We start from the raw sequence: 139423 nt of genomic DNA, 5'->3' as shown, positions 1-139423 counted from the left end.
CTAATATAACCATTCTACTCGGTTATGTTATTATTATTATTATTATTATTATTATTATTAGGAGTAGTATTTCCATCAGGTAATAAGTGTCATCTATTCCCTCATTCCTCCCATCCCTTTCCTCCCATCTCCACCCATGAGTTGTATAGTTCACTTTCATCAGTGTCCAGTGCGCTCCACTGGCGTACTTTTTCATTTACCCTTTTTCCTTTGATTCTGTGCCCCCCCCTTCCTCCTGATGTGCACGTGAGCACACCGTATATAAGGTAAAGAATATTATAGATATATTCAGTATATACATTATATATGTGTATGTGTATATATGTGTGTGCATTTATATATGTACATATATATACATACATATATAAAGAGGCACTTGAGTAATGGACCTTTGTGATTCTCTATTGGTCTCACTGTATGTGAGTATCTAGAATTCTGTGTAATTTGTCATATCCCAGAGCATTTTAGATCTAACTTCCTCATACCAGGGAGAACATACATCATTTGTCTCTCTGATCTTGGCTTAATCACTTAACATGATTTGTTCTAGTTACATCTATTTCCCTGCAAATGACATTATTCTTTGTAATGGCTATGTAAAATCCCATTGTATATAGATACCACATTTTTTTGGATCCACTCATCTATTGTGGGACATCTGGTCTGTTTCCATATCTTGGCTATTATAAATAGTGGGGCAATGTGTGTCTTTGGCTCCTCTGTCAAATATCAGCTGATTATAAGTATGTGGTTTTATTTCTGGGTTTTCTAATCTATCCCATTGATCTTCGGGTCTATTTTTGTGCCAATACCAAGCTTTTTGTTATTGTGGCTTTGTAGCAGAGCTTGAAATCTGGTATTGTGATACTGCCTGCAATTTTTTTTTAACCTACTGTTGCTTTGGCTATTCTAGGTCTTTTGTTGTTCGATATGGATTTTTGGATTGTTTTCTCTACTGCATTAAAGAACATCATTGGGATTTTGATGGGGATTGTATTAAATTTATATATCATTTTTGGCAGCATGGCCACTTTCACAATATTGATTTCACCTATCCATGAACATGGAATTTCCTATTTCCTGGTGTCCTCTTTGATTTTCTTCAGTATTTTATAGTTGTCTCTATAATGATCTTTTGCATCTTTGGTTAGGTTAATTCCTAATTTTTTGGTGTTTTTTTGTTTTTGTTTTTGTTTTTCTGTCTGTCATGGGGCTTGAACTCTGGGCAACGCCACTTCCAGTTTCCTGGTAGTTAATTAGAGATAAGAGTCTGACAGGTTTTCCTGCCCAAGCTGGCTTTGAACTGTGATCCTCAGATCTTAGCCTCCTGAGTAGCTAGGATTACAGGTGTGCGGGGAGTTGGCTTTTTGTTTTGTTTTATTTTCTTTTAAGGCTGTTGCAAATGGGCTTGTTTTTCATGATTTTTCCTTTCTGCTTGTACATTGTTGGCATACAGAAAAGCTACTGATTTGGGAGGGGGCTAATTTTGTATCTTGGTACTTTGCTGAAGTGCTTGATCAGCTCTAGGAGTTTGGGGGTGGAGTTCTTTGGGTCCTTTAAGTATAAAATCATGTCATCTGCAACTAGGGATAGTTTAATTGTCCTTTTCTTGCCTTACTGCTCTGGCTAAGAATTCCAGGACTATTGAAGAGGATTGGAGAGAGTGGGCATCCTTTTAGGGAAAATGGTTTTAGTTTTTCCCCATATAATATGATGTTGGCTGTTGGTCTGTTATATATAACTTTTATTGTTTTCAGGAATGTTTCTTCTATTCCTAATTTCTCCAAAGGTTTTTACATGAATGGATGTTGTATTTTGTCAAAGGCTTTTTTTGCATCTATTGAGATGATCATGTGGTTCTTGTCCTGGGCTCTGAATTACATTTACTGATTTACATATGTTAATCCATCCTTGTATCTGTGGGATGAAACCTACTTGATCATAATATATGATTTAAAAAATTTGCTTCTGGATTCTGGGAACTAATCTTTTATTGAAGAGTTTTGTATCTGTTCAGCAGAGAAATTGGTCTGATGTTCCCTTTTTTGTTGGATCCTTACCTGATTTTGGGATGAGTGTGATATTGGCTTCAGAGAATGAGTTAGAATGAGTTTGGAATTGCTCCCTCTGTTTCTATTTCACAGAAAAGCCTGAGGAGTGTTGGCATTAGTTAATTTTTTTTTTAAAGCCTTACAGAATTGAGCAGTGAAGTCCACCTGGGCCTGAGTTTTTTCCTTGTTGGAAGACTTCTGATTATCTCTATCTCATTGCATGTTATTGGCTTGCTTAGCTGGTGTACATCTTCTTGGTTCAGTTTAGGCAGTTTGAATGTTTCTAAAAATTTGCCCATTTCTGCTAGGTTTTCCTTTTTTAGTGAGTAGAGGTTTTGAAAGTAATCCTTTATAATCAGTTGGATTTGTTGGATATTTGTTGTAGTATTTCCTGTGCTATCTCTGATCTTATTGATTTGAATTTCCTCTCTTTTCATTAATCTGGCAAGTGCTTAATCAATTTTATTAATTTTTTTTAAAAGGCTTTTTATTTCATTGATTTTATTATAGCTTTTTTTTTTAAGGTTGTACTACTTTACATTCCTACCAACAATGCATTAGGGTTTCTTTTTCCCCATGACCATGCCAGCATTTGTTGTTTGAACTGTTCTTTTGTTGTTTGTTTGTTTACAGGTAGATGCTACACCAGTTAATTGATAGAAATGCTGGCATTGGCAATTCCCAAATTCAAGACTATAGAACTGGAGGATGTATAACAGTACTGATACTTGTCCACAGTCAATATTTTTGGTTGGATTTGAAGCATTCTTCTGTCCTCATCAGTGTCTCCTGTCTTTCCTTCCAGTTTGTAATAGCGTTCATCACTAAACTGCCTCAGTCAGACAGAAAATGTGTTAAATATGCCTCAGGATATTGGGTTGTTGCCTGAGAATAAGGACACCAACTAGAAAGGATTCCATCAGGCAGTTGACTTCTGCAGAAGGGTGCACCATCAGCCAGAAATCTGGCAGTTAAGCACACAGCAGGTGGGCTGCTTCTTTTTAATCCCTGACCCAGCAGGCCCCACCCCTCTCACATTGGCCGAGTTCAGGTTCACAATCTGGAAAAGGTTGTGGCTTAATTAACAGGGTACAATTCAGATTCCAGGAGCTTGGGCTGGGAATGTAGATGGCGCCCTGGGTTCGATTCCTCAGCACCACATACACAGAAAGTGCAGCAAGGGGCGCTGTGGCTCCAGTGGCAGAGTGCTAGCCTTGAGCAAAAGAAGCCAGGGACAGTGCTCAGGCCCTGAGTTCAAGCCCCAGGACTGGCAAAAAGAAAAAAAAATTTTTTCGAAGCACTTCTCACAGAATTTCTTAGTTGGTGAAGTACTCAGAAAAGGGATGCATGTAACTAGCAAAGGCCAAGCCACCTGGGCAAAGCAGGAACCCTTCAGAAAGAGGAAGCTGAAAGGAAACTAACAGAAGGAGATGCTTTCTCCTCACCCTGGTGCCTGCTGTTTTTCTCTGGAGTGGAGTTTCCGCACCGTGCGTGTGGGAGAGCATGCCTTTCTCCCAGGTTTTTACCTCTGCGTCCTTGGGCTTGGACTGTGCGCTGTGCCACACAAACTGGTTTGAACATTGCTTCTAGACTGTGCTGTGGTTGCTCGGTGCGGGAGGTCCTTAGCACTTAGCACACACTTGGCAACTGAGCTTAGAAGCCCAGACCGCCGGACAGAAACTGCCGATTCACCTTCCTCCCCTTTTTTCTGAAACCTGTCTTCTTTGCTTTCTGATAGGGAAGAAAGCATTGGTCCTGTATTCAGAGTTAATCCAATACCTCAGGGTTTCTCGCCTGTTGGGTTTTAGCCAGTCTGTTAGCCCTTGGAAACTTAGTGCAAAACTCATTTAGGTAAGTTATACTGAAGCTTCTTCACACTATCTCATCCTTTTCTCTCCTGTGTCTTGCATCTTCCCATCCTTTCTTCCCCTCCTCTTTTTCTTGACCTGCTTCGCCTTACCAAGGTACTGTTTTATCTGATGATGTGGCCACCAAATGACTAGAAATATTGGTTATTGATACTTCTACTTTCTTCACCCTCATTGTATGGTTTACTCCTTATCGGCTCTGTGCCTGCCTGTGTCACCAGCCTTCCTAGGGGTTGTTAGGTGAGCATACCAAGTCCTGTAGATATTTTTGATTTCTAAACCCCTGTGAGTTTTTTGCATATGATCTAAAATATACACTTATCTGGAGCTTTCTTTGCTTTTTTCCTCATTGTGGGTTTCCTTACTGTCGCATTTTTACCCACCTGGCTTTGGTGAACTCACTGCATAATAATAATAGTACTATAGTGGCATTATAGCAGTTGATTCCGTGTTCATTTCTCATTTGTCTTCTAATTCAGACATAAACATGGCATTTTTAAAGCAAATACAGGTAGAGGTTCTGAAGGTAGCTAGAAACTCAGGTAAGAGGTAAGTCTTTCACACTGTGGAGGTTTACTCACTGGAAGGATCATTTGATGCCAGTTATTTCAATTCACAACGGAGCTCAGTTCACAGCTGATTATCTGGGTTGAGTCTTCTTTCCATATTATGAAATTGTGCTTAGTCATTACTGGCTTGTTTGCTAGCTATTTTTTGTGAAAAGATCTCAGGTCAGCTGTATGCAGTTGTGCATTGGGCATAGCATTGTTTTTTGTTATGAAGGTTGTCTTGGGTAGTCTCGAAGGTCTTTAATAACTTTATGACAATCCTGTGATTGTCACTCCTGTATTTCAGTAAGGACCTACAGCCTTCTGAAGTGGAAATGGATGTCTGAAGTGAGGCATACACCAAAGGCATGTTGGGGATATGTGTGATGCTTTGGACTGCAGAGGAAGAACTTGTTAGTGCTTGGATTTCTAAATAAGACTAAATATAACTTTCAAACTGGCACACCACTTGATCTGTGTTTTAAACCGTCAAGGGTCTTCTGTGAGTCTTGAGCTGACCTGAGGCAGGAGAGGGACTTGTGACTTGACATGCACTGCTGTGGTGCCCTGGCAGTGCTCATTGGGAACGCTTGTGGATTCTGCAGGCTTATTTTGTTTAAACCAGTTCTCACCACCCCTAGGACCACATAGGTCATCTTCATAAAAACTTGGGTTAAGGTGATGTTAACAGTGGAAGCACATGGACTACAGGATGTCCATGGCAGAGTCTGCACTCCTACCTCCTTCACAAACTGCTCATTCCCCATGCATGGAGGGTAGAAAATGATCTCAGTGGAATCAAGACTCCCAAAGATCATTTGAGATTTACTATCTATTTTATTAATGACCAGCCATATCCAGAGAGGCTCTGTTGCCTTTAGAGGTTAGAGAAGGAAAGAATAGAACCTTTTACGTTGGCAAAAACCAACAAAAAGCAAAACAAAACCCCCCAAAAAGGCAGAAAAGAAACGCCTACTATAAATTTTTTTTTATTTTTTAATTTTATTTATTTATTTTTTTTGGCCAGTCCTGGGCCTTGGACTCAGGGCCTGAGCACTGTCCCTGGCTTCTTCCCGCTCAAGGCTAGCACTCTGCCACTTGAGCCACAGCGCCGCTTCTGGCCGTTTTGTGTATATGTGGTGCTGGGGAATCGAACCTAGGGCCTCGTGTATCCGAGGCAGGCACTCTTGCCACTAGGCTATATCCCCAGCCCCCTACTATAAATTTTGCTGCTGAATTTAAACTCATGTATCACTGAGTCTAGTGTTTTCTAAAGTTTCTTTAAAGTCAAGGTTAAGCCCCTTTTTTGGTTTCTATCCTTTATTTCTTTTTTAATTAAAAAATTGTATTTTAAGTAATGTACAAAGAAATTTCAATTCCACAAGTCATGAGTACGATGTTATGAGTACAGTGCATCTTGATCCATGTTGCCTCTTCCATTGTTCTCTCTCATCTTTCCCCTTCCCATCCCTACCTTCCAGTTCCACAGTTCAACTTCTCTATAATGTACATTAGTTACAATGACTGCATTTTCTAGCCTTTATTTCTGTGTTGGGTAGGCCTCACTTACAGCTCAGTTGCATCTCAAAAAGCAGCTCTGGATGGTTTGTATAGGCACATATTTCATATGGAGAATTAGGTGCATTCAATATTTTTATGTGTGTTTGTGCCGGTCCTGAATCTTGAATCTAGGACCTGGGTGCTGTCCCTGTGACTTATTAGTGGCTAACTGGAGATGAGAGTCTCATATGACTTTTCCTGCTTAGGCTGGCAGCAAACTGCGATCCTCAGATCTCAGGACTCCTTAGTAGCTAGGATTACCGGCATAAGCCACCAGTGCCAGACTCATTCAACATTTTTGAAAGGTCAAGTGGGACAGGATCTTCACTTCTTTTTTTTTTTTGTTTTTGGCCAGTCCTGGGCCTTGGACTCAGGGCCTGAGCACTGTCCCTGGCTTCTTCCCGCTCAAGGCCAGTACTCTGCCACTTGAGCCACAGCGCCCCTTCTGGCCGTTTTCCATATATGTGGTGCTGGGGAATTGAACCGAGAGCTTCATGTGTAGGAGGCAAGCACTCTTGCCACTAGGCCATATTCCCAGCCAGGATCTTCACTTCTAAGAATGACTTCCAGAAGTGTAGAATTGCCAGTCTGCAACATTGCCACTCTTGTCCAATACTGAAAGACAAAATAGCCACCTGCTATGGGAAAGGCTTTTTTCCCCCCTAGCAAGAGGTGGTTGAGGGGAGGGAGTGGGCAAAATAGCGAGAATATTATGTGGGAAACCATATGGCAACTAAAGAAATACATTGCTTTGTCAGTGAATACTTTTGGAGTATTTATACAAACAACTACAGAAGATTTGTGAAAAACAAAAACAATGATTAGAATAAATCATGAGGGAAAGGGCTTGCTGGGGGATGATTAAAGATTCATTTTGTGAAAGAAATCAGTTTGTGCTTTCTGATAGATTTTGATTGAATATATTTTTGTATGGTAGGCTATAGATTCTGAAGTGATTCATTAGGAAAACTAATGGTGATGGAGTAGCAGCTTAGTAATAAAAAAAATAAAATAACATTTTTGGGTAGGTAGGATTATAGAAAGAGCAACCTACCTTAAGTTTGTTCACTACCCGAGGCATAGAGAGTTGAGATTGTAGGAGGTAATAATCTTACAATATTCCCTAATGAAAGAGGAGTGACAGTGAAAATACTTGGAAAGACAGGTTTTCTGGTGATCTTGTGGCAAAGTTAAGTGTTTCCCATTCTGGGGGTGAAGTGGGTGTTTTTCTTTTACATAAAGATAAGTGGTCTAATTTTGTTGACCTTTTCTGTAAGAAGTAGCTGTCGAAAGAAAGCTATCTTAGCAAATTCAGTATTTTTGAGGAAACTGAACTTTAAAATCTACCCCCTCCAGTTAAAGGTGACATTTTAACAATGAGTAGAAAATTGCTTTTTGAGAAAAGTTTACTGTAATGAGTATTTTAAGCAGATATTTAGAATTGTATCCATTGTGTGTGTTTGCTAAAATTAGTGTAAATAAGCATTGTACTGCACATTTAAACTTAGAAATGAGGTGTGTTTTTTTTTCCCCCTGTTTAAAAGATTCCTCTTGTAACCAGGGATTTGAACCTTCTTATTAAAAATGCAAAATGTGGGCTGGGAATGTGGCTTAGCAGTAGCATGTGCCTTGCACGCATGAAGCCCTGGGTTCCATTCCTTGGTACCACATAAACAGGAAAAGCCAGAAGTGGCGCTGTGGCTCAAGTGGTAGAGCACTAGCTTTGAGCACAGAGAGGCTTGGGGACAGAGCCCAGGTCCTGAGTTCAAGGCCCAGGACTGCCCCCCCCCAAGAAAAAAAACAATGCAAAATGTGAGGAATATGTGAATTGACTGAGTTTTGGTAAAAACCTTGACCTTATTGATGGATGGAATTGAAAATGGATTGTCCTGACTTACTATGTGGGGCCAGTGATATATGTCTTCATTTGGCTCTACGTGGCTTTGAGAAGGACTTTTCAGCAGAGACTGCCAGTGTCTTAATAATTGAGTTTAGCATATTCCTAAGATTCTGGTGTTATTTCTTTTTAAAATTTTGATTTTATTTGTTTTGAGGACAAGTTATGTGAATCCTCCTGCCTCAGCCTCTTGTGTGCTGGGATTACAGGTGTGTATCACCATACTGGGCTTGTTTTAAGAGGGAGAATTCTGTTACTTAACAACAACAGGTTCTCTTTAAGAGCTGGTTCATCATTATGTGCTGAGAGCATGTATTTATATTAGGCATGGTTGTTGGCTCTGAGGATGCCTGAGGGAGCAAAGCTGACAGACCCCTCCTAGGATGACCAGCATGCTCGCTGGGGCAGTGGGTGGTAACAACTGAAGGAGGGTTGAGGGGAAGTGAGATGGACAGGTGCACAGGCTTGCAGTGTTGTGTTAAGAGCACAGGCAGCTTTTGTGAGAAAAACCCCAGAGGCAGCAAGGAAGCAAAGCTCTGTGAACATCTAGCACTTCATCAACTCGTTTATTCTGGAGATCTAATCCAGGCTCTAAAGCATGCTAGGCAAGCAAGCATTCTCTTCCTTGAGTTACACCTTCAACTCCTAATTACAGAACTTTAAAGCATGGCTTCTGTTTACCAATTCTAGTTTCTAAACTTGTCACCACCTACTCAATAACCCAAGAGATCCTCAGAATCAGTGATTCAGGACAGGTTGCCAAGGGCCAATGTTTAGAGTCATTGTTTACCTTTTGCTCAGCCTGTGGGGACAGTACACTATCTATGGGTTTAGATATAGGATATCACTCAAAGGGACACTGAATGTGACACTCTTGAGAGGTGAAGGGAATTTCAAGAGGTAGGGAGTGGAACAGCTTCAGGTCATTGAAAGGGGGGGAGAGAGGGAACCTAGCCCCTTCTAGTGTCTGTCTTTGTCTGTCTCTTTCTCTTTTTTTTATTTTTTGTCAGTTGTGGGGCTTGAACTCAGAGTCTGGGCACTGCCCTGAGCTAGCACTCTAGTACTTTAAACCACAGCTTCACTTCTGATTTTCTAGTGGTTAATTGGAAATAAGAGTCTCATGGGCTGGGGGTGGGGGACCTGGAATGTGGCTTAGTAGTAGAGTGCTTGCCTAGCATGCATGAAGCCCTGGGTTCAATTCCTCAGTACCACATACACAGAAAAAGCTGCAAGTGGCACTGTATCTCAAGTGGCAGAGTGCTAGCCTTGAGCGAAGGGACAGTGCTTGGGCTCTGAGTTCAAGCCCCAGGCCTGGGGGTGGGGGGGAGTCTCATGATGTACTTTCCTGCCCAGACTGGCTTCAAACCTCAATCCTCAGATCTCAGACTCCTGAATGGCAAGGATTACAAGTATGAGCCATCAGTGCCCAGCTCTGACTGACTTGTTCTTTTTTGCTTTTGTTTTTGTTGTTCATGAGGATTGAACCCAGTGGTCTGAGCTCTTTTGCTTAAGGCTAGCACTCTACCACTTTTAGCCACAACTCCACTTCCAGTGGCTGCCTTCAAATTGAACCCAGATTTCAGCCTCCTGAGTAGCTAGGATTACAGGCCTGAGCCATTGGCACCCAGCTCTGGCTTGTTTTTAAGGTAAGATCTGGCTAGCATTTTGCCCTTGCTGGCCTAAACTGCTATCCTACTTACCTCTAGCATTCAGTACCACCCCCACCCATCTTTTCCTCTTTATAAGCTGATTATCCTTATATTATGTTTGTTTGTTTTTCAGTGCTAGTGATCTAACACAGGACCTCAAGCATGCTAGGCAATCACTCTTTCTGACACAGAAAGAGAAAGCTGTCTAACATGTTATACTTCTTCAGACAGAGTGTGTTACTGTTTTTTGTTTATTTTTGGTGCCTGTTCTGGGGCTTGAACTCAGGGCCTGAGCTCTGTTTCTGAGCTTCTTTTTGTGCAAGGCTAGTGCTCTACCACTTGAGCCACTGCGCTACTTCTGGCTTTTTTGAGTAGTTTATTGGAGGTAAGAGTCTCAGGGACTTTCCACATGGGCTGGCTTCCAACTATGATCCTCAGATCTCAGACTTCTGAGTAGCTAGGATTATAGACATGAGTCACCAGCACTCACCCAAATTGTGTTACTCCTATTTCTTCCTGCAGGATTGAATACAGTGTGTTCCTGTATCTTCTGTTTGTTAAAATAGAATACAGTCTAGGTAGGTGGTTCATGCCAGTGGTCCTAGCTACTTGGGATGCTGAAATCTGAGGGTCTGTGTTCAAAGCCAGCCAGTATAGAAAAGTCCCTGAAACTCTTATCTTTGATTAACTAACAAAAAGCTGGAAGTAGTAGAACACCAGCCTTGAATGAAAAAGTCAAGTTGACTATGAGGCACTGACTAGCCAGGAGACTGGAAGTGGCACTGTGGTTCAAAGTGGTAGAGCGCTAGCCTTGACCTTGAGGCCCATACCCACACCCAGTGCCCAGGCCCACCACATGACCGACTAAAAAAAAAGTAAATAAAACATTCTATGAGCCATCCTGGATTTAATCATCTGGATTTCTTACAGCTCTGAAGAAGCAAATTTGTAAATCTCTACATGGAGCTTAGGTGACCTGGCTCATGAGGAACCAGAATAAACCAAACAGCAGCGAAGTAATATCAAGTTTTCTTTCTCTTTTCCCTTAACAAAATCTGCATGTTGCCTAATGGAAACCAGATTGTTTGAAGTTGTGACTTCACAGCGCCACCTGCACCAGGGACATGGGTATTGCCAGGAACCTTGTGTGACCTGAATCTTTTGTAAAATAGAGATTGAGGAGAGGGCAAAGGTTGCAGGCTGAGTGCTTGCACTGTCTTACCATTTGATGGTGCAGCAAGAAGGCCTTACAGAATGCCAGCGCAGGGCAAGGAATAAGGCTTAGTGGTAGAGTACTTGCCTAGCATGCATGAGGCCCTGGGTTTGATTCCTTGGTACCACATAAACACAATAAATAAATAAAATTATTGCTTAAAAAAAATAAAGAATTGCCAGCCCATGCAACTGCTGTGCTCTTCACCTTCTAGCCTCCACACACACATAAGCCAGTAAACCTCTATTGATAACAATTACCTGCTCTCAGGTATCTTGTTGGAGAAACAGCACATCACATTTAACAATAATAAAAGTTGTTAATTTTTGCTAGGTGTGGTGCACACCTGTAATCCCAGCTACTTGAGAGGTAGAGATGAGGTAGTTTAAGATCAGTCCAAGCAGAAACTTAACAAGATCCCCTTCTCAAAATATAGGCTGGATGTGGTACACATAGTCTATAATACCAGCTATGTGGGGGGAGTAGGAGGGAGGATTATAAAGAATGTCCCCGTGCAGAAACTTTAATGCTCTATCCAAACAGTGATGAAGGCAATTTTTTTTTTTTTTTTTACTAAATTTCATGAGATATATCAATCGTATGATAGTTCTGCAAATACAGTTCTTGTCAGCTCGGAGATACTGTTATGCTTTGAATATGAAGAGTCAAAAGAGATTGCAGACTGAGCTGTCTGCATGAGGGTGAGGTATCACTTCTGGATAGGAGAAAAGCCTGTGTCCTGGCTTTCATGATGGTAGTGGACTGGAGGTATCTGGCTCCAGAGGGTGTGGTTTGTGGAGCAGCAGTGGACGTGGACGTGGAGAAGGCTCTTCAGCAATCCAGGTAGGCAGTACAATGACAGCAGAGCTGGAGGGAACAGGATGTGGGAGTGCCAGAGCCAATTCTGACTTTACAGGCTGAGAAAGGGAGTACTACAGAAGGACTAAATTTGGGGGGGCACTTAAACATTTGTTTTACCTTTTTGGAGCCTCCTACTCCTGGGTTCATGGCTTACTGTTTACCCCAGATAGGTATGAATTGCCTTTATTCTCTTTTTTTTCTTTTGTGCTGGGGACCAGCCAGAAGAGTTACACCAGTCCATTCTTCCTTTTTGTCCCTACTTTGCTCTTACATTCATTTCTTCTTCTCCCTTGTGTTTGTGTGTGCATGGAGCTTTTCTCAAAAAGCCTTCATTGCTATATATGGGGATCTGCTCCAGCTCCATCTGTGCAGCTGTGTTGATTGCTTGTTCCTTCATTCTGTGAGTGGCTGATGAACTTTGCCTGACAGGCTCTGTAGTGGACACCCTGGGTGCACACATCTGACCTCCCAGTGAGGGAGACTGACAAACCTAATTTTATGCAAGGAAGGCAGAGGTGGCAGTCAGCGTTGGGCTTCACCAATACAGTGATACTTTAACAAGCTCTGAGGTGGATGCTGTGCCTTTTTTGTAAATTTGGGGATGGAAGCTTCCAGGCAGAGGGAGAAAAGCAGCACAAAATCTTGCCCAGAGCATCCTTAAGTGGTCTGTGTATATGTAGCTGGAGCAGAGTGAGGCCAGGTGAAGAGACTAGTATGGAGGCTCATCAGCCATTCTAACAACTTTGGATTTCATTGTGTGAAGAATGTGTTGAGCAGATCTAGTTTTAAAGGAATGACCTGGTGCTAAAAGGCCAGGGCTGGAGCAGGCATTGGTGTGGGTGTTTGATGGGGGCTTGTATGGAACCCCTGAGTTTCTGCCCTGGAATGTGTAGAGTGGGTACAAAGGTCTTCCCTGGGCAGGGGTGTGTGTGTGTGTGTGTGTGTGTGTGTGTGTGTGTGTGTGTGTGTGTGTGTGTGTGTGTCCGCTCAGTTTTCGTTTTCCCTCAAGGCTAGGGCTCTACTAATTGAGCCCTACCTCCACTTCTGTTGGGGGGGGGCTCCCCCTCTTGGTGGTGAGTTGGAGATAAGAGTCTCACAGACTTTCCTGCTTGGGCTGACTTTGAACTGCAATTTTCAGATCTCAGCCCTTTGAATAGGATACAGGTGTGATTACCCCCACCTCACCCCCCGTGCCTGGCTCAGTGTCACTCTTTGCACTTTTGGACATACTGAGTTGGCAGGGCCTTTGAGATATCCAAGAGGAAACATGGATTAACTAATTGTAGCATAGACATTTGAATCCCAGGTCCAGCTTCTGGGAGACATGTATTGACATTAATGAGTATGGTTAGTGGAGGGAGAGTAGAATGAAAAGGGACCCAGAATTGAGTGGTGAGATTTTTCTGCCTCTCAGGATTGCATTCTCTCTTGTCAAATTAGTGCTTACATCTAAAAAAAAAAAAAAATGACCTTTAATAAATTTGGAAAAGGGAGAGCTTAAATTAATATTACATGAATTAACCATAATGCATTAATACCAAACATTAAGAGATGTTACCTTTTTAATGTTTCTTCAGAAACAGTATAGTCATCATCAATTCTTTTTTTTTTTCTTCTTTATTGTCAAAGTCAAGTACAGAGGGGTTACAGTTTCATATGTAAGGCAAGTACATTTCTTTTCTTTTCTTTTCTTTTTTTTTTTTGCCAGTCCTGGGGCTTGGAGTCAGGGCCTGAGCACTGTCCTTGACTTCTTTTTTCTCAAGGCTAGCTCTCTACCACCTGAGCCACAGGGCCACCTCTGGCCGTTTTCTATATATGTAGTGCTGGGGAATCAAACCCAGGACTTCATGTATGTGAGGTGAGCACTTTTTGCCACTAGGCCATATTACCAACCCCCAAGTACATTTCTTATCAGACTTGTTGCCTCCTCCCTCATTCCCCCGCGTCCCCCCTTCTCGTTTCCCCTGCCTCCCATGAGTTGTACAGTTGGTTCACACCAAATGGTTTTGTAAGTATTGCTGTTACAATGGTTTGTTTTTCTAATCCTTTGTCTCTCAATTTTGGTTTTCCCTTTCCCTTCCCTAGTTCCAGTTAGTCATCAATTCGTATTACCAAGGAGTTACTGAAAAGCTGAATGAAATCAAGAACACATAGACACTTCCCAGCCTTTTGGGTTTTGACTAACTTAAAACCAATGCTTCAGCTGGGAGCCAGTGGCTCACACATGTAATCCTAGCTACTCAGGAGGCTGAGATCTGAGGATCCTGATTCAGTGCCAGTCCATGCAGGAAAGTTTGGTTGGTTTTTTTTTTTTAATTGTATTTTTTTTTGTCTTTTCTTTTTTGGTACTGGGGATCGAACGCAGGACGTTGCACTTGCTAGGCAAACGCTTTGCCACTGAGCTACATCCCAGCCCCATGCAGGAAAGTTTGTGAGAATCTTACTCTCCAGTTAGCTACCAAAAGTGGAGGTGTGGCTCAAGTGGTAGAACACTGACCTTGAGCAAAAAAGCCAAGTGAGAGTACAAGGCCCTGAGTTCAAGCACTAGTACCTTCATAAAAACACACCTGCATGGGTCCATGCGCCTGTATACATGCAGGCATGCAGGCATGCAAGCACTCATGTTCTTCTAGCTGCTTCTTCCTTTCTCCTCCCATGCCTTCCTTCTCTACACATGCCTTGGTATAGAGAATAGCATACTATCCCACAAGGGACTACAGTGACTGAGCAGGCAGGGACATGGGTGTATGCAAGGGCAGCCAGTTTAGGATTCTTCCCTCTTCCCAGGCTCATTGCCACAAAGTATAGAAGGACATCTGCTTGGGTGATGGGTGTGGTGAAATGAAGAGGATTCTATATCACTCTGCTTCTAGCAGAAATGGTAGTGCATAGTCAGGACCAGAGACCCAAAAGGGTGTCAAAAGTTTGCACTTTTAGGGTTGAGATAGTTTTTAGCAGCCTGGCATACACATGTGACCCCCACACTCTGGGTGCTGAGGCAGAAGGATATAGAGTTGGAGGCCAGCCTGGGCCACCTAAGGAGACTTGTCTTAAAAATAAGCAAGTTGGGGCTAGGAATGTGGCCTAGTGGTAGAGTGCTTGCCTCACATACTTGAAGCCTAGTGTTCAATTCCCCCGCACCACATATATAGAAAAAGCCAGAAGTGGCGCTGTGACTCAAGTAGAGTGCTAGCCTTGAGCAAAAAACAAGCCAGGGACAGTGCTTAGGCCCTGAGTTCAAGCCTCAGGACTGGCAAAAAAATGAGCAAGTTTATTTATTGATGAAATATCTGTTTGGGGGCTGGGAATATGGCCTAGTGGCAAGAGTGCTTAGTATACATGAAGCCCTGGGTTCGATTCCCCAGCACCACCCCAGGCCAGAAGTGGCACTGTGGCTCAAGTGGCAGAGTGCTAGCCTTGAGCAAAAAGAAGCCAGGGACAGTGCTCAGGCCCTGAGTCCAAGGCCTAGGACTGCCCCCCCCCCCCCCAAAAGAAAAAAGATCTGTTTTTTTTTTTTTTTTTTTTTATTCACTGTGCATAAATTGAGTATGTATGAGTGAGTGAGTTGTGTGTCTTGGGTACACAGTGTGACATTTGAAAGAATCAGTTCCCTGCCCTGAACCTGTGGACACTATCTTCATAGGTGCCCATATGTGTTCCCTGGCAAGTTCACATTAAAAGGACATGTTGTGTGGCATGATCTCTCATTTCTAGAGCTATGTTTCAGTGAAGGGACAGTAGTAGTGTAGCAGTAGTCTGGGACTGTAACCAAAGAGAGATCACAATTAGTTTATATAGTTCGTCTACTGTTAATTAGTGGTATAAGAGGTGATCACTTAGAGTTCTTCCCCACGTCCAGTTACTAATATATGTTAAAATTAGTGGATACTTATCTGGTGCTTTTCTAAACATAAATGTGTGTATTCCCTCAGTCCTTCCTGTAATCTGAAATGGGAGGTGTGCTTCTTGTCCTGATTTTCTGCTGAGGAGTCAGAACAGAATGCCTAAGCCTTGCTCCAGGCAGTAGGACAGCTGTGACTGCAGAGCAGGGTGCCACGCTGGCCAGACCTGTGCTTGGATTGAAGGGACCCTGGGAGATACCTTAGCAGGTACAGAGCCAGCCAGTGTGGTGTGATACACTGGTTCTCTGACCAGTGTTGTTGTATTACAAGGTAATCGCCAACATAGGCAAAAAGCATGTTTTGAGGGTTGAGTGTATTTGCTTGCCTTGGTTAGACTTCTTTTTACAGGTATTGATCTCAGAGTTACCTTGTTTTTTTTTGCCAGCATTGAAACTTGGGGCTTCCTGCTTGTTTGGCTTGTTTGATGCCTTAGCTGGTGGGCCATACTTCCAGCCTCGCTGGCTATTTTGGAGATGGAGTCTTGTGGACTTCTCTTCCCAGAATGACTTTGAACCATGATCCTCTGGGTCTCAGCTGAGGCTCTATCCAGCTGAGATTTTTAGCTGAGGTGAAGACTAAAACACCTCAGAAGTTCTGGGACTGTTACCGGGCACAAGTGTAATGTTTATTTTTATTTTATTTCTAGTCCTGGGGCTTGAACTCAGAGCCTGGGCATTGTCCCTGAGCTTCTTTTGCTCAAGGCTAGCACTGTACCACTTGAGCCACAGCACCACTTCTGGCTTTTTCTGTTTATGTGGTACTGAGCAATTGAACCCAGGGCTTCATGTATGCTAGGCAAGCACTCGACCATTAAGCCACATTCCCAGCCTTTATTATTATTATTATTATTTTTAAATTATTATTTGTGTTTTTCTTTTTTGTTAGTCCTGGGCCTTGAACTCAGGATCTGGGCTCTGTCCCTGAGCCTCTCTGAGCTGAAGGCTAGTGCCCTACCACTTGGGCCACCATGCCACTTCCAACTTTTTCTTAGTAGTTTGTTGGAGGTAAGAGCCTCATGGACTTTTCCTGCCTGGGCTGGCTTTGAACTGCCATCCTCAGATCTTAGTCTCTTAAGTTTATTATAAACAGGAGCCACTGGCACCTGCCATGTTTATTTTTCATAGAATACATTTGAAGTGACTGTTATTGTCCACAAGTCCATTATTAATGAATGTGTCTAGTTCTGACTACCCATCACCCATACTCGTTTCAGATTTCTGTTGTTTTCTTACCATGTAAATAGTGACACTATTGAATTGGCATCCTTCTTTTGAGTAAATCAGGCCCATGATTAATTCAGTACAAGAAGTATTATATGCTTTTTATGTCAGAAAGTGCAGGACACAGCCAAAGGAGAGTTTGGTTATATAGGTTGTTTTGTTTTGTTTTCCAGTGCTGGGGGCTTGGGACTGAGGGCCTGGGCACGGTCCCTGAGCTTCTTTTGCTCAAGGCTAGCACTCTATCACTTGAGCCACAGCACCACGTCTGGCTTTTTCTATATATGTGGTGCTGAGGAATCGAACCCAGGGCTTCATGTATATATGGTAAGCACTCTACCACTAGGCCATATATCCCTGCCTTGGTTACATAGTTTTAAGTTCTCCTGAAGTCATTTAAATAATTTTGTTATTTGTTATAGCAAGTTTTCTCTCTGCCACTCTCTTAGCTCTACTTCCACCTGCTGGTTAATTGGAGATAAAGATTTCGCGGACCTTTCTGCTTGTGCTGTCTTTGAATTGAAATACTTAGATATCAGCCTCCTGAGTGGCTAGGATCGTATGCCGGAGACACCAGTATTAAGCATTTGCTGGTTGTTTTTTGAGATTGGGTCTCACTTCCTACCCAGGTGTCTTCCTGAGTGTGACCCTGTCTGTGTTAGCCTTCCCATCTGGTATGATAACGTCCTCTCCTACTACTAAGAGGAAGTCTTGTGAAGTTTTATACCCAGGTTGGCTTCAAATCACTATCCTTCCAATTTCAGCCACCCCAGGAGCTAGGATTTACAGGTGTGGAAGCCACTGGTTTTTGTCTTTACTTTTGTTATTTTTTTCAGATAGAGTCAATGTTTTTGCTTGGGGCCGGTCTCAGACTGTGGTCCTCCTTTCTTTATGCCTTTTGCATAGCTAGGATTATAGACCTGAAACACCATGCCTAGCGTGTTGGTTGTCTTACTAACTTTATGCCCAGGTTGGCCCTGAACTGCTAACCTCCTGATTTCTACCCTTAAGAAGCAGAGATTGGTCTAAGATTAATATTTCTTTCTGAATCAGTTTTGATAATCATTTACTTCATTAAAAGTTTTTGTTGTTTGGCTTTTAAACTTCATTCTTAGACCTCTCATGCCATCCAACAGTGCTACAGCTGAATGTTTACCCAGAATAAGGAAGCCAGCATATGTATGTATGTATGTACGTGTGTATGTATAGAAATCCATGTGTGGAAGGGATCTTTGAATCCCATGTTTGTTGTGCCATTATTCATATTAGCCAGGATGATGAGTATTCAACTTCAGTGTCCCTCAGCAGATGAATAGATAAGAAAATGTGAACACACATGCAGTATAATATTGTGTTATAAAGGATGAGATCTTGCCATTTACTGGAAGTCATTATGCTAACTGAAATAAGTATGGCACAGAAAGACAAATATTAAATGACCTGACTCAGATGTAGACTCTGTAATGTTGATTTTATACTCATCAAAAGTAGAATGGTACCTGGGCATCAGTGGATCATGCCTATAATCCTAGCGATCTGAGGATCTTGATTCAGAGCCGGCCTGGGCAAGAAAGTATGTGAGACTTATCTCCACCTAGCCAATGGAAAACTGAAAGTAGCCAGAGACTGGCGGCTCACACCAATAATCCCAACTATTCAAGAAGCTGCGTTCTGAAGATCACAGTCCAAAGCCAGCACAGGCAGAAAAATTTGTTAGACTTTTATCTCCAACTAACCACCAGAGAATCACAAGTGGCGCTGTGGCTCAAAATGGTAGAACACTAGTACTAGGCTTGAGCAAAAAGAGCTCAAGGACAGAGCCTAGGCCCCCAGTTCAAGCCCCACAGCTGACCAAAAAAAAAAAAAAAAAGCTATGGCTCAAGTGGTAGTGTGCTAGCCTTGAGCAAAAAAGCTCGGGGAACAGAACCCAGGCCTGAGTTCAAGCTCCAGGAGGAGCGCACACACACACACACCCTTGTAGAATGGTAGTTACTAGGGGCTGGGGTGAGGAGGTTGGGGAATATTGGGGAGAGGTAGGTCAGTAGTTGCTAAGTTCCAATTAGATAATAACATTAAGTTTTGGGAATCTTGTAAAGTAGGAAGACCTTAGATAATAGTAATGTACTGTATTATTTTGAAAATACCTAAAGAAAGGCTTTTATTATTTGTGACTGAAATTTGAATTCAGACCCTTGCTCTTGATCAGTTTGCTTGCATGGTTGTACTCATCACTTGAACCGTGCCTCCAGCCCTGTATTTCACTGGTTATTTTGGAGATTAAATCCCAGACTTTTCTGCCTAGGCAGAAAACCAGAATCTTTAAGAGCTTGTATGTGAGCTACCAACTCCTGTCAGAGAAAGGATTTTTTTTCTCCATTCTCTCTCCTTTCTCTTTTGAAAACAAGATCTTGTTATGTTGCTTAGACTGGCCTCGAACTTTCATCCTTTTGCCTCAGGGTCCTGAGTTCTGGAAGCTTGAAGTTCTTCCTTCTTTCCTTCCTCCCTACCAACTCCCCTTTTTGTGGCACTTAGAATGGAATCCATATGTGTACTAGGCAAAAGCTACATCTTCAGCACTAGAAGAAAGTAATTTGAATGTTCTCCCCTCAAGTAATAACAAATATGTGAGAAAGATATGTTACACATTGTAATTGTGTATTGAAAATCAAGTTATATTATCAATATGTACAATACTTAATGTCAGTTAAATTTTTTTTTTTTAAACAGACTATGTTTATTTATTTATTGCCAGTCAGTCCTGGGGTTTGGACTCAGGGCCTGAGCACCATCCCTGGCTTCTTCCCGCTCAAGGCTAGCACTCTGCCACTTGACCCACAGCACCACTTCTGGCCGTTTTCGATATACGTGGTGCTGGGGAATTGAACCCAGGTCTTCATGTATAGGAGGCAAGCACTCTTGCCACTAGGAAATTCACCTAGAACATTAAACGTAACGACAACAATAGAATCCTCCTGTGTCTTTCTCTTGGAGTTGATTTTGTGTATCCTCAAGACCATGCTTTCTAAACCTTCTGAAGTTTCTCTTTGTCAAAGAAAATACTTGAGTTCTGCAGAGTGAAGTGGCTTTTGGAGTTTGAACCTCAGACATTCTGGCTGTAGAGTTCTAGCTCTTCACAGTGCTGCTTTTCCATAGTTTCCAACTACTGATACTCAGGCTAGTTGTCAGTCTCCCCTTGATGACGGCTGGCAGAAAAGAGACAAGAGTCAGTCTGCTGGTTGGACTCTGTTAACTTAGTCTAATATGCCCTTTAAAAAAAAAATCAACATTTGGGGAGGGGGAAGCAGGGAAGAATGAGGGAGGAGGTAACAAGTTGGATAAGAAAGGTACTCACTGCTTTATGTATGGAACTGTAACCTTTCCGTACATCACTTTAACAATAAAGAACTGAAAAAAAAATAAACATTGGTTAATTGTACAAAGAAGTTTCATTGTGTTATTTCCATCTGGGCATATATGGATGTTGTTCAAATTTATTGCCCCTTTACTACCTTCTTCCCCCTCCCCTGTATAGTCTTGATTTTACAGACATTTTATCTAGAAATATGTAAATATAGAAACAAGCTTCTTCTGATTAAATTTCGTCTGGGAGGGATATATGGTTCTGAGATGTTTTGTTATTTTTTTCTTTATTGTGTTTTATGACAAATTCAGGTGATTCAGATAGAAAATACATAGTTTTTGCAAACATGCCTTTTAGGATTCTGCTACCTGCACATGTTCCCTTGTTCCTCACCCATTGTCATATCTGGTCAGGGTTGTTTTTTTTTTCTAAACTTGACGATGATACCCTCTGAAATTGTATGCCTCTTTGGGGTTGTTGTAACAAACTTGATCCATTCCCACTGGCACACTGACTCTTCCTTCAGCCTCTTGGCTCAGCGGCACAAGGAGTCCAGATGGTCAGGCTTGACTTTGACATACTGAGTTGCTGTCATCTCGTACAGCCATTCATCTCATAAACTGTCAGTTCCCGTGGGCCTGGCAAGGATAATTTTCTTAAGTTGGTTGTTAAGTATAATAATGAGAGTTGCTGCTCTGTTCTATATCCTTCTTTCCCAAATCTCTCTTCATAGACCATAAGAGAAGGGCACTACATATCGGTCATTCGTGTAAAATTGTACACTGCTTCTTATGGTTGCCCATCTGGTGAGCTCTTTCTAGGATACCCAGACCTGTTCTCAAACTTCTGTGCTCAAACCATCCTCCCACCATCTGAGTCCTGGAATTATAGATGTGCAACCACAATGCCCAGCCATCCCACCATTTTTAGAACCAGTTGCTTCAGAATGATGAATGTGTGACAGAATGAGTGAATCCCGTGATGATTACCTCACTTTTATCATTAGTGTCTCAGAATAGCCTTTCAGTAAGCCCCATAGTTAGTGATGTTAAGAAGTGTCATAGACAGTCTGGTCCAATCCAGCAAAGAAGAAAAAAAAAAAAAACACTGTCATTTAAACAGGGAAGTTTAACATATTCAATAATATACTTTACTTTTGAGACAAGTATGCTCTCTAGACTGGCCTTAAATGTGTCCTCTTTCTTCCTCAATCTAAGTAGCTGTGCCCCCATTCTTAGATATATTAAAGAATTATTAAGGTATATTCAGAGGGTAACAGCACAAAAGTGCTGCACAAAAGGCTCCTTTAGGCTGATGGATAGTAACCAAGAAAAGACACATTTAAGCCTGGTTAGGGGGTACTTGCCTATAATCTTCTCATTCAAAGCCAGCATAGGTTACATAGTGAGACTGTCTCAATACAAAACAAATGACATGTGGAGGGGGCTTTCTCTCCATGTCTGGTGTTCAGGCCTGTCGGGAAGATAGAGTTACAGCCAGTCCGTTCACCGGGTTACCTGGTCCAAAGTTCTTGGGCAGGCAGGAGTTGTTCAGGGGAGCTGAGCCTAGCGGGTGGATATGCAGGAGCAGTCAAGAGGAGCCCAGGAGATGGGAAGCCTGGGGCCTACCGGGAGGGCTGTGGGAAACAAGGCTTGGTTAGAATAAACAAAGACTCGATAGCCAGGTACTGAGCAAGACTGGTCAAGGTGCAGCTGCTGGCAGGGCAGACTCGCTCTGCAAGGCCTCCTGTGTGTGACTTGGGCCAGGGCAGCTCTAGGCCACTGACTGTGGTGGGATGAAGTTTGGGCAGCAGACTCCCTGCTTGAGGTGGTGGAAGCGTGCTTAGGTCTGAGGAGAGAGCAGGAACAAGGCACAGGTCTCACTGTCTGCAGCTCCTAAATACACCACTTCTTCCAGGGCCCAGAGCTACAGTCTGAGCTGAGCAACAGAGGCAGAAGTGCATTCTCATGTCACTTTCTGCCCAGTCACTACAGACCCTGAAAGGGAACCCTTTTCTTCCTGAGCTATCCCTCCAGCTCCCCCTACTGGCAGCGCTTATTATATACTCAATACAAATCATATTTTGGAATTTGAGTTTTTGACCTTTTCCTGGGCTAGCAATTTGTAATATGATTGTCTCAGCAGACCGGACAAGTGACATAGAGCTGTAGCTTCCAGTCATGCATTAGAGGAACAGTCTGCCCTCCACAGTGCCTGTATTGCCAAGGGAGGGTATTTGGAAGGTTGGATATACTAAATGCATTTTTGGCAACCCCATTTTTACTGACTAAGCAAAAAGAGTAAGTGGGAAGCTGAGAGGCAGTGTGTCAGTACCAGCACATATGTGAGTGGAAGTGTTAGTGATTCCTTGCCACTTCATTGTCCTGCGTGTGGCACGAGCTGCTGTCTACAGACATTTCTCTTGCTAGCTGTGAAGATGAGTTGCAGGAAGTGGGTGCTGTGTGGAGCATCGCAAGGGGCGAGGGCTTTTCATCCTGATTCTGGTGTGCCTTCCTCTCTGCATGATCCTGATGGGCGCCGTCAGCCGGCAGGGAGAATTAAAAACTAAAGACATTGAGAACTTATTCAACAAAATAGTAACAGAAAACTTTCCCCGACCTCAAGAAAGAAAATCTCCCCTATCTGACAGAGGCATGCTGAACTCCTGGAAGACAGGCCCAAAGAAGAAAGCTTTGGACTTAAAAAACAAAGCACTCTAAGAATACTAAAGAGAAAATAAATACATTGAATGAAGAAGTCAAAGAAAAAATCGAAATGGCAGAAATATGTCCTATTTCTTCATTGTAATGTTGAACATCAACAGTCTTCTTTTCCCCAGTCAAAAGACATAGAGCAGCACCCTGTATCACAAAACAAGATCCAACTGTTTTTTGTCTCCGAGAAACATCACACTGTCAAACACAAAATCCTAGGGAAGAGATGGAAAAAAAAATTTCAAGCAAATGTATGCTGCAAGAAGACAGGAATAGGGCTGGGGATATAGCCTAGTGGCAAGAGTGCCTGCCTCGGATACACGAGGCCCTAGGTTTGATTCCCCAGCACCACATATACAGAAAACGGCCAGAAGCGGCGCTGTGGCTCAAGTGGCAGAGTGCTAGCCTTGAGCGGGAAGAAGCCAGGGACAGTGCTCAGGCCCTGAGTCCAAGGCCCAAGACTGGCCAAAAAAAAAAGAAGACAGGAATAGCCATACTGTTATCTGATAAAATAGACTTCGTGTTAAAATCCGTAAGAAGAGACAAAAGAAGATCATTACACATTAATAAGGGGAATGATCCATTAAGAAGAGATTTTACAGTGGTCAATGTAATGCACCAAGACAATGCAGCACCTAAATACATTAAGCAAATACTCTTAGACTTACAAAACTAATAGATTATTATTGGGAGACTTTTTAATACCACAATTTCAAGAAAGGGCAGGTCAATAAAAACAAAGTCTGAATTAAATGGCATCATAACCCAATGGACTTAATAGATGTCTGCAGAATATTTCATTCAATAGCCACACAATACACATTCTTCTCAGCAGTCCACAGAACCTTGTCCAAAACTGATCATATCCTAGAACACTCCACAAGCCTGACCAAATATAAAAGAATTGAAATAACTCCCTGTATCCTATCTGGTCACAGTGAGATGAACCTAGATCTCAACAGCAAAAAGTAAAACAAAACTAGCATTGGTGGCTCACATCTGTAATCTTAGCCTCTTGAGGATCATTTCAATCCAGCCTGGGCAGGAAAGATCTTGAGACTCTTACCTCCAGTCAAGTACCAAAAAGCTAGAAGTGGAGCTGTGGCTCAATTAGTACAGCACTGGCCTTGAGCACAAAAGCTCAGAGACAGCGCCTCAGCCCTCGGACCGGCAAAAAACCCAAAAAGTTTCCACATATGTAAAATAAATATAATAATAATAATATATAACCAACATGTAATACATAATTGTATATAATAATATATAATCAATAAACATACTATACCCTGTCAACAAAGCCAAAGACAACTATCATGATCATCTCGGTCGATGCAGATAAAGCACATCTGTTTATGCTAAAAAGCTCTGGAGAAGTTAGAAAATAGAAGGAACATTCCTGAGCATAATAAAGGTTATATGTGACAGACCCACAGCCAGTATCTTACTACATGGTGAAAAATAAAATCATTCTCTCTAAAATCAAGAACAAGGCAAGGATGTCCCCTCTCTCCACTCCTATTCAATATAATATTTGAATTCCTAACCATACCAATAAGGAAGAGAAAGATAAAAGGGATCTACGTAGGAAAAGAAATCAAACTATACCTCTTTTGCATCTAAAGGACTCAAATACCTCTTTTGCATCTAAAGGACTCAAAAGGCTCCATCTCAAGCTCCTAGAACTACTTTGGCAAAGTTTCAAGATACAAAATCAACCCACAAGAGACAGTAGCTTTTCTGTATACCAACAATATACAGAGAGGGAAATCGGGGAAAAAAAAATTTCATTTTCAGTAGCCTCAATTTAAAAAAAAAAAAGCCTAGGAATGAACCTAGCCAAGGAAGCGAAAGTCTTCTATAGCAAAAACTGTAAAAACTGACAGAAATGGAAGATGATGTCAGGAAATGGAACCACCTCCCATGTTGATGGATAAGGAGAATTAATATTGTGAAAATAGCTATACAGACAAAGGTGATCTACAAATTCAACAGAATTCCCATCAAAATCCTGATGACATCCTTCACTGAGATAGGAAAACAATTCAAAAATTCATATGGAACAACAAAATACCATGAATGGGCAAAGCAATTTTAGCCCCAAAAAGCAGTGTTGGTGGTATCATAATTCCAGACTCAAAAATTTTACTAGGTAGGTGCTGGTAACTCATACCTGTAAGCCTAGCTGGAGGGTGAGATCTGAGGATCAAAGTACAGACCCTGCCTGGGAAGGAAAGTCTGCAAGATTCTTACCTCTAATTAACCACCAGAAAACTGGAAGTGGCGCTGTGGCTCAAAGTGGCAGGGCACTAGTCTTGAGCAAAAGAGTTCAGGGAAATAAAACTGGAAGTGGTGCTGTGGCTCAAAGTGGCAGGGCACTAGTCTTGAGCAAAAGAGTTCAGGGAAAGCACCCAGGCCCTGAGTTCAAGCCCCACAACTATGTGTGTGTGCGCGCGCACACACACACACACACACACACACGAGTTTACTAAATAGCTTTAATAACAAACACAGCTTGCTACTGGCACAAAAACAGCTCAAAGACCAGTAAAACAGACTAAAAGACCCAGAAATAAACCCGCATACTTACAAGTTATCTGATATTTCACAAGAGAGCCAAACATATACAGTAGAAAAAAAGATAGCCCCTTCAACAATTGCCCATATGAAGAAAAGTAAAATTGTATCCCTATCTGTCACATATTAATATCAACTCAAAGACCTGAAACTTTGAAACCTACTGCAAGATGAAGTAGGAGAAACATTAGAACTTAGGGACATAGGCAGGACCTTTTTTTCTGTCAATTATGTACTTGAACTCAGGGCTTGGGTGCTGTCCTGAGTTTTTTTTTTCTTAAGACTCATGCTCTACCATTTGAACTACAACTCTACTTATGGCTTTTTCTGGGTAGTTTATTGGAAATAAGAGTCTCAAAGCCTTTCCTGCCTGGTTGGGCTTCGAATTGTTATTTTCAGATCTCAGCCTCCTGAGTAGCTACGATTATAGATAGGAGCTACTAAGTGGGCAGGAACTTTTTGGAAAGCATCCCATGCGTACAACGAATAGGAAAGATACTTGACAAATGGAATTAGATCATAATAAAAACTTTCAATACACAAAGGATATTAAACTACAAAGGCAATCAACAGACTGGGAAAAGATCTTTACCAGCATACATCTAACAAGGGACTAATATCCAAAATATACAAGGAACTCAAATAATTCCTCCCAAACTAATAAAGCAATCAATAAATGGCCAAAGGAACTAAATAGACTTCTCAGAAGAAGAATGGCCAATAACCAATGCTCAAAATCCCTGGCAATAAAGGAAGTGCAAATCAACACTGAGATACTGTTAGCCCAGTTAGGTTGGCCAACATCAAGAATTCAAACAATAACAAATGCTGGCCACAATGTCAGGAAAAAGGAACTCTATTGCACTGTTGGGGGGAATGTAAAGTAGTACAACCATTCTGTAGGCAGAAGATTCCTCAAAAACTAAACATGAAACTTTCCTTATACAGCCATACCACTTTTGGGCATCTACCCAGAACATCACAAGTCAGAATATGGTAAAGACACTTGTACATCATGTTCATTGCTGCAATATTCACAATAGCCAAGTTGTAGAAACAGCCCATATGCCCTAATGTAGATGAGTGAATCAAGAAAATATGCACATGTATACAATAGAATTTTACTCATCTGTCATGATAATGTTACATTATTTGCAGGGAAATGGATGGACCTAGAATAAATCATGTTAAGTGAGGTAAGCCAAGCTCAGAGAGATAAACAGTGCATGTTCTTTCATGTGGAAACTAGATACAAAATACAACTAAACATGATAACTTGTACAGGACTTTATGTACTTTCGCACAAACTGATTAAAAGGAGGATATGTGTAGAAGAATCCAAACGCTTATCTCCTCTGAACAGTTAAAGTCCTGTTTATCAAAACAAACTCAAAGAAATGGAAACTTTTTGTTTAAATTTGTTTGGTTTTGGCTTTGTGTGTGTGTGTGTGTGCGCGCGCGCGTGCAAAGGGGGTTACTAGAATGGAGAGAAGGCGGGTGAGCAGATGCACTGCAGACTTCAGTTCCTGTGGAAACATCTGTGTCCAGGGTGAGGGTCGTTTTCCAGCACGGTCAGTAATTCTGAGTTCAGACGTTTGGTGGTAGTAGTAAACCACTGCCTGTTCCTCAGAATAAGTTCAGTTTTAGCTGTGTCTGGGACCGTGGGTCTCACAGGTGTGATGACTGTGGTTGTGCCCGGTTTTCAGAGTTCCCCTCCACTGCACATTTACCCTCACAGCAGTGAGGACTCCCCAGAGCTCTATACAGAGGAAAGCTATTACTCCTTAGTGGGGAGAGAAGAAAGGGATCTGAGTAAGTTTCTCTGGTGACCTCTGGTCAGACCCAAGTCTGTACCACTGTCAGTGTTACTTGAGGCTCTCGGGTCTTTGGGGTGATTACTTAGTGCATGTCATGGAGAAAGGACCTGCCGTGGATGTAGTCTCTAACCTATGTTCAACCTTTCCCAGTTTGTTACCTGTTATTGCCAAAACTCTTGTGCCAGTGTCTAATTGCATTTGACCCAAGTCACTTATGTTCTTTTTTACCTGCAGGCACTTAGATCTGGGCCAGCTTTTGCTCTATAGTTTCTTTTATTAGGTTGAAGACCAGTGGTAGAGTTGAAGTGAGTCTGGCTGTCTCACTGTGAGTGTGAGAGGAAGTCCATCCCTAGGCAGGAGCCACATGAAATGTGTCCTGCAGTTCTCTTTTTGTGTGTGAGTGTGCCAGTACTGGGGTTTGAACTCATGGCCTTTTGCTCTCACTTGATTTTTCCACTCAGCCCTGGCATTCTGACCTTTGAGCCATGCCTACAGTCTCATCTTTTTTTGGTTAACTGGAAATAAGAGTCTCCTGGCTTTGTCTGCCAGGACTGGCTTCCAGCTTCTATCTTCAGATAATTCTCAGCCTCTTGCATCGCTAGGATTATGAACATGATCTATTTTTAATTTTTTTAAGTTTGATAAAGTCCATTAGTACAATGTTTTTTATTATGATTAATGCTTTTGAAGTCTCAAGAAATCTGTCTTCACCAAGGTTAGGAAGATTTTCTGTCTTGATTTAGCACTGGAGTAGAAAATACTTTTGGTAGAAAAAGAGCTGTTTGGATATTTATAATCATTATAAGCCATTCAAAATTATCAATGCAGGCAGATGGACCACAGGCAGCCAATGAGAAGTATAGTGCATCTGTCTCATCATGTACCAAATCCACAGGCCGGATGTTCTCTGCCTGTGTTCTAGAGGTTTTTAACTTGTAGCTTTTCATTGTAGGTTTATGATCTTTGAAGTTAATTTGTGGGTATGATGTGAGGTAAGATTGGAGGTGCCCCTCCCCTGCAGAAATCCATGTATGTATCATGTCCCCATTTGAATTGCTATGTTAGCTAGCTTTCTGTCCCTATGACAAAAGGACTGATAAAGATTGACTCTTTTAAAAGAAGGAAGGATTAATTTTTTTTTTTTTAAGGTTCATAAGGAGGTTTATTAGTGGGGCCATAGTTCCCACGGGAGAGGGAGCTACATGGCGTCTGCACCTTATCCAGGTGGCAGCTTCTCTCTGGGGAGGTAAAGGGGAAGTAGGTATGTAGTGAGTAGGAGTGGCTCATTAGGTATGGGTGGATCCGGGGTCTAGTGGGAGGAGCTGAGGACTTGAGGCTAGGGAAATGCTAACATTCCCCCATTTGTTTATTAATAACACAGGAGGGGTACCAGGCTGGGAGTATGGGCCCAGGTTGTTTCTTCTGGAGCTACTTCCTGCTGTAAAGGGACGAGGTAGTCAGGGGTCCCTGCTTCATCATTTGGCCTGGTACCAGACAGTTTGGTACCATCATTTCCACGAGAATGGTTATCAGGGCCAATGGGTGTCATGGTCTCCTCTGGCTACCTCCTGCAGCTTGGACACATCAAGGAGTCCCTGGGGCTGGGGTCTTCAGGGTCCAGATCTGCACTGGGCAGAGCAGTGTAGAAAGGGGATGGCCTTGCACTGCAAGTTCCCAGGTGGCATCCTGGGTGAGGGATGTCATCCTGTTAAAAGAGACTTTTGAAAAGGTCAGGCAAAAGGCTGACAAGTTCACAGGACCAGTTAACATGAACAACATGGGAGAACACACCCTGGGCACAAGCCAGAAAAGTTCCATTTGGAACATAGACCCAATTGTGGCCCATTACAAGGAAGGAGGGATAACTGGACTGGGGGCAGGAAGGAAGTGTTTAGGGATAGTGGACTGGTTGGGAGTAACCAGTCAGAGGTGCGCATATATATATATATATATATATATATATGTATATATATATATGTATATATATATAAATGGCAAGTAACAAAGGCAAGAATGCAAGTTTCTGTCCAGTTGGAAAATGGACAGGTATGGACATTAGGTGGGTAAACAACTATTCCTCTTGATCTCCCGGCTCTGATTAATTTTGAAAGGGCAAGTTTAAATTGACTCCATTTAAGATGAGACTTCATCTCCTCTTACTCCTCTCCATAGTTCCTTGTTGTCAGGATAGACCTCGTCCTGAAGGTCTAGGTGCTCATTGCTTGGATAGCTTGTCCCAGTTGGCATTCATGGGATTTGAACTCAAGGCCTGGCCACTGTCCCTGAGCACTTCTGCTCGAGGCTAGTGCTCTACCACTTGAGCCACGGTGCTACTTTCAGCATTTGGCTGGTCCTCTTGAGCCAAGCTTCCAGTCTGGCTCTTTGCTGGTTAGTTGGAAGATGGGAGTTTTAGAGGGATATTTTTTTCTGCCCGGACTGGCTTCGAATGGCAATCCAAGGAGTCTTAGCCATAAAAGCCCTTTTTATTTCTAATTAAAGCAACAGGAGAACAATAGGAGTAGAGCTTACCAGTAACTTGTTGAGAATTGACCAACGAATACTTGCCAGAGTTCTACTGTAACACTTAGAGAACAGCAGACTGAATGAGATCCATGTGCCATCAAATCAAATCATATCAGTTAACCTTACCAGCAGGTGAAAGAGTACACAAATGAATTACAATCAAGAGGGCAAAGGGTCAGGACGATGTAAAAGTCTCAGCTTTAGCGGATCAAGTGGTTGTGTCTTCCATCTCGAATCAGCAGGCTTCGTTAGTCATGTGTGATGGAGGCAGGCAGGAGAGATGGGTTGGATCTGGGCAAGGCCGTAGTGACATCTCTCAGAGTTCCCTGGATAGATTGTCACACCTCCTGCTGGGTTGCCTGCAAATTTCTACACAGACTGGTTAAAGACATTTGAAATCTCCCAGTATTCCCTGGTTGCTTACTTTGAGTACTCTGGCTTTTGTAGGCTGGTGCCCTACTGGTTTAAGCAGGGTGACAACTTTAAAAAGATTTTAGAAGGCTTGGGCCATTAACCATCTTCCACACAGACCAAAGGCCAACTAAATCTGCTCTCTGCAGCAGCCATGGCAGTTTCTGAGACATAGAGGGGGAAGACAAACCAGTTTAACTCCAATGGGAGCTGAAGTGAGATGCTATGACCAGAGAAGGTCCAGGAGATGGGAGACAGGACACAAACAGAACACAAGACACGTTGGCACGGTGTAATGGTGGCGGAGCTGGTCAGAGCCTTAGCAGGCTCACAGCAAGACACCTTCACCTTCCAGCATTTGAATTTTGCAAGGCACCTTTGAATTGCAAGGCCACAGTTACAGAGTTCAGGGTGGGGGGCAGGGTTACCAGGAGCTTGAGTCTCCACATCCCTGCCCATCCTCGAGGAATTTGGCACACCCATCACCTGGAGGATGGGTGGGACTCCACCTCCAAGAGTTTTTGGAACCTTGATGGAAGCAAGATGGCGCTTGCTAAAGCCAATTCTATTGTCCATCACGTGGTCAATGCTAAAGAAAACAGGATTTAGCTAACAACAAGCAGAACTTAACAGAATCTCCAAGCTTAACAAACATCAATCAAAGCAGATGTTAAACAAACATTGGTACCTTTGGAAGCTAGTACCAGCCCATCCTATTATCACAGGCAGGCAGGCAGAGTTGAGAGAGAGAGAGAGAAAGAGAGAACTCCATCTGCCTGAGCACTCATAGAAGTTATATAAGTCCTGTAAAAGATTCCAAATTTGTAAGATTGGGCTCAAACTTGAGCAGTTTTAGACTGTTCCCCACTTGATGAGTGACCAGCGGAGCTGAACTAGAGATCAGTTGACTCCAAACATCCACAATTGCTGATCCCCTTGACCTAGCCCAGTGGTTTAAGGTCGGTGGCCCAGTGGCCTTCCCTGGGAGTGGGGCTCGGAACTTGGAGCCAAGATTCACGGTGGCCCAGTGGCCTTATGGAAAATCTGATCCAAACACTCGGTAGTGGCCAGAGTTTCAAATCTGTCATGGTGATGGATGGAAGTAGAGCGCTTGGTCAGGAGAAGTTACCTCGGTGGTCGTCTGGGTGGGCTTAGGACAGAATAGGTCCTGGGGGCAGCTTGGACCCCCCAGAAATGGGGGGAGCAAATCCACCGGGGAACCTATCCCGGGTTCGGCACCAATGAAAGCATAGTAGGTCTTGGCCATCCCAGAGGACCATGCGGAAATAATCACAGACAGGAGAAGAAGCTTCATAAGGAGGTTTATTAGTGGGGCCATAGTTCCCACGGGAGAGGGAGCTACATGGCGTCTGCACCTTATCCAGGGGGCAGCTTCTGAAAGGATTAATTTTGATTTAGCAGTTTTAGAGGTTTCAATCGTGCTTGGTTGGCCTGTTGCTTTGGGGCTTGATACCATAACAAGTACTCTGTCCTTTTGTCTAAAATTTCTCTTTTAAAAGAACTTTTTTACTGTTTAGTACTTATAAAGACATAAAACAAATGTACAGCTTTGCAGATTCCTTCGATTTGATCCCTGGTGTGAGCATTATTCAGGTAAACATAGAACGCTGTCCAGACTCTGACTGCAGTTCTCCTTTCCCTCCAAAGGTGAGCACTAGGCCTGTGTCCCAACACTATTGTTTTCCTATTTTGACTTGTGTATAAATGGAAGCAATGTAAGATTTGGTGTATGGCTTCTTTCCCTCAACAGTATTTTTAAGGTTTGTTTCAAATGTAACTACCATTTGTCTGATTGCTGAGTAGTGGATACACAGTTTTTCAGTTGAAAGAAAATTGCATTATTTCCAGTTTGGGACTGATGTGAATATACTTTCACATATATTTTGGAGCATATGAGATTAAATATGAGGTAGGAAAATAAATACAGGAGAAATCATTGGGTTTTATAGTATATGTGCTTTTACAATCTTAATAAAATGCTGTTTCCCAAAGTGGTTATATTATTAACCAGCAGTACAGGAACATGCATTGTTTCATATATTTATCTTAATAGAATTTTGTCTTCTGTTAATTTTCTCTGTACACATGTGAAATACCATCTCATCTGTTGATCATTTGGATCTTCTGAGAAAAGTTGTTCACCCATATTCTTTCAATTGAGTTACATTTCTTCTCATTTTTTTAAACTTAGTCTGGTCTTTGAATAATTTTCTTGGTATTAGAGTTTTAATTTTAATGGTATTTGGATTTAAACTCAGGATCTCACACTTGATAGGTAGGCTCTCTACCACATGAGTCATCCTACCTACTCCCTACTCCCCCACCCCCTTTTTTGTGTGTGTGTGTGTATGTGGTGACTGGGCTTGAACTCAGGGCTTTATTAAGAACTGTCCCTGAGCTTTTTTGCTCAAGGATAGCTCTCTACCATTTGAGCCACAGCTCCACTTGTATCTTTCCGCTAGTTAATTGGAGATAGGACTCTCACAGATTTTCCTGACAGGGCTGGCTTCAAGCCACAGTCCTCAGATATCAGCCTCCTGAGTAGTTAGGATTACAGGCCTGAGTCATCAGTGTCTGGCCGCCACCACTTCTGCCTCAGCCTTTCTCCTTTTCCTCCTTTTCTACCCCCTACCTATCCTCTTTCCCTTCCCCTTCCTCCTCCTCCCTTCACCTCCTTCCTGCCATCTCCTCCCCCCCTCCAATTGTTAGTATATGGGAATACAGTTGATTTTTTTTTTTAACTTTTGTGCTCATTAGCCTTTCTATGGCATTCTTTATTTTGTCAGTTGTGGGGCTTGATCTGTGCCTGGCACCGTCCCTGAGCTCTTCAGCTCAAGGCTAGCACTCTACTACTTGAGCCACAGCCCCACTTCCTGTTTTCTCGTGCTTAATTGGAGATAAGAGTCTCATGGACTTTCCTAGCCCAGGCTGGCTTTGAATTCCGATCCTCAGATCTCAGCCTCCTGAGTAGCTAAGATTACAGGTGTGAGCCACTGGTGCCCCTTCTGCGGTACAAAGGATTGAACCCAAAGCCTAGGCCTGATAGACAAGGGCTCTGCCAAATGAGCCATACCCATAGTCTTGCTTACTTATCTTTATATCCTTTGTATTTCTTACATATATAATCATATTTGCAAATAAAACATTGATTTTATTGCTTTTTAAATCATTAGGTGTTTTCTTGCAGCACTGGCTGGGATCTTCAGTATCATGTTGAGTAGCAAAGAGAAAACTTTCATCATTAAATATATTCTGTGTGGGGCTGGAAATGTGGCATAGTGTTAGGGTGCTTGCCTGGCACACATGAAGCCCTGGGTTTGATTCCTCAGCACCACATAGACAGAAAAAGCTGGAAGTGACGATGTGGCTCAAATGGTAGAATGCTAGCCTTGAGCAAAAAGAAGTTCAGAGACAGTGCTCAGGCCCTGAGTTCAAGCCTCAGGGCTGGCCAAAAAAAAAAAGTGTGTGTGTGTGTGTATTTGGTGTTAATATGCCTTCATAAAATTGCCTTTATCAGCTTAAAGAAGTGACCATAGCATCCTTGTTTATTGGGAATAATTTCATTAATTAGTAGATAGTGAATTTTATCAATAGCCTTTTCTGTATACTGTCAAAATGGTGCTATGTGAACAGTCCCTAGAGGTATATTATGTGAATAAAGAAGGATTAAAAAAATTGAAAGTAGTAGCTAAAAAATATTCCAGTTGGGCTGGGAATGTGGCTTAGTGGTAGAGTGCTTGCCTAGTGTGCATGAAGCCCTGGGTTCGATTCCTCAGCACCACATAAACTGAAAAGGCCAGAGGTGGCGCTGTGGCTCAAGAAGTAGAGTGCTAGCCTTGAGCAAAAAGAAGCCAGGGACAGTGCTCAGGCCCTGAGTTCAAGCCCCAGGATTTGCAAAAAAAAAAAAAGGGAGGGGGGAAGAAAGCTGTACTGTAACACATTATAATTATATTGCTGAAAATAAGTGATTTAGAAAACTTAAATGTAGTCAGAGGAAAGAGATACATTATATATGGGAACAAAGATAAGACCAAACAGCAGAAATAGTACAAGCCAGAATAAATGAATACATTAATTAATTGTATGCCTATAAATACACTTTTTTTTTCTATTGCTAGAGAGTGAATCCAAGGCCTTATACATGCTAGCTAAGACAAGTCTCACAAAGTTTTCTGCCCAGGCTTGCTTCAAACCATACTCCTCAGATTTCAGCCTTTTGAGCATCTAGGATTATAGGCATGAGCACTGGTGCCTGTCTTCAAAACTTTTTCAGTACTCATGTGACACTTCTAGAGGAAATTTCCACACTTGGTCTCTCATGATGGTTGTTATAACACTGATGCGCTAAAAAGTTTTGTATAACAACGTCTCTGCCTATGTGTTTGGGAAACAATTTTTTCATAACCATGAATATGGATCCTCATCTGTAAGATATCATGTATTTTGCATTTCCAGAATCTGAAACATTTCTAGACCTAAGCCTTTACGATTAGGACACTTATATGTACTGGATGAATGGTGAGTGTGTCTGTGAGTGTCAGTGTGACTGCCAACTAAGATTTCCATCTTGGATTTGGGCAGCTGTGGAGCCTGATGTGTTCTGCATTGAACCCCTGGGAAGTTTGGTGTTGTAAGATTGCATCGGCAGTAGGAGACATGACTTTACAGGGGTCTAAATTGGTGTGAGTTTGGGAGTTACAGATTGCTGAGATCGGTTGGCACAGAAGACACTACTGTCCTGTTCTCTGTGGTTTGGGTTGTAAGGTTTACATCTGCCCGGATGCTGCTGAAGATGACATTTCTTTCTCCTTGCCCTCTAGATACTCAGGTGTCTGCTTAACCTGCAGAGCCTTATGACTGTGACTGTGACATATAGTTTAGACCATTGATTTGTAAAAACATGCAGTATATATGTGACCTCGAGCTATCAGCAGGCAAGCCAAGTGAGGGTGAGAGCCCCTCAATTCAAGCTCTGGTACCAAAAGATACAGGGAATCCACATGAAAGTCTGTTGTATCAAGAGGCCACGTCATTTCGTCACTCCTCAGTTCATTCTTTGAGCCCTGTGTTTGGGAGCTCTTAGTTCATGTGGTGCAAGTCCTGTCAGCTCACACCCCTGGTCTGCTGGAGTGCCCATCGTAGGACAGGGTTCTCCCTAAAGAGCCATATGCAGTGGAGCTGGCAGGGCCGGACGCCACCCGGGAAGGCTCTGGGCGAGCTGGGGACGTTGAAAAGGGTCGCAGCGATCTTGAAGCAGCAGCTTAGGCCCTGTTTCTCCCTCCACCAGTTTGGCTGCCGCAGGGACACTTGGGTGGCAGGAGAGAAACTGGAATACTGGAATACTGCGTGTCCCCTTCACCTTCACCCTGTGCCAAGGCTCCAGGCAGGGACAGAGCAGTGCTGGTCCTGCTGCCCCCTACCCTGAGTCTTCAGATCCTCTCCAGGGCCTGCAGGTGTTACTGGGATTACCTGATATGGGTTAAAATCATGCCCCATAAATGCTGGTGTTGGGACTTTAGGTGTTTCCAAACCCCTGAACTTTGGCTTCTCTTCCTATGTTTCTAAGGCGAGTTTTACTTTTCCCAAAGGGTGAATTGGGGGGGAGGATGCAAGGCAGTAATCTTGTCTCTTCCTCAGGCCTTATCTCCACCTTCACCCCACAGTAGGGAAATGTTTAAAAACAAGCCATGGAAATCTGGTAACTGATGATAAATTGTATATTACTCCATCATAATAACACATAAGGAAGTCTTAGTGTTGAGTGTGCGGCTGCCATCTGACTTTGTTGTTTGGGCAGAACAGTCCCCTCAGTGACGGTTTTAACTCAGCTTGCCAACCTGCCACCCCAGCCCCAGCGCTCTGGCATTGTAGCTTCAGGCACAGCGCATTGTGGGAGGATATTCTGGAGCTTTCTCATGGTCCCAAAATTCAGGATTGCAGTTTCTTCTGGGAGAAGTGACACGGCAGTACAGTGAAGAGTTAAGAGGTGCTTTTTTTTTTTTTTTTTTAAGATTTTCTGTATGGAGTTACTGTTTTATAACACTGAGTTCAGTTTTAGTCAAAAAGTTTCCTATTTTATGTTTTACTATGTAAACATACATGTGCATTTTATTTTAGAGCTGTATGTATCTTTTAACAATCTTGGTTTTGTTATCAGGTTTTGAAAATAGAATTTTTTTTTTCTATTCCAGACTCCTTTTAGTTTTGGCATGAATCATAGGACTCCACCCTACCCCGCTGGGGATTATTGTCTCCTATGCAGAAGTGAACGGAAAGACTCTTCATTCTTAGAGAGTGGAGTTAAGACTGCGAGCAAATTGGCCCTGTCCATGGCTCCCAAGGGCAACAGCGTGCTGCACCTGCCGCTGTGGGTGTGCCCAGACTGCCGGAGGACCGTGGAGAAGGAGGAGAGGCACGGCAGCCTTGACCAGCCGGTGAGTGGCTGCCAGCGGGGACAGGCCAATGGCGCCTCCTGTGTGGGTTGCAGGCTACCTGGCAGTTTGCCTCTGCTGTCAGGGCGCTCCATCCGCACCGTCTTCTCATCCGTGTCTGTCCTCTGGGATGCCCCTCCCTGGCCTCTGCTGCCCATGTCCACAATAGTTAAGGGCATCTGCCTGCCTTGCCCCCATAGAGCCAGCATGCCAGTGACCTTCCAGTTGTGTTTTGGCTTTTTAGTCTGGACTTGGGATTTTCTTGATGATAAGAGTTTTTGTGTGTTTAGTGCTACACAATTCTGTGGGCTGGTAACTACCTGAAACTTTCCCAGACGCAATTCTCAGGCCTGTCTGTCCCCCCCCCCCCCCGCCCCAATCTTTGAATCCATGCTGTGGCTTAGTGGAGGCCACCTCAATCTGATACTTGACCTAGGTTGAGAAATGGTGGGCATTTGTTCCCAAAAAGGCCTTTCCAGGCTGTGAATTGGCGAGTTGGCTCTTGCAGCCAACTTGAATGCCCTGCCTATATTCTAGGGTCTTCTCTTTGCTTTGATATTTGGTTGCAAGCATCTCTTTTCTGAGCTGTTTTTCTCCTTCCATCCATCACTGCATGGAGCCAGTAACAAGCAGCAGTCACTGCCCTTCCTTCTTGGGTTAATGGCATTAGTTGCTGTGGGAGTAGCAGTCCACTTTCCAGGCCTTGCCTTCTTCCTGGCTGCTGCCATTCAGACAGCCATTCAGCTGGCAGCTCCTCAAAGGCAGCACTCATCCACCCCAGTGCCAGTTTTGTAGCTAACCCCGAGACCTTAGTGTTGACCAACCAGATCAGAGATCGACTTCAGTCTTTACCCCTTTCCACAGATTCCCGTTTCCTGCTTTATTTCTCTTCCTTAAATCTATTTCTAACACATAAGAAAATATAGTCTGATTCTTTATTATTCTTAGATTATGTGTTGTACGCACATGTATGTGTGTTCTAAATTTCAAAAGGTTGTCATTTTGTCTTTACTATTTAATTGAAAGTTGTTTAGTAGTACTTGTGTTGTTTTTCTGTTTCATTTGTCAGCATTTGTGTGTGTGTGTGTGTGTGTTGAATGTTACCATTTCTCTTTCTGTTCCAGCCCTGCCCTGGTATTTATCTCAGCCATGCCTTTGGGAATGCTATTTCTATCCTCCTGGTGCAAGCCCCATTGGCTGTGCCCTGAGGGTTCTTATTCCCTCACTAGAAATTTGTCACCCTCTTCATTGATAGCGGCATCATATTGACTTTTTTTTCCCCCAGTTCTGGGGCTTGAACTCAGGGCCTGACCACTGATACTTACTATCCTTGGCTTCTTTTTGCTCACGGCTAGCACTCTACCTTTTGAGCCACAGTGCCACCTCCGGCTTTTTCTGTATATGTGGTGCTGAGGAATCGAACCCAGGACTTCATGCATGCTAGGCAGGCACTCTACCTCTAAGCCACATTCCCAGCCCCAAAGAGATAACTTTTGGTAGTCTGTTTTATCTTTTTTTTTCCTATTGGATGTGCAGCTTGAGCTCTGGTCCTGGGCGCTGTCCCTGAGCTCTTCAGCTCAAGGCTAGTGTTCTACCACTTGAGCCACTTCCGGTTTTCTAGTGGTTAATTGGAGGTAAGAGTCTCAGGGACTTTCCTGCCTGGGCTGGCTTTGAACCTTGATCCTCAGAGCTCAGTCTCCTGAGTGGCAAGGATTACAGGCATGAGCCACTGGCACCTGGCTAGTCTGTTTATCTTGTAATGTCCTTAAGAATTTCATAAAATTAGTTGAGATGTTTTCCTGTTTCTTTTTGTGTAAAACAGTCCTTTCCATTTCTCCTAAGTATTGCTCTTCCTGCTTCTGTCCTTCTGTCTGGTCATGTGCCAGACAGCGTGTGGCCAGCAGGGGACTGGTGCTGTCCCTGTGGTGGGTGTCCCTGGGATGGATGCTTAGTGCCCCCTGGTGCTGGACTGTCTCTAGTGGAGTGTATCCCATCCTTGTGTCTATGTGGCGGGGGGATTGGGTCCTCTATATTTTCTTCTTGGCCTATCTGTGATGGTGACATTTTCTCGGGCTTGTCCCTGCCATGCAGCCAGCCTCTGCTTTGTGTCAACAAGCAGCCAGTTGATCAGGCCTGGTCCTAGGCACAGGTGCCTGTCCCTGGCAGCTAAAGCTTTTGTCTCCTGCAGGAGGTAGGTGGACCTCCTGAGAGTTGAACATCCATCCCGCTCCTTGGGATTTCCAGGGTTTACAGGGCTCACACAGATGCTTACCACACTGGTTCACCCTTTTGTTCCTACTTTCATGACTTTCTTCTGCCTTCCTTTCTCAGACAAAGGTGAAAGAGCAACTATATCCTTTTCTCTGTACAAGGGCTTGTTGCCCTGGTGTAGTTTATCTGGATAGCCCTGCCACTCTTGTTATCCATGGTCCTGAGGTGGAGTCATATGGATTGCCTGGCCTCTGTCTCAGAGTCAGAGCTTGAGTCCTTTCTTCTCCCTCCCTCAGTCTTCTTCCCCTCAGGGGATGTAGAACTGGGTACTGAATGCAGCCTTGTAGAGAAGACATTCTATCTTCTAGAAAAGTCATTCCATTAGATAAGTGCCTCACAGTTACACCTATAGATTTCTCCAGAACCTTTTCCTAGATAGCTGCTCCTTCCCAGCCTCATGTCCTGCCCAAGCCTAAAAGGTTTTCCTTTCAAGCCTTCCATTTGACGATTCTCTCTGAGGCTCACTTCTTGGCTGTATCTTAGCGGTTCTCAGGTTCTTTCACAGATAGGGTCTCCTCATATTCTTAGGAACATCACCAAAGTCATTGCTATAAAGTTGTTTGCAGGATTCTATTTTCAATTCTAGTTTTCCTTGTGATAGGATTTTTTAAATTTCTTGTATTTGTGCTCCTTTTAAACTGAAGTAGCCTTTAATTTTTAAGATCCCATTCTTTTCACATTGTTTCACTTATTGCTATGTCATACACACGTATGCATTTTGCATTAATTAGTGCTATTTTATAGACACATGTATGCTGTTGTTTTTGCTCAGTTGATTCTGCATTGCACAGGACACTGCAGGGCCAAGAAAGAGGACAGCGCACAGTGAGCGTCCTCGGGCATCTTCCTCTATCCCCTTTGCTTGCCAAGGCCTCTGCTGCTGCCGGGGCCGTGGCCTCAAGCGTTCCACTCACCACCATCTCCTGGAAGGGGGTGACGGTGAGCACAGAGGTGTCAGTAGGTAGGCTCTACTCCAGTCTCTTCTCCTTTGGGAAGGAGCTCTGGTGCCCGGTCAGGTGGGCTGCACATCAGAACTGGGGGTCTGCCTATCTTCTAGTCCCTCCTGAGTGCTGTTTAAGGGGGCACCAAGAAGCCACTGGGCCTTTATCACATCATCCTATAATCTAGGTTATTTAGATTTTTCTTTCTTTTTTTTTTTTTTTGGCCAGTCCTGGGCCTTGGACTCAGGGCCTGAGCACTGTCCCTGGCTTCTTCCTGCTCAAGGCTAGCACTCTACCACTTGAGCCACAGCGCCACTTCTGGCCGTTTTCTGTATATGTGGTGCTGGGGAATCGAACCCAGGGCTTCATGTATACGAGGCAAGCACTCTTACCACTAGGCCATATCCCCAGCCCTTCTAGATTTTTCTTTTGTCTTAGATACTTACCCTAATTACCTTACTGTGATACCTGCAAGAAGCTTTTAATTATTGCTGTTGATTTTGAATTGCTAGTGTCAGTGGTTCAATTTTAAATATAGGTAATTTTTATTGTTTGTAATTCTTCAATTATTTTAAAGTTATTATACATGTTTAAATGACACTTATGTTACCTTTAGTTGTCTTGACTTTTAAAAATTAAATATGTTTATGCATATATACTTACATGGTTGTTTATTTTCATTCATTATTTTTTGGTGACAAAGGCTTTGAATTCAGGCTTTCCTCTTTTTTCTTTTTGCCAGTCCTGGCCCTCCTTGGACTCAGGGCCTGGGCACTGTCCCTGAGCTTCTTTTGCTCAAGGCTAGCACTCTACCACTTGAGCCACAGTGCCACTTCTGGCTTTTTCTGTGTATGTGGTGCTGAGGAATGGAACCCAGGGCTTCATGCATGCTAGGCAAGAACTCCACCACTAAGCCACATCCCAGCCCTGCCCCCCCCCCTTTTCCTTTTTTCAAAATTTACTATTTGTTTATTTTAGTGTAGGACTGGGGCTTGAACTCAGGCCCTCATGCTCTCTCTTGGCTCTTTTTCTCATGGTTGATGCTCTACCACTTGAGCCAGGCCCTCAGTCCCTGTGACTTTAATTACTTTAATCCTATCTTTGCCTTCCATGAACCACCATGCCCAGCTTGTTTTCTTACCTGGGCTGGCATCAAACAACAAACCTCTCAATTTCCACCTCTCAAGAAATTGCGGTGTCACCAAACGCAGGTTTTTTGTTGAGAGGGAGGTCCAACTTTTTGCTCAGGATAGCCTCAAACTGTACTCCTCCTGATCTCAGTCTCCTAAGTAACTTGGATTATAAGTGTGAGCTATCACTCCAGCTATTTTAATTCTTGAGTCTTACTATATAGTCTAGGCAGGCTTCAAATTTATAGTCTTCCCTCAGCCTCCTGAGTGCTGGTATTACTTGTGTGCCCCTCCATACCCAGCTGACCCTAAATTTATGTTTTCAGTACCACATAAAACATCAATGTTGTATATATTCATGCATGGTACTAGGCTCTGTTTTCCCTCTTGTTTTGCAGTACTAGGGATTGCTCTCAGGGATTATATGTACTTGCAAACAGCTCAGCCCTCCAGCCATTTTGTTTCCGTTTTTGCTTTTGATATTTGTATCGGATAATTGAGTTGTCCTCAGATTTCAAACCCTCTACCTCCCCTGGTGCTGGACTTATAGGCCTGTGCCTGTAATAATTCTAAATGTTTAAGTCCTGTCAAACATTGGTCTGTTCCTTCAAACATTTATAATTTCTTTGTGGTGAAAATCTTCAAAATCCTTTCTTGTGGCTTTTGTAAGCTACAGTGTTCCTGTTGCCCTACCCTGCGACCAGATATCCTCTACCTGTAGTGAGTGACCTTTATAACCAAAGTAGAAAGTCTGGGTCCGTATGGTAGTGATTTTTTTTCCCCTGGTTGTGAGCTTGAACTCTGGGCCTGGGTGTTGTCCCAGAGGAGCTCCACCACTTCTTGGTTTCTCTGTGATTGATTGGAGATAAAAGTTTATGGCCTTTCCTCCCTGGGCTGGCTTTGAACCTGATTCCTCAGATCTTAGCCTTCTGAGTAGCTACGATTGCAGACAGGAGCCACCAGCACCCAGCTGATAGTGATTCTTCATTAGTTACATTTGTTAATTCTGATACGAGGCCAAAGTTTGGTAAACTGTACCATGCCTGCCTGAAAATAGCATTTTCTCTGGGCTTGGGGAAGTGTTGTATGTGCCCCTGTTATTAGAATACCCCTCATGAACTGTGTTCTTAGGTCTCTTTGTGGTCTTCATTCTGTGTGTTTACCCTACCAGTTTCTGAGTGAAATCAGTTCAGATCTCCTATTCTGCATGTATCTTTCTCCTTTTTCCTTGCTGAACATGTTTTAAGGCTGTGCTGGGTGACTACAGGTTTAAATTAGGGAGTCTTACTATACCCTTCCTTTCACTGTTCTGGAGCCTGCTTGGTACCTTTTTTTCTCAAGGTCAATTGTGTTTGTAGATCTGAAGTCTCTTGGGTCCCTTCCTGCTTTCTCACTCTCTGCCATCTTTTCATTTCCCATCTCTGGTTTTAGATATTCTTGTGTATTTAGTGTAATGGTAGACTTTGTACTGAGTGATCTCAACTGTTCTTTGTAATTCCTATCACTTACTGTGTTATATTTGGGTCTGTTTCTGCTACCACACAGACCATAAATTAATACTGCCTTCCTGCCCCGTTATCAATTGCCATTTGCCTCTCTTAGTTTGTCACCTGGCTGTCTAAAGCTAGATATCATAATTTACATTTACTTTTCTTTTGAGTTTTATATAGCTGTGATAATATAGTAGGCACTCATGTCTTAGAGTCTTTGAATGCTGTTGTTTCTTCATTCTCATTGTTATGGACTATTTAGCTGTTTAGATACAATGCATTTTAGCTTCCAGGTCTTGTATTATGAATCATGCACCTGGTGCTCACAGTCAGTTCTGTTGGGTGTAAATACAGGGAATGGGCTAGGAATGTGGCTTAGTGGTAGAGTGTTCGTCCGGCATGCAAGAAGCTCTGGGTTCGATTCCTTAATACTACATAAACAGAAAAGGCTGGATGTGACACTGTGCCTCAAGTGGCAGAGTGCTAGCCTTGAGCAAAAGAAGCACAGGGACAGTGCCCAGGTCCCGAGTTCAAGCCCCAGGACTGACAAGAAAATTAAATAAAATAATAAATAAATAAATACATGAAGGGAGTCACTGAGTATCATGTGGGATTCAATCATTATTACCCACCGATTGCACATTTCCAAATGAAAACTATTTTTCAAAGCAAAAAGAACTTAGTAGAGTAATGGTGTTTTATGTTTTTCAGATCTCTTTAATTTCAGAGTGGAAAAAAAACACCTGGGTTCTCTGTGTGCTTATATTCATTCAGTATCTTTCTTGTGTTAGGTTGCTTCATTGAAGTATATAAAGAAATATTTTAGGATTTTTTCAAATATTCTTTGATGCTATAAATTAACCACAAAAAGTGGTGGTCCCCTCTCTCTCTCTCCCTCCCTTCCTTCTTCTCTTTCTTTCTCTGTCCCTTTCCTTTCCTTTCCTTTCCTTTCCTTTCCTTTCCTTTCCTTTCCTTTCCTTTCCTTTCCTTTCCTTCTTCCTCTCTCTTTTATTTACCCTCTTTGAATCAATCAGTCACAAAAACTGAGAGTATCTCTAGTTGGTCAAGCCTGGGTCTGTGGTCATCCTTAAGAGTCTGTTCCTTGAGCCTTATTGACTAGGCATGATAGAAGGATGTTCTTCAAGTAAAATCATTGTGAGTGAACATGCCTGTTCACACCCCTTGAGCTTCCCATTGGGCAGTTAGCTCCAAGGCTGCCTCTAGGGCCAGGGGAAAATTGAGAGCAACTGCCCAAACCACATACAGAGGCACTTGTAGTTTTATAATCTCAGTTGTAGGTCATTTGTAGAATAGTAGACACTTTTCATTATCAGTATTAAAGAATCCCATTTGGGCACTGGTAGCTAATGGCTGTAATCCTAGCTACTTAGGAAGCTGAGATCTGAGGATTGCAGTTCACAGCCAGCCGGGGCAAGAAAGTTGATGGGACTTTTATCTCCAAAATGTCAGAAGGGGAGCTGTGGCTCAAGTTAGCCTTGAGCCAAAAAGCTCAGGGAGAGCAGCAGCAGCACACACACACACACACACACACACACACTTGTGCCCTGTGTGGTGGCACTCACCTGTAATCCTAGAACGTGGAATGCTAAAGAAGAAAAATAACAGCTTTGAAGGTACCTTGGGCTACATAGCAAGACCCTGTACCAGAAAACAAAGCAATAAAAATCCCATCAAACAAACAGATATTCCCTCTATTGATATCACCACTGATGTCATCAGATCAGTCTTTGGAAACATAATTAAGCCTACAGTAGCAGATACAGGTTTTTAAAAATTCTAACCTTTGCTCAGAAGCAGTTATGATTCTGAGCAAAGCTCATGGCTACAAGTGGTGTCAGTTTTGTTTTTCATAAAGTGACTCACTTCGTTCACATTTGGAACATAATTTGAAAGAGCAGACCACCATGGTTTGGTCTGTCAGTTATTTTTTATTTCGTCTAAGACTAGGACTTGAACTCAGTATCTCACACTTTCGCTCATTGATGGGCCTTCTGCCCCTGAGCCATGCCTCGGACCTCTGTCAGTTATTCTTTCAAGCAGAATTTCTTCATGGGCAGAATGGCTCCCCCCTCTCAGTACTCCATGCAGTTCCTCCAGGTAACAGCTCCCCTGGGGAGGCGGCACAGCCAGCACAGGGCCTGCTGGTGCTTTGTCCTCACTGCTAGAGCTGGGCCTTGCTTCCAGCATGTTTGCTTCCACCCCACACACGGGAGAAGAGAGGATACTAAGAAGGAAGTAGTTTTGACTAGTTGGTCCCCGAAGGAAGGGTGCTGGGGACCATCACCCAGCCATGACCACACTGAGAATCGCTCTTCTTGTATGTGTATACTTACGTATAGATGTATCATACATACTTATAAGTGTGTATGCTTAGACACAGTCATAATTACAATGTGTTCCTTATTGGTGGTCTCCACTGGAAATAGCTGCCTTTTAAAATTCTTTACTGTAAGAGTGTGTATGTGTGAACAAGAGTTTCCTTTTATTCTAGCCAAATTTTTGCTTGTTACTACTGTTTTATCTAGTTCTGTTTGTAATTTTTTTCTATCATGAGAACATTAACATTTTAGTGTGTATTTTATTTTATCAATTTTGATAAAATAAGTATAATATGAACCACAAATGCAAATCATGTAAGTAATTTCAAAATTTTTAGTTAACTGCATTTCAAAACCTAAGAGAATTTTAAGTATTATGGGACATGAGACCCAAAAAAGCCAGTATTATGGTACCTACATTACTTAGGAGGCTGAGGATGAAGGATCTTGTCTCAAAAAGGGACGTGAGGACCATATAAGACTACTTCCAGCGGTCTTCCCAAAGACCTTAAAAACTCTTGAAGCAAATATGTGGCATGTTGAATGTGGTTGGTCCTGCTGGCTAGATTGGCATTGGTGGCAGGGAAGACCAGTGAGGTAAGCAAGGCCTACGCTGGTGGCGGGAAGCCTGCCCCTCAGTGTGAGGAGTGGTTTCCTGGGTGCCTGACTGAGGGCACCTCAGCAGGTGGAGCCATGGAGCTGGAGCCCGCAATATATGGCTCCAGGATTGCAGATGCTCATCTGCCTCTCTATGGATGTGCGTGTGCTCATGTTGTGACGCATAGCACAATGAACCCAGTGTAAGGATCAGCTCTTTCCTGTGCTCAGCTACACCAGGGATTGCCCCTTGCGTCTCAGAACTCTTACAGCACTCTTCTCAAATTTTATATTACACTATCACTATTTTTTATCCCTTCAAAAAATTTTAGCACATCTATGTGTATCTCAAGTATTTTGTTCAGTTTTAATCTTTTTGAAAACGATACATGCTTGTGTTGTCTGCTCTATGTTGCTTTTCTTTGTTTTTGAGTTTCCTTTGTGCTGTTTGAGTAGCTTTGAACCAGCCAGTTCCCAGTTTTCTAGTATTTGACCTTATCTTGTATCTTGTCCTGTTGAGTCTTAGCCATCATCAAAACAGAACACCTGGCTAAACTAGAAAGACAGCCAACAGACAGAGATCTTCAAAAAAAATAAACAAAAAAAAAAACACCTGTAGAACGAGCTTCATTAATTACAGTGGTTGCTGATGGAGTTTGTTAGCACTACCCAATAGAGAGGACAGAAATTAAGTAGCTTCAGGGGAAAAAAAAGTCAGATGAGAGGTTGCCTGGCTTTTTTGTCACTTGCCTCAGTGCTTTTGAGACTCTTCTATCTGGTTACATGTAGTAGTTTTTAATTCTTCTTTATTTCTGAGTAGTATTCCATTGAATAAATAAGTTGCAGTTTAATTTGCCTATGTAATATTCAAAGTCTGGTGTTTATGTAGATATGGTTTGTTTCCCTTTGAAAGACACCTAGGAGTGAATTACTTATACTATGATCTCACTGTTCAATATGTGATTAACATTTTTTTTAAAACTGTCATTCTGTTTTCCAAAGTGCTTATATTCTTGTTCAGCCTCATATGAGTTCCATTTGCTCTCACGTTGCTGCCAAGTGCTTACTTACGGCCTTTGTGGTCGTTTATAGTGTTATCTTGGTATGATTTTAATTTTTTTATTTTTTATTTTTTGGCCAGTCCTGGGCCTTGGACTCAGGGCCTGAGCACTGTCCCTGGCTTCTTCCCGCTCAAGGCTAGCACTCTGCCACTTGAGCCACAGCGCCGCTTCTGGCCATTTTCTGTATATGTGGTGCTGGGGAATCGAACCTAGGGCCTCATGTATCCGAGGCAGGCACTCTTGCCACTAGGCTATATCCCCAGCCCAATTTTTTTATTTTGAAGTACTGAGGTTTGAGTTCAGGCCCTGGAGCCTGCCAGGCAGGCGTTTTACCACCTGAGCCATGCCGCCAGCTCTTCTTGCTTCCATTATTTTCCATAGAGGGCCTGAATGTTTTGACTAGGCCCATCTGTACCACAGTCATCTGTTTACATAGCCCCCCCCCCATGACTTATTTTTTTCCTGGTCCTGTGCGGGGCCTGGGCACTGTCCCTGAGCATTTGAGCCACAGCTCTGCTGGTGTGTGTGTGTGTGTGTGTGTGTGTGTGTGTGTGTGTGTGTGTGTGTGTGTGTGTGTGTGTGTGTGTGTGTGTGTGTGTGTGTGTGTGTGTGTGTGTGTGTGTGTGTGTGTGTGTGTGTGTGTGTGTGTGTGTGTGTGTGTGTGTGTGTGTGTGTGTGTGTGTGTGTGTGTGTGTGTGTGTGTGTGTGTGTGTGTGTGTGTGTGTGTGTGTGTGTGTGTGTGTGTGTGTGTGTGTGTGTGTGTGTGTGTGTGTGTGTGTGTGTGTGTGTGTTTAATTGAATAGGATAGTTCCATGGACTTTCCTGCCCAGATTGGCAGTTCTCAGATTTCAGCTTCCTGAGTAGCCAGGATTATAGGCATGAGCCAGTGATACCTAACTCACACCCAGCTTTTCATCACTTGAGATGAGTCTTGGGAAATTTTGTGCTCAGGCTGGCCTAGAGCTGTGATCCTCCTGAGTATCTGGGATTACAAGCATGAACCATCATTCTTTTTATTTTTTGGCAGTGCTTGGGGTTTGAACTTAAGAGTGTCACATATGCTGGGCTGGTGCCATGGTGCTGTACCATGCCTCCAGCCTTTAATCGTTTATTCATTTATTTATTTTTATGATGATACTGGGGCTTGAACCTGAAGTTTTGTGCTCTTGCTTAGCTTTTTCATTCAAGGCTGGTACACTACCACTTGAGCCAAAACTCCATGAGCTTTTCAGGAGTTGACTGAAGATAAGAGTCTCATGGACTCTTTTTTTTTTTTTTTTTTTTGGTCAATTGTGGGCTTGAACTCAGGGCCAGGGCACTGTCCCTGAGCTTTTTGTGCTCAAGGCTAGTGTTCTACCACTTTGAGCCACAGATCCCCATCTGGTTTTATAGTGGTTAATTGGAGATAAAGTGTCTCACAGACCCACAATCCTTAGATCTCAGCCCTCTGAGTAGCTAGAATTTACAGATGTGAGTTACCAGCACCCAGCTTCTCATAGGCTTTTTTGCCTGGTCTAGCTTCTAACATGATCCTCAGATCTCAGCCTCCTGAGTAGCTAGTATTGCAGGTATGACCCACTGGTGCCCAGCTTAATTTTCGTTTTTAAATGACTTGTCTCTGAGAAAATTTTTAACTTATTTTTCATTTTTATTTCTTTGGTAAATTGTATATTCAATTCTTTTGTCTATTTTTGAATGTTTTATTTTTATTGAATTGTGAGAGAGTCTTATATTCCAAATACAAGTTATTTCTTTTGTTCTTTTTTTTCTTTGGTCTGTCATGGGGCTTGAACTCTGCGTATGGACACTGCCCCTGAGCTCTTTAGCTCAAGGCTAATGCTGTACCACTTAAGCCACAGTGCCAATTCCATTTTTCTGGTGGTTAATTGGAGATAATAGTCACACGGACTTTCCTGCTTGGGCTGATCTCAGCCTTCTGAGTAGCTAGGATTACAGGTGTGAACCACGGGCGCCCTGACTCGCTCCGGGTTCAAACATAAGTTCTTTATCAAATATGTTTCACAAAAATTATTCTCCCAGTACGTGGCTTGTGGTTGCTTTACAGGATACTCTTTTGGAAGAGCACAGGTTTTAACCTTTGATCAATCCAGTTTATCAGGTTTTAAACGATTTGTGCCTTTTGTATTCTCTATAATAAGCTATTGTTCGGTTTGTTGGTGGTGTAGCATTTACATATTCCATATCCTTTCCTATATCATGTCTAGTGACTGAGAGGCATGGGTTAGTGTATTTCCTCTGATTTTTAACTTCCCATGTGTCATGTCTAGTGACTAAGAAGCATGGATTGGTGTATTTCCTGTGGTTTTGGTTCCCATTCTACTGTGTTAGCATTACAGTTTTCCCTTGAATAAATCCCATCATCATCCTCACATTATTGTCTGTTTTCCTTGCTACTAATATTCCTTGTTCTGTTTTTCATACCTGTTAGTCTTCCCTTCATTGTCTTCCTCTGTGAATTAACAGGTTAACAGGTTTTTAATGACTCTCCTTTACTTCTTTTTTTTTGGCCAGTCCTATGCTGTGAACTCAGGGCCTAAGCACTGTCCCTGGCTTCTTTTTTGCCACTTGAGCCACAGCGCCACTTCTGGCCATTTTCTGTATATGTGGCGCTAGGGAATTGAACCCAGGGCCTCAGGTATACGAGGCAAGCACTCTTGCCACTAGGCCATATTCCCAGCCTCTCCTTTACTTCTTGTTGGCTTACTATGTATATTATGTATATGTCATAATGTTATTAGTTGTTGTTTCTGGAGTTTAGATGGTCTTCTTTGATTTTCAAGGCTGTCATACCACTTCACATAAAGTGTCAGCACCTTACTGCAGCACACCTTAAGCCCCACTGTTACTGATGCTTAGGTAATTAGATACTGTCTTTATGTATGTATATTTTACTATTTTTATGTTTCAATAATTGTCTTAAAAAATTCATGAATGCATGGTCTTTGAACCACATCTTTGTCATAAATGGTATTTTTTGTTCCTTTAGGTAGGTCTATATTTTCACCTAGTAATGTTTTCTTTCTGCCTCAAGAACCAACTTAGCCAGACATGGTAATGCAAATCTGAAATCTCAGCACTTAGGAGGCAAAGGCAGGAGGATCAAGAACTGGAGACCAGCTTGTTGTGACTAGTTGAGACCTTGTGTCACATAGAACAGACAAGCAGACAAAAGACTGTGCCAGGCTCTAGTGGAGTGGCTCATGCCTGTATGTAATTCTATCAGAAGACAGAGAGAGATCTGAGGATTACAGTTCAGAGCCAGCCCAGGCAGGAAAGGCCGTGAGACCAGAAAACCAAAGTGGTGTAGAGTATTAGCTTTGAGCAAAAGAGCTCAGGAACAGTGCCCAGGCCCTGAGTCCAGTCCCCACAGCTGACCAAAAAAACAAATCCTAAAACTTAGCATTGACTGTGCAAGGCTCTGTATAGTCTGCAAGTCCTCATTGTCCTGGTCTTCGTTTTAGAAAGATGTTTTGCTTGGAATTAGATTGTTAGCTTTTTATGAAAAGCATGTGCTGTCCTTCCTTTGCTTCTGTGTAAATAATCTCTCCATTTCTTGCCTCTAAGACTTGTGCTCTATTGCTGCAGTTTCCAGCGGTTTCACTGTGAAGGCCCTTGGGGTGGCACCGGTTTGCTTCAGTTCAGCCAGTTTGGGAATTTCCTACCTACCCAGGAGGCTGAAATCTAAGGATTGAGGTTCAAAGCCATCCCACCAAAAAAAAAAAAAAAAAAGAAAGAAAAAGAAAAATCATCTCCAGTTAACCAGCAAGATGCCAGACTAGAGGAATAGCTCAAGTGGGAGAGCATCAGTTGTGAGCAAAAAAGCTAAGTGAGGGGCTAGGGATATGGCCTAGTGGCAAGAGTGCCTGCCTCTTATACATGAAGCCCTGGGTTCAATTCCCCAGCACCACATATGCAGAAAAATGGCCAGAAGTGGTGCTGTGGCTCAAGTGGTAGAGTGCTAGCCTTGAGTAAAAAGAAGCCAGGGACAGTGCTCAGGCCCTGAGTCCAAGCCCCAGGACTGCCCCCACCACCACCAAAAAAAAAAAAAAGCTAAGTGAGAGCACAAGGCCTTGTTCAAGCTCTGGTGCTGGAATAAAAAAGGAAAATTGGAAACGTGTCTACTATGTCTTCATATGTAAGATGTATTTGTTTTGTCTGTCATTTTTGTCATAATTCTGTGTGTTTCATTATGTGGTTCCCCCCCCCCCATATTCAAGTTTATTGATACTCTGCCTTTAGCCTGCTTATAAATCTATTTAGTGTATGTTTCTTTTTCTTAGGCTGGAGGCCTACACTTTTGCTCATTGGCTGGTGTTCTGCCAATCAACTGAGCCAAGCCTCCAACTAGTGTGATCTTTTTTTTCTTTAAATGACCCCCGCCCCATCCTGGGCCTTGGACTCAGGGCCTGAGCACTATCCCTGGCTTCTTTTTGCTCAAGGCCAGCACTCTGCCACTTGAGCCACAGTGCCACTTCTGGCCATTTTCTGTATATGTGGTGCTGGGGAATCGAACCCAGGGCTTCATGTATACGAGGCAAGCGCTCTTGCCACTAGGCTATATCCCCAGCCCCCAGTTTCGAATTTTTGACTGCCAGGTACATGATCGCCATTAGTTTGTGTCTGTTTCTATTCCTTGGCCCTTCTTTCTTGTCAAATTATAATTTTCCTGCCTTCAGTTTTGTTACTGGATACCAGGTTTTTATTTTATACTGAATGCTATATTTTGTTGTGTTTTTTTAAGTTGTCTTTGACTTGGACAGAACATGACTGAGATTCAGATTGTGCAAGTGCTATGCAGTGCCACGTTTAAGGATTTTAGATGTACTCTCTTGTGCCTTCCTTTAAAAAACTTCATCTCTATCAGTGGGAAGTGTCACTGTCACAGTTTGTGGCTTCTGTACACAGTGGTGTGCCTGACTCCCATTCACATGAACTTCTCAAGTAAAAAGTCAGAAGGTGCAGGATTTCAGATAGCAGTTTGTGAGAAAAGAACTACTGGGATGGTTTAGTTAAGGTGTCACATGGAATTTGCTAGAAGTGCACCTGGCACCACAACAGAAACTAAACTGGTACTTCTTAACACTAAGGAGGAGGACAGGAGATAAAGCCCTCCTGATCTGTGGGGTGAGCTGTGGAGAGCACGGTCATGGCAGAAGGGTCACCTCCTCCCCACAGAGAAGCCCCCTTCAGTACTCAAAGGGCAGAGCTACCTGGTGGTGGGAGCTTTTCAGTGTCCTGCTAGTGCTCTCTGCCCACAGGTCGAATGTGTTCCTGCATCACAGGACATGGCAGAGGTAGATTTGGAACAGAGAGACAAAAAAAAGTGGGTCCTCTAACCTCAAAGGATAGGAGGGCTTGTCTTTTTGCTGAGGCTTGACTGGTGGAGAAACCCCTAAAGTTTATCAGAAGCCACACAGTGAGTAGACTCATGCTCTAAGCAAAGGAGTAAGTACAGTGACATAAAGGCGGAACTCTGTCCTGTGAAACTTTTAGGGCTGTTGTAAACAAGATACTGAGAGTTAATCCAGAGTGCTTAGGGGTGAGCAGGTTTGATGCAGGACATGAACTTATTAGGCTACATGAACTTGATCTAGCGACCTCTTGAGGAAACACCCAAGTAGGCAGACATGAAAAGGGCCTGTGGTAATAAGCCTGTGTATCACCAGGCAGGAGGGACTGAGGCCAGAGGGTCACCCTGTACAGGATGCAGTTGAGGTTGTGGAAGAAAGGTGCTGGCCTGCCCCTCCAGCCCAGCTTCTGCTCCCCTTACCCATGTCACCCCCGTCTTAGATGTCTGACTGCTTGTCACTGCCCACATTGGGGTCCTTCAGACCTCATGGTCTTTGCCGTTACTCTTGGTGTTGGGTTTGTCTCATTTTGGGGCTTTAAATCCAATCTGCACAAAGCTCCAACTATCTTGGCTAATTCAAGCTTTCCCCAAAGGTGTAGGATGTGAAGTTAGGAGTCACCAGAGCAGAAGCTGTACGCAGCGTCCTCACGTCTTTTCTGTGCATCCACGGTGGAGAAAGAGCTGTGGAAAGGAGTTGGGGGGCGGGTGTCTTCATTTTTGTCAGGCTGTCTGGTTCCTTTTTTTTTCTTCTTTTTTTGGCCAGTCCTGAGGCTTGGACTCAGGGCCTGAGCCCTGTCCCTGGCTTCTTTTTGCTCAAGTCTAGCACTCGGCCACTTGAAACACAGCACCGCTTCTGGCTGTTTTCTATATATGTGGTGCTGGGGAATCGAACCCAGGGCTTCATGTATACAAGGCAAGCACTTGCCACTAAGGCCATATTCCCAGCCCAGGCTGTCTTGTTCTTTGGCTAACCAGGCCTGTGGTCTTAACAGGTTGTGCTGTTGATTGTGAGAAGCTGGTGGTGTCTGGTCTTCTGTGACAGTACCACAAGCTAGGTGACTGGAGGCTGAAAGTCAAAACACCAATGTTGTGGTGCAGGGCTGGTACTCCCTGCCCTTGCAGCCTCCTTTCCCACCTCCTTCTCCCACTTCCCACCAGCCAGGGATGGCACAGCTCCTTGCTGGTCCCCCAGGCTCTTCTAGCTCAAAACCTGATGTGGGAGTCTACGTGCTCAATCCCTGGGACAGGATGGGCCCTGGAAGGGGCTCCTTGTCTAGTAGTCAAAAGGGTAGTGGTGTGAATAGTATGTTGGAGAACCCAGGTAAAGGAGCACTGCTCCCTCTGGAGGGGAAGTGCAGTTCTCTAATCCCAACAAGTCCTCTGTAGAAGTCTTTTTCTGGTGGGACTCCGCACTTCTCAATCTGTTGGGGATCCCCATCTGTGAGCCCTGAAGGGGATTCTGCAGTGTTCCAGTCCACCTTGCAATGCATCACGCAAGGGGGCCAGAGGCTGGCTGGGCCAGTGTGGGAGAGGGAGAGGATAGGGATTAGGTTCCCAGGTTGAGGTTCTGATCTCTACTGGGAATGGTCAATTGAGATCCTTTCTGTATGTGGGTGCAAGGGACACCACCATCTCACCAGCTTCATTTGGACTTGTCCAGAATATTCTTCTAAAGCCTCTGTGTTCCTCAGTCAAAGCAGGCAGCCCATATCATGGCACCCTAGGACAGAAAGGCACTGGCCCCCAACTGTTGGATGCTGGGCTCAGAGTACCGTGTGGTTCTTGTTGAGTGTCCCCACCACTCCTAGGAGGCAGGGGGTTCATCATTCTCGAAGGTTCCTGCTGGGCTAGTCATCTCATGTACTGCTTGGGCCACCAGAAATAGAGCTGTTCTCTTGTAAAGAATGAAAATTATGGTGTTTTCTCATGTGATAATGACATAAACCATCAGTATAGTTTTAAAACAAAAAAAGGAAAGAAAAATCACCAGTCCAAATAAAAAAATCTTGAGAGAACAAGTCTCTGATTTAATGTTGGTTAAGATGTTTTCTAATGTCTCATTTTTAAAATTTCTTTCATAGGTATTTTTCTAAGTAGTCAAGAAAAGATTGGTGGGCTGGGAATATGGCCTAGTGGTCTAGTGGTAGAGTGCTTGCCTCCTATACATGAAGCCCGAGGTTCGATTCCTCAGCACCACATATATAGAAAATGGCCAGAAGTGGCGCTGTGGCTCAAGTGGCCGAGTGCTAGCCTTGAGCAAAAAGAAGCCAGGGACAGTGCTCAGGCCCTGAGTCTGCGCCCCCAGGATTGGCAAAAAAAAAAAAAGAAAGAAAGAAAAGAAAAAATTGGTGCCTGAACATTGAATGTAACTGATCTGTTCTGTTTTTGAAGCAGGGTCAAGATTTTCTTCTTCATTCCCCGCTGGGGGGCTCGCAGCCAGAGGCCAGTGGTTCTAGTAGGCTGACCTTGGGTGCGCAGACACTGCCCTCGGACACTGCGTGCTCATGCGAGGCCTGCAGTGAGCGCAGGTACGTGAGAGAAGTCTCATTAGAGTGTTATGTACATGGGTGACAGTGGTGGCAGCTGCTGAGAGGTGAAGGGGGAAGCCGACTGACAGGGCTGTGTGCCCAACCTGGGAAATAAACCAGTAGGTCCAAGTGGGTACACAGGATGGAAAGGTACAGGCTCTGGAGCTCCTTGCTATCGCTGTCAGGAGACTGCCTGCCCTAACTGCTGGTTTCCGTGTTGTGTCACAGAGACATCTCAGCAGAGACGGACCGGGAACCACAGCAGCTGCAGAACTACTGGTCGGAAGTACGCTACATGGTCCGCTGCATATATCGCCAGGCAGGGACCCCACTGGCAGATGACCAGGACCAGACTTTGGTACCTGACAAGGAGGGAGTGAAGGAGCTCGTAGATAGGTACACGTTACCCCTGTGTGTTTTCCCCATCCAGATCCTTGCTTCCTCTCCTCTGCTGTCTGTGGAGCCCCAGCACTCGGGTTTCCTTGTAGGTCCTGAGTAAAGCTCAGCTGGGCTCGCTCAGCCCCGGGTGTGGTTCAGGTCTTCAGCAGACAGTGGCAAAAATGAGCTTTGCGGGCAAAACAAAGTTCTCCTCCTTCCAATGAAACACAAAATATTTCTGTCATTTCCTTGGGTGAAAACTGACAATGCCTCCTTGAGTCTCTGCTGTACAGAGGCGATACCAAGTACTACATAAGCACTCTTGCATTCACCAGCCAGGGAAAAAGGCTGAGCGCCCCCATTACTGAGATGTGGTGAGCTCTGGCAGCTTGGGCAGGTGCCTGCAGCCCAGCGGGGCAGGGATGGGAGTGGGGGGTAGAAGGCTGGGGAGCCTGGCCTACTTGAGCAGCTGCTCACACTGAAGTGGCTTGTGCCTCGAAGCTCTTCAACACTTGCCAAAAGTGAGGTGGACGTCACTTCTCTTCTTTCTTATAGCTTGTACCATTCCTCCCCCTCCCCCCCAATTTTTGAAATGTTCCAAATAAAACAACAAATTTGAGCTGGACATTTCATGGGTTGATTCTCACTTTGGTTTCTTTCTGTCTCATATCTCGAATGTAAGTTTAACTGAGCAGTAGATTTCGTCAAGCATTGAAGGTGATAATTCGAGGTTTGGCCTGACGCACTGGTGTTCTTTGAGGCGGTTCAGGTGACGTGCCCTCTTTAGTAGCTAGGTTTCCTAATGTGTGTAGGAAATGCACACACCCATGACGTCTCATATTGTGCCATGTCTTGGATGCCACAAAATGGCATTTAGCATAGTACTGATGCCCCAGTGCGTGTTGAGTGTACACATGTATGAGTGTATGACTGAACTTCAGCAACATCTTCCACATGTTTCATGTTTGCAAAAAAGTACCACACAGATTTTCATATGTTTATAAAATACAAAAAATGGACAAAGATATTAAGCATTCTGTCTGACCTCCTCGGACTGAGAACTAAGGATGAGTTACACAGTGGTCTGTGTTGTTTTTTTAAGCACCAATTAGTTGTATAAAGAGATTTCATTTTGATATGTGTATATATTCCTACAATATACCTTGATCTGACTCAGCAGACCACCACCACCACCACCCTCCCCTCTGCCTGCTTCCCAGAATTTCTCTTGGCCCTGTGAGTTTGGTTGTTTCCACGTCATTTAAGTTGTCCGTAGGGCTCTCCTTAAGCAGATGGGAGATATTCTGTGAGTATTATCACTGGGTGTGAGGAGCATGTCTGTAATCACAGCACTTGGGAAATGGAGGCAGAAAGATCCTGAGTTCAAGTCCAGCTTGAAATATATGTTGAGTTAAAAACAGATGAAGCTATGTAACTATACTTTATCTAAATTACACCAAGGTTGGTGATGTAGCTCTTGCCCTACATGCAAATGACCCTAGGTTTAAGGCTCAATACTGTAAAAAAAAAAAAAATTATTGCTATGCTACCAAAATTTAATATACCTTTGGTAAAATGTGCCATCCATGGTGGGAATCACACCAACTTACATTATTTTTCTAATTGAATTTTATTAAAGGTTCCACATGTTTTATTGTAAAAGTTTAGTTATTGCTTATTAATCTTTTGCAGCCTAAGTAGTGTGGTCATTCATTAATGAAATGGGTAACAATTTATGTACTTCTCTTTTGACCTAACATGGCACCCATAAGGATTCAGTAAATCCAAAAAATAAGCTTAATACATTTTTTTGTTGCTGTTGTTGTTGTTGCCAGCCCTGGGGCTTGAACTCAGGGCTTGTACACTGACCTTGGCTTCTTTTTGCTCAAGGCTAGCACGGTACCACTTGAGCCACAGCAACACTTCTTTTTCTATATATGTGGTACTGAGGAATCAAACCCCCCAGGCCTTCGTGTATGCGAGGCAAGCACTCTGCCACTAGGCCATATCCCCAGCCTCATACATTTATAAAAATTAGCTATTTATTTATTATTTCTTTTTACGAAAAACTCTGTCGGTTGTTGGGCTTGAACTCAAGGCCTGGACAGTGTCCCTGAGCTCTCTTGCTCAAGGCTAGCACTCTGCCACTTTGAGCCACAGCGCCACTTGTAAGCTTCATACATTTTAAAGCTTGTTTCTAACAGAAGCCATGCTGGGCTGGTTCCTCCTGGTGGTATGTTAAGACCGATGCTCCGGTCATCTTCCAGTGGTCTTAGGCCTCCATCTAGAGGATTTCAGAAGTACACAGTTAAAAGTTATGATAACTTTTGAACAAGTTGGGTTTTTTGTTTGTTTGCTGTTGTTTGTAGCAGATCATCTCTCTGGCTGTGGTAGTGCATGCCTGTAATTACTTCTTTATAGAAAGCTAAGCAAGACAGGCAGATCAAGAGTATGAGGCCCTGTCTTTTGGGTGGGAAAAAATCATCTCCCAGTTTGGAAAGAAATTAATGACAGTGTTGATTGTCATTGTGACTGGTGGTTTGGAAATGTACTTTTTCCCCCCTGCTCTTCAGCTTACTTACTATAGTTTATTTTTTCTTGTTGGGATAATTTTTAAACAGCATGAATTATGTCTGAAGCTTCCTCAGCTTATAAAAATAACAAACCCATGTGCGTTCTATCCTGAGTTCCTAGAAAGGACAGTGCAGCCTGTCCTAGGTCCGCAGCCAGGTATCACTTCTGCTGGGGCTGGTGGTTGTCAGTCAGTCACACATGAGCCTTCACAAAGAGTCCTCATCAGTCCTGCCAGTCGTTAATGGTGAATGGCTGAGGCCCAGGCTGACTCATTTGCCTGCCTCCATAAACAGCACCTCATGGAGGAATTGCTCAGGACAAAGTAGAATGCTGAACTCCCTAGCAATGCTCTTTGTGTCTGTGTTCTTCATCTGATAAGGAGAGTGATGGAGACCCTTGCAGGTGGTCATGAATGGGACAAGTGGCTGCCTCTAGAAATGCCTTAGGAAGATGTTGACTGACATGAAGACCATCGGACACAGCTCCCTGTGTGAACAGGCTGCATCTGAGTGCTGACTCTCTCTGCAGGCTCTGTGAGCGGGATCCCTACCAGCTGTATCAGCGGTTGGAGCAGCAAGCCCGGGAATACGTGTTAGAGATGAAGGTCCGCCTGCTCCGTCAGTTGTCAGCTGCTGCAAAGGCAAAAGCCCCTTCTGGCCTGCAAGGCCCACCACAAGCACATCACTTCGTCTCCCTCCTCCTAGAGGAGTATGGCGCCCTCTGCCAGGCAGCACGCTCCATCAGCACCTTCCTTGGCACTCTGGTAAGAGACCATACCCCGTGTGGTAGAGGAAGATGTGGAGTGATTGCACACTGTCAGAGGGTTGTTCCTCTGGACCTTGCCACCCAGTAGAAGCATTGAAGGAACTGATATCTGGATGACATGACACAGAAATACTGTTGAGGAAGACCTGAGGCCTGGGAAGCAAGGCACGGGGCCAGGCAGAAATGAAAATAAGGAGACCAAAGAGAGGTCCTTTGTATCTTTGGTTGTTCATGCTGTTGTTATTGTCGGCAGCCGATGCTGTTGTGCATAGGAGGGCTGTAGAGAGTGGCCTCAGTTCCTCTGCACCTGTGCGTCCTTCACATGTGCCCAGCCCAACACAGGAAAGGGACAGGCCTATGGGCCACCCTGACCTCCTCAGAAAGTAAATCACAGTTTGATGGAGAAGTCATGGCACGGAAATAATGGCATCTGCCCTTGGGAAGCTTTCTTAATGGCCTAGGCAAAAGTTGTGGCAAGACACTACCCCAAAAACGAAAGAAAATGAAAAGGACTAGAGGTAGTAGCTCCAGTGGTAGAGTGCTTGCCGAGCATGCCAAGACCTTGGGTACAACCTCCAGCACCAAAGAAAAGGGTGGTTGTTTTTCCCCCCTTTTTTTAGATAGAAGGGGATTATAAAATAGAGGGTATGAGACATAAAGTGAAGAGGTCTCTCACTATGTGAGATTTTGAGAAGGAATTTAGAGAGCCGGTGGCTAGTGACTCGTGTCTGTAATCCTAGAGATTACAGTTAGTTCAAAACTAGCAGGAATGTTCGTGAGACTTATCTCCAGTTAAACACCAAAAAAGCCAGAAGTGGAGCTTTGGCTCAAGTGGTAGAGTGCTGCTAGCCTTGAGCAGAAAGCTCAGGGATAGCACACAGACTGAGTTCAAGCCCCAGGATTGGCACTGAAAAAAAAAAAGGATTTGTATTGATGATAGAGAAGATGGCTGAAATATCAGAGAACTATGGTCTAAGAGACGTGTAGTACTGGTGCAGAGATGTCAGGGCGCTGTACTCCCAAGATGTCATCTAAAGCAACTGATGAGCTTGCTTGCATTTTATAGGAAATTCTACCATTGCCAAGATGCCCCTAGTTATTTGCATCTATCAGAATGCCATTTCTCCAGATAGGCAAGAAAATTAATATCTTGGCATCAAGTGATTTGTGTGTACTAAGATGATTTAAAATGTAGAGCTTGTATTATATTTTGAGAGCCTAACTGCCAAGAAATGACAGTCAAATACATTGTTTCCTCTCCTTCTCTGACCCTTCCTCATCTGTGTGTACACCTTCACCCCTCCTTGTGTGGGGGTCCTATGGAAGGGGTGAGGTGGAGCCCCAGTCCTGGAGTCAGGTCTGGCTTGCTGTGTGCTTTGGCCCTTGGAGGGCTCACTGGCCCCTCACAAGCAGAATGTTCTGGGACTGTGCAGAGGCAGCGTGGGGGATCCTGCCGGGAAATGTCTCGTCTTTACCAGTTCATCTTTTGTTTATCTTTTGTCCCCTTAACTAGGAAAACGAACACTTGAAAAAGTTCCAGGTGACATGGGAACTGCATAATAAACATCTGTTTGAAAATCTGGTCTTTTCAGAGCCACTTCTCCAGAGCAGCTTGCCAGCACTGGTGTCACAGATCAGGTACTCAGTGTTGACCTGTGTGTGTGTCCTGAGGTGTGGCCACACTTCTCTGTAACTAGACTGCTGGTGTGGAGATTTCTTCAGGAAAAATAATAGGGCCTAGGGAAAAAGGTAGTTGGGCAGAAAGCTCAAAACCTAAAGAGTAATAGAATTGAACTTTGAAGTAATGAATACAAATGCTATTAAAATTTTAACACTTCATTAGTACAGGAAAGCTACAGTGAATACAGTTGTCCCTCGCTGTATCTCAGTTCATTTATTGTGGCTTCACTATATCGCGTGTTTTAAAGAAAACCGAACATGAACATAGTGATTCCTCACCTATAGTGGGAGCTACATTCCACAGACCCCTGTGACAGGTGAAAATCTGAGAAGTAGTGATAAGTGATGACTCTCTAACGCTGCTACTTTGTGTATTTTTACCAATTGCGGCAGCGGGGGGTGGGGGAGGGAGGAGTATCTCTGGAATGGAACTCCCACGATACAAGGTAAGGGATCACCGTAGAGTGCTTTAACCATTCCTACAGTCGCTCTCGGTCAGGTGTTGTTCCTGGGTGTTCATGGGAGATAGGAAAGGGAGAGAACACAGGTCAGAGCATGACCTGGCTCCCTTAGGGCTTGGCTATGCAATGGCTCTGTCACAAATGTCCCTCGGTGCCTCAGCTCTTTGTCTCTTCACCATTGTGTTCCTCCTGGAGGAAATCCAAGACCAGTATATAAATGCACAGCCACCGGGTGGGAATTTGCTGTGGGTAAGCTGGGGTCGGTGAGGGAATGCAGGCTGATGTTTGTTTGTCCTGTGGCTACCATGTTCAGTTAGTAAGCGTTCTCTCCCCACCTTCTGCAAAGCCTCAGTTACACATGAGCTACCACAGCTCCATAAGTTGGGTTTTGTTTCTCAACGTGTTCCTGTATTGTAAATGTACCCTAGTGTGAGCCACCACCTTTACTTGGCCTTATTGAGCACAATCTCACACCTCGGGAGAGAATGACCTGAGAAGCAGTCGGATGAGAGAGGCTTACGCTGAAAGAAAGGGCTGGGCCCTTGCAGATTGCAGCTTAGCCCTTCCAGCATTGCTTCATGCCGCTTTCTGCCCATGCTTTATCTTGTGTATTTACTGGTCTAAAGCATCAAGGGCACTTGGGAGTGCTCACCTCATCAAGTTTCTGCACTTCCCAATAGTCCACGGAGCTGCGCTTAAGGTGTGTGGTGGGGCCTGAACTGTTGGCCTGAGGGCTGTCTCTGAACTGTTTTGCTCAAGGCCAGTAAGTAGTCTACTACTTGAGCCACAGCTTCACTCCTGACCATTTTTGGTGGCAAACTGGAGATAAGAGTCTCATGGACTGTGCTGCTTGGGCTGTCTTTGAGCCGTGATCCGATCCTCAGATATCAGCCTTCTAAGTAGCTAGGATTATAGGTGCAGGGTGGAGCCACCAGTGCCCTACATGACTTCGTATTTTGAGTCTTCATTATCCGTGTGCCTTCCCAAATGGCCACTGGCCACATCTGAATACTGCAGTGCTAGGGAGCAGTTTTCAACATAAAAGCTTTTAGGGGATGTTTCAGATTCAAATTGTAACAGAAGATGGGATGTATCATGGTTCAAGGCCATCTGAGACAAAAAGTTAGACTCCCATCTCAACAGGCAAGGCAATGTGGTGATTCATGTCTGTGATCCCAGCTATGATCGTGGGAGACTATAGGTAGAAGGATCATGGCCTGATGCCAGCCGTGGACAAAAAAATGCCCTGCCTAAGAAACAGCTAAAGCAAGGAAGGACTGGGAATATGGTTCAAGTGTTGAGAGTACCTGCGTAAGCAAGCGTGACGCCCTGAGTCCAAACCCCAGATCCACAGAATAAGAAGTAAATTAATAACAGTATAAGAAAGTTTTATTTTTCTTCTTTTTAGCAGCCTTATTGAGATACAGTTTATAATCTGACAATTCAAACAGTTTTTGAATATTACATTTAAATTTTTAGGGTAAAGTATAACGAAAGTTGCTGTTATAAATACTAACTCAATAGCATTAATTACATGCACAACCATCATCATGTATTTCTAAGCGTTTTCTTTTTTGTGGTAGTAGGGTTTGAATTCAGAGCCTCATGTTTGCTAGGCAGGTGCTCTACACTTGACCCATGCCCTGGCTTTTTTTACTTTCATTGTTTTTTAAATAGGTTGTTGCTTTTTGTCCAGGCTGGCCTGGAGCATGATCTTTGTATTTATACTTTCTGTATAGTTGAGAGGGATTCTCATTAACTCTTGCCTGGGCTATCCTCAAACCTCCAGTTTCTCAAATCCTTCCAATTTCTGTCTCCTGAGTGAGTAGCTAGGATTATATGCAGGAGCCCGGCTCTGGAGCTTTTTTATTACTCCGAACAGAAACTCTGTAATCACTGAATAGGAACTCTAAACGCCCCACCCTGTCTTCTGGGAGTATTTAATCTGTGGTTCCATCTTGTCATCACTCCCCCCATTTTCTTCTCTGTTTATTAAGGCATTGGGCTATTTGTCCCATAGAAGTGCCACACTTGGTCCAGGTCCTGTACCTGGCATGCTTACTCAGTCTGTTGCTGAAGCAGTCTCCAGTACCCCTATCTGTTTTCTGCTTTCCTTTGGCCTGAAATAATATATGTTCTATAACTTGGAACAAAGGTGTGCTTGCTTGCTTCTGTTTGGAGTAGGGGGAGGAGCACATGGAAAGAGAACTTGGTGAACTGTATAGAAACTGAGTTTTGCATCAGCACTAGAAATAGGTTATGTGAAGAGCCAGGCTGGCCACAGCAGTGAAAGAAAACCTATTTCACAGCTGTGATGTGGCATATAAAAGGGCCTAGAGCTGTTGTTGCAGGTCTGAGTGGAGCTGTGTCTTGAGCTGCCTCTGGGTAGGCAGAATGAGCCTTGGGCATAGCCTCAGTCACTGTGCTCTGACACTGTGCTTCCCGTTTTCTGGACAGTTTCCTTAGTGTCTGCCACATGTGTTGGTAGCTTCTGCAACCAGGAGTTTGAATTCTCCCCTATTCAGTGTTCACGAGCCTGATCCACCCCAGGGTAGAAGCAGGTAAAGAGGAGAAGAGCCATTGCTCTTCATTTGCACCTGTGACAAGGGTTCATTTGAAATGGATTTATTTATTATTTACTTCTATTATGTGGCCTAGTGGTAGAGTCCTTGCCTAGCATGCTTGAAGCCCTGGGTTTCATTCCTCAGCACCACATATACAGAAAAGGCCGGGAGTGGTGCTGTGGCACAAGTAGTAGAGTGCTAACCTTTAGCAAAAAGAAGCCAGGGACAGTGCTCAGACCCTGTGTTCAAGCCCCAGGACTGGCAAAAAACAACAACAACAACAACAACAAAATAGTGTATAGAAAATTTTTGGGTTGTTATTACAAATAAGATGCTGAAAAGAAAACAATGAAGAGAGTGGTAAGGGCACTGTAAACACATTTGATGCTTCTTACACATTTTTTCCCTTGTCTATACACATGTACACACTTTTAAATGCTCTGTAGTCATAAATTTCTTAACATGGGCATTTCTTCACGGTATGTGCGTTTTGTGTGTGTGGATGTAATTGTAACATTTGTAAATATTCTAATTTCTAACCCTGCATGTAATCTTTGCTCTTTATAAATGTCATATTTGATTCTGAATCCTCTTTGTCAGGATAACTTTATTACAGTTACTTTGTAATTGATTTATAATGTGTTGACATGTTAGAGAAGTGAATGTTTCCTGATGCCATGCTAGGTAGCAGTGTCTCTCCAAACCATCTTTTGAGCTTCCACTTTGGCCCCAGACTTCACTTTCCTAAGTCACCATCTTACCTTCTATCCTCTTTTTCAGAACCTTTATTTATATATTTTCTCAAGTGTGTATATCTTTTTTTTTCTTTTTAAGTGTATAGCTATCTTCACATTGTTAGGTGTGATACAACAAATAAATTAGTTTCAATTATCTTCATTTCTCCTTATACTAGGATTGAACCCTGGGCCTTGTTTTTGCTAGACAGGTGCTCTATCACGTGAGCTTTGTCCCTAGCCCTTTGGGGACTTTTGTTGTTGGTTTGTTTGGTATTCCATATAGGGTCTCCCCAACTTTTTAATGGGCTGGTCTTGAGTTCGCGATCCTCCTCCTTCCACCTCCCAAGTAGGTAGGATTATATACCACATCCAGCCTGTGTGTGTGTCTTTTGTTTCCCATGTTGTCTCACTTTCCATCTTACCATCTCGTTTTCTTTTTCATTTTTTGGCTGTACTAGTGGTTGAACTCAGACCCTTGTGGGTCCTCTACCACTTGAGCTATACTCCAGCCCTTTCTGCTTTCATTGTTTCTTCAAGAGGATCTCAGGTTTTGCGTAGGCTAACTTGGACCGCGCTCCTCCTACTGAAGCGTCCTGCATAGCTGTGATGACAAGCACCCAACCAACCTACCTTCCTTCCTTCCTTCCTTCCTTCCTTCCTTCCTTCCTTCCTTCCTTGCTTCCTTCCTTCCCTCCCTCCCTCCCTCCCTTCCTTCCTTCCTTCCCTCCTTCCTTCCTGTCTGTCTGTCCTTTTTCTCCTTCTCTCCTTCCATTCCACCCCACTCCTCAGCATATATTATGTGAACGTGTGGGGGGGTGCCTTGTACATGTACTCTGTTAATCCCTCACAGCAGCCCTTCAGGGGTGTGTAGTGACATCCTCGTGTTTGGAGTTGGGAGGTGAGCTGGCAGAACTAGACATAGCAGCAGGAAGCAGCTCTGTACTTTGAGGGTGGGAGTCTTTGTGACAGGCCCTTTCCCTCCTAGGCTAGGGACCACCACACATGACACCTGCAGTGAGGACACGTACAGCACCTTGCTGCAGAGGTACCAGCGCTCTGAGGAAGAACTGCACAGGGTTGCTGAGGAATGGCTAGAGTGCCAGAAGAGGATAGATGCCTATGTGGACGAACAGGTGAGTGATGGGACTAAGGCACAAGCCTCAGCCTGCAGTGCAGCACATCCCAACAGAAGCAGGCCCCTGGATGACCCAGGTGGGAAGAACACTGTAGCACCGCAAACAATCTGGCCCGGCAGCTAGTTGATCAGGGCCCCTCTGTCTGGTGACACTGACTGTCGCTTGCATAGACTCTGTGTCCTCAAATGGGAACCTTAGAGACATTGAGAAGCCATCAGATAATTCTAGAAGAAGGTTTGCTGAACAGGGTGCTGCTCAGAACTGTCTGGAAATGGAGCAGGGTCACCTACATGGATGCTTGAGAGCAGGGGCGGTTGGGAGGCAGGACGTGCCTGGTATGCAAGGCGGCTGTAGCATCTAGAGTGATGAGACTTCCCCTGCTGCCCAGTCCTGGCCTCCTGCCTTTCTAGAAGGTCATGGAGAACAGCACTTCATAGGGCTGTATTTTAAAGGTCGTGGTGCTATGAGGAATAAAAAGGCGCTGTGCCAGGATTCTGTATTTTGCTTAGGAGACCACAGGATTAGGTCTGTGGTTCTAGATTCAGATGGGTGCTGGCCCTATGTGAGTCCAGCGATCATTGGTACCATTTGAACGTTGCTGCCGCCTGTCAGAAGAAGGAAGAAGGGACCTCACACGAAGCAGTCACGGGTTTTAGTTACCACAGTTGGTCACTGCTTTCTGTAGCCGTGGTCTTTCTACAGCTGCGGCCACAGGCACCGCGGTGACAAATGGCCCTTCTATAAAACTTGGGAGAGTCTGTCTTTCTATAGTCTTTGTTGTTCTGCCTTTAACCTTTGTCACGTTTTGGAGTTGGGTGCTGTTGAGCCTGTCATAGGACCAGTGGCCTCAAGCGACTTGAGATGTGCCTTCTTCTTCCTCGTTCCTGCACGTGAAGCACAGTTGGGCTTCAGAATTGGGGCTGCGTGCCTGGTTGGCTTCCTTCTGTGTGGTGTTTTCTTTAGATTGAGTGTGTCCCTCAGTCATGTTTTGTCTGGCTAGGGAACCAGAGACTGAATTCCCTAGCTGTGGCCTGTCATTGATCATGGTTCCTTGACTCAGCTGCTGTGGGAAGAGGGCAGATTTCACAGTACAGCACACATTGGAGCAAGTCAGGTGGTGGGAAAGTTCTGCTTGTGGCTTGTCTGGGTAAGGATGGCTAGACAGGCAGAATGTGGACAGTACATCCATCCACAGCTGCCTCCAGGTAGCCAGTAGTCCAGTCACACGGAGCCTACATTGTTTGATTTTGCAGTATTGGAATTAAGCCAAAGGCCCTGTGCTTGTTAGGCAAGCACTCTTATTACTTGAGCAGTACTTCTAGCCCCTGCATTTGTATTTGTGCATATTATATTTTACCCTAGCTGACCTCAAACTCAAGATCCTCCTACATCTGCTTCCCAAGTAGCTGAGAGTACACATGTGTCACCCTGCTCACTGTAGAACTTGCCTTTCGTGTGACAAAAGTACTTACGACACAAGTTTGATAAGGGGAGTAAGATGCTGAAAGGAAATACCTGGCAGTGTACTTCTTGTATTGTGCTTGTGTTTGGCTGGAAGATAGTATTTCTTATGTATATCATTTCTGCCATATAAGGAAAATCTCTTGAAAATGTTCTAGTTGCTGTTACTAATGTGCTTTTTACATTCCTTTTCTAGATGACAATGAAAACCAAGCAGCGTACGTTAACAGAAGACTGGGAAATATTTAAGCAAAGGCGATTTATTGAAGAACAGGTAAGGTTGTTAACAGAATAAGCAATTAAAGGAAATTTACATTATTCTTCACAGAGCAGATGACATCTTTGCATGTAGGTATGCTCCGTGTAACTGACACCTTTTGAAGAACACTGGCATTTTTTGCCAGTGTCTAAGTTCTGAAAGAGGGGTTTTTAACCTTAGATCCTGGTCTTCCCTTTACTCGTTAATGAAAAGGCACATTGGCTTCCCTTAGTTCAAAGTGTCCCTTGAGTTTGACAGGTGTTACTTAGAGTCCCCCTGTTCCTCTACAGGCAAACAGTATCTCCAGCGTATACACACTGAAGCTAAGGATGCATGTGCCTGAGGTACCAGAGCTGGGATTCAGCCCAGCTTCTCAGACAGCACCCAGGGGCCTGATGCCCAGCATGGCTGCTGTCAGATCTTGCCTGCCCTACCCTGCTCATCTCAGCAGCCCTGCACCTTCTGCTAACAGGGTTTTGGCAGAGTTCACCAGTAACCCTTGCATGGGCCTCATGGCTCTCATCTTTATTTTGAAATTTACTTGATCTCTTATCCATGTGCCATACCAACTCTTGCCACTTCCCTGACCTTTTTTAGTCTCCTTTATGAGTCCTAGTCCCTGATTGTTTCTTAAATACTGGTAGTTTCCTGCCTTCCTCCCCTGTTCATTTTGTGCTCTGTTTTTATCCTTCCTTTCTCCCTTCCTCTGTCCCTTTCTTTTATGTTTGGTGTTGGGATCAAACCCAGGGCCTTGCTTGTGTTAGGCAATTGCTCTGCCTCTAAACTATATCCTGAGCTTGTTCTGTCCTATCCAATGGCAGCATTTCCAATTACCGCTTGTTCCAGTGCCAAAACTGGCCCAGATTTCCTTCAGGTCCTGAGCACACAGCAGGGAGTTTAGAGATTGGCTATCTGCCACATCCCTGCTTTCAGATGTCTACGGTGGGGACATAGAGCATGCTTGCTGGAGCTCCTGGGCCCTGCGTGGCTTGGCCCTGGCTTCAGACTCCCGGGTAACATGCAGCCCTTGTTCCTCGATGCCTGTGAACTGGGCCCATTGGTTTCTACATGAGCACGGCTCACATTACCATTGTTACCCACAAATGGGAACGTGTCTTACAAAGTTAAGCCATTGTTTAATAATCTCCTCTAGTTAACTAATAAGAAAATGGTTACTGGCGAGAACAACTTCACAGACACCATGAGGCACATGTTATCATCCCGGCTGAGCATGCCTGACTGCCCCAACTGCAACTACAGGAGAAGGTGAGCTGAGCTACTGCCTACTGCCCTCAGTAAACCAGGCAGAGAACACAGTGACCTGTGTGCTGGCTTTCTTGGTAACTGTCCTTAATTCCCAATCAGATGTGCTTGTGATGACTGCAGCCTGTCACACATCCTCACTTGTGGTATCATGGACCCCCCCGTCACTGACGACATCCACATTCACCAGCTACCACTCCAAATGGATTCTGCTCCCGACTATCTCTCTGAGATGCGCCCACCTAGTGTGTCCTCAGCAAGCTCAGGGTCAGGCTCCAGCTCTCCCATCACAATTCAGCAACATCCCAGACTCATCCTCACAGACAATGGCTCTGCACCAACTTTGTAAGTTGTGACTCTGTGATAAAGTTTCAGAAATTTCAAGTATCCAATAATAACAAATATACTCAGTAAGGTCTATAGAAGTATGAGCATCATTGTAGTGCTTTTCGTTTTTACAAAAAGACCTTTTATTGATTTAAGCATCTTCTAAAACATGAAATAGTAAACCTAAACTTGACAATATTTTATCACCTTAAAAGATGATAAATTATTAAATGCCAGTACAGAAAGAACGCATGTTGGTTTGCAGGGAAGTGTCTTCTCATTCTGCTGGAGATTGGCCCGCTCTTCATCCACCTCATTGTCAGCCAGCGCTCATGCTCGCTTCATGCCTTGCTAAGAACTCAGATGATCACTTTAGCAAGCATCTGAAAGTTTGTTTTCTGTGTTCTCACATTACTAGGTGCATTTTGCACTTGTGAGGGATCTGTGCACCTTTCATTGTTACACATCACAGGTGCCTGCTCCCAGATCCCGTCAGCATTGTGACCTTACCATTTGCAAAGACTTCATTTGCTAACTTTTGGCTGTGTTACTTATAGATGTGTGTGGTTTCCTAAATATACTTAAGTTTCTGTTGCACATGTGTTATTTATTGTGCAACTATTGGGAGCCCTGCGGAGGTGCCCAAATAGGAGAGGTTTGGCATCCCTGTCTTCGGCTGCTGTGTTCCTCTGATTTCTCAAACTTAATGGACATGATGCTTTCAATATTTGGACTTCTTCTCAGACCCCAATTTTTAAAAAAATTAACTTGAGGTGCTGTCAGTAGAGCTCAGGGCCTTGTACAGGAGAGGCAAACACTACTGAGCCCCCAAGCCCCAAACCCAGAACCATTCTAAAGGGCTTGTCAGAATTCCATGACTGTTTGTTGAAGGAGATCAACCTGCCCTATAGCCTTAAAAACTCTGCTCCCTTGGTGACCGTGAGAGTGTTGAGGGTTAGGATTTGTGATATGAGATCCCCTTCCTTCAGAAACATGGAAAGTTAACGTGTAAAGTGTAGTGGACAGTTTTAGACTCAACGGCCTGCTCATTGCTGCCATAGCTCTTGACAGATGTCAGCTATGGGGCTCTGCTGTGTGACAGAGCCTCTTACCTAGACCAGAACTACTCCCCGCTACTGGCTCAGGCAGCCTGGTCGGGCCCTCCAGGCCTTTGGGCCTTCGGCAACTTGGGACTAGTGTTTTCCAAATGTCAACTACTGTGATTTGAAGATGTGTGGTCTTTGGCTTGCGTTGTCTCTCCTGATGCTGTTTTCTACCTGGGGGAGTAGAGTGGATGTGCTCTAGACGCTGTTCTCGGTGCTCTCTGGACCTTGGACCATCATCAGGTGCAGCCCACAGCTGAGCAACCACTTAGTTCAGAACCCTGGCTTCCCCAACGGAACCACCATGGCAGTGGCAGCACCCCAGGAGTGGTGACCATTGACTGTGCCCCGGGCAGCCGGATACTCCTCACTAGCCGCTGCTATTTGTCTCTTCACTAAGCTCCTGGGTGTGACATATGCTTTTTTCCCTAAAAACAGAGCACAAGTGAATTTGGTAATCCTGAGCACTCTTTACTGGTGAAGACTCTTTTTCTGGTCTTCAGGACTTTTACCTCACACAGGTCATTGTGTGCCTAGGCTGAGGATGCAACTGATGAGTGTGTTGGTGGACCCTTGGACAACCACACGTGATTCTCCAGCACCAGGAAGTCATCGTTGTTGTGTTTGTTCATTTTTGCCTGTCCTGGGGCTTGAACTCAGAGCTTGGGCACTGTCCCTGAGCTTATTGTGCTCAAGGCTAGCACTCTACCACTTGAGCCACTGCTCTACTTCTAGCTTTTTAGTAGTTGGAGAAAAGATGGACTATCTGGACCAGCTTGCTTCATACCATGATCCTCGGTTCTCAGCCTCCTGAGTAGCTAGGGTTACAAGCGTGAGCCGCCAACACTTGCCTAAGAAGTCTCCTTGTTAAGTGACCTTCATAAGCAAAAACTGTTTGTTTGATTCTTTTAAAATTAAATATTGAGACAGGTCATGGCAGCATGTACCTGTAAATCCTACCTACTCAGCCTGAGATCTGAGGATCATAGTTGGAAGTCAGCCTACGCAGAGAAGTATGTGTGACTCTTATCTCCAAATAAGTACCCCTTCCACATCTCTCCCCCCAAAAACCTAAAAGTGGAGCTGTGGTTCGAGTGGTAGAGCTCTAGTCTTGAGCAACAAAGCTCAGGGACAGCACCCAGGCTCTGAGTTCACACCCCAGGACTGGCAACAAAAGCAACAACAAAATAAATATTTTCTTATTGTTTAGATGTCATGCTAAAGACAACACTCCAGATCCTAAGTGACTTGACCATAGCTGGCCTTGTAGTTAGTAAATTAGTAAATAAACACACACACACTTACACTTGAAGGTTTATTCAACTGAGTATTTTCTGAAAGTTCAGTGCTTGTAAAAGTCAAACCTATGGTTGTTCTCTGTACCCTTTTAGTTTTACTTAAAGATTATATCTTACTTGGAAGTGGTAGAATAGTTGTGTGCCAGGGCTTTACAGGTTGGAGTATCAGATCTGATTATGTGTTTTCCTCTGTTCTTTTATTCCCCTGTGGTTTCCTTTTTTTTTTTTAATGAAATTCTCTAGGTATTTGTTTTAATAAGTCGCCATTCATTTTGGTTGCTCTTTTTTTTTCTTAATTTTATTTTATTGTAAGGATGATGTACAGAGGAGTTACAGTTACATAAATAAGATAATGAGTGCATTTCTTCTTCAGTGTTTCTTTTTGGATACTCTTTGTTACTCTTCTCAGTGTGTTTTTGGTTCAGGAGACTTAGAGGTGTTAAGTAGTGGGAGTGGCACTCTATCCAGAACTCTGAATTGAAGACATCTTAGAGGAGGTGTACTCTGCGTGTGGTTCCTCCCTGTCTTCCCTAAGCCAAGGACTTCATGGTGACATCTCTGCTTGCCTCAGTTGTAGTGATGATGAAGATGTCGCACCATTGTCAGCAAAGTTTGCTGACATCTACCCATTGAGCAACTACGATGACACTGAGGTGGTGGCCAACATGAATGGGGTCCACAGCGAGATGAATGGCGGTGGGGAAAACCTGGCCCTGAAAGATGAGGTACGGGCACAGCTTCATAGTGACAGTAGTGGTCCGATATTTAACTTTGACACCGTTCTTCTGCTATGAAGCATTAGCTACAAAAGGCTGTCTTTGAAGTCTCCTCAGGTAAGCAGCACCAGTAGTAGCTCTTCAGAAGCTGATGATGAAGAAGCAGATGGCGAGAGTAGTGGGGAACCCCCAGGAGCTCCAAAAGAAGATGGGACCCTAGGAAGTGGAAGCCCCAGGGCAGAGGAAAGGAAAGTGGACACTCCACCCCCATCCTACCCAGCTCAGCAGGTAGGCTTTCATGCTTCCAGTTGAGTTTCTGCCTGCCTGCCTTCTTTTCTTTCTTTCTTTCTTTCTTTCTTTCTTTCTTTCTTTCTTTCCTTTCTTTCTTTCTTTCTTTCTTTCTTTCTTTCTTCCTTTCTTCCTTTCCTTTCCTTTCCTTCCTTCCTTTCTTTCTTCCTTTATTCCTTTCTTTCTTTCTTTCTTTCTTTCTTTCTTTCTTTCTTTCTTTCAGTTGTGAGGCTTGAACTCCAGACCTGGGTGCTGTCCCTGAGCCTCTTTGTGCTCAAAGCTAGCCACAACACCACTTCTGGTTTTCTGGTGGTTAATTGGAAATAAGAATCTCATGGGGACTTTTCTGCCTGGGCTGGCTTCAAACCACAATCCTCAGATCTCAGCCTTTTGAGTAGCTAGGATTACAGATGTGAGCCACCAGCACCCAGCTTTGTGTGTATTTTGTTCAAACATAAATTAAACCAAAATTACTGTCTTTTTGTTGTTGGTGGTGTGGGGTTTGAACCTAAGGGCCTGGGCGCTGTCCCTGAGCTTTATCTCAAGGCTAGTGCTCTGCCACTTAGAGCCACAGTGCCACTTCAGGTTTTCTGGGGGTTAATTGGAGACGAGAGTCTCATGGACTTTCCTGCCAGGGCTGGCTTTGAGCCAAGATCCTTAGATCTCGGCCTCTGGAGTAGCTAGGATTACAGGCGTGAGCCACCAGCATCTGGCTCTTTCTTGTAGTATCTTCAATAGAACTAGAGAGAAATAAGCCATACTTAAAAAATATAACACACATTACCTCCCCCCCAATCTGTATCTCTTGTTTGAATCTGTAAAGATCTGTCTTGATTCTTCAACACTGTATGCTACTTCATGTTTAAGTGTCGGGGAGTTTTTTTTTTTTTTAATCTGCTGTGCATAAGCAGGGAGACGGTTTGGTGTTCTTTGTTTTGAATCAGGGTCTGACTATGTAGCCCAGGCTAGCTTCCAATTTGTCATCCTTCTCCTCCTACCTCTCCAGTGAAGTAGCTATGGTTTTGAATCACAGGCCCAATTCCAGAGATGTTTTATTTGTTTTTTGCTGAGGTTTGAACTCAGCTCTTCCCACTTGGTAGTCACTGCTGAGCCACTCCTCTTGCCCATTTTTGTACTTGTTATTTTTGAGATAGGGTCTTCTTTTCTGCCCAGGCTAGAGTGACAGCTACGTGCCATTATTGTATCCAGCTTGTAGTGGCAAAGGGAAAACTTTGTTGCTAGGGCTGTCTCAAACCAGAACCTTCCCTATCTCAGCCTCCCAAATAGCTAGGACTATAGGCATGAGCCACCAGCACCTGGCTCCTTGGGCCTGCTTGAGTTGGCAAAGGACACAGATGCCACCTCAGCAGATACCCAGCTGGGGGAGTGAAGTAATCTCTTTGCAGCCTTTCTCAGACTCAAACTAGTTAGTTTCCTCTTTCCCCCTTCAGGGATGGCCCTGCTCAACCCAGTGAGCCTGGATGAGCCAATAGCTTTGTATTTGCTTTGTGAGTGCTAGGCAGAATGTGTGACTGACTTTAACTTAACTCATACCACTCTTTGTTCTACCTTGAACAAGTACTTCTTTTTTCTTTCCTTTTAGGCTGAACAAACTCCAAACACTTGTGAATGTCATGTTTGTAAACAAGAAGCTTCTGGGCTGACAGCAGCAGCAATGACAGCTACAGCCCTGCCTCCTGGTCATCAGTTCCTGAGCCCAGAGAAACCCACACACCCTGCGCTTCACCTGTATCCCCACATCCATGGACATGTACCCTTGCACACTGTCCCCCACCTGCCTCGGCCACTTATCCACCCTACCTTGTATACAGCACCCCCTTTCACACACAGTAAGGTAAGCCAAGACAGAAAGGGCCTGGAAGGCCCTGCCTTTATCACTAAGTTCCGACAGCGTGCACATCAAAACAAACACAGGTGCCTAAATGCTTCTCTTGAGATAGTGCACACACGTTTGCCTTCAGTCTTTCAAGAAAAATTTGAATCTTTACAATTGGAAGACAAATCAGGAAGGTCATGGTTTATTTCACTCCAAATTACCTAGATCTCAAGAGAGATTTCAGATGATGCTGTCTGAGGCTTTATAGAAATACAAAAGCTAACTAGGAGCCCAAAGTACAGCGTCTTAAAAATCCTGTCTGAGCCAGGTACCCATGGCTCATGCCTATAATGCCAGGTACTCCGGAGGCTGAGACAGATCTGAGTGAGGGTCAAGGTCCAAAGCCAGCTTGGGCAGTCAGTCAAAAGCCAGAAGTGGAGCTGTGGCTCAAATGGTAGAGTGCTAGCTTTGAGCAGAAAAGTTCAAGGATAGTGCCCGGGCCCTGAGTTCAAGCCCCAGACCTGACACACACAAAAAAATCTATTCTGAGGTTGTGAAGAGGTAGCTGAAGGGCAGACAGGATGGGCCTTGAAGATCTAGAAAATGGTTGGTTTTTATGCATTTTCTCTTAAACCCTGTTCATATATTTAGTATATTAGACTTTAAAGTGTAATTTTTTATTTTACCTATTTATTTTTTTGCCAGGCCTTGGGCTTGGACTCAGGGCCTGAGCACTGTCCCTGGCTTTTTTTTTTTTTTTTTTTTCGCTCAAGGCTAGCACTCTGCCACTTGAGCCACAGCGCCACTTCTGGCCTTTTCTACATATGTGGTGCTGGGGAGATTGCACCCAGGGCTTCATGTATACGAAGCGAGCGCTCTTGCCACTAGGCCATACTCCCAGCCCCTGAAGTGCAGTTTTTAGTTGGAGTTGGTCTTTGTACCTTTCTAGCTGCTTTACTCTTTGTTGACTCCCTCCCTATAATTTTTACTTTAGATTTTTTGCTATACCATTTATTTTGGCTTAAGGTTATCTCTAGTCAGTCAAAAGTATAATTTTCCTAAAACTCTGTTAAACAGTGATTCTGAACTGAAAGAAAAGCGTCTAACAGCCTGTGGGAAAGGTGTCTCCAGGCTCATGCATGCTTTCTCCCCTGGAGAGTTTGTGGGTATGGGCATCCCCTTAGTGGGTTTTCTTCACATTTGCTGGGGAAGGCACAGGTGGGAGAGCAGTAGCACAGGCTTAGGAAAGAGTTTGTCACATTCCATTTTAATAATTACTCTGCACCTACTCAGGTCCATGTGTAGACTTCCGTTAAGTGCAACTTGACTTGAACTCTTAGCGATGTCTTTATTAGTGAAATGCTTTTCAAAGCATTTTTCAGAGCTATAGCTCAATACAGGCTATTTTTTCTGAGTCCTGAGGAAAGCTTATAGAATGTTCTGTAATACAATGCTACTGGTTGAAACTTTGAAGAATTAATTCCTAAAATTGTGCATGATAGTACATGACAGTAACCCCAGCACTCAAGAGGCCATCCACCCATTTCTGCAAACTTCTCATTGTGTAAAATCAAAACTTTTTACCCATTAAACAACAGCTTCCTTCTCCTCAACTGTGCAGATTACCACAGCTCTACTTAGTGTCTCTTTGGTGGTGACTACTCTAAAATCCTCATATAAGTGGAATTATATTGTGATTATCTTTTTGTGAGTGGTTTATTTTATATTAACATAATGTCCCTAGCGTATTACAGAATTTCCTTTCTAGAACAGCAGCATGCCTTCATATGGTTACACTGTGTTTTTCTATCCTTTCATTACCCATGAATGCTTGGGGTGTTTTCCCTTGTTTCCTGTTGTGACCAGTGCTGCGATGACTGTAGATGTACACAGATTTCTTTGACAGCCCCTTTCAGTTCTTTTGAGTATGTCCTTAGAAGTAGAATTGTTGGATTTGATGGTAATTGTACTGTCATCAAGGTTTCCACATTGGCTGTACCAGTTAGCATTCCTGCCCATGGTGATAGTCATACTAGTGGGTATAGGGAGAGGGAGTTGGGTATGACATTGTTACCTTAATTTGCATTTCTCTAATGTTTAGTGATGTTGAACGTCTTTGGCCTTGCCTTTTTCCTTCCTGTTATGCTTCTTTCATGTGTATGCTTTTTGACAATGATAGCTTTTATACTACATTTAGAAACTATCAAGTGTGAATCTTTTGATCTTTCAAGATTGTTCTGGTATTTTAGGCCCTTTAAGATTCCATATGAATTTTAGGATGGGTTTTTCTGTTTTTTAAAAAAAGTCATCCGGGTGCTGGTGGCTCACACCTGTAATCCTAGCTACTCAGGAGGCTGAGATCTGAGGATCGTGGTTCAAAGCCAGCCCTGGGCAGAAAAGTCCATGAGACTCTTATCTCTAAGCACCAGAAAACCAGAAGTGGTGCTGTGGCTCAAATGGTAGAGTGCTAGCCTCGAGCTGCAAAGCTCAGGGACATCACACAGGCCCAGAGTTCAAGCCTCATGACTGACCAAAAAAAGTCATCATCATGCAATCGACAGAAATTTTTGGGTTATCTGGACAGTATAATAGTCTTCTAGTCTATGAACATTGTGTATTTCCATTTGTTTTTTTCCTTTTAGCAGTATTTTATGGTTTGATTCTTGGACTTGTGTATGAATTCTTAAATATTTGAAGGTTTTTTTAATGCTGTTGTGAATGGAATTGTTTTTGTATTGTTTTCCAAATTGTCTATTGTTACTGTATAGAAATGCGTGTGATTTTTTTGAGTGTGGACTTGGTACCTTGCTACTTAGCTGAATCAATTTAAGTCTAATGATTCTTTTTGATTGTCTGTGGAATCTTTAAGGTTTTCTAAATACTATGCCATCTTCAAGAAGATTTATTTTATTTTTCTCTTTCTAATTTGCATGATTTTTTTTCTTGCCTATTTACCCTGGCTATGGCGTCTAGTACTACATTGGATAGAAATAGTAGAAGCAGCATCCACACCGCCTAACTGTTGTTTAACATGACTGTGATGTTTGCTATGGTTGGTTTTGTTTTTGTTAGGTAGCTTTGGTTTTGTTGCTTAAAACAAGGTCTTGCCATGTAACCCAAGCTGAGCTCAAACTCCTGATATCTATTGCCTCTGCCTTCTCCAAATTCTGGGGTTATTGGAGTGAGCCTCCACTCCCGTCTCCCGTGGATGACTTTTTTTTTTAAGTTAAGGTGGATTCCTTTTGTTTGTACTTTGTGGAGCGTTTTTCTGAGTTTTATCAGGTGTTTTTCTACATCAATTGAGATACTTATTTAGGTATTACTTATTTTATTTTGTTGATGTTATATGATTTACTGTTTTTAAAGCTAGTGTGAATGAAATTAATTTCTTGACTTCTTTCTTAGCCTGTTTATTGTTGGTATATAGAAACGCAACTAATTTCTGAGTGTTAATTATATATGTATGCTGCTATGTTTCCAAAGGTAATTATCAGTTCTAGAAATTGGTTGGTGGCAACTATAGGGTGGTTAAGAATAGAACCATACCATCAGCAACTAGAGATAATTTGACCTCTTCCTTCGCTATCTGAATCCATTTTATTTCTTTCTTCTGCCTTACTGCTTTGGCTAGGAATTCTAGTACTATGTTGAATAAAATGGGGAGAGGGCACACCCATGTCTCATTCCTGACTTTAAAAGAGGAAATAATTGCGGTTTTTCCCTGTTTAATATATTATCCTATATAGGCTTTATTAAATTCAGGTAAAATCTTTCTGTTCCTAATTTTATCAGAAAATACGCAATGCTTCATGAATTACCTATCATCCCCACACAGTGGCCATGTTAATCTTCTCTGTGTGGTTCTAATTTTAGTATGTGTGCTGCTGAAACAAGCAGAAGTCCTGTTTCTCGATTCTGTCCTGACTTGTGTCAGGCTTGCCAGTGAACCCCAAAGACATAATCTGGAGTGACTTTATTGCCAGTAGTTCCCATTTCTTCTCATACCACCTGTCATTCTAACCTGTCTGCTCTCCCCATTGCTCTCTTTGCATGCTCATCACTCTGGATTCCCTGATTATTTCCTCTCACTTTTGTCTCACAGCCTCTGATAGGATTGATGTTGACCTCACCAGTTCTTCCTGTTTATAGCAGGCTCCTCTCCCCCTCTCATCATGAGAACATGTTGGCTCAGCCCTCAAGTTACGGGACTCTCTAGTGACGCCTAAACTGTCGCTGAAATTTAATTATAGTATAATTCTTATTTGTAAGCTATAATTTGCTTCTTTTTTTCTTGAGGCTTGAACTCAGGGCCTGGGCACTGCCCCTGAGCTTCTTTTGCTCAAGGCTAGCACTCCACCACTTGAGCCACAGTGCCTCTTCTGGCTTTTTTTGTGTATGTGGTGCTGAGGAATCAAACCCAGGACTTCATGCATACTAGGCAAGCACTCTACCACCTTGAGCATAAAACCTCAAGAGACAGTACCCAGACCCTGAGTTCAGCATCACTCAGTGACCTCCGTGTGTGCGCGCGCACACGCACATATACTTGTTTCCTTTCACCTTTACCCTGTTTCTCCACTCAGCCCAGCCCTGTGTCCTTTTCCTGAGTCAAGCAGTTTGTTACTTAAGTGCTTGTATGGAGCAGAACTGAATAGCTCCTCCACCTGACACTGCCGCCCCAGGAAAAAGTAGTCTTAGAAGAGTGAGCATGGCAGGTGAAGGCTGCTCTGCTGCTCCTTCTCAGGGATTTGTCTGCCCCTCCTGCAGGGTGGTAGGTCACCCCTTGGCAGGGTCAAAACTTAGGCCAGAACCCAAGACTCCTAACTTCAAACCCTAACTACCGTACCACACTGGAAATGTTTCATGAAATACTCACTGTACTAGGAAAGGGCCTAGAATGAAGTGGAGAGGAGGTGCCCTGAGTTCTGCACTAGGGTCTTGGAGAATCGTAAGAATGGCCCTCGATGAGTCCATTCTATTAGCTGAGGCTTGGTGCCATGGAGCTGGGCTTGGCCCCCCCAGGCTCTGGCCCACCAAGTCTTAATCCCTTGTTAGCTCCAAGATATGCCTCTGTAAATTCCCCTCTCCAGGTGACTCAAGACAAGTCTAGCCATTGCAGAAATGTTTAATTTGCGCACACCTGACATTGAGGTTGGGATTTTGAGGAGAATGCTGTGTAGAAGATAGGGATGTGAATAGATTGTCATTTGGAGATTATTGTGCCTTCCATCTCTATTTTGGAGATTAGCATGGAGTCTTTCAGACTTAGAACTAGTGAGGCAAGATGATCCTTCGCACCCTTTCCGCCTCTGGAAGGAGTACTGAAGACCCTGAATGTTGAGAGATACGGAACAGTCTCTCACCTTCACTAGAACCTCTATGGCTTTGAGTGTGTCTTGGCTGTCTCAGATTGCCATCTTCTGTGCCCACACTCATGGTGTCATGGTGTTAGTAAGTTCATGCTACATTGCCCACCTCCTATGGGACCTCAGGAAGCTGCTTCGGAAGGCATTCACTTAAGTTTACAATTCAAGCTGTCACTTGAAATGAACTGTTCTTTCCTCTGCAGTACTTCTTTTTGTCACAAATGAGAACAATTCGAATTAGTTCATTGAAGCTTTGTAGATAGGCATAAAGACTGAAACCAGTGTTCAAAGTATCACCTGTGTTTTAAGGTACTGACTTCATTGGTTAGTCATTGTATACTTATTGAGGAATGGCCCATACTGGGGTAGTCAACAGACAGCTATTTTTTTTCTTACAGGAAATCCATACATTGTTAGGGTCAGTGTGCATAATGTATAAAAAAAATGTGGGGAAAAAATTACACCTTTCTGGTTACTGGCGCTCCTTAGGAACTTTTATGTTCAGCCTGTACAGTGGGGCCTCCCTTCTGTGTAGCTGGGCTTCTGAAGAAGTGTGTAAGTAAAGGTGACGTGCAGGACTTTTCCTGTGTGCCTCCTGCATTAGCTTTCTGCATATGTCCCTTCATCCTGTAAACAGGTCTATGTTCAACAAACATTTATTGAACACCCAGTTTGTGCCAGGCCCTGTGCTGCATTATAGGAAAACCCAGAACCACTCAATCCTGGTCCCTATTTTCAAAGAATGTGCAGTCTAAAGAGAAGAAAAGCCATCATCGGCATGGAAGGTTCCAGAGCTGTAGTGTGGCCGAGAATGCAGCCAGTCGTGCCACCGCTCGCTTAGCATGCTCACGGCTCGAGGGCCACCCCCAGGCTGCCGGGGAGCAAAGTAACCCTGGACAAGGGAAAGGGTGTTTTCAGGAGCTGAGGATCCTCGGGGAGGATTTTGAAGGCTATCAGGAGGTCTCTGGACACAAACCTGGAGAGTTGCGGTGGTTGCCAGCCTGTGCTGAGGTGCATTCCAGCTACACGGGTGAGCGGTCTCAAGACGCTCATCTCAGTGGCTCACTGAAGGTGCGTCCATTGCTCAGAGCTTATTCCTGGGCCGGCAGGACTGGCTGCTTTGCCACCCCAGTGGTCCATGCACGACAGCAGTCTGGCTTACGCCAGGTAGTATTTCTGACTCTTAGCAGAAGGGTTCAGTTTCCCAGTTTCTTTTTCTTCTCAGCAAAGCAGCTCTTAGCTCTTCACCACTTTGTAAAGTAGCGGTGTCTGTTGAATAGCGCTCCTGTACTCCTTGCTCTGTGCTCCCTGAGGCGCCCCTGCCGGAGGAACTGGGTGCTGCCATTGCTTTTATCCTGGGTAACCCATTGAGACTCTTCTGTTGTCCTGACTGTCTGCTCTGGCTCTCTTCTTCTCCAGGACCCCCAGGTCAACAGACATACTCAGCCGCACTGGAGGCCCTGGGGGCACCCACCCTTGTTTCCTCTGTGCTTGGAGCTTGGGGGTTACTGAGCATATGGGGCCAGCCAGTGAGTTAGGAGTTGTTTGTGTCAAGGAACCACAGCTTTTGAGATGCTCACGGTGAGGCAGGCAGCGGGGCAGCTCCGACCAGCTCCTGCAGGTGTGGTTAGGTCCACATTGCAGACAGAAAACTAAGGTCCAACAAAGATGCAGTGATTTGCCTGAGGTCACACAGCTAGTAAAGAGAGGCTGAGAAATGGAGCTCGACTTCCAGTTCAGCTTTGCCGCTGGCTGCAGGGGAACCAGGAGTGGCTGTCTGTCCATCCATCCCTGACCCGCAGGGGAGCCAGGAGTGGCCGTCCGTCTGTCCCTGACCCACAGGCCGGGTCCCAGCTGCTGCCTCACAGCATCTCCACCCCTCCCTCATGCCTTCCATGGCGTCTGTCCAGCTAGGTTGCTTAAGACCCTGTGCGGCTCCCTCGCCCCTCCACACATGGTCGCCTCTGGTGTGGTTATTGTCCACCATGGCACTGTGGTCCCTCTCCCGCCCAGCCTCGCCCCAGCCCGGCCCTGGAGACTACCTGCAGTCAGACATCCTCCCCCAGAGCCACCACATTCCAAAAGGGGGGTCGCAGAGGTCCTTCCAGAACGAACCTTGCTTACCCAAGGCAAGGCCCACCGCAGGTCTTCACTCCTTCCACCAGTACCTGAGCCTGTCAGGGAAAATCATAGGCCAGCTTTGACCAGGGCTGGGGCAGCAGGCCGGGCCTAGCGTATGTGATAGGTGTTCTGGGGCAGACTCGTCGCATTCCAATGGGAGCAAAGCAGTGATAGCTCCTCTGCAAAAGTGACAGCAGGCTGAGGCCTGGGTTACCACAAGGGAGGTGAGGGCATTCCGGAAAGCAGCACGATAGAGGCAACTGAAGGAAGGACTCAGGAGGAGCTGGGGAGTTTGGAGAGCAGGGCCTAGTGATCAGGATTAGGGGAATGCTTGGTTCTCCTGAGGGCCACCAGCCATGGTAAGAACTTGGGGTGTTACCCGTAAAGCTGTAGGAAAACATTTTAACGTTCTAAACAGGGCAGTGACCTTCAAAGAAGACTTGCTTAGGTTGGCAGTGACCTTCAAAGAAGACTTGCTTAGGTTGCTTCAGGGAATAGGCCTGGTGGGAGGCCCAAATGTTGGTGTGGAGACCCAACAAGTGTGGCTATAAGGCCACACCACCCATCCACAACTTCCCCTCAGGGCCAGGATTCTGGGTAGTCCTAAGAGAATAACAAGGGTCCAAAGCCTAAGCACCTCTTCATATTTCTATAAAACACTATACATACTGAAGTGAACCCCAAAGATACAGAAACAAACAAAAAACAAGAGTCAGCAGGAAGGCCTGGCGCCTGGATGGGTGGGATTAAGGGCAGGAAAGGCTCACGAGTGCCCAAGTTGGTGCGCCAGATGCCACACACGGCTTGGCTTGCAATACATCCATGACTCCTGGCTGTTGCACTGGCCGGGCCCTAATTGTCCTCCCTGGGTCCCTTCAACAAGTGTCCGCCCTACAAGTCCAGCTCAAGCTGGCTCCCTGAGAGCCAGCACCTTGGTCCCCAAGTGCAGTATAAAGCTCTTCCAACTGTGCAGACTAAGCTGTTCTTTCCCCCAGGTGCAAGTTCAGCGCAAGGGTTTTCACCATTTTTATCAGTGCCACCATAGTCATTACAGTATCTGAGAATAAGCTGTAGGTACATCGCATTTAAAATGTGACTAGAAATGTTGGAAGTTACTGAGCTGTCTAAAGGCATCATCAGTTGATTTAAGAGTTTACCTGTGGTTGAAATTGGATCACGCAAATGCTTTGTAAGAGTACTCCCCATGGACACCAGCTCGCCGGAGCTGCTCCACAAGTTTCCAGTCCGTTTGTTTGTAGTTTAACTACTGAGGTAAATGGAATATTAATTTTGATAAGTGATTAGAAATTTTTTTTGTAGGCTTTACCGCCAGCACCTGTTCAGAATCACACAAATAAGCATCAGGTATTCAATGCATCTCTTCAAGACCATATTTATCCAAGCTGTTTTGGGAACACTCCAGAGTGGAATAGTTCTAAATTTATAAGTCTTTGGGAGTCAGAAGTGATGAATGATAAGAACTGGAATCCTGGCGCTTTCTTGCCAGATACAATTTCTGGTAAGGAATTTGTTCACATTTCTTAAGGTTGTTAATGCTCAGAGCCATGTATAGACCATTGTTGCTGCACTCCTGTGGAGACCCAGGGGCTCCATGCTGTTGTGTCCGTCCCGTCCCGTCCCGTTCCCCCCCCCCCCCCACCCCGCCAGCCAAGCCTCTTCTACCTGAGAGTTTGGTCTCCCGGGTCCCTATCTGCCCTCTAGTTCCCCAAGAGTGGTGAGCATAGGTCCAGGCCCGCTGCACAGGGACAAGGAGACAGTGCCACCATCTGCTCAGACACTGTGATTCACTTCTTGTTCTCTGGTGTCCTTGTCCACCCTACACGGCTTTCACCCCAGATGCCCGAGCTGCTGAAGCCCACATGCCACCTCAGCTACAGAGCTAGGGGGCACCTGAGGGGAGTTGATCCCGACACCTCCTCTCTCTCTGCCTGGGACGTGAGATCCTGAGAGCCCCACACCCAGCCCTGCATGTGCTCAGAACAGAAGCGAGACTTGACATCCTGATCTTTGCTTGGAAAGGATTTCTAGCTGTGTGACCTTGGGCAAGTTGCTTAGCCTCTCTGAGCCTCAGTTTCTTCCATCTTTAGGATGGGATTAATAGTACCAACCTCAGAAAGTGGTGGTAAGACACGAGGTACTGGACAGCCCTAGCACAGGAATTGGCACATACTAGGTGCTCAATAAATTTTTTCCCTAGAGGAGTCCCAGCTTTACTAGTAACTCCAATTTCAGGAGCTCAGTCTTCAGCATGTCCTTTAGGCTTTGCTAAGTAAGTACTGTTCCCTGAAAAGCCTTACCATTCCCACCCTTCTCCACAGGAAGTGATATATTAGGGCCAGCACTCTCAGAAGCAAGACCTGAATCCCTTCCACCTCTACCTAGCAATGAAGCTCCAGACAGCAAAGAGAAAAAGAATGCTGCGAAGAAGAAGTGCTTGTACAATTTCCACGACGCATTTATGGACGCAAATGAAGTGGCCGTGGCCAGCACAGTGGCCATGGCCACCTCCTCAGCCACGTCCTCGGTGTCCTGTACGGCCACAACGGTGCAGTCCAGCAGCAGCCAGTTCAAGGTGTCGTCCAGGAGGCCACCTTCCCTGGGTAAGGCCTTGGCCCACCCGCCCTCTCGCAGCCTCCTCCACTTCACTTAGCTGAAAGCATTGTGCGTGCAGGAGAGCGCTGTCTTCACGCCTTTGGATGGCGCTGTCATGCCCAGCGCCGGTGTGCGGCTGCTCCACCTGGCCCTCAGCCTCCATACTTGTTATTTTGTGAGGGGACAAAGTCATTCCCTTCTAAGCACGGGGCAGAGTTTTTCCCAGAAGCTGCTGTATTTATAGGAAAATGCTGAGGGAAAGAGAGCAGATGCAGCCAACAGGACTACCTGTTCCCCAGCCTGCTGCCACTCCTGTTAACCTGCTTACCAACGGCGTGAAGGGGCCTGGAGCACGGAGCAGCCGTACCCCAGCGCCAATGGCACAGGGACACGGGAGCCGGCTCTCGGGCCTGGCGAGCAGCTGCAGCCCAGACGGTCTTAGCATCAGGATGAAGGAATAGGAAATGTTTCTCCTCCTTCTTCCTTTTGTCATTCTTTAACCCAGTTATACCAAAATCCTAATTGACCCCTCCTCCCCAAAAGAGTAATGATAACACCTCCTTATTGTTGGGGAGAATGGGATGGATCCTAGTATGCTAGAGTCAGGAATCCAATGAGTGTCTGTGGCTCATGTCTATAATCCTAGCTACAGTCAGGAGGCTGAGATCAAAGTGAGCCCTGGCAGACAAGTCTGAGACTCTTATCTCCACTAAACTACCAAAAAAGTTTGAAGTAGAGCTGCCTCAAGTGGTAGCACACTAGCCTTGAGCAAAAGAAGCTCAAAGGCAGTGCCTAAAGCCCCAGGACCAGCCCAAAAAAAAGGTCAGAAATCTATAGGAGTGTATAAAGCATTGAGTAAGGTAGATGCATTCTTCTAGACAGAACTGTACCAGTGCTACAGACGCACCAAGGACAGGAGGAGAAAGCCACCACGCAGGTCACCTTACCCAGGTTACACAGGCAATGCTGATGGCATTGGATATTCGTCTGGGAACGTGGCATTTCCATTGTCTAGAAGTAGTGTCTGTAAGGGAAGATGTGGGTACCCTCACCCTTAGAAGAGGCTGAGCCCTGCGTCTTCGCACATTAGCTATTTCTGTTGCCATGAAATAAGATTGGTGGGATTTATGTCCAAAACATGTCACTTTAGTCTGATAAGGTGCAGGAAATCCATATTCACAATTGGCTTCTCAAAAACTGTTTCAGCTGGGCTCCAGTGGCTTACCTCTGTAATTCTAACTACTAAGGGAGGCTGACATCAGAATTGTGATCATGAGTTTGAGGCCAGAGGGCTACAGCAAGACTGTTTCCAAAAAAACATGCTTGCCTAGCACGCATGAACCCCTGGGTTTGATTCCTCAGTACCACAGAAAAAGCCAGAAGTGGCACTGTGGCTCAAGTGGTAGAGCGCTAGCCTTGAGCAAAAGAAGCTCAGGGGCAGAGCCCAGGCCCTGAGTTCAAGACCTAGGACTGGCTATAAATAATGAGTGAGAACAGCTTGAGGTAGGACTTGGGGTAGAACGCCATCATAGCAAGTGCCAGGGACCTGAGTTCAAACTACAGTACTGCCAAAAACAAATCCCCTGTTCAGAGGAAAACTGTTCAGAGGCCTGGTGACAGGGGAAGCTCTGAAGATCATGGGGAACGTGAAGCCGGATGGGGCTCCCATGGGTGAGAGCACTGTGGTATTGAGCCCCAGCTGAAGCTTTGGGGGACCACAGCACACCAGGCGCCATGCCCAAATCAGTGTGTATGTGTGGGGAACACGAGAACATCAGAAGACATTAAACCGTGATGAGTGTTCTTGGTGCTATTCCCACAGATCTTCTCTGGATATAAGCATTTGCAAAACAAAACTTGGGTGGAAAGGATGTAAGGAAGCATGAATGCCTGTGTTTTCCTTGGCCATTGTCAGTCTCTTATATCTCTACATGCAGGTGACGTCTTTCATGGCCTCAACAAGGAGGACCACAGACACCCAGCACCCATCGCCCCAAGGAACAGCCCCACAGGCCTCGCCCCTCTTCCAGCCCTCTCCCCTGCTGCGCTTTCCCCGGCCTCGACGCCTCACCTTGCAAACCTCGCAGCCCCATCCTTCCCCAAAACTACAAGCACAGCTCCTGCCTTTGTGGACACACGGAAGAACTTCTGTCCCACCCCTGTGGCTCCCCCGCCCTCCACCACAGACGGCTCCGTCAGTGCTCCACCCAGCGTGTGCAGGTGAGCCCCGGATGCCCAGATCCCGTGTGGAGGGCTGGAACCACTGTGGAAGCCGCGCGCCGCGCCGCACTAACAGCTGCAGAAACACACTTTCCACAGCCTTGGAAAAGTCCAGTGAGGAGCTGGAGGCATGGCCTCATCCCAGAATGGAAAGAAAAGGTTGATTGGAATGCAAAAGGAGGCCATAGCAAAGGTCCCCATCTCCATCTCCGCCTCTAGTTGTGCTGGGCGAGGTGCAGAAGCCCTGTCCTCCGTGGCCTGGTGCCAGCCCTGCCCACCTGCAGGCATTGGTAGCACAGGAGTTTGCCTCCTTTGTCACTGTATTTGTTACACATTGGGTAGAATTAGGAGAAAGTGTATAGTAAAGCACGTGCTACCTCTCTCTTCAGGGTTTTTATAAAAGACCTACTTCTGGCTGGGGACTGGTGAATCACGCCTGTAATCCTAGAAACTCAGAAGGCTGAGATCTGAGGATCACAGGCAGGAAAGTCCATGAGCCTCCAGTTAACTACCCAAAAGCCGAAAGTGGAGCTGCAGCTAAAGCGGTAGAGCACTAGCCTTGAGCAAACGAGCTCAGGGACAGTGCCCAGGACCCGCACACAAAAGAAGACTGTTCTCTTTGGACTTGTTTGACGTCATCCACTCCCGTCCCCCACTCCAGTATGAAGCATGGTGGCAAGGTCAGACAGGGCAGCGGAGGGGGACGTGGGGGAGCTGCCTGTTCAGTGGCCCCGTGTGAATGCTGTAGCCGCTGACACGCGCGGGCCCTCCGCCTGCGCCCTGTCTCCACACCCTCTGTGTAGGACCGCACGTAACCCTCAGCCTGTGAGCTGTACAGATGAGCAGCAAGGCCCGAGGAACAGAACTCAGTCTGTGCTTCCGGAGGGGCTGCTTGCTAACGAGCTGCGTGTGGTTTCCTAGTGACCCCGACTGTGAAGGGCACCGCTGCGAGAACGGCCTCTATGACCCCCAGCAGGACGAAGGCGACGAGAGCGCCGAGGAAGACAGCTGCTCGGAGCACAGCTCCAGCACCTCTACCTCCACCAACCAGAAGGAGGGCAAATACTGCGATTGCTGCTACTGCGAGTTCTTCGGACACGGCGGGGTAAGGGCGCGCGAGCCGAGGGAACTCAGAGTAGGTGCGCGGTAAGAGTACATTGTATGGAGGCATTCATTACGTCTTAGTTGGAATCAAGGTACAGTCTGACCATAGCATGCGCACTTCTAAATTGTACTTCTCTGAAAAAATAGGCTCTGTGTGTGTGTGTGTGTGTGCGCGCGCGCGCACACACCCCTATGTGTGCCCACACCAAGGCTCAAACTAGGGGCCTCTCTCCCGCTGCGTTTTCTCCCTCATGACTAGTGCTTTGCCATTGGAGCCACACCTCCAACCTGTGTTTTTGTTGGTTAATTCAAGTTGGAGTCTTCAAAGCCATTTTTACCTGTCTGGCTTCAAACCACAATCCTCTGGTGTCAGCCTCCTGAGGGAATTATGGAGTGAGCCACCCGCATATCCTGCCTCATCACGGACACTTTATATTGATGAGTTCACCCCTGTGATCCTGGCTCCTTGGGATTGAATCTCAGCAGACAAGTTGAAGAGATCCCTTCCAGTCTGTAGCCGGGCACCAGTGGCATGTGCTTGTGGTGGAGATTGAGAGACCGTGGTGGAGTATGCCTGTGATCCCAGCAGTGATGGGGAGCCTCAAATAGGGGGGTTGCAGTCAGACATGTACCTCCACAGGAAACCCAATCTTGTCGTAAAAATAACCCGTGAAAAACAGGGCTGGGCGCACAGCTCAAAAGCCAATAAATTGATGACGTAGGGGGGAGTAATAAATAGCAGTAGGAAACAGTTAATTATTGCACACCTGTACAGAGCAACTGTGTGCCCATATACCACAGCAGTGAAATCTATGTGTATCCTTTCAGAGCTATCGCTCTTTATACGTGCCGATATTCTCCTTTTGTTCCTAGGGATGGACAAAAGGAAATACAGGGACATTCTTGTTCTTCTTTAGTTCTGTCTGCATTTCCTAAAATGTGCATGTGATTTTCAAAGTAAGAAATGTAGTGGTAGGCCAGGCACAGTTGCTCATACCTGTGATCTTAGTCAGGAGGTAGAGGTAGAGGTAGGTTTGTGGCCCACAGACCAGCCCCTGACCCAATATGAAAAATAAAGCAAAAAAGGCTCAGGTACTGCTAACACAGTAGAGCTCTTGTGAAGCTCTGAACTGCAACCCCACTACTACAGAAATAAACCCATTTGTATATATTTTACCACATTTTCAATCCTGCCCTTTATTTTTCACAGTGATCATAAACCTTAATGTAAATAATTCTTCAGAAAATGATATATTTGGAGGTAAGTTCCAAAACGTGTTTGTTCAAAATGACTAAAACTTGCCAGGCACCAGGTGGCTCATGTCTGTAGTCCTAGCTTCTCAGAAGGCTGAGCTCTGAGAAAAACTGTTCAAAGCCAGCCCGGGCAGGAAAGTTCATGAAACTCCTGTCTTTAGCTAACCACCAGAAAACTGGAAATGGCACTGTGGCTCAGAGTGGTAGAGTACTAGCCTTGGGCAAAAAGAAATCAGGGACAGTGTCCATGCTCCAAATTCAAGCCCCATGACCAACCCCTCCCCCTCAAAAAAATTGTTAAAACTTAACCTAAATTAATTAATTGTATTCTTACTTTTAGCCTCCAGCTGCACCAACAAGTAGAAATTATGCAGAAATGAGGGAAAAGCTTCGCTTACGGCTAACCAAGAGAAAAGAAGAACAACCTAAGAAAATGGATCAGATCTCAGAACGGGAGAGTGTTGTTGACCATCGAAGGGTGGAGGATTTGCTACAGTTCATCAACAGCTCAGAGACCAAGCCAGTAAGCAGCACTCGGGCGGCCAAGCGAGCCAGGCATAAGCAGAGAAAGGCAAGTGATGCTCTGCGCGGGGGTCCAAACTCTGTGCCGCACTCACCGTGGGCTGGGGCCCAGGAGCTGCGGACAGGTCTGCCCCGTTGTTTCCTATTCCTGTCCATCTCTCATGGCCTGACTGGGAGCTGGTTACAACCTCACTCGGTCATCTTAAGAAACCCCTTCCCTTTGGGTCCCGTGCTTCGGCCCTTGCTCAGGCTGCAGATCCTGTGCCAGCTGTCGTCGGACAGTAGACCGACCGTGTACTGTTGGAACCTTCCCAAGGGTTAGAGGAGGTGGGCCCTCAGTAGTGGACAGTGGAATGGGCCCCCTGCGGTAGGACACAGAGGCAAAGCCCTGGCCCGTGGAGCCCTCGGACCCAGGTCTGAGGAGCCCCTCACGGCCTGCTCTCATCCTGACCCACTGGACAGTCTAGATGGCAGGCACTGACAACATGAAGATGGAAGAGTGGGGCGGTCGGCCCTAGTGGGACCCAGGCTGTTCTCCCCGCCCAGAGGGCTTGGCAAGGGTAGCACCAAGGGAGCAGGAGACTCAGAGGAGGCGCTGGCATTGTGTTCTCCGGGCCCATGTGGAGAGTGGGGGCAATGGCCACACCATCCCCACCCCGCATTTGGCATGATCGGGAAAGGATGGGAAAGGGAGGCAGACAGCCCTGTGTTGGGTACACCTGTCCTACCACTGCTTCTGACCTCGCCAGGATTCTGTGGTGGCAGATGGGCCACTGCAGTCCTAAAGAAGTCCACATTGACTCTCAGTTCCAGCTGGGGACTTGGGGGCCTCTACTGGTCCCTGAAGATCTGAGTTTTGCCCAGGGGGATAAAACAAAGTGCATTTCCAGCCAGTGGTCCCCTGGCTCTGGAGACCTTCCGCTGTGTTCACTGGAGGCATCTGGGAACCTCTTCGGGTGCTGTTTACAGGGTTCCCTCTATCCAGGACCACTTAAGGTGATTGGGATCCACTTGTCAGGCTCACCATTGAGAGGACCGAGCCACGCCAGAGACGGTGCTTGGTTCTCTTACTCTCATGTGACCTCCTCGGGCTTGCTCTGTCCAGCTACCTATTTAGCATGTCAGCACACAGATCACGAACTATGTTGCTTGTTGAAATGGAAAATTATGCCATGTGGAGACTGTCCAGAATGGGCTCACCCCATAGGTCTGAGCGAGGATACTGCCCAAAGTCAACGTCATTGCCTGTTTATTACTAACTAGTCTGGGATGTGAGGCATGACATGTAACTCACATAGCTGTATGTGGTGTTGAGGAATCGCACCCAGAGCTTCATGTGTACAAGGCAAGCACTCTACCACTAGGCCACAGTCCCAGCCCTTGGGAGAGCCTTATTCTTAATGGCCTTTATTTGTTTTTAAACAGAAGGATTAGCTTCTGTTCATACCTCTGAAACATGTATCGCTAGTGAAATGAAGTCTTCCCTTGGGATGAAAATTACTTATTACCAAGTTAGACAGTAGAAATACAATGGTGTTGTCTTTGCCATTAATTTTGAATATATTCGAAAGCCATTTGCTCCGTCACACTAGTGAACATGCATTGGGACTTTGTTTACCTGCCCGGAGGGCATGCATCCCTCACTGCAGGTCAGCTTACTGGGACTTCAGCAACACGGTTGCCACGGGGTCGCTGTGGTATCAGCCGTTTCCTTGTTGCATACCCAGGAGGGCATAGCACACATCCCAGCTGTCTCAGAGAAGCTGACCCCCCTCCCCGTTCCTGTAAGAAAAGCCATTGCCTTGTAGACAGACGAGGCCTAGCAGTACTGCAGGAGAAACCATTGCTCTTAGTTTTCTCTTTGTCTCAATATCTGGAATTCTCCCATGGTCTTAGCCACCTTTCTCTTCACATTGGCAGCTAGAGGAGAAGGCACGCATGGAAGCTGAGGCCCGGGCCCGGGAACACCTGCACCTCCAGGAGGAGCAGAGGCGGCGTGGGGAAGAGGAAGAGGAGGAGGAGGAGGAGGAAGAGGAGGAACAGCACTTCAAGGAGGAATTACAGCGGCTTCAGGAACTCCAGAAGCTAAGAGCTGTAAAAAAGAAGAAGAAGGAGAGGCCAAGTAAAGACTGTCCCAAGATAGACATGCTTGCTAGAAATTTCCAGGTAGTGACAGAGTCTATCCCTAACTCTGAAAACATCCACAATGGCTCACTAGAGCAAACTGAAGAACCAGAAACCTCATCTCACTCCCCTTCCAGACAGGTGAACCACTCAGAGCCCGGTCCGGGGCCAGGAGCTGATGGGGACCCTACAGACCCCCTGGACCCTAGAGCCTCCAAGCTTCTGCTCACCAAGGAAGTCAATGGGAAGCAGCCTGAGCCGCTTGCCTTTCTCTTCGACATGATGCATCATCATAAAGAGGGAAATGGCAAGCAAAAGCTGAAGCAAACCAGTAAAGCCAGCAGTGAGCCTACTAGGAAACCCACAGAGTCCCCCAAAGTTACAGAGGGGTACCCCAAGCCTCGAACCCAGATGGAATCAAAGGCTAAGATGTTTGATCTGGCTCCCCTGACGGAGCCGAAGAGAGAGGAGAGGAAAATCAACAGTAACAACAATAACAAAAAGCAGCTGAGCCACCTGAAGGAGGAGAGATCAAACCCAGGCCCTCCCCTGAGCCACCTGAAGGAAGAGAGATGGAATCCCGCCCCTCCCGAGTCACCCTTGCCCAGCCAGCCTCAACCTCCCCTGAGCAGCCGGCTCACCCTGGCGGACTCTCCTCAGCCCAAGGGCAAGAGCAAGAAAAGTAAGAAGAAGAAAGGAGACAGAGCCAGCAGTTCAATTGGTATGTGCAGGGTGGAGGGAGAGTTTGCCTGTGGCTGTCATCTTCTTTATGAGACGCATGGGAGGGAAGCCCTTGGCTCCTAGGGACTGCTTAGTGGTCTCTGGCAATGAATGCACTGTAACTTTTTTATTCAGTTGTGAGAGACAAGCTTGTTACATTCAGTTATTTTAAAAACAAGTTTAGACTTGTCAAAAGGTATTTTGGAAAAGTCCAGGCATCAGTGTTGGATACCTATAATCCTAGCTACTTGAGAAGGATCACAATTCAAGGCCAATCCAGACAAAAGGGTTGGGAGAGCACAGTTTGACCAAGAGTTGGGTGTGGTAATAGGCGCCTGCCATACCTGCTACTAGAGGGAAGAGTGTGGAGTTGGCACCGGAGGCTAACGCCGGTCATTTTAGCTACTCTGGAGACTGAGATCTGAGGATCACAGTTCAAAGCAGCCTGGGCAGGAAAGTCTGGAGACTCACCTCCAATTAACCATCAGAAAACTGGAAGTGGTGCTGTGGCCCAAAGCAGTAGAGTGCTTGCCTTGATCTGAAGAGTTCAGGGACAGCGCTCAGGCCCAGAGTTCAAGCCCCATGACCAACAAAAAAAAATTAGGCTGTAGTCTATGCCAGGTAGGGAGGAGTTGGGACTTTACCTCATAACTAGAGCAAAAAGAGCCAGAACATGGGCTCAAGTAGCAGAGCACCTGTCTAGCAAGCACAAGGGCATGAGTTCAGACACAGTGCCATTAAATAAGTAAATAAATGCCATTAAAGGCACACTTTTTTTTTTTTTTTTTTTGCGTTTAGATAATTGTTGGAAAGCTTAACCCTAACAACAGGGTTAAAGAAGAATGCATTTAAATTTCTTTCTGGTATTTGTGTGCTATTATTTTCTTTTTATTTCACCTAGATCCCTGGTATATTTGGGATATATTCTTGGGTATGGTATGATGTAGAATCCAATTTTATCTTTTTTTTTTTTTTTTTTGGTGCCAGTCCTGGGGCCTTGAACTCAGTACCTAAGCACTGTCCCTGAGTTTTTGTGCTGAAGGCTAGTGCTCTACCGTGAGAAAAGAGCCATAGCTCTACTTGTTGCTTTTTGGTGTTTCATTGGAGATAGGAATCTCATGGACTTTCCTGCCTGGGCTGGCTTCAAATCATGATCTCAGCCTTCTGAATAAATAGCTAGGATTATGGGCATGAGCCAGTAGCTGTCCAGACTTACTATAATTTTGTTTGTGTATATCTGGTGCTGAAGCTAGAACTTGGGACCTTATACATGCTAGGCAAGCACTTCACCTTCACCACTGAGCTATGTCCCAGCCTCACTGTAAATTTTTGTGTATATACCAGTCTTGGGACTTGATTGCTATCCCTTTGCTTTTTTGCTCAAGGCTGGAACTCTGACCACTTGAGCTACAGTTTCTCTTTCAGCTCTTTGCTGGTGAATTAGAGATAAAGAGGCTCACAGACTTTACTGTCTAGACTGGCTTCAAACCTTCATCCTCAGATCTCAGTCTCCTGTGTTGATAGGATAAGAAGTGTGAGCCACTGGCGCTCCGCTCACTGTAATTTTTACATTGGTTGCATGTTGAAATGGCATTTTAAGTAATAGCTAAAATAACTTTCACCTGTTTGGGGGTTTTTTTTTTGTTTTTTTTTTTGTTTTTGGCCAGTCCTGGGCCTTGGACTCAGGGCCTGAGCACTGTCCCTGGCTTCTTCCCGCTCAAGGCTAGCACTCTGCCACTTGAGCCACAGCGCCGCTTCTGGCCGTTTTCTGTATATGTGGTGCTGGGGAATCGAACCCAGGGCCTCATGTATACGAGGCAGGCTCTCTTGCCACTAGGCCATATCCCCAGCCCCGGTTTTTTTGTTTTTAATATGGCTATTTAACAGTCTTCTATGGCTGGGGCTCTCCTGCTGAATTATTTAAGTAGTATGGTTTCCAGGTCCATCTACATCTACAGATAATGGAGCCTTTACCCCTGCTCTTGGAGTTCTTAGGCCTCTGTTTTCTCCAGTTTAACTGATCCCTTCCTGATCTAATAGAGCCACTTCTGGTATTTCTACATTCAGTAATGCTGGCTTTTGAACTTGGGTTAGTTTATTTTAGTGTATAGGAAGATATTTAGTGACATTTTACATTTCTTGAATGTGTTCATAAGGAATGGGTATTGAATTTTACCAGGTTTTCTAGCTTCTGTGGGGATAATCATGGTTTTTCCTCTCAGGCCTGTTTACATGGCTATTTCCTAGCACTGAACCAGCTGTGGGCCTCTGTAGTAGTGGTAGAGTGCTTGCCTAGCATGCATGAAGTCCTGGGTTTGATTCCTCAGCACCACATAAACAGGAAAAATAAAATAAAATAAAGGCTTACTTTGCTTGGGGTAAATTTTTATTTGGGTTGTATTTAGTGTTATTTAAATTCATGATAGATACACATCTACAACTTCCTAGTTTGTTTTTTTGGTATTTGTCTGTGCCTAGTGTATCATGTCTTGTCTTATACTTTCTTCATGGAAAGAATTGTAGTTTTCTCATGTTCAATGTTGTGGAATAACTCAAGCATCATTGAACTCTAAGCTGTAGAAGTTTGATGACCACAAGGTCAGCCCTCAAGGCCCTGATGATTTTTGTGTAGTAGTTCTTGGTGCCATTCTCTCTTTCCAAATGGAGACTGTTACCTTATTTCTATGTAAGTGAATCCATTTTGGAAAACTGCCTTTCCTTGGGAAACTTACCTTTTCAACTATAATTTTATCTTTATTTTATTTATTTATTTATTTATTTTGGCCAGTCCTGGGGCTTGGACTCAGGGCCTGAGCACTGTCCGTGGCTTCTTTTTGCTCAAGGCTAGCACTCTGCCACTTGAGCCACAGTGCCACTTCAAGTCTAGATACATGTCTGCATAACAGACTCATAACTTATTTCAAATTTCTTTGCAATGGTGATTTTCCTCTTGTCATTTTTTATTTCTTATATTCATGCTATGTTTCTATTAGTCCTACTCTTTATGGAAGGTGTGGTGCACACACTTGTAATGTCAGCATTTAGCAGATACAAGAAGACTATGAGTTCAAAGCCAGCCTGGGCTGTATACCAAGACTCTTTCCTGAAAACAAATATACATACATACAGAGTTTTCCTTGGTTGTTTGAGCCCATTCACTTTTTTTTTTGCTGGTCCTGGGGCTTGAGCTCAGGGCCTGGGTGCTGTCACTGCACTTTTTGCATTGCTTAAGGCTGGGACACTACCACTTTGAACTACAGAGCCACTTCTGGTTTTCTGGTAGTTAATTGGAGATATGAGGCTCATGGACTCTGCGGCCTGGGCTGGCTTCAAACTGCCACCCTCAGATGTCATCTTCCTGAGTCGCTAGGATGACAGCTGTGAGCCACCAGCACCTGGTATGAGCCCATTGCACTGTGACATTGATAATATTTTCTGTATCTTGTATGGGCTGATTCTTTTTCTATGCCTTTTCTGTGCACTTTTATTCCTAAAAATACTTAGCACTTAATAAATTATGATCTCCTGCTAGTGTATTTGTCTTAGCCTGTTTGCTGTTACTGTAGCAGAACACCCGAGATTGATGCGTCTATGAAGAAAACAGGCTTATTTTGATTCATAGCTCTACAGGCTGGTAAGTAGCCTTGAGCTACTCCAGTGCAAGATGGAAAGTGGAAGAGAGAACAAGCAGATGTGGGGGGCGGGGCGGGGGGAGGGTTTGTAAATAACCCAGCTCCTCAGAGGGACATCTTGCTCCTTCACAAAAGGCTGCAAGTTGACACTGCTCCACCTCCTAGCTCATGTGCATTTCTTGGGGACAAACCATCCTCAAATGTGTGGGGCCACCAGTGAGTCTTCCGTCTTCAGCCTTGTTCTTCCTGTCTCTTCTCTTGTTTCTCATCTCCATTGCTCTGCTCTGTGAGAGCTTGGTAGTCTCCTGCCAGGTCGTTGGCTCACCCCAGGCCTCTGGGTGAGTGGGGCACGTCCTCCGGCTGGACTCGCCCTGCCCTGCTTCAGTGAACACCTGTGCGGTCGGTCAGCTCAGGCGTGGGCGCTAGGGGAGTACTGTTCAGCCACACTTGTCTGCTATCTGTGAAGCGGCCTCGTCCTCCGCCACCACCCTGCGGATGGGGCCAGGGCTCTGCATTGCCTTCTGTCCCTGCTGCTGAACTCTGTGGAGGTCTTGCGCACAGGCCCCTGGGAGTAGGCAGTGGTGTCCACCCTCCCTTTACATCTATCTTGTTCTGCATCGTGTTCAAATTTCCATAGAAGCTGCTCTTTGTTCTTCTTGAGTCCAGGTGCCCAGAAGGTGCCTCTTCCACCCCATATTGCTCTTCTTGCTTCCTGCGGGGACCGTGCTCGCACCAGCTATGCGTCCTTGAGGATGTGTGTGTGACCTGAGCTAGCCTTGTTGTCACGGGCAGGGGTCTCTAGGTGACGTGAGGGTGACACGGAAGGGGCAGTGGGTCAGCAAGGAGGCCAAGACGAGCATCTACACTGGCCATGTGATTGTGTCGGGCCCGCAGGCCCGGCCAGCACATCTGGGCAGCTGGGCGGGGGGGGGGGGGGGCTTCTCCCCGTCCAGTCCGCACCAGAGCAGGCAGCGGGGTGGAGAGAGGTGGAAGAGTGCTCCAGCATGCTGAAGGTAGGTGGGCAAAGGTGCACACTGTCGATAGATGTCTTAATTTTGCTCCTGTGGAAACACCACTGAGATACAGTCTGTGTGTTCACTGTTGGTGCCCTGCCCGGTGTGACTTCTAGAAACTCAGAAGGCCCTGGAGTCAGGTTGGGAGCTACACACCAGTCAGAGTGTCGGGCAGAGAAGAGAGAAATGTTTGAGTTCTCAAACTTGGCTGAGGCTCTGGAAAGCCAGGGACCTCCAGCCCCGCTGCTTGGCGAGTGCTGGTCCTGGCCTCCGTTGGGATGACGAACAGAAGGTGAGTGCTGAGCTGCTGTCTGCAGGAGCCCTGTCCACTGGCAGCTGTGCTCTCTGCCTCCCTCTCCCTTCCACCCGTCCTGTGAGTGGATGGCTGGGACTTCTTTCAAGGCTCTGACAGTCCGGCCGTCTGTCATGGCCATGGCCAAGGGCGTCTGGCCCCGGCCGCAGGGCTCAGCAAGCTCATCACGGGGTTCCCCTGCGCCGCCATCCTCCTTTGCCTCCTGCGCGGTCTCTGTTTAGACAGTGGCTTCGGTATGCGAAGGTGTGTAAGCCAAGGCACGTGATCCGCTCTGCCCTCGTGCCACCTTCTGTGGTGATGTGACGTTGCTCCTTTTGCTTCATTTCACAGATGACGTCTTTCTGCCTAAAGATATTGACCTGGACAGCGTGGACATGGATGAGACCGAGAGGGAAGTGGAGTATTTTAAAAGGTAACACGAGGCCTGTGTGTGTCAGACGCCGCAGTGCCTTCCTGGTTGCTAGGCTTCCCTAGCTTGCTCTCTCTCTGTGACCCTCCCTGGCACAGCTGTGTAGAATGGCAGGGCTGCCTGTGTTCCCCACCCCACCTCCCCAGCGGGACACACTTGGCCTTACTCACCTTTGCACGCTCACTGACTTCTCCCCTTCCCACATGTGCTGAGAGAATTGACCTCGGCTGTGGGCAGTGTCTCAGCCCACGGCGTCACCCACCCAGGACCCGGGCCTCCCCGCGCTCCTGTGTGCTCCAGCGCCTTCCCGGTGTGTGACACCTGCATACGCGGATAGAGCCCGCTTTTAAGGAAAGAAGTAACGTGTAGATAGTGGCTCAGGTCTCCTGAAGGAAAACTTCATCAACACTGTTTTTGTGTTGTTTTATCTACTATGTGAATTATAACAACAAAATTACTTTAAGCACAATACAGTTACCCATACTTGGAGTGTTTAGGTGTAGGCTATATTGCTTTCTGAAAAAAAGTAATGCAGTAACTTCAAAAGAACAGAATGCATAGGCTGGAGATGTAGCTAGTGATACTGTGCACCAAGCTGAATTTTACACAATGAAAAACAAAGGGAAAGTTGGGTGCCAGTAGGCTCATGCCTAGCTACCCAGAGGCCAATAGCCGATGATCACACTTCAATCTCACCGCCACCCCCACCCCGCTTTTGGTGGTACTAGATCTTGAACTCAGCCTTAGGCTCTTGGTTGTTGTTTTTTTTCACTCTACCACTTGATCCATGCCTCCACTTCCAGCTTTTTTTTTTTTTTCCTGGTTATTTGAAGAGTCTCTGGGATGTATTTGTGTAGCTCTCAGATCTCACTCTCCAAGTGTTCCCACGTGGCTGGACTGACACCGTGAGCCACCAGCGCCTGCCTGGTGGTGTGCTTTCTTGGCACTGACGGGCTCCGTACCAGCCATGCATGCATGCAGTATTGCTCTTGGACCATTTCTCAGGTGTAGACTTTTAGATTGTGTTGTTCATGGATGTGTGTGTGCTCATGTCTGCACACACACCTGAATTCCCCAGCCTTTCGGAGGTTGAAGCTGGATGGATGATCAAGAGCTCAAGGCAGGACTGGAAGCATGGCTCCATGATGGAGCACCTGCCTGGCAACCAGCAGGAAGCCCAGGAGCGAAGCCAGTCTCGCTTCATCTGCGCCCCCACCTCACAAGGCTGCGATGGCACAGTTGGGGGACTTGGGGTCCTAGGCTTGATCCCCCAGCACCAACTCTGGGCCTGGGCGGTGTCCCTGAGCTCTTCAGCTCAAGGCTAATGCTCTGCTACTTGAGCCACAGCTCCACGTCCAGTTTTCTGGCGGTTCATTGGAGATAAGTCTCCTGGACTTTCCTGCCCAGGCTGAGATTGAACCGCAATCCTCAGATCTCAGCCTCCTGAGTAGCCAGGATGACAAGCATGAGCCACCAGCGCCAGGCTTAAGGGGAAGCTTTTATTTTTTTTTTTTAATAATTACTTATTTATTGTCAGAGTGACGTACAGAGGGGTTACAGTTTCATACGTAAGGCAGTGGGTACGTTTCTTGTACAATTTGTTACCTGCTCCCTCATTTTCCCCCTCCCCCCAACGTGAAGCTTTTAATAAGGAAGAAATAAAGGTAAGAATGTTTCTGGTCTCAGGAGAGAAGGATTTCTTTTGTAGCTCATGCTTGCTAGGCAGGCGGCCCTCTGCCACTCAGGCCATGCATTTCCTTTCCACTGCCCTTGCTTTTCAGATACTCTTGCCTAATGCTTGGGTTGGCCTCAAACTATAATCCTTCCTATCTCCTTCCAAGTACATTGGCTTGCCAGGCGGTAGTGAGTGGCTGGTGCCCATACACCTTCGTAGCCCATAGGCTACGAAGGCTGGTGCTCTACCACTTGAGCCCGTGTCACTTCCAGCTTTTTGGTAGTTAATTGGCATTAGGAGTCTGATGAAGTTGGGCTTTTTGTTGGAGCAAAAAAACTCAAGGATATCACCCAGGACCTGCACAAAACAAAAATTCAAAGAGCCAGGCATGGTGACACACATCTGTAATCCCCACCATGTGGGAGGAATAGGTAGCAGGCTTGTGGTCCAAGACTGGCCCCAGGCAAGAACACAAGAAAGAACCCATGTGAAGAAAACATTACTGGAGCTACAAGGCCTGGGCGTGTGGCTCGAGTAGAGGAGCATCTGTGAGGTTCCGAGTCCAGGACAGGAGTGGTAGCCGTGGCAGCCCTTCTCCCGCCCTCCGCCCTCTCCCACGTGGAATTGCCCTTTCGTGGAACTTGAGTCATTCCTTGAAGGTGGAAGGTGATGGCAGGCAGCCTCTAGAATTCACTCCCTGAAGACAAGAGTCCTCCTCTCCAGGGCAGCGCCCCGGACCTGCCCGCCGACGGCTCCCCTGAGCTGCTAGTGGAAACAGGTGGTCAGTCTGGCTGCCCCAGCCCGGGGTGGGGTGTGCTTTGCTGATTGCCCTTTTGTCTTTGCAGGTTCTGCTTGGACTCTGCTAGACAGACCCGACAAAGGCTGTCCATCAACTGGTCCAACTTTAGCTTGAAGAAAGCGACCTTTGCTGCCCACTGAGCGGGGACTGCCCGCGGAGGGACGTGGGGGGACGCAGCCGGGCTGCGCCGTCCCTGGAGCCAGGCCCCTCACGGGCCCCCAGAGCTCGCAGTGCCTGCCTGGGGCCTGCAGGGCAGGATGCCGTGGCCTGAGACCCCAGACCCGGAGCTCGCTGCGCCGCCCGCGCTGTCGGCCGTGCGTGTGGCGTCCGTGAGCGAGACTTACTTGATTGTAGCTCTCTGCTGTTGGACTGGGAAGCCCTCCGCCACCGCGCCTCAGGGCCGGGCCTGCGTCACCCACGGGGCCTCGGGGCCTCTGCGCCCCGCCCAGTCCTGTCCTCTGTCCCTCAGCTCCTGTGTGCCCTCTGTCCCACCCACGGCAGGCTGGGCGGGCAGGCCTCCTTCGTTCTCCAGTCTACTGTTCCTGAGTGTACACGTTGCGCTGTTTGTGTTTGACCCCCTGACTTGTAGCCAGCTTGTGTAAGACCCCTTGCAGAATGAGAACGTTAAAATCAAAAACCCACCCAGTACTCACACCATCCAGTCTGTTCTAGAGCGTACGACCGTATTAACACGGAGGCCTGCCTGGCTACTTTTTTAACATATTGTTAAGTAATATTAAAATCATGTCTTTCTTTTTGAAAGATGGAATACATTAGTACAGCAGGAAACCCAGTCTGGTTGCTTTCTGCTGGGAGCAGTGGGCACAGGAGGGGGTGGGAGAAGGGAGCCAGGACCACCACCCCTGGAACAGTTCTGGGTGGCCCAGAACAGCCAGTTGAAAGAGCTGGCCCCCCCTCATCAGGCTGGGGCGGGGGGGGGGGGTCGGCTGGCAGCAGGTGGGATAGGACTCCCGAGGGTTGGTACCACTGGAGTAGGGTGTGGCCTGTGTTAGTACCTTTCGAGGACAGTGGGCCAGGGTCACCTTCAGCTTATAGCAGGTGTCTCTGGGGGGGGGGGGGGCAGGGGGATTAGGATCTATACTTAGGATATAACTTGGCTCTATATAGAACAAGTTGTACATGTTTAATTGGGTACAAATTAGGATCAAATTGAATAGTACTTAAAATTAAGAGGAAAGGGGCTGGGAATATGGCCTAGTGACAAGAGTGATTCACTCATATACATGAAGCCCTGGGTTCGATTCCCCAGCACCACACATATAGAAAATGGCCAGAAGTGGCGCTGTGGCTCAACTGGTAGAGTGCTAGCCTTGAGCAAAGAGAAGCCAGGGACAGTGCCCCAGGACTGGCAAAAATAAATAAATTAAAAAAAAAAAAAACATTGTTGGAAGAAGCCACACTTAAATATATTGAGAGTTGATGTTAAGAAAGATGTCAGAACTTCCCAAACTGAACAGACCCCTTATAACCCAACTGACCACTGTGAAAATTGACTGATTTTGAAGTTTATGTGGAATTATAAAGAACTTGGAGCACTCACCTGAAGAAAGATTTAGGAGGACTCCTTTACCAACTTGATTTACTTAGAGTAATTTTAGACAATAGACTTATTAATGGCATATATATGAATATCCAAAAACGATTTGCCATCAAATTATTTTTGGCCAGCCCATCCTAATAGAAGTCTTTTCAACAGATAGGGTTGAGTCAAAAATACGAAAACTTGGGACTGGGGATATGGCCTAGTGGCGAGAGAGCTCGCCTCGTATACATGAGGCCCTGGGTTCGATTCCCTAGCACCACATATACAGAAAACGGCCAGAAGTGGCGCTGTGGCTCAAGTGGCAGAGTGCTCGCCTTGAGCAAAAATGAAGCCAGGGACAGTGCTCAGGCCCTGAGTCCAAGGCCCAGGACTGGCCAAAAAAAAAAAACAAAACAAAACAAACAGGTGATCTTCCTTGCCATCTTCGTAACTGCCATGGATTCAACAGCAAGTACAACACAGAAAACATGACCAGAACTGGTCTAGCTACTCAGGAGGCTAAGATCTGAGGATCAAAGTTCAGAGCTAACCCAGGCAGACAGATCCAAGACGAGTATTCAGTGAACCAGCAGAAAGCCAGAAGAAGTGGAGGTATGGCTCAAGTGGCAGTGTCAGTTTTGAGCAAAAAGCCAAGCAAGATAAGGGGCCCCCAGTTGAAGCCCCTGGTATTGAGGAAGGAAGGAACTTGGTGAGAGATGGTGAAAAAATGAGCTGGATCATGGCTTAAGTGGCGGGGTATCTCCAAGTAAGTTTGAGGCCCTGACAGGAAGGGAGGATGACAGCCGTGTGGGAATTCGGCCCGGTGGTCCGGAAGTGGGTGACCACAGCGACTGTGTGACGGGCAGCGGAGCCCCGCCAGCCACAGCAGGAGACACCGGCCGCGGTGACCCAGCCGCAAGAGGAGTGCGTGGAACCAGGTAGGTCCACACAGAGAAGAGCACAAGAGCAGTTCCTGTGAAGAGGAGGGAGGAGCCCGACACCCTGCTCAGGAAGAGAGGAGGGCGCCAGACCACGCGCTCCAGGACCTGTGCGCACGGGTGTCGGGAACGCGGATCCCAGCGGAGATGGGGGAGTCTTCCCGAGATGGAGCGTGCTGGCGGTGACACAGATGGAATAACACCTCTAGAAGAGCTCTGAAAGCCAGCGCGGGGATGCTCCTCCCTCAGCCACACACGCAGGTCACGTGCTTGTGCACGTCCACTGGTGGCCAGTGGTGTGGGGCCAGCAATGCGCCGAGCCCAAAGCCCCGGGACCCGTGCAGAAAAACAAGTCACAAAAATTAAACTCCTATTCACCATGTGCAAGCGCTTCATTCCTGACTGTGCTGGTCTTGCAGCCACAATCATTCCTTCAGCTTGGAGAAGAACCTGGCAGCACCGGTCTTTCTCAGGAGAGCCTGCTGGAGTCGCTCCCCGTCCTGTGCGGCCGTGGGTCTTTCTGCCGCCTCGCGTATCCACGCGGCTTGGATTTCACGTCCGTGTTCATAGTGGGAGTCCCTGGGTTTGATGTTTTGGGGGGACGGCTACCTTCTCACGTTAGCCAGCAGGCTACTGGCTGCCTGTCTGGAGCCTGTTGGTTTGTAGGGACGGCCCGTTTGCGTCTGTCCTGGGGCATCCGCTCCACCCCTGAGGGTCCCGGGGGGAATCTGGCCAGTGCCAAGGCCCTGGGACTTGGAGGGGTCTTTCTCAGTCGCCTTAGGGTATAGCCACACTCTGCCCCGGTCCAGCTTCTGGCCACCGCGCCCTCGCTGGGCTCCTCAGCCTCATCCAGAGGGTCACCCCATGATATGGGGGTTCTCCCTTCTCTTATTCTTTTCTCCCTAGGATGCCTCAAGTTCTCTGACACCCTGGACTTGACCCAACAAAGTAAGAGGGGTCCACACAGTGCATGGGCTGGGGATATAGCCTAGTGGCAAGAGTGCCTGCCTCGGATACACGAGGCCCTAGGTTCGATTCCCCAGCACCACATATACAGAAAACGGCCAGAAGCGGCGCTGTGGCTCAAGTGGCAGAGTGCTAGCCTTGAGCGGGAAGAAGCCAGGGACAGTGCTCAGGCCCTGAGTCCAAGGCCCAGAACTGGCCAAAAAAAAAAAAGAAGGCAGTGCAGCTGGGCGCCGGTGGCTCGCGCCTGTCAGCTACTCGGAAGGCTGAGATCTGAGGATCGCGGGTCAGAGCCAGCCGGGCAGGGAAGTCCCCATGAGACCGATCTCCAGTGAACCACTCAGAAAGCAAAAGCGCCGTGGCTCAAGTGGTAGAGCGCTAGCCTCGAGCACGAAGAGGTTCAGGGAAAATGCCCAGGCCCTGAGTTCAAGCCCCATGACCCCCACCCCCAAAAAAGGCCAGCCTGTAGCGGCCGCCTCCCACCCCCTTCTGGCCTCTTCCATCGCACTCCAGGCTAGGGCTGAGGCCTTGTCTCCTTTCCTCCTGGCCAGCTAGCCTAAGCTCTGCCCTCAACCCCCCCCCGCCCCCCCCCCCAGAACAGCCCCAGGCCCGGTGCCTCGGTGAGCACGAGTGCGTTTATTCTCAAAATCAGAGAGCAGGTGTAGTTTAACTCCGGGGTGACAAGGCTCGGCAACAGGGCCCAGGGCAGGCGTGTGGCCCGGCGCGGGGCGGGTGGGCGCCCCCTTCCCTCGCCCGGCCTCCGGGGACCCTCCGCCCCGCGGGCTCACTGGCAGCACTCGGCCGCGTGCCTGAGGAGCTCCTCGCCCCGCTCGTCGCCGAAGCGGCGCAGGCAGCGCGGGCACTGCAGCTCGCCCTGGCCGCCCGGGGCGGGGCTGGGGCCCCTGCCCGCCGCCGGCTCCGGTGCATCGGCCCCCGGGGACCGGGCAGCGCCGCTCTGAGGACGGGTCCTGCGGGGGCCTGGCTCGCCGGAGTCCTGCGGGAAAGGCAGAGACGCGTGGAAGCGCAGATCCTCCCTGCGGGACCTGCCAACACCGCCACGCCACCCTGGGCATCCCGGGGCCTGCAGCGCCCCCTGGTGTCTGAGCGCGGACCTCGCCCGGGGCGCTGGAACGGCCCCTGCGCTCGGGGTGGGGGCAGCAGGTCACAGGTCGGCACCCCCGAGACCCCGTCCCCACCAGGCACCCCGCCACCGGCGCAGGGCGGGGGGCACCCCAGGCCTGGACCTGGGTCTCGTCACTGCAGTGGCCCCTGACAAGACTGTGAGCAAACCCCCACCCCAGCCAGGGTGCCACGCCGGCCCGGGGTAGGGCAGGGGATCCCTTGCCCCACACCCTGTGATGCCTGCCTCCCCCCAGCCTGCTTAGAGCCGTACGGTGCCCCCAGGGGCCCCTGCTCTGCACCGCCCGAGACGGCCGATGGGCGGCGTCTGCCAGGGCTCGGGCCTCCCGCTGGGGAAGGGGGCAGAGGCGGCGGCAGAGGCTCAGTGGCTGCCCTGGGCGGTGGCGTGGGGTCCTTGCACACCCAGGGTGGCGGCGTGGCTTCTTGCACACCCAGGGTGTTGGTGTGGGGTCCTTGCACACCCGGGCTGGCTTCGAATTGAGATCTTCAGTTCTCGGCCTCCTGAGCAGCTGGGATTACAGGCGTGAGCACCGGTGCCCAGCTAGGCCAGGGAATTCTTTGAGGGGGGTCCGGGGTTTACCGGATTCAGGGCCTGGGGCCGGGGCGGGGCGGCGCTGGGGGCAGCCTGTCGACCTCCAGGGCTCACCCCGGAGCAGGGGCCCTGACCACACCTCTGCCCTAGGGCAGGGGCCCAGGGCACCACCAGCCGGGCCACCTGCGAACCAGGGCCCTGCCAGACACGGAGAGGCTCGAAATTCTTGCAAAGGAAAACCAAACCACTCGCCCAGAAGGAGGCGCTGCGCACCGTACCTCTCGCGGGGACGCCGGGCACAGCCAGGAGGCCGCCTCCTCCTCCAGCTCTCGAATCCGACCCTGAGCCCGCTCGCGATCCGCCCTCTCCCACTCCAAGTCCTCCTTGTAAGCCAGGATCTGCCGGGGGAGAACTCAGTTCTGCTCTCCCGCGGGCAGAGTCGCTCCCTGGCCCTGCCCTCCGCCCTCCCTGCCCTCCGCCCTCCGCCCTGCGCACCTGCCGCTCCAGCCTCTGCGCGCGCTCCAGGGCCGCGGCCCGCTCCCGCCGCGCCTCGCCGCAGGCCTTCATCTCCTCCTCCAGCTGCCGGTGGAGGCGGCAGATCTCCTTCCGCATCAGCTCGGGCGCGGGGGGCGCCCGCAGCCCCCCCAGCCGCTCGTGCAGCTCTCTCACGTGCGCGTCCCGGCCCGCGTCGTAGCGCTGCCACTTGGCATTGAGATCTTCCGCCTGAGGAGACGGAGGAGGGCGCTGGCGGCACGCGGGAGGCCACAGCCCGGCGCGCAGTGCCCGGTGCGGGCGGCGGCTGCCACGCTGCCTGCCAGAGACCCCAGGGCGCGGGCGGGGACGGCACCCCGCCTGGAAGGAGACGATGCCTCGTCTAAAAGCGTCGAAGCCAGCCTGGACAGGAAAGTCTGTGACACCAGAAGTGGAGCTGTGGCTCCAGTGGCAGAGCACCAGCACCAAAGCTCAGGGACGGTGCCCAGGCCTGAGTTCAAGTTCCAGAACTGGCACCAAAACAACAAAAAAGGTTCTACCTCATCGAGTAAAGCAGGCGTGACGTGTGCAACGTGTTCACGGCCAAGGTGGGAGAGGGTACGCGAAAAATAACCACGAGAAGGGCCAGGGGCGTGGCTCACATGGGAGAGCGCCTGCCTCGGAGTGGAACGCCCGGGTTCAAACCCCGGAGCGGCCCACCCACAAAACCCTGTAGCTCCTCAAGGCAATGTAGGCATGTCCTAGGAACTGGGGCGTTAATCCTGGGGCGTGGAGGACAGGACGGCAGGAAGCCAGGCGGGGGGGGGGGGGAGGGTGGAGAGACAGCATCGCTTGTCCCCCAGGCAGCATGGCCCCCGGTGGGGGGGCCTCTCCCGCGGCCTGCCCGGGTGCGGGGGCCTCTCCAATGGGAAGTCACTCACCTGAATCACCTTCCACCTCAGCAGCCGGTTTTCCTCCTGTAACTCTTCAATGGCCGAAGGGCTGGAGGCGCCCCCACCTGCAGGCTCTGGCTGGGGGGCAGGGGAAGTCAGGTCACCGCCTGTGCAGCCGGAGGGGAGGGGGCCACGCGGAGGCAGAGGAGCCCGGCTGGCTGCAGCCCTGGCCCGGGCCCTCCCCGTGCCTGCGCACCTTCCTAGAAGCACGGGGAGCCCCGGGTGACTCAGCCCAGCCCAAGGCCGACAGTGACACCGGCCTGGGGCTGGACATTCGCCCACCGCGCCTGCCTCAGCCCCACCCAACCCCACGGGATGAGGGAGGGGCGGGCTGGGACACGCGTGACCGGGGCGTGAGCCCGCTGGCGGCTGGGGACGCGTGGAGCTCTGCTGCAGTCGCAGAGTGCAGCCTGGGGGAATGTGCCCAGAGGCCCTGCAGGGCGCTGTGCCCCGAGCATGCTCCCTCCCATGCCCACAACCCCTCCGCGGTGCAGGGCTGGGGTGCAGACCCTGCTGCCTTTCTGCCCAGAGCCCCAAGACCTCATTGTGCTCCTTAGCCCGGTGTGGCACAGACCGGGGTGTCACATGTACGATGTGTGTGTGTGTGTTACTATCTTTGTGCTGGTGCTGGGGCTTGAACTTGGCCTTGCACTCTCGCTTAGCTTTTGTGCTCACACGCGGTGCTCAGCCACTGAAACGTCGCCTCCGCTTTGCTGGTTAACTGGATGTTCACACGGACCTTTCTGCCCAGGTCTCAGATCTCGGCCTTCTGAGTAGAATTGTAGGGATGAGCCACCGGCACCTGGGTGGTCACAGTGCACACACGTGTGCACGTCAGTCCTGGGCTTGAACTTTGGGTCTGGGTGCTGACACTGAGCTTTGGTGCTCAAAGCTAGAGCTCTACTCTTGAGCTCCAGCGCCACTTTTGATGGTTAGTTGGAGATAAGCGTTTCGTAGACGTTCCTGCCCGGGCTGGCTTCAAACCCTGATCCTCAGATCTCAGCCTCCTGAGTAGCTAGGGTGACGGCGCAGCCACTGGCACCTGGCTTGTGGTCACGGAGACGCCGAGCTGTGGCAGAGCTGGGGATGACCAGCGCTCGCTGTGGCCGCCACGCCACTGCCTTCTGAGGGGCCGGTCCAGCGGGGACCAGGCCGGGGTCTGCACCAGCCCTGAACACGGACACGCGTGGAGCATGGGGCCCGCACCACACGGGCTCTCGGGCCTCCCCGTGGCGCTAGGCCCCCGCTGTGCGTGCGGGTCACGCGGAGGCCCTCTCCTACAGTGTCGCCTAGCTCTGCCTCGGTTTCCTCGTCTGTCCACCTCGTGACGCGATGCCCCTGGCATATCCTGGGACACTTCCCAGCCTCAGCAGGGCAGAAGAGACTAAAGGGCCATCTCCCCAGCCGGACTCAAGGTCAAGCGCCAGCCGGCAGCGCTGGGGCCCACGAGGGAGGCTGACGCCAACAGTCCCGGGGGGGCGGCTCTGTGCCACCCGTGGGGTCTCCCGGAGGAGGCCTCTGGCTCCGTCCCGTGTGCCGCCCGGCTCCGCAGGCCTACCTCGGGGCTCTTCCTCTCCGCCTGCCCCGGAGCCCGCTGCGGCGCGGCCAGACGCTGGCACACGTGGGTGGTGGCGGCCAGCGCCCTGCGCAGCCGGTGGGTCTCGGCAGCCAGGGAGCGGCACAGGACGCGGCTGGTGGCCTGCGCCCGCGCCGCCTCCTCCAGGCGCCTCCGCAGCAGGACCAGCTCCTTCTCCCGCGCGTGCTGAGGCTGGCTCAGCAGCTCCCGCAGCTCCCGCAGCTCCCGCTCCCTGGCCTCCAGGCGCTCACGCAGCCCCCGGATCTCCTGAGGAGACGGCAAAGCGCAGCGTCACCGGACCACTGCAGAGCTGACAGTTTAGATACACCACAGCTGGTGTGATGGCGAATGGCTGTCATCGCAGCTACTCAGGAGGGAGCGATGGCAAGAACGTGTGGTTCAAGGCCAGCCCAGGGCAAGAAGCAAGGCCCAAGCTCGGTAATACAGATCTGTAACCGTAGCTACTGGAGGCAGGGGAGGCTCGAGATCTGAGGCCAGCCCCGCAACCGTGAGATGGTGACAAGATAACCTCAAGCGTGGGCATGGCTGGCTTCACATGTGTAACTTTGCCGGGGAGGCAAAGGTCGGGATGACTCAAGGTCGGATTGCACAAATCTGTGAGGTCTTATCTTTCAAAATGTTACGAAAGTAATTAACAGCAGCATGCTGGAAACAAACACTACTGAACCAGGAAGCCCCGCAGCTGCGCTGGGCGGAGGGAAGCCGTCACCAGACTACACGAGGTACAATCAACCTTGGTTTTCATAAAGTTCTGCTCTGAAACTTCAGGGAAAATTCTGCTTTCCAAGCTGGGTGCCTGTGGCTCCTGCCTGAAATCGTAAGTGCTCAGCAGGGAGAGAGGAAGAGCGGGAGGGGGGGGGCAGAGAGGGGGAGAGGAGGGAGAGGGAGGGGGCGAGGGGGGAGATAGGGAGGGGGAGGGGGAGAGAGAGGGAGGGAGGGGGGCAAAGAGAGAAGGAGAGGATGGGTGTGGGGACCTGGGCTGAAGAAACCCCAGATGCCACAGGAGGGCAGCCGCCTTCCCACTGCCTTCACCCCACTGCGACGGGCACCGGGCGGCAGGGCGCTCCGACGGGGCGTCTCAACAGCCACCTCCTCTGCTGGACAGCGATGGGGTCCCCACCGGACTTCTTCCGGGTCAGAAGACCCAGGGCAATCAGGAGGGCTGCCCGAACGCTATGCAGACTTGCTTCCGGGAAGGAAGCCTCTCGTTCCCCCCCTGCTCTGCTCGGCTCGGCGGCCTCCGCGTCTGGGGCGGTGGCGGATCTGCTAGCACAGTGCGGGGGGCCGGCGGGTCTACCCGCCGCGCACAGCACGGGGGCCGCTGGTCAGACATACTCCCGAGGGAGGGCGGGGGGGGGAGGGCCCCGAACACACACTGGGCTCCCACCCCAGCACAACCCCGCAGACAGCCCCTCGAGGCGCAATCACTGCCTGCACCAGCAGCGCCCCTCGGGGCCCAGAACCGCCCCGCCCTCCCGCAGGCCCCGCCCCTCACGTGCCGCAGCCCGGCCTCGCCTCCCGCCCGCAAGCCCCGCCCCCACCCTCAGGCCCCGCCCCTCCGCTGTCGCCCGCCGGCCCCGCCTCCCTCCCGCAAGCCCCGCCCCTCACGTGCCGCAGCCCGGCCTCGCCTCCCGCCCGCAAGCCCCGCCCCCGCCCTCAGGCCCCGCCCCTCCGCTGTCGCCCGCCGGCCCCGCCTCCCTCCCGCAAGCCCCGCCCCTCACGTGCCGCAGCCCGGCCTCGCCTCCCGCCCGCAAGCCCCGCCCCCGCCCCGCAGCCCCTCCGCTGTCGCCCGCCGGCCCCGCCTCCCTCCCGCAAGCCCCGCCCCTCACCTGCCGCAGCCCGGCCTCGCCGGCCCCGCCCTCCCGCCGCCGCAGCTGCTCCCGGCCGCGCGCCACCTGCTCCAGCAGCGCCTCCACGAGCGACGGCGCCGCGTCTCCCCCCAGCGCCGCCAGTTGGGCGCGCAGGCGAGCGATGAGGGCGTCGCGGGCGGCCAGCTGGTCCTGCAGCCGCCGCAGCCGCTCGCCGGCCTCGTGGTACAGGCCGCAGAGCGTGGCGGCCGCGCGCGGGGCCCCGTCCGGCCCGGCCGACCCCGCGCCCCCGGACATGGCGCTGGGACGGCCCGCGCACGGGTGGCGGCCGGCAACTTCTGCGCGCCCCGGGGCGGGCCGTGGGCCTTCCCGGTACTTTTCCCGGCCCGCCCCGCCCCGTGGCTCCGCCCGGACGCCGCTGCCCGCTGGCGGCCCCGCCCCGCCGCTGCGGCCCCCCCTCCCGGCCGGGTGTGTGGGCCGGGCCCGCGGCGCCCGCCTCCCGGGGCCGCTCCCGGCGGGACGCGCCCGGTCACCGAGTGTGGAGGGATCTGGGAGGCCGGTTCAGACCGCGGTGGGGAGCGAAGCGCGGACGCGCGGGGGAAGCGGGCGGCGCCGCGGGGCCACACACACCGCGGCCCCGGCCCTTCCCAGCGCAGGTGCCGTGGGCCCGGCCGGGGCCCGGAGCGCCCCCGCCGCCGCGGTGCTGTGCTCGGCTGCCGGCCTGAGCGGCACGCGGGGGGCCCACGCGAGGACCGTGCGCACGGCCCCGCCTTGCTTGTAAACGGGCAGGATGGGAACGCGTCCTCGGGGCCGACGCCCCCAGGGTGCCCGCCCCCGGAGCACAGCCCCGTGGGGAGAGCGCGGCCCGCCGGCCGGGCGGCGCACACCGCCCCGGAAGCCGGCACGACCGTGACTCACCCCCGACGGCCACGCCTCCCAAGGCCGGCCCCGCCTCTCCGGTGCGGGACGACCGTCCGTGGTTTCTTTTCATCAGTTTGCGGGTCCCCCCCCCCATTTCGAGTCTTTGACTCGGCCGGAATGCATTTTGGCCAAAGGTGTGCGGGAGGGCGCCCCACCCCGTACCGGTGAGCGGGGCGCGGGGCGCTCACCCGGCTCCGCCTGCCAACGCTCACAAAAGGAAGCCCAGGCGGTGGGCGTGGACCCTAGGCCCATCCTGAACCCCACCCCTAGAGCCCCAGTTCCCGCACCTGAAAATGGGGCTCCCTCTGCTCTCGTGATGAATGCCTGTGTGGAGAGACGGGGCGAGGAACGTGAAAAGCTGTGTGCGCGCGCGTGCGTCGTGGGGCCTGTCCCCTCTCCTGTGGCGGGCTGGTTGGGGACACAGGAGGATTCCAGCACATTCTGGAAGGGAACAGACCGACAGGAGTAGGATGAGTGCGGAGTCTGTCTGGTTTATTTGGGGCTTTCCTTGTGCGCGCGCCAGGCCTGGGCTTTGACCTCCGGGCCTGCGCGCTGTCCCCGCGCGTCGTTGCGCCCAGCTAGTGCTCTGCCATTCGATCCGCAGCTCCGCTTCGAGTGTCCTGGGGATGCATTGGAGAGACGCGCCTGAAGGAGGGGCCTGATGTGGCTGAGCGGTGGCGCGCTCGCCCTCCCTGCGTGAAGCCCTGGGTTCGATTCCTCAGCACAGCAACACAGAGCAAAAGAAGCTCCAGGACAGTGCCCAGGCCCCGAGTTCAAGCCCCAGGATTGGCAAAAAAAAAAAAAAAAAGTGTCTCATGGACTTTCCTGCCTGGACTAGGTTTGAGCCGTCACCCCCCGGCTCTCAGCCTCCTGAGTAGCCAGGAGTACAGATGTGAGCCACTGGCCCCAGCTGGATGGTATGTTTGAGGGGGAGCTGGGGAGGGGGGTAATCATAGTTTGGGGTACTCGAGTATGGCTAGACTCCACTCCTAAGACGGAGTGGACGGAAGGGGAGGGGGAACCGTCCTCTCGTGTCCCAGGCTGGACAAGTGACTGAAGGTCTGCCGGCACCCGTGAGAGGTGGCAGGGCCGGGAAGCTGGTGGGCGACTCGGAGGGCAGGTGTGTGAGGGGGTGCCCTGGGGCCCCTCGGGGAACCCACCGGGCCGGGCGGGCGCACCAGTCCCCGCGGAGTCCCAAGGCCCACCTGTGGCTCAAGGCAGGGCGCCCCCTTCGGGTCGGATGTGGAACTTCACCATGCTGAAGGCCGGCTTCCCCTCCCAGGCCCGGGTGCTCTGGGTGCTGGGGTCAGCCGCAGGCCGGGCAGGGGTTGCCCGGACAAGGGGTGGCCGGGTGGAGGGCAGAGCAAACACACACTGCCTCCCCCGCACCACCAGGGCCGGAAGCGGGACCCAGAATAGACTGGGCGGCTTTCGAGTTCCAAATCGGGCTGAGCGCGGGCGCGTTTGGGTCTAAAAATAGAGCAGCCGTGTGTGCGTGGGCCGGCCCGCCACTCGCAGGGCTGGGGCGTTTAAACCGTTCCCTAGTGAGGTCGGACGGACCCAAACTAGCAGCCAAGCTGGGCTGGGGTGCCAGGCCCACTGGGGGCGGGAGGGAGGGAGGTTTGGGGGGGTGAACTAGCCTTGGAGCAGGGCCCAGCTCTGGCCCAGCCCCTCCTTTCTCCACCTTCCGAGGGGGCGCTGGGGCCCGAACAGCCCTGCCAGTGTGTGGGGGCCAGCTTGGCCCCGCCGTCCCCCAGAAGGCCGGCTTCAGCTCTCACACTGGCAGGTAAGTGTGGCTCGGAGGCCGGGCAGCCCCAGGGCTGGAGTGGGTGGGGGCAGGCGGGAAGGGGCGTCTGGGCACGGGCCGCGCTCCGCGGGCGCTCCCAGGAGCCTGCCGAGCTGGGCCCGCCCCTCCAGCGTGCCCGGGGAGCGGCGCCTGCTCGCGGGGAGCGGAACGCGGGGCCCACAGGCGCCCAGGTGTCCTGGAGTGGGCCGGTTCTCCGGCGCACGCTCCCCCGCAGCCTCTGGGCCGTGGTGGGTGCCGGCTCTCCCCAGCCTGCCTGCCGCGCTGACTCCGAGCTCCGGGCTTCAGGGCTCAGTCCGGGTGTGAGCCAGCTGCCCCCGCGGGACGGCGGCGAGCGAAGGCGAGGACGCGGCTTTCGTGGAGGGGAGGCGCCGCACGGCACGGGCGGCCCTGGCCCCGGGAGCCGCCGTGGCTCCGGGTCGCCGAGTGGGGGCGCGAGGAAGGCCCTCCGCTCGGGGGCGCCAGGGGGCGGGGCGCGGTGACGCACCCAGGGGGCGGGGCCGGGCGCGGCAGGCGTTGTAAGTGCGGGGCTCCGGGTCCCGTGGGCGGGGTCTGCATCGCGTGGGCGGGGCTCCGCGTCCCGCGGGCGGGGTCTGCGTCGTGTGGGCGGGGCTCCGCGTCCCGCGGGCGGGGTCTGCACCGCGTGGGCGGGGTCTGCACCGCGTGGGCGGGGTCTGCGTCGCGTGGGCGGGGCTCCGCGTCCCGCGGGCGGGGTCTGCACCGCGTGGGCGGGGTCTGCGTCGCGTGGGCGGGGCTCCGCGTCCCGCGGGCGGGGTCTGCGTCGTGTGGGCGGGGTCTGCGTCGTGTGGGCGGGGCTCCGCGGGCGGGGTCTGCACCGCGTGGGCGGGGCTCCGCGTCGCGGATCGAGGCGGGCAGCTGCCGGCGGGACGCGGGGCCGCTGCGGGGCGAGCCCGGGCGGGTGAGGCACGGTAAGCGCGGGACTCCTTGGCGCGCTCTGGCCGGGCTGGGTTCCCCGGAGCGTGTCGCGCCCTGGGCGCCGGGGGGCGGCCCTGCCCGCTGCGTGCCCCGCGGAGGGGCCCCCCAGAGGCTCACTGGGGGCTCGCCCTGTCCCCCGAAACCCGAGCTTCCTTTCCCTGGGCGGCCGGGAGCTCGAGTGTGAGCGACTGGCGGTCTAGTTCACCGCACTTGGGGGACCCCCGAGCCCCGGGGGTGATGGGGCCTGGAGTCCCCGCGCCTCCGGGGGTGCCCGGTCTCCCGTGCGGGACGAGCCTCTGCTCTGGTGGGAGTGCTGGTTACCATGACGAAGGTGAGGGTGATGGTGAAGGAGGTGAGCTAAGGGCCAAGTCCTGGGCTGGGGCGGATGGCCGGGGTTGAGCCGGCCCAGTGCCGACCCTGGGTCACCTGGGTAAGCGCCGTCCTCTCCGGCTCTGCTCTGCTGGAGCAGAGGAGGGACTGGGCTCCACTGCCTCCAACCCTTCCCCTGGAAGGGACCAGGAAGCCCAGGGGGAAGGCAGAGCCAGTGCTCCACTCCTAGCAGGACCAGGGCAGTCCAAATGTAACTCCGCTGTCCTTCCCCGCCTGGCTGCCTGCCGGTTCCCTGGCCCTGGCTGAGGAGCAGACCCCAAGGGCTGACCGGGACAGACAGGTGGTTCTGTCCCTGCAGACAGGAGCCTGGCCTTTCGGAGGCATCCCCCAGGCTGGCGGAGCCGGGGAAGAGCCCACAGGAGACTAGCGTGAGAAGGTCAGGGAGAGGAGGAAGGAGGGTGTGCTCCAGGCCCGCCTTGCCCTTTCCTGTCCACATGGACAGAGGAAGCGGTGCTGAGTCAGCCCCCCCCCACCCGACACCCCCACACAGATGCTCACGCACTTGCAGGCCGAGAGGGTTGAAATGCCCAGCCTTAGTTTACAGCGGGGGGCCAGAGGAAGAACGTAAACCTAGGTTGGGGTCCTGGGTTCAAATGCCGTTGTCACCACCTCGTAGGGGCATGGTCCTGGCAGGAATCTCCCTGTGTGGAGCCTCAGGCGCCCATCTGCAAAATGAGGGCGGCAAGCCACCTTCTGCCTCGGGTGATCCATGTGTGCTGCATGTGTGTGGAGCGCAGCCGCTGGGGCCCTCGGTGCTGGGCCTCAGGACAGCTGAGTCTCCCGGCCAGACAGGGCCATCTGGGCCGCCTCTGCTTGGGGATGCAGTGAGGGCAGGGCCCGGCCTGGAGAGGCCAGGGGCAAAGGGCAGTTGTCCAGGTTCCTGCCCAAATGGGTTTCCTGGGCCCACTGAGAGTGGCTGGTGGGGGAACCCTGGGGGTTCTCTGTGTGTTCTCAAAGGTCTACAGAGGGCACAGCAAGGCCCAGTGCCCGAGGCGGCCTCTGCCCTCCTCGCTAGCTGGCTGGCTGGGGGCCCTGGGCATGTGCAGAGATGATCAAACCGAGGTGGTCTGACTGGCACCAGGGCAGAGGGGCAGTGGGTGGACTGCCTGGGAGCCAGGAAGGTGCACTCCGTGCCAGGTGTCGGTGCCCCACACTCAAACCTCCAGCACAAAGAGGCTCAGGGACAGTGCTTACACCCTGAGTTCAAGCCCTGGACCAGCGAGAGACAGACAGAGGGCGCAGGAAAAAGGGCGCTTCGCATTCCGAAGGACTCTCTGAGCTGGCAGATGGACACACCGGTGGGGAGGAGCAGAGCCAGAGGCCGGCAGGGAAAGTGGCCGTCTGGGTGATCGGTGGCCCGCGAGTGCCAGGTGTGGTGAAGGCAAAGAGGAGCCTGGGTTCTGAGGAAAGGGCCTTCAGCCCCAGGAGTCTCTCTTCCCCAGCGGTCCCTAGTGGCCCTATTTGGGGTGTCCAGGGTCTGGGAGAGGGGGTGGGGAGGGTTCCCAGCTCCCCCTCACCTTCCTTGTCACTTCATTGCCCGTGCCAGAGTAAGGCAGCTGCCTCCTTCCTGAGTCTGCCAGGCTACTGGTGAGCCGGGGGGTGGCAGTCCCCAACCCCAGGCCCCCCTATAGTACAGGGGCCCGGCGCCCATGAAGCCCAAGGGCGGTGCTCATGAGTCAGAAGGGCAGCAGGGGACCTCACGGTGGGCACCCGGTCTCCCCACCCACCTCTTTCCTTCTCCCCAGGCATTCCAGCCCCAAGGCCCCCGGAGTGGCCTGCCTCTGGGGGTGCAGAGCTGGCTGCCCTGCAGCCCACATGGGATGGTTCTGGGGGGTTCCAGGCATGCCTGAACGAGCCCTGCCAACTGGGAGGACCGTGGGCTCGGTCCCCTGGGCCAGTGGCTGGGAGGTCAGTGGGCTCCCTGTGGCCAGACTCTAATTCCAAGAAGTTCCCTCTGCTTCCTGGTGAGTCAGATGTTGACTGCGTACCCACTGAGCCGAGCTGGGGTGGGGCGGCCGGTGCCAAGCATGCCTGCCCCAGGCTGTGGGCGGGCGGGGCGCGGGGGTTTCTGCCTGCTGGAGCCTGCAGAGGCCGGGCGGGCTGTGTTCACCGCCACGGCCTCCGGTGGGCTCTCACTCCCAGCCACTGGGAGTGGGCCAGCCTGGGCCGGCTTCTGGGGCCCAGGCTCCCCCTACCCGACCGAGGGGGTCGCCCGCACAATCCAGTGCGGAGGTGGAGGAGCCCTCGTGGGCACCTGGGCCTCGAGAGACCGCTCACGTCCCGGGGCCCGCACCAGGGACCCCCACCGTGGCCCCTGGTGTGGTCAGTGGCTCCGTTTTCCAGAGTTTCTCCATCAAGTGTTGTCACCCAGTGTGTCATCGCCGTCTGGGGGCTGTGCCCCTGCGGCCCCTCCCACCACCCCGAGCCAGGTGTGGGCCGCCCAGAGCCCCGCCCTCCCGGTTGCCACTAACCAGGTGGGAGGGGCCAGGGCTCCCTCCCCTCCCCCCCCCCCCCGTCCGGGGCCTGGGCTTTACCCCCTAGCCATGGGGCAGTGCCCACCGTGCACTTGGGGCCTGACTGGGCCTGGGACTTTGGGTGGCCAGGCCTCTGCCTGTGGGGCCCTGGTGACCTCTCTCCATAAAGGGCACGTGTGTGGGAGCCCCTCTGCGGGGCCAGGCCCCGGGCCTCAGAGCGGTTCTTTACCCTAGACAAAGGCGGCCGCCCGGGGGGGCTGGGGATATGGCCTAGTGGCAAGAGTGCCTGCCTCCGTGCGCGCGGCAGGCGAGCGGCGGTGCTCCGTGTGCGCGGCAGGCGTGCGGCGGTGCTCCGTGTGCGCGGCAGGCGTGCGGCGGTGCTCCGTGTGCGCGGCAGGCGTGCGGCGGTGCTCCGTGTGCGCGGCGGGCGAGCGGCGGTGCTCCGTGTGCGCGGCGGGCGTGGTGTGCGCGGCAGGCGTGCGGCGGTGCTCCGTGTGCGCGGCAGGCGTGCGGCGGTGCTCCGTGTGCGCGGCAGGCGTGCGGCGGTGCTCCGTGTGCGCGGCGGGCGAGCGGCGGTGCTCCGTGTGCGCGGCGGGCGAGCGGCGGTGCTCCGTGTGCGCGGCGGGCGTGCGGCGGTGCTCCGTGTGCGCGGCGGGCGTGGTGTGCGCGGCAGGCGTGCGGCGGTGCTCCGTGTGCGCGGCGGGCGTGGTGCGCGCGCGGCGGGGCGCGTGACGGGGCTGGGTGTGCGATCCGCAGTGGCGGCGGTGGCTCCGGTGGCCCCCGTGTCGTGCCCGGCCGTCCAGGCCTCTGCTCCCCAGGGCTGACGGCGCTCGGGTCGCCTCTGCCCGCGGCCAGCTGCCCGGTGCCCCCGTTTCCTTGCAACTTCATCCTACACACCCCCCCCCCCGCGGGCCGTGCTCCTCACGAGTGCCTGCCTGCCCGCTCCTCCTCGTCCCTCCAGTGACCCCCGTGAGGGGCAGCACTGCTGGGGGTCCTGACCCGAGCGAGGGCCGGCCCCCCTCTCCCCCACCCCGGGTGCGGGGCCAGCGCCTGTGGGACATCTTGTCTGGGGGCCTCTAGAACTCGCCCCCCAAGGCGTGAGGGGCGGAGGGCCTCGTCCCGGCCCTGGGGGCTCCTGGGTGGGATGTGGGGGCGGGCAGGACCGGGAGGGCGGCCGCGGGCGGGCAGGGCTCCGAGGCCAGGCTTCCCCTTTCCCCAGCAAGTCAGAGAGAAGCCCAGCAGCTGGAGCGGGGCCTCTCCTGACCGGAAGCTGCCAGGGGGAGAGGGCAGGGTGGGAAAGGACCTCCTCTGGGCCCTCCCCATGCCCACGGTCCCTCTTTTTGCTCACTGAGGGGCCCCCGGGGTCCTGGGGAGCCGCCGTGGAGGCAGAGCCTGTGGTGATGGGGGGCGGGGGGGGTGGGCAGGGAGGGGAGGGGAGGATGCATTGGGGGGCTGGGGGGCTGGCAGGGAGGGTGCATTGGGGGTGGGGGGCTGGGCAGGGAGGGGAGGGGAGGATGCATTGGGGGCTGGGCAGGGAGGGGAGGGGAGGGTGCATTGGGGGCTGGGCGGGGAGGGGAGGGTGCATTGGGGGGGCTGGGCAGGGAGGGGAGGGGAGGGTGCTTTCGGGGGCGCCTGGGCTCCCAGCCAGACCCCGTGGCTGGGCCTGGGAACAATGGCGCTGTGTGCGGGGTGCCGGCAGGCGCCCTGGGGGGCCAGGCCAGGGCCAGGGGGTGGGCATGAGTCATCAAGGCCTCCCCAGGCCTGGGCAATCCCGGGGTTCCCAGGCTGCTCTCCTTTCCTCATCCTGGGGTCTGGCCTCACCCCCTTCCCGCACCTCTTCCTGGGCCTCCCGGACTCCCCGCGGGCCTCTCCCCCTCCCTTCCTCCCTCCTGTCTGGGGGAAGGCCTCAGCTGGCTTCTCTGACCTGAGCAGGGCGTCCGGAGGCTGGGCAGAGGGGCTGGCCTGTCACCTGTGCCCTGTCCGGTGGCCTGTGGGTAACCACAGCGGGAAACCAGCCGCAGGCAGGAGGCAACCAGAGACAAAACCTAAACACACCCAGGAGTCACTGGGCTGGGGGTGCTGTCGTCAGCGACGGGCGGGGGGGTCTGAGGATTGCGGGAGGCTGGGGCGAGCCTGTGCCACATAGCGAGACCTGTGTCCCCAGTAAAAATGTTAAAATAGCACCTAGGAAAGAAAGAGGCTGTGGGTGCAGCTCAGTGTGGGGCATTTGCTCAGCATGTGCAAGATCTTAGCTCTGAGGATGGTGGTTCAAAGCCAGCCGGGGCAGGAAAGGCCGTGAGACTCTCATCTCCAATGAACCACCAGAAAACCGGAAGTGGCTGGAGCTGTGGCTCAAGTGGTAGAGCGCCAGCCTTGAGCTGAAGAGCTCAGCGACAGCGCCCAGGCCCAGAGTTCAAGCCCCACGACCCACCAAAACAATACCAACGTTAGGAGACTGGACGCCAATGTGATGAAGACAAAAGACCTCAGCGTGAACCGTGGGGCCAGGGGGTGTGGGGTTTACGGCCCGTGGCAGGGTGGGCACGGGCTCTGCAGGACAGGTGGGGCCCTAGGGTTCCGGTGAGGAGATCCAGGCACCCCCAGAAGTAGATGGAGGGCCTGAGATTGGGGTCAGGCCTGCTGACCCTGGGCCTGCCTTCATCCTGTGTCTGCGTAAAGAGCCGGACCCAACGCATGCTCAGGGAGGGGCCTCGTGGCTTCCTGTGGCGGGGGGGGGGGGCGCCGCGGTGCCCAAAATGCCCAAGTGGGAGGCGCAGACGACAGCACAGGTGGGCCATGTCCTGGGTGGCTGCCGTGGGGAGGGCTGGTGCAGCCCAGCCCGCCCGGTGCGCGGAGGTGAGCCCTGCCTCAGCCCTCGCCTCCCGCAAGGAGCCCCCTCCCCGTCCCTGGGCCGCAGCATGGCCTGTGGTGTGTCCCCCACGCCGGTGCTGGGGTGTGCAGGAGGCGGGGGTGCCCCACCCCGTGACCCCGGCACCCGTGGCTGAGTCCCGGAGAGCTGTGAAGTGACCCGGTGTCCCGCGGGGAGCAGCACAGCGGAGGCGGAGCCAGGCCTGGTCCCCGCGGGTCTGAGGCCTTCTCTGTGTGCGGGCCGTTTCCTGCGCTCCCAGAGCCCCTCGTGCGTGTGTGTGTGAGCGCCCCCGCCCCAGGGCCTTTGTACGAGCTGTCTCATGCCCCGTGTGGCCCCCTCGCCGGGCTGAGTCCCTCGGTGGCGTTCTCCCAGGACACTGAACGGAAGTCACATGGCTGTGAGCCTGGTGGCTGCTTCCTTCTGGACTGGGAACCCCAGATGCGGGGGGACGGGAGTCACCCCGAGTGCAGGGCGCGGTGTTGGCCTGGAGGTGGCAGTGCTGTGGCCGCCTCCCTCTGCCCCAGTACCAGGACTTGGGGATCAGGGTAACCGTGGGGACGGAAGGGGCCTGGCCTGCTGTCAGGGGCACTCAGGTCCCCGTAGAGTGTGGAGTCCCCCCCCCCCCGTTGGGCCTGATAGCTCCTGGAACCTCCCTAGCCACCGAGGGGGAAACTGAGGTTGGAGGAGAGCCCCAGACCTCTGCCTCCTGTGCTCTCCGCCCCTCAGGCCTGGCAGGAAGTCCCTTCGCCTTCGGGCCAGCCGAGCGCCCTCGTGCCGCCGTGGTGGCCGGTGGTGGCGCGGGCCCCGGAAGGGGAGTTTCCACGTGGATGGGATTCCAGGGGCCCCTGCGAGTGGATGATGGCCCCATAGGCGTGCTGGGCGGAGCCCCGGGGTGGGCGGGGGGCTGGGCGGAGCCCCGGGGTGGGCGGGGGGCTGGGCGGAGCCCCGGGGTGGGCGGGGGGGGCTGGGCGGAGCCCCGGGGTGGGGGTGGGGGGGCTGGGCGGAGCCCCGGGGTGGGGGCGGGGGGCTGGGCGGAGCTCCGGGGTGGGGGTGGGGGGGCTGGGCGGAGCCCCGGGTTGGGGCTGGGGGGGCTGGGCGGAGCCCCGGGGTGGGCGGGCGCTGGGCGGAGCCCCGGGGTTGGGGTGGGGGGGCTGGGCGGAGCCCCGGGGGGGGCGGGGGGCTGGGCGGAGCCCCGGGGGGGGCGGGGCGCTGGGCGGAGCCCCGGGGTGGGCTGGGCGGAGCCCCGGGGTGGGTGGGGGGGCTGGGCGGAGCCCCGGGGTGGGCGGGGGGCTGGGCGGAGCCCCGGGGTGGGCGGGGGGCTGGGCGGAGCCCCGGGGTGGGCGGGGGGGCTGGGCGGAGCCCCGGGGTTGGGGTGGGGGGGCTGGGCGGAGCCCCGGGGTGGGGGTGGGGGGGGGGGCTGGGCGGAGCCCCGGGGTGGGGGTGGGGGGGCTGGGCGGAGCCCCGGGGTGGGCTGGGCGGAGCCCCGGGGTGGGCGGGGGGGCTGGGCGGAGCCCCGGGGTGGGTGGATGGGCTGGGCGGAGCTCCAGGGTGGGCGGGGGGCTGGGCGGAGCCCCGGGGTTGGGGTGGGGGGGCTGGGCGGAGCCCCGGTGTGTGGGCGGGGGGGCTGGGCGGAGCCCCGGGGTGGGCGGGGCCTGGGCGGAGCCCCGGGGTGGGCGGGGGCCTGGGCGGAGCCCTGGGGTTGGGGTGGGGGGGCTGGGCGGAGCCCCGGGGTGGGCGGGGGGCTGGGTGGAGCCCCGGGGGTGGGCGGGGCGCTGGGCGGAGCCCCGGGGTGGGCTGGGCGGAGCCCCGGGGTGGGGGTGTGGGGGCTGGGCGGAGCCCCGGGGGTGGGCGGGGGGCTGGGCGGAGCCCCGGGGGTGGGCGGGGCGCTGGGCGGAGCCCCGGGGTGGGCTGGGCGGAGCCCCGGGGTGGGGGTGTGGGGGCTGGGCGGAGCTCCGGGGTGGGCGGGGGGGCTGGGCGGAGCCCCGGGGTGGGGGTGTGGGGGCTGGGCGGAGCTCCGGGGTGGGCGGGGGGGCTGGGCGGAGCCCCGGGGTGGGGGTGGGGGGGGCTGGGCGGAGCCCCGGGGTGGTGGCGGGGGGCTGGGCGGAGCCCCGGGGTGGGCGGGGGGCTGGGCGGAGCCCCGGGTTGGGGCTGGGGGGGCTGCGCGGAGCCCCGGGGTGGGCGGGGGGCTGCACTGGGGACGTCCAGGGCTCTGATCCGCCCCGTGCCGCATGCGCCACGCCGTGGTGGACCCCCCCTCCTTTCCCCTCCCCCTCCTTTCCCCTCCTCTGCCCCCCCCCCCCCCGCCCTGCTCCGGCCGGGGGTGACAGGAGTCTCGGCGAGGGCCACCCTCGCTTTGTCAGCGCGGCCACCTGGGGAGGCCGGGGGCTTGTGCCCTGGGTGCTGGGCCCCCCAGGTACATAGAGGGTCCCCGGGATGAACCAGGGGCCGTGCCTGGGGTGAGGGCATAGTATGTTTTGCTCTCCCTTTTGTGCCGGCACTGGGTTGCACTCGGATTCCCTCGCGTGGCTTCTGGTGGCTTAAAGCCGGTGCTCTTCCGCTTGAGCCGCACCGCCACCTCTGGCTTTTTGCTGGTGAATGGGTGGTGAGAGTCTCACGGACTTTTCTTCCGGGGCCAGGTGTGACCCTCGACCCTCGGGTCTCAGCCTCCTGGGCAGCTGGGATCCCGGGTGGCGAGCCCCCCCTGCCCCCCCACTGGCCGCGCTGCGGGGCGAGGCTGCGTGGCCGCAGGACCTGTGCCCGGGCAGACCTGGGGGCTGCCTCACGGGCACGGGGCCGGGGCACAGGGCCGGCCCCACTGCGGTCCCTGCCCCCCAGAGCTGACACCGGGGGCCCGGGCGGGGTCTGGGCAGGGGAGGGCAGAGGCACAGGGGAAGGAAGGAGCCTGGCACGGCTGGTGGGGCTCCAGCCTTGGGGTGGGGGGTGCGGTTTAGAGCCACCAGCGGTGGCGGGAAGGCGGGGTGACCGGGGGCCGTCCCCACGGTGGCCTGGCGAGGAGCCCCTGGGCCTCTCCTCACTGACATGCCCGGCTCCCGGGGCGGGGCGGCGTGCCCCTGGGGCTCAGGACGGGCAGCCGCCGGGGCCTGGGGTGGACCCTGCCCACACTCAGCGCGCTCTGGAGCTTGCTCTCGAGGTGGGGGGCCTTGGCGGTGTTGGTGATGAACTGAAGTGTGAATCCTGAGCCGCCTCTGCTGGCTGAGGCCCAAGGGAGGCACCGCGCCAGCCTGCCCGCCCTGCGCGCCGCCCCTCAGCCCCAGCGCCCCCCGCCCCGGCCACGTCCAACCCCTCATCCCGTCGCTGCGGCAGCGTCTGCCAGACAGAGCTCTGCGGGGGGGAGGGGACGGCTGATCGCCCTACCCCCCCCACCCGCTCCCCCAGCCTCACCCCCTCGGGTGCCACAGCCACTCAGGCCAGGCTGAGAGAGGAAAGTCCGGGGGTGGGGGGCACCGGGAGTGTGGGCATTGAGACTTTCCTCTGGGGACGGAGTGTCCCAGGCCTCAAATCCCACCCTGTGCCTCAGCGGGGGCGGCCCTGGACGCCCCAGCCTCCTTCCGAACCTCTTAATTGCCTTTGTCCCTGACGCTGGGTGACTGGAACCTCTGTCCTCTGCCTAGGTGGCCTTGCAAGCCCCCCAGACCCTCTGCGCCCCAACATACCACATCTACTGGGGACCCTGGCTGATGCCTGTGGTCAGCATGTCTCCAGTGTGTGCGTGTGCGCGTGTGTGTGTGTGTGCATGTGAGTGTGATTGACCCCGGGGACCTGTGCATTATCCCTGAGCTTTTTTTGGTTGTTGTTCAAGCCCAGCACTCTACCCCTTGAGCCACACCTCCACTTTGGCTTTTTGGTGGCTCATTGGAGATAAGAGTCTCGCAGACTTTTCTGCCTGGGTTGGCTTTGAACCACGGTCCCCAGTTCTCAACCTCCTAAGCAGCCGGGATTATAGGTGTGATCCATGGCACCCAGCTTATATGGCCTTTTCTGATGTTGCTTTATAGGGACATTTGTCAGGTGCTTAGGGCCCACCGGGCCAATCCAGGATGGGACCCTTACATCTGCTAGGACCCCTTCTCCCAATAAGGTCCCGCGCTCCGGCTGCAGGGGCGAGGACACCACGAACCGTCTGGGAGCCAACGTTCATGCTGGACACCACACCTCTGCCTGCAGGCCTGCCAGCCGTGGCCAGGACGGAGCTGGGGAGCCCTCTCAGCCCTTCCTGGGAGACGGACGGGAGGGAGCACCTGTCCGGGAAAGCCTGGCGCGTGGGCTTCTCGCGGGCTCCACCGGTGGGGCTGGTGCAAAACTTCTTATTATGAGGGCTGGCGATTTCCCCAGTGGGGGTGCCCCACCCTTCTGTGGGCTCGGCACCCTCGGGGGCTGGAAGGTTTCCCTTGGCACCTTGGCACCCACGGTCTTGAGCAGCCCCTGCAGGTGGGCGCCAGGGGCCCTGGGTGCTGGGAAGTGGCTCCACCCCCCTCCCGGCCGTGGGCGGGGCGGACGGTTCCAGTAAGCCTCAGCCCCGCCCTGAGCTCGGCCTCCCGGGCTGTGGGCACAGAGGCGGGAGGGGCTGGGCAGGGCCAGCCCGTGGCCCGCCACGCTGGGCGCCTGCCTCATTCCTGAGCAGGCGGGCCGAGCCGCCCCCCCCCCAAGTTCTTTCCCCTTTGGGCTCTCCGTCTAGCTGCCACCACTCTGGCAAGCGCCCTGCTGCCCTGTGTCTACGTGGGGCCCCCAAGCCATGTCCAGGAGTGGGGGTGTGGGGAGACCGAGAGGAAGAGCCCATCTCCCTCCTCCCGGGAGTGGGGAGGCCCAGGGGAAGGGCACTTCTCCCTCCCTCCTCGGGAGGGGCTGTGCGTCATCGCCATGGTGACCGGCACCGGGTTGAAGGTCATGGAGATGAAGGGCAAAGCCTTTGGGGAGACTGAGATCCAGAGCTGAGGGCAGACAGCAGCCCAGGACTCGGGAGCCCCGTGGCTGGGGTGGCGGGGGTCAGCATGACCCGCCCGTGAGCCTCTGCCCCAGCATGACAGCGGTGCTCGCGGGTGTGCGTGCGTGCGTGTGTGTGTGTGTCTTTCCCTCTCTCGCCTCCACCTCTCTTGCACTGAGTGTGGGCCCTTTGCGGGGCGGGGGCCTCTACCACCCTCAGGTCCGGCTTTGAGGGTGGCCCTGGGCCGAGCCGCCGCCTCCTCAGAGTCCTGCCGGCTCCTCACAGGCGCGGTGGCTTGGTTGGTTGGAGTCCTTGCTCCCCAGCTGCCGGGAAGGGCCAGGCCCGAGGGTCGGAGAGCCCGGGAAGGGCTTGGGGAGGGCTTGGGGGGGGGGCGGTGAGCTCTCTCCCACTGAGGTCTCCCAGGGCCTTCTAGCAAACCCGATGTGAGGAGCTGGCGTGGGGCCCGCGGGGGGGCGGTCTGCCCTCTGGACCGGCTGTTCCCTCGGTGTCAGAGCACAGAGAGGGGGCCAACTGGAAACCCAGAGGCCCCCAAGCAAGAGGCACAGCCCTGGGGGAGCCCCACAACGGCTGCGAGGGCCTTCGTGGCTTGCTGGCACCAGGCTAAGGGTGCAGAGGTGACCACGGCGGGCCCGCAGAGAGCCCCAGAGCCCGGCGCGTCGTGGCCTCTGGCCTCAGAGGGGAATGGAGTGGCGAGGCGGGGGTCAGAACCCGCAGCGGAACAGTGCTGACAGGGGCGCCCCTGGAGCCCGTGCTGGCCAGAAAGCAGAAGTCCTGCTCCTTGAGGCGGCCCAGGGAGCTGCGGGCAGCAGCTTCCTCTCCGGCAGGGAGGAAGCTGTGGAGGCCCCGGGCCCCGGCGGCAGCGGGACAGAGCAGCGCGGTCGCGGGGCCTGGGCTCGCCGACTCAGACATGCAGGCCGCGGCCCCTCCCGGCAGTGCCTGAGCTACATGGCTTCCCTCAGTCCCAGGCCCCCTGGCCCCAGCGCGTCGCCGGACACGAGGAGAGCCATGTGTCGGCTCAGTGACATCAGGTCCGTGGGGTGGCTGGGCTCGGGGCGGTGCCGGCACGGTCCCAGCCGAGCCGGCAGTGGGGAGTTTACGGGTCCTGGGCCTGCGTTTGCCCTCAGAGGCAGCCGGGCAGGGCGGTGGGGGCCGCCTGCCGGGGAGGAGCCGGTGCGCTGAGCCCTTCCCGCTCCGCGTTCTGCCTAGGGCGGTCTTGAGCGGGGTCCTGCACCACACGCGCTGCATGTGGTGTGTGTGTGTCAGTGTGCGTGCATGTGTGTAGCCGGGGAGCAGCGGGAGCCGGGTGAGATCCCTGTGGTCTGCACAGGAGTGCGTGGGTTCAGGGGCCTGGCACAGATGACTCCGGACTCCCCGGCTGCCTCCCTGAGGTCTCGGGTGCGCGGTTGGCCCTCCGGCCACTCATGAGAATCCGGGCTGGCTGGTCCCTGAGCCGGGGGAACTTGGTTTTGATTCTCTTACAGAGAAGGATTCTGGGAAGAAGATGGAGGGGAAAGGAAACTAAAAGGGGAACATTTGGGCTGGTGTGAGGCCAGCAGCGAAGGCGGCACCTGCTGGGTCTGTGTATGCCGCCACCATGGCCCACCTGGGTGGAGGTGGCCGGGCTGCTGGGGGGGGCGGGGGGGCGCCACAGTCCTGGACATTTGCTGCTGGGGGGACTGGGGGCGGGCGGGGCTTGGTCTGCATCGCCGCCCCTGGTGTCTTCCTCTGGGATGTCCATGACTGGTGTGAAGCCCGGGCGGGCGCGGGGCAGGGCGTGGGCTGGCCCGAGGGGCGCAGGGCCTCAGCGTCGGGTCTGGCAGGCGATGCCCTTAGCTCACATGGGCCCCGGCAGGTGGAGCTTGGCAGTGGCCCGTGCGGGACTGGGGCCTGCAATGTGGGGCCACTCGTGGCCCGTGGAGGGCGTGTGCAAGTGTATTTGCCTACGTGTGTGTGAGTGTGGGCGTATATCTGAGTGCACGTACATGCGTGAATGTACATGGCGGTGTATATTAGTCTATGCCCATGAGTGTGAACAGGCATGTGCATGCATGTGTAAAGTATGTGTGCATGAGTTCACGTCTGAGCACATGTGGATAGATGTATGTGAGTGTGCATGTCAGTGAGCTCGTGTGTGTGCACACAGTACCCGTGAGTGTGCACGTGTGTTTGAGAACATGAGGGGGAGAGCATGTGTCTGTATGCGTGCACTTGGGACTGGGCCCTCCCTCCCGCCCTCCCTCCCTCGCCCTGGGGCGTCACGCAGGGCCAGCCTGGCTGGAGATAAAGTGAGTTCCGGACGCTGTGGTCACACAGGCCCCGCTTCCTCCCCACAGCCAGGGCCATGTCCACAGCATTGGGCACCCTCCCCCTTGCTCGCACTTGCAGGCTTGCACGTGTGCACACACTGCACACATCGGGGTGCTCCCACGGGTGTCCGCTGGGTTGCATGGGCTCCTTCGTGGGCTTTGCAGGCGAGGGCAGCGGGGCCTGGGGGCCGCTGTAGCCTCTGGCCCGGGCTTGCCTGAGCCAATGTCAACTTGGAGAGACGGTGGGAAGGGGGACAGGCAGACCTGGAGGCTGTGTGCCTTCCCTAGTGTGTGCACTCACGTGTAAGCACACCTGTGCAAATACACACCCATGTGTGAGCAACGAAGTGGCCACTGGCTTCTGGAAGGGTCTTGGGGCTCTGCAGCCATGTCCAGATCCACTCGCCCGGCTGTGGATCCCCAGGAGGCCAGAGCCCAGTTGTTTCTGGGGAGTTGGGGACTCTGAAGAGCGGACTTGAGAATGGAAAGTGGTTGAGATTCGCACTCGGCGGCCCTGGCCTAGAGGACTGGGACGAGGCTCCCCAGGGAGCTGACCGGAAGCCCTCCTGGTTCCCCAAGTGAAAGGGTGGAATGTAGCCACCAGGCCCTTGGGGCAAGGGCAGTGCACGGAAGGCGGACCAGGAGTCTGTGAGCTGTGCTGAAGTTTCCCGAGACCCACGACCCGGCGTCCCCCTGCCCCCGGGGTGCCCATTCCAGCCTGGGCGGGTGACCCCTCACCTCGCCCCCAGTGCACCTTCCCCCAGGCCCCCCCTCCCTCCCCTCCGTCCTCTGGATCCTGTTCCCTGGCTGCCGGTGGAGAAGGGGCTGAGGAAACGCCTCAGTGCTGGGAGTAAGGATAAAGACGGGAGCGGAAGGGTGGGCTCCACAGGCCAGCAGGTTTGACCCGACTGAAACGCTGAGAAGGGCAGCCATGTTTCAGCCTGGCTGAAGAGGGGCAGGGGCAGGGGTAGTTCGAATGGTACCACGGGGCAGGATGGGAATGGGAGAGGGGGCTCTTGGTGCTGAGATGGAGGTGGGCTGGGAGAGCGAGCTTGGGCTAGGGTAAGGGGGGGGTTAACAGCACCTAGGTCACAGGTTATCCCTTTCCTAGTTGCAGTGTGTGTGTGTGTGTGTGTGTGTGTGTGTGTGTGTGTGAAGATTCAGAGAGGTGGGCAGCAAGGACAGTTCTAAGAGACGGCTGTCAGAGGGAAAGGCAAGTGCTTTTGGTTGAGTCATTTTCCCTCTCTGGGCTTGAACCACAATCCTCTCATTCACTGCGTCCTGTAACTAGGGTTGCAGCCGGAGCCGCCCTGCTTGGCGTAGCCAGGCCCTTCTATCCTTGCTGGTTGGTCCTCATGAAGTTTGTCAGATGCGTTCCCTCCATCTCTCGAGATGACCATGTGGTTTTGTCCTTATTTTATCAAGATGGTACCTTGCATTCGATGACTTTAAATAGGAAGCCACCCTTGAAGTGTTTCTGGAGTCCGATTACTGACGCTTGGTCGCGCAGGTTAGTTTCTACCCAGCCTTTGGTTGTCCCTGCCCCCGATGTCTTGGCTTCGGTGTCTTCTGGAGTTGGCGGGCGGTGCTTGGAGGCCCGGCACCGTGGGTGCTTGGTGGGTTGGGCGGTGGGGTGCGGAGTGCGGCTGGTGAAAGACAGGAGGAGGGAGAGACCCAGAGGCCCGGCCCGAGACCGCTGAGCCCCGGGGTGCTGGTGTGCGCGCTTGCTCGGTGCTCCGGAGGACAGCGGGGACCGCCCGGCGCAGAGCCCGGGCTCCCGTGCCATGGCCTGCCCTCCGCCGCCCCGCCCGCCCGCCCGCCGGCCGGCCTGGGAGGGGCTCCCCGTGGCTCCTGGACGGGGGTCGCCCTCCGTGGCTTCCGCACTGCGGGCTGCGGACCCCGAGGTCGGTGGGCGGGGCGCGGAGGGGCGGGCCCGGTGGGCGGGGCGCGGGGGGCCCCGGTGGGCGGGGCGTGGGGATGGCCCGGTGGGCGGGGCGCGGAGGGGCGGGCACGGTGGGCGGGGCGCGGAGGGGATGGCCCGGTGGGCGGGGCGCGGAGGGGCGGGCACGGTGGGAGCGAAGGAGCGGGGCGCGGAGGGGGCGCGGTGGGCGGGGCGCGGAGGGGCGGGCACGGTGGGAGCGAAGGAGCGGGGCGCGGAGGGGCGCGCCGGTGGGCGGGGCGCGGAGGGGCGGGCCCGGTGGGCGGGGCGCGGAGGGGCGGGCCCGGTGGGCGGGGCGCGGAGGGGCGGACCCAGGTGGGCGGGGCGCGGAGGGGCGGGCCCGGTGGGCGGGGCGTGGGGGTGGCCCGGTGGGCGGGGCGCGGAGGGGCGGGCCCGGTGGGCGGGGCGCGGAGGGGATGGCCCGGTGGGCGGGGCGCGGAGGGGCGGGCCCGGTGGGCGGGGCGCGGAGGGGATGGCCCGGTGGGCGGGGCGTGGGGATGGCCCGGTGGGCGGGGCGCGGAGGGGCGCGCCGGGTGGGCGGGGCGCGGAGGGGATGGCCCGGTGGGCGGGGCGCGGAGGGGCGGGCAGGGTGGGCGCGGAGGGGCGGGTCCGGTGGGCGGGGCGCGGAGGGGCGGGCAGGGTGGGCGCGGAGGGGCGGGCCCGGTGGGCGGGGCGCGGAGGGGCGGGCCCTGAGCAGGTGAGGAGCCGGGCGCCCCGCCCGTGGGGGCGGAGCCGGTGGCCGCTGGGCCGGGCGGGCGGAGGGCGGGCGGTGGCCGCTGGCCGGGCGGGCGGAGCGGCGGGGCATGGCGGGCTCGGGGCGGCCGGCGGCCGGAGCTGGGGCTGGCGGGGACGGGGCTGGCGGGACGGGACCCGGGACGAAGCGGCGGGCGCGGGGCCGTGTCGCTGCGCGCAGGGGAGGAGGGCGCTGGCCGCCCCCCGGAAGCCGGCCGTGCCTGCCGCCTGGACGCCGTGAGTACCGACCCTGGCACCCCCCAGCCCTGGGCCCCGACCTCCGGGCCTCAGACCCCGCGGCTCAGCCCCGCGACCCGGGACCCCAGGTCCCGAGTCTCCTCCAGTCCATGGGAACAAAGGCGGGCGTAGGCGGCGGGGGGGGGGGGGGGGGAGGGGGGGAACCGCCTGCAGGCCGGTGGAGAGGGTGTTTCAGGCCGTGGGGCGGTGGGGAGGGTGGCAGCAGGCCCGTGGGGGGGCTGCAGGCTGGCGGGGATGGGGAGGGTGGCAGCAGGCCGGTGGGGGCCCTGTCTTTCTCTGGCCCCTGTGGTGGTCCTGGGCATGGGCGCTCTCTGCCCCGGCCCTGCTGCCCAGCCTGCCCCCTCCAGACTCTCCCTGTCTCCCAAGGGGTGTGGCCCAGTCTTTGTTCCAAACCTGGGCCTGGGCCCGGGCACCTGGGGGGCGACTTCCCCCGACCCTCCCCACTGGGAAGGGCTGGGCAGGTGTTGAACCTTCCCGGCCAGGACTGGCCAGTGGGCCGCCTCCATCTTGGGGCTGTTAACTCAGCCCAGCACTTGTGCAGGAGTACTGAGTGCCGCTCGCCCAGAGAGAGCAGCTTTGCCTCTTTCTTTCTGCCTTGAGCCCAGTTCTCACACATGGTTCCTGCTGGCTCTGGACAGATCCCAGGCCCGGTCAGAGTGGTTTCTTTATGTGTGTCTCGGGGGGGTCAGGGGGCCGGAGCTGTAGTGCTGGGTATCCCTCCCCCTGCCTCCTCCCCCCCCATCTCTGGATCTGACCCTGGCTTGTTCCTACCCAGTTCTACTGGGGCGGGAGGAGGCACAGACGTGGCAGCATCGTGTGGGGCCCAGGGGGCCTCATAGAAGGGGCTCTTCTGGGGTCCTGAGAAAGGGGGGCTCTTTGTGTGGGCAGAAGTGTGAGAGGGCCTGCTGGGCTCCAGGGAAGAAGCTGGCGCCCGCCGGGGCTGGCTGCCTACAGGCCTGGCACCAGGCCCTCCTCCCCAGGGACAGTGCCCTGTGGGTGCTGCCCGGCTCTGGTAGCGACGGCCCAGGCTCGTGACGTGGCTGCCCGCAATCCTGCCCCGTGGTCCCCGTGACCACTTCACAAGGGTAGCCATGGACCTGCCTGGGCCACTCCGTCCTCCCGCTGTGCCGCTCCAGCAGCGGAGCCTGGGGACCCTCCACAAAGATCGTTGGCCCTAGGAGCTGGGCGCGCTTGGCTTTCTGCTCTCCTGCTGCCGGGCCTCGGGACTCCAAAGCCAGGTGGACGGAAGCCACAGAGGACAGCTACCTAGGAGCCGTGCCCCTTATCCCGCACCGAGGGTTGGGGCTGATGGGAAGGAAGGGTGTGTGCCCGGGCCGGCCACCTTCAGGAAGCCCTCCTCCAGGCCTCCTCGTGGGCTTGCCCGGCATTGAGACTTGGCTGGGGTTTCTTGGGCTCACTTACCACTATGCCACAGGCCTGCTGTGAATCCGTGAGGACAAAGAGACACTTAGCATCCTGGGGGCCAGCCACGTGGCTGAGGGGATCAGGAGCCCAGTCGGCGCCTGGCCCATGGTGTCTTGTCCTCCAAGGGCCGCATCCTGAGGCCTAGAAATGGGTTTCCTCACCTTCTCCTGCCCTGATCCTTCATGAAGTGTCCTGGACCTTGGCATTATCCCTGAGAGTCCCCAGCCAAACTGTTCCCTGCACCCCACCCCAGGCTCAACGGTGCCTTCCTCTTTGATTGCAGCTTCATGGCGGCCGAGGAGATGCGCTGGCCTGTCCCTATGAAGGCCATCGGTGCTCAGAACCTGCTGACCATGCCTGGGGGGGTGGCCAAGGCTGGCTATCTGCACAAGAAGGGCGGCACCCAGCTGCAGCTGCTCAAATGTGAGTCCCTGGGCTAGGGGGGGCACAAAGTGGCCACCGTGGGGTAGAGGCTAGCCCTGGCCCCACTTCTCTAGCACTCTGCAGGGCCGTCTTGGCTTGCATCAGCTCTAAACCTCTGTTTCCGTTTGTGGTGGGCCTGCTACATTTCCCCTTCCGTCTCTGTGGCTGTCACGCCCAGGGGCCGGAGGCCGGTCTCCCAGCCCACAGGACAGCGGCAAGGTCCAGGCTGGTATAGCTAGGCAGAGACAGGATGGACACAGTGCTGACCAGCTGTCGGTGGGAGCCTCAGCCGGCAGCCGAAGCTGGAAGGCGCGGGGTGGCTGGGAGGGCGCGCGCCCCAGGTGCAGGCCTTGCCTGAGCTGTGAGCGGTCACGTGCGCTGGACGGACCTCTGTGCTAAGTCAGGAGCCAGCCGGGCCTCTGGAGGTAGCTTTCAGGAAAGCGGCAAGAGGGGAGGGGACCCTCAGGCCTGGCTCATGCCACATGCACGGCCCGCTCCCGAGACTCCTCGCCCCGTGCCGCCTGGCTGAGACGCCCGGGGCTGGCCTGCGGGGTTCTGTGTGGCTCTGGACTCGAGTTTGCAAGGTGAGGCCATAGCGGACGTGCCCCGAGGCCTGGGCAGCGTGGCTGCCCACCTGGGAGGGCCTCACCCTGGGAGCTGACATGAGCCAGCCCTGCGCATCTCAGCCCCGTTTTCCTTGCCGCGTCGGCCTGGGTTGGGGGAGCCTCCTGAAAGAACCCGACAAGGCCTCCCTTGGCCTGCAGTGGCCCCACATTGCCCCAAATCCATGTGTTCTCCGCGTGGCCAGGCCTGCCATGGGCACGGTACCCTGGGGCCGGCAGGACGCCCCCGAGTTCCTCTGTATGGGCTCGGTAGCGGACCTTTGGGGAGGGGCAGCAGGTCCCCGCAGCGTCCCGCTCTTCTACCCCACCGTTCCCGGGGACAGAAAGCCTGGTGCCAAGTTGTCCAGGGCCCCGGAGGCGGCTCCCCGGGGCAGGGTCTGCCTCCCCATCCCCGGGGCTCACCCCAGCCCCTGCCACGCTGTCCGCAGGGCCCCTGCGATTCGTGATCATCCACAAGCGCTGCATCTACTACTTCAAGAGCAGCACGTCCGCCTCCCCGCAGGGCGCCTTCTCCCTCAGTGGGTACAACCGGTGAGTGTCCCCGCGAAGACCCTGCCTCCTGCCGCCATGCCGCTGGGCTGCCTTCCGGAAACCCTGGTTCTCCAGCATGGGTGTGTCCCGCCTCTGCCTTTCCCGCACGTGGCCTCTCATGCCCGGCCTTCCTTCGTGCTCTGCCCCCAGGTTTCTGCCGTGGACCTGTGGTGAAGTTCTTTCTAGGCTCTTCTTGGGACTTCCCCGGGGCGTAGGAAATGTGCTTCCCGAGTCCCCGTTCAGCCCCCACCTAGGGAGCTCTGAGCCCTTCTTCCCCCCGCCCTGCCCCTTCACCTCCCAGGTCCTCTTTCTTGGTGCGTGGGGCCCAGCCAGCCCAGGCTCTGTCTTACTCTGGCCCTGCCCAGGCTCTGGGCTCCAGGGTCTCCCAGGAAATCATTGGTGAAATCGCTGGTTGAGGGCAGGCAGGCAGGCAGGCAGGCAGGCACCGTGTGATCCGAGCTCTGGGATCTCCTGCAGCAAAGGGTCCTCCTTCCCTAGATACACGCCAGCCGCGCGTGCACTGGTCCCGTGAGTGACGGATGTGCTGTACCCCAGTCCAGACCCAGCAGGCCAGCTGGGCCTCGGCACTGCGGAGGACCTCTGATGGGCCGGGCAGGCGTACCTGCCTAAGGAGCTGGCCAGCAAGGTTCTTCCCCAGGGAGGCATCTGTGCGCAAGCCCTGAATTCTGGCTGGGTACAGCCCCTAGGGCAGATGAGTCATTCCTCCGAGTGCACCTGCGGTTGGCACAGAGGCAGGCCCGGGCCCACTTGGGGGCCTGGCATGGGTGGGCAGGGAGGGTGGCGAGGTCGCCTCTCTTCGCCTTGCACACAGCTCACCCAGGAAACCCTGCACCTCTCTGCCCGTTCCCTGCCCGTGCCCACACAGACCGCTCTCGGAAGCACCCACGCCCCCTCCCGGAGCATTGGAGGGAACTGAAAAGATGCCGGGTGCCCAGCTGGCCCAGGACGTGGGGTGGGGAGGCCTTGCTAGGGCCTGTGAGCGCGCACCCGGCGTGACCGCTGCCTTGCACCCTCAGGGTGATGCGGGCGGTTGAGGAGACCACGTGCAACAACGTCTTCCCCTTCAAAATCGTGCACATCAGCAAGAAGCACCGCACATGGTTCTTCTCCGCCTCCTCCGAGGACGAGCGCAAGGTGATCTATCAGGTGTCACGGGGCCATGACTGCTGTCAGCGGTCACCGGGCTCAGACTCCGGCCTCTGCCGGCTCCGGGCCGTGGACTGACATCCCAGCGAGGTGCCTGGGTTACGGGCAGCTGGGTGGTGGCCACCCAGAGACAGCTGCCTTCGCCCTAACCAGAATGTTCTGTCGGGGTGGGGCCTGCGCCAGCTGAGGGGCAGCTGTGTGCCCTGCCTGAGACGCAGAGGCCGGGCTAGACCCAGCTGGGGGGGCCTCCCCAACCTTGGTCACCGAGCGCCGGGGTGGGGTGGGGGGGAGGCAGCGGGGAGAGGAGGGAGGGTAGGGGGTGGGCACCCTTGTCCCCGCGGCCTCAAGCCCACTGTGCCCCGCAGAGCTGGATGGGCTTGCTGCGCAGGGAGATCAGCCACTTCCATGAGAAGAAGGAGCTGCCCCTGGACACCAGGTGAGCCGAGGGGTGGGGGGCTGGCTGCGTGGGCGCCTCTCGGCTCCGGGGGGCTGGGGCGTGGAGGAGGGTGGCCGCTCGGGTAGGTGTGCGTCTGCGCGCACGCCTGTCTCCGTCGGTCCGTCTGCTCTGTCACAGCTCCTGGTGGAGGCCCGCTCGGGCTTCTTTCCTCCCCTGTGGGGGGCCCAGTGCTGGCAGAGCCTGGCCGCTGGGCCCACCGGTGCCCAGTCTGTATCTCAGGGGTGAGAGTGCAGTGGGTCGCCCGGAGGAGCGGCCCACACGCTCACCGGGCTCTGAAGGAGGCCCCGCGACTCCCTCTCCTCAGTCAGGGAGCCAGGTCCCGGGGGGGGGGGGGACGCGCACCGGGGCGCCGTCCCTGAGCTCCCCTTCCGGCTCCACGTCCAGTTTGCTAGGGGTTCATTGGAGTTAGGAATCTGACAGACTTTTGTGCCTGACCTGGCTTTGAACCGAGATCCCCAGACCTCAGCCTCCCGAGTAGCTAGGGTTCTGAGTGCCTCTGTCAGGCGGCAGGGAGGGTGGCCTCGCACTTCTGGCCCGCCTGTCTGTCCTGTGGCTGCCCGGGTGGCTGCGTGTGCGTCACCGTGCATCTGTGCTGGTGTGCGGATGTCTGCGCACGTGCTCATCTGTGCTAACCGCGTCCACACGCCTGAGTACACGTGATCTTGGTGTGTTCTAGTTGGCGTGTCAATCCAAGTGTGTCTGGTGTGTGAAGTTATCTGTACTTGGGCGAGTGTGTCTGCTGGCGTGTCCGGTGTGTGCGCGTGTCTTTACACGAGTGCCCGGGGCCTCCCGGATCCGGTGCTCATCGCCCGTCCCTCTTTCAGTGACTCCAGCTCAGACACCGACAGCTTCTACGGTGCAGTGGAGCGGCCTATAGACATCAGCCTGTCCCCGTACCCCACGGACAACGAGGGTGAGGCCCGGCCTGTGGCGGGAGCCCGCCCCTCCCCTGCCTGGCCACTGAGGGGCGGGGAGGCGCACCGAGCGGGGCTTCGCCTGCCCTCTGACGGTGACGGCGACTTCCCAGCTTGGGCCACCAGCGGCCTGGGTTCTGGTTTCAAGTGCCGCCACCGCCCCTGCCCCTCTGTCTCCTGAGCCCTCTGCTCCCAGGCCATTGTGCTGAGGCACAGTGGCTGGGCCACCTTCCCCGGGGGGCGGGGGGTGGGGGTGGCCGGGCCCCCCTCCGGCTCACCGTCCGTCCTCCACCCACAGACTACGAGCACGAGGACGACGACGACTCGTACTTGGAGCCGGACTCCCCGGAGCCCCCGAGGCCTGAGGGTAGGGGGAGCGGTGGGGTCAGCGTGCTCTGCAATTGGGGGGGAGGGGACCCCCCAGGTGGCAGGAGCGGTCTGGGCCCAGAGAGGGGGTCAGACGGGGAGCAGGCCGAGGGCGCGGACGCGCTGCATCCTGGGTTGGGTGCCGGGGCTCCGGCCTCCCCTAGGGGACACTGACTTCTCTTCGCTCCGCAGATGCCCTGACCCACCCACCGGCCTACCCTCCCCCGCCGGTGCCCACACCCAGGAAGCCAGCCTTCTCCGACCTGCCCCGGGCCCACTCCTTCACCTCCAAGGGCCCAGGCCCCCTGCTGCCGCCCCCACCTCCCAGGCGAGGCCTCCCCGAGGCTGGCCCGGCCCCCGAGGACACGAGGAGGGACCCGCTGGGCCTGCGGCCCGCGCTCAGGGTGCCTCCTGCTCCCTCCCGGCGGATGAGCGACCCCCCCGTGAGCGGCGCTCCCCTGGGGCCCGGCCCCCGCAAGCCCCCTTGCTTCCGCGACGGTGCCAGCCCCAGCCCGGAGCCCCAGACCCCTGGCCACGCGGCCGGCCCCGCCACCAGTGCCGCCACCGCCTGGAACTGTGACAAGCTCAAGTCTTTCCACCTGTCTCCCCGGGGGCCGCCGACCTCCGACCCCCCACCCGTGCCTGCGAGCAAGCCCAAGTTCCTGAAGATGGTGGGAGAGCTCCCCCAGAGGGAAGCAGCCAAGCCTGGACTCTGGGTGCCCCCCGTGGCCCCTCGGCCCCCCGTGCTGAAGTTGCCCAAGCCCGAGGCCGCAGCTGGGCCTGCCGTGCTTCCCAGGCCCGAGAAGCCGCCGCTCCCCCACCTTCAGTGAGTCTGGCCGCCGTGCCCTGCCCTACTCACCCCTCCCCACCCCGGGGCCCCTCTCCGACCGCCCGGTCGACTAGGACTCTCTGCATCCTCAGCCTGTGTCATAGCATCGGGTACCGGGCCTGCCTCGGCGGGACAGTCTCTCCCTGCCCTGGACTGACCCAGGGCCGCAGCTGATGTCTGCCCTGTTCTTTTGAGTCCCGTCAGCAGAGGGCCGGGAGCCAGTGGCTGCTTCGGGGTTCCCGGCCAGTGTGGCCCGGGGCCCCTTGCTGCTCAGCAGGCCGAGGGCCTCCAGGGTCACCCGGGGCACGAAAGTCCTTGCTTGCGCTGACGTGGGTGGCACGGGAGGGTGGTGATCGCCGGCCGCACGCCTCCGAGGCCCCGTCTTAGGCTTGCCCCCCGGGCTATCAAGGCCGACCTGTGCCCTTCGGGGCTGGGAAGTGGCTGGGACGTGGACGAGTCTGTGACTCAGGCCCGAGGCTGCTCCAAGCACTTTCTCCTTTACTGCTGGCTGGGGCCACAGGGTCTGGCCCCCCAGGTGGGCTTCATGCCTTGAGGGGCAGGTACTGACTAGCGTACCCCAAATGTTGGCTACAGCACCTCCTCTCCAGGCTCCTTGTGGCATCCCGGAACCGCCTGCTGCTGGCAGGGAAGCGGCTGGAGAAACACGTGTGTTTCTGTCTCACAAGGGCCACAGAGGAGCCGAGAGCTGTCAGTCATTCTGCCCAGCGCGGGTCCAGCCTCGCCCATACCCACCCTGGGGCTTGGGGGAGGGGACAGCGCAGGGCTCTCATTGGTTGTCCCTGGGGGGTGGAGCGCATTGTTCAGCCTCAGCTTCTGTCCACCCCGCCCCCCTCCCCTTTGCAAAGGAGCGTGGCTTGGCCATGCAGCAGCAGAGTTTGGGCCCCAGCGGTGTCTACTACGTTTGTCCATGATGGGACAATACCTGGGCCTGGTGTCTCCCATGCCAGTGTGGCAGCCCTGGCTTCCTGCTTGACTCCTGCGCCCCAGCGCTGTGAGCACCGGCCCCTGAACACTGTCCTGAGCCTGTCACCGGAGCCGGAGCCCCAGAGGAAGGGGAGGGGACAAGGGGGCGAGGTGACCTTGTCTTCCTCCGCTTTTCCCCACCCAGGCGATCACCCCCTGACGGGCAGAGTTTCAGGAGTTTCTCCTTTGAAAAACCCCGGCCACCCTCACATGCGAACTCTGGTGAAGAGGACTCGGACGAGGACTATGAGAAGGCAAGGCGGAGGAGAGGGCCAGATCGCCGGCGGCCAGTGGGCAGATGGGTGGCGGGAGAGCCGCAGGCCAGGGGGCCCTTCCGGGCCACCCCGTGCCAGGAGCCCCCGAGGTCTAGAGCTGATTGGGAGTGGCCTGGTGGCCTGGCAGCGGGTGGGCAGCGGTGGCCTGCAGAGGGTCACTCGGGCCTCGGTGCCGACTCTTGTCCTCTCAGGTGCCATTGCCCAGCTCCGTGTTTGTCAACACTACAGAATCCTGTGAAGTGGAAAGGTATAAAGTCCTCTTGTACTGGTAGGGTCGGGGTGCTGGGTCCTGCACTTTTCTGTCCCTCTTGTCTTGGTGTTGGGCAGTTGCTGGACCGAGCACGTGGCCCTAATTGCATCCGGAAACCCGAGAGCAGTGGTCCAGCCATCTGCTCCCCACCGGCCCATCTGGCGTCAGGACAGCCAGCCTGAGACCCAGAGTGGCGTGTGGCCTGAGTGCGGTCCTGGCACTATCATTATTATCATAACAGTGGAGGACAGAGGAGTTACAGGCATGCGAGTCAGGTAAACACGGCTATTTTATTGTAGGTTGTTCAAAGCCACAAGTCCCCGGGGAGAGCCCCAGGATGGGCTCTACTGCATCCGCAACTCCTCCACAAAGTCTGGGAAGGTAGGGACTGGCACGTGGTGACCCCAGGGCTTCTGGTTTTCCACACTCCCCAGATAACAGTGGGCGCGGGACCCCACAGCTTCTAGATCCCTTCCCACGCAGCCTCTTCCGTGGCCTCCGCTGAAATCTGTGTGTGAGCCGCCTGGGTGGCAGTGCTCCGCCTAGTCTGGGAGCTGCTGTCGCCTGCAAGCTGGGTCCCTGAGGCCACCTCCCCGGGGGCGGGGCCTCTGCGCCGAGGGGGAGCTTGTGCCCTCGGGCGGGGGCAGTGGGAACGGCAGGACGCCAGCTGGCCCTGCCTGCATCCCCTCGTGGGAGCTGAGGGGCTCCCGCTTCCCAGCCCCTGCGGTCCTTCACCGGCCTCTCCTGCCTGTCCGCACTCCCCTTCCTCTAGGTCCTGGTTGTGTGGGATGAATCTTCTAACAAAGTGAGGAACTACCGAATCTTTGAGAAGGTGAGGGCTCGGCCGCGCTCGAGGGAGCAGGGAGTCCCTGGTCCTGAACTTGGCAAGGGGCCAGGCCAAACTCCTTAACGGGATGTGGGCAATGGACCGCGGTCCGCACTACCCCCCACCGCCCCGTGGCGGCTGGCGTGGGCACGTGGGGGAGGAGCAGGTGACCGGGAGCAGGCCCGACGGAAAGCGCCACTGTGACTGCTGACTGTCCCTTTCTCCACACAAGGCCTGGGGGGGGGGGGGGAGAGGAGACACGCCCACTGTGGCAGCCCCGCCCGCTGGCTCCCACCGACTCTGCCCTCTCCTGCCTCCACAGGACTCCAGGTTCTACCTGGAGGGCGAGGTCCTGTTCACGAGCGTGGGCAGCATGGTGGAGCACTACCACACGCACGTGCTGCCCAGCCACCAGAGCCTGCTGCTGCAGCACCCGTACGGCTACGCGGGGCCCAGGTGACGCCCGCCCCGCGCCGCCAGGAGCAGCAGCTGCGCCGTCGGCGCCCGGGCCGCACAGAGGAGCCCGGCCCGCGTGGGGATCGGCAGGAGCCAGGCGCGTGCCGGGCGCCGGGCCTTCCCGGCCGACGGCGGTCTCCGCCCAGCGGGCCGGGGCTTCGGGCTGGACTCGGCCGTGGACTCCGTGGACTCGCGCCCCGCGCCCCGCCCTGGGCTCTCTCCTAGGACCCCGAGGCCCAGACTGAGCCGGGCTTGGGCTTTAGAGACACAGGTCTGCTCCCTACGACACACCTACTCTGCAGTGGACTGGGACCCGGCCAGACGGGCTGTTGGATGGGGGCTGGGCTGGCCCCGGCCCTCATGGGAATGTTAAGACACAGGCTCCAGGAGGGGCTGTTGCCTCCCAATAAATCAGGGGACCTTTGCACAATGGCCAGGTTTTGATTAGCAAGGTAGGGGGCCGCTAGCTCTGCTCTGTGCCCACCAACGTCCAGATGGGGAGCAGCTCACAGGAACCGGAAGCGGTAGCCTTTCCCTCCGCTAGGCCACAGGCCACCAAGCGACGTGCCCAGGGCTCGTCGCAGTGTCAACTCAGGGCCCAGCGGTGGCTGTCGTGATTCCCAGCCCACAGTTCCAAAGCCCCAGCTCCCAAGTGGTTATGGAGGAGCCGGCGCCCGCCGAGGCCGCGCTGTGAGCGGGTCCCTGGGCTGACTTCGCTCACAGTCCACTAGCGAGACACCCGCGTTGACACGCTGGCAGTGCAGCACCCCACGCAGTCGGGCCCTGGAGCTTGGCGCTGTGCGCTCGGAACCCAGGGGGCTCCGTGTTGATGCTGCAAAGGGGTGGGAAGAGAGGGCCCCGAGAGAGACAGCGTGGGGGGAGACGGGCACTGCACGCCAGCTCAGCCGCGGTCTCCCCGGTCCCCCGGCTCCCGTGAGAGGATTCCGCTGGTCACGTGGTGTGGCACAGCCCCCCGTCTGGGTGGTTTTTCGAGAGCAGTCGCAGCCGGGAGTCCCGGCTGGAGACAGAGTTTTAGGTGAGACGCGGATGGAGGATGGGGAGTGATCGTCAGGAGGAGCTCCTCACTCAGCACCTCTCGCCTCCTGTCACGTTCTGCGGCCTGTGGTTCACCAAGTGAGTGGGGTTTGCAGCTTTGGGAGGGAGGCCGTGACCCACCCCAGGGAACCGCGGGGTGCTCTGCGACAACAGGCCTCGTGGGCGTCAGGAACCCGCCATCCCCGCAGGGGGCACCTGGAGAGGGGTCAGCGCGCCACAGCCGGGC

The 139423-nt window shown here is 51.8% G+C and overlaps 3 protein-coding genes and 1 non-coding gene across 7 annotated transcripts; 2 read left to right on the top strand and 2 right to left on the bottom strand.

Moving 5' to 3' along the window:
• The first annotated feature begins 34061 nt into the window (after positions 1–34061).
• Fam193a (family with sequence similarity 193 member A) lies at positions 34062–100365 on the top strand. 2 transcript variants are annotated; one of them, XM_048363876.1, is made up of 21 exons: positions 34062–36297; positions 36333–36621; positions 54210–54346; positions 54575–54742; positions 57827–58061; positions 59577–59701; positions 64491–64638; positions 66299–66376; positions 67515–67627; positions 67727–67969; positions 70924–71077; positions 71177–71356; positions 72960–73211; positions 82001–82199; positions 83020–83301; positions 85231–85513; positions 86435–86618; positions 88212–88442; positions 90314–91238; positions 96526–96607; positions 99125–100365. In XM_048363876.1, the coding sequence occupies exons 2-21, from the start codon at positions 36397–36399 to the stop codon at positions 99216–99218; spliced, it is 4338 nt and encodes a 1445-aa protein (XP_048219833.1). In that variant the 5' UTR covers positions 34062–36297; positions 36333–36396; the 3' UTR covers positions 99219–100365. The 2 variants fall into 2 exon arrangements, with proteins under 2 accessions (XP_048219833.1, XP_048219832.1); XM_048363875.1 differs by lacking the exon at positions 34062–36297 and adding an exon at positions 95999–96174 and having other exon boundaries at positions 36314–36621.
• LOC125365076 lies at positions 76985–77090 on the bottom strand. Its single transcript, XR_007213632.1, has one exon. It is a non-coding gene; the product is annotated as a U6 spliceosomal RNA (small nuclear RNA).
• A 2790-nt stretch (positions 100366–103155) lies between the features above and the next one.
• Positions 103156–109360, bottom strand: Tnip2 (TNFAIP3 interacting protein 2). The gene is made up of 6 exons (XM_048364372.1): positions 109045–109360; positions 107177–107461; positions 105607–105696; positions 104690–104917; positions 104473–104592; positions 103156–103516 (listed from the first exon to the last, which is right to left on the bottom strand). The coding sequence occupies exons 1-6, from the start codon at positions 109318–109320 to the stop codon at positions 103307–103309; spliced, it is 1209 nt and encodes a 402-aa protein (XP_048220329.1). The 5' UTR covers positions 109321–109360; the 3' UTR covers positions 103156–103306.
• Positions 109361–112618: 3258 nt separating this feature from the next.
• Sh3bp2 (SH3 domain binding protein 2) lies at positions 112619–138933 on the top strand. 3 transcript variants are annotated; one of them, XM_048364369.1, is made up of 13 exons: positions 112619–112667; positions 130324–130463; positions 131515–131617; positions 132655–132772; positions 133150–133220; positions 134066–134154; positions 134454–134522; positions 134714–135347; positions 136480–136588; positions 136801–136856; positions 137159–137240; positions 137632–137691; positions 138008–138933. In XM_048364369.1, exons 2-13 carry the CDS (start codon positions 130328–130330, stop codon positions 138143–138145), a joined length of 1665 nt encoding a protein of 554 aa, XP_048220326.1. In that variant the 5' UTR covers positions 112619–112667; positions 130324–130327; the 3' UTR covers positions 138146–138933. The 3 variants fall into 3 exon arrangements, with proteins under 3 accessions (XP_048220326.1, XP_048220327.1, XP_048220328.1); XM_048364370.1 differs by having other exon boundaries at positions 112645–112677; XM_048364371.1 differs by lacking the exon at positions 112619–112667 and adding an exon at positions 128524–128594.
• The last annotated feature ends 490 nt before the right edge of the window (positions 138934–139423 follow it).

Source organism: Perognathus longimembris, chromosome 16 (genome assembly GCF_023159225.1).
Source record: "Perognathus longimembris pacificus isolate PPM17 chromosome 16, ASM2315922v1, whole genome shotgun sequence".
Taxonomy (NCBI): Eukaryota; Metazoa; Chordata; class Mammalia; order Rodentia; family Heteromyidae; genus Perognathus; species Perognathus longimembris.
The sequence above is the reverse complement of the archived record's forward strand: the minus strand, read 5'-3'. Positions and strand labels throughout refer to the sequence as shown.

Coding starts and splice junctions, on each gene's coding strand:
- Tnip2 (XM_048364372.1), bottom strand. CDS start 109,320: ATGTCCGGGGGCGCGGGGTCGGCCGGGCCGGACGGGGCCCCGCGCGCG. Junction 107,462..109,044: donor GCGAGGCCGGGCTGCGGCAG/GTGAGGGGCGGG, acceptor CCGTCTCCTCAG/GAGATCCGGGGGCTGCGTGA. Junction 103,517..104,472: donor GCCCGGCGTCCCCGCGAGAG/GTACGGTGCGCA, acceptor CCTTTCCCGCAG/GACTCCGGCGAGCCAGGCCC.
- Fam193a (XM_048363875.1), top strand. CDS start 36,397: ATGAATCATAGGACTCCACCCTACCCCGCTGGGGATTATTGTCTCCTA. Junction 66,377..67,514: donor GGCGATTTATTGAAGAACAG/GTAAGGTTGTTA, acceptor AATCTCCTCTAG/TTAACTAATAAGAAAATGGT. Junction 96,608..99,124: donor GAAGTGGAGTATTTTAAAAG/GTAACACGAGGC, acceptor TTGTCTTTGCAG/GTTCTGCTTGGACTCTGCTA.
- Sh3bp2 (XM_048364369.1), top strand. CDS start 130,328: ATGGCGGCCGAGGAGATGCGCTGGCCTGTCCCTATGAAGGCCATCGGT. Junction 134,155..134,453: donor GTACCCCACGGACAACGAGG/GTGAGGCCCGGC, acceptor CTCCACCCACAG/ACTACGAGCACGAGGACGAC. Junction 136,589..136,800: donor CGGACGAGGACTATGAGAAG/GCAAGGCGGAGG, acceptor TTGTCCTCTCAG/GTGCCATTGCCCAGCTCCGT.